Source organism: Gossypium hirsutum, chromosome D01, assembly GCF_007990345.1.
Source record: "Gossypium hirsutum isolate 1008001.06 chromosome D01, Gossypium_hirsutum_v2.1, whole genome shotgun sequence".
NCBI lineage: Eukaryota > Viridiplantae > Streptophyta > Magnoliopsida > Malvales > Malvaceae > Gossypium > Gossypium hirsutum.
In genome coordinates, this window is record NC_053437.1 from 58244361 (window position 1) to 58388539 (window position 144179).

Sequence of the window (144179 nt, forward strand, 5' to 3'; positions counted from 1 at the left end):
GATATAGTCACAGTTGAAGTGATAAAGTTGTTCAATGCTAACACTAATGTTCCCTTAAAAATCCAATCATCTCCCCTAAATTTGTAACCATAAAAGATAAAAGTGTTGGTTCAATTATCTGTCTTTTACATATTTATTCAAAATATGAAATCATTTGAAAATTGAATGTGTAACTTATCAATGAGTAATAAGTAGAATTACAATTTTTAGTTTTTTCACGGTTAATTCCAAATAAAAGAAAACCACAAAGTTAGGCGCTAAATTTGGCAATTGTTCCCATGTTTGGGCCCCAATGTGAGAACAATTTCAAGCCCCAAATAGCGATTTAACCTTATTTAATTCAAACAATATACAATACAAAATTAACCTAGCATAGTGACTTGGGATAACTAAAATGGTTAAAAAGCTAATTCTTAGTTACTTAGAAAGTCTTAATATTCTCTACTATTATTTACCTTTCCTACTCCAAAATATCTCTCACTTTCAGTCACTTACACACTCACTCGCTCACTCACCTCTCTCTCTCTCTCTCTCTCTCTCTCTCTCTCTCTCTCTCTCTCTCTCTCTCCGTAACACCCTTTGCCCAACCTGATCATCGGGTCCAAGCTACAACATGCTACATTTGTTGTCAGAGCAACTACAAACAATTATACACTATTTGATCATTAATACATGTAATTAAGTGTAAACCACATTCATGTTAAGCTAAATAATCATTTCTGAGTCTCACATGAGCTTACAAAAGCTCTTTTGTTGACCTGAGGGTGATTTACGACCAAATTGTAAAGTTTTCAAAATCTCGGTCCGACATAGCGACTTCATGGTCTCTTCATCGTGATATCGCCAACTCAGTGAGTCACCTCACTACTTATGGCATCATGATATCTCTACATCACTTACTGTCAGCTTATGCCACAACATTGGGGGTTCGTGGTTGCGACAGTTCTCTTGTTTTTGGCAAAATGCACATTTGGTACCTATTCAATCGTTTTCAACCAAAACATTTCATAACATTCAGCCATATATCAATTCCACCTATACCAAAACATATATAAAAAAAAGCTGAAACAAGTTCATAACATTTGAATTCAACCATTTAACATGACATTCAATACATGATCATCATTTAGGTTCAATCAATCCATTTGTTCACCTAAACATATCAACTATGTCATTCAAGTTCAACACATGATTACCTACACATTTTTGAACACCAAGAACCTATATGACCTTAGTATGAGCCAAAACCAAAAACATACACCAATTATGTTTCAAGCATAACATTCAATTATACCAATACCAACCTTTCATCAACTTAGTTACACTAATTACCTCATTTTCTAATCTTTCACATACAAAATCATACAAGATTATATCATCACTCATACTAGCAATTCCATACATCTACCAAGTCATAATAAAATTGTATTACACAAGTTCAACCATACTACAATTGCCACATAACCAACTATTTGAAATGACCATTTGCACACTAAGGTGCCCCTATATACATGCCACAAAATTTAGACAGAAAAGAACGTAATTCTATTGTGTTTTGATAGTGTGTGCTTCCCACTGATCCAGTCGATAAGTTTTACAAGGTGACGATCTATAAGGGAAGGGAAACAACTAGACTAAGCATACCAATGCTTAGTAAGTTCAACTAAAATTACGATGTTTACCTTGATCATTTAAATTATAATAATTAAAAATCATTTAGGCATTCAAAATGGCTATCCTTAGCATATATTGGCATAACTAGGCACTTGACAACATTAACAATAAAATAGGTTAGACATGCTTATATATCATGAATAATATCACTAACATTAAGATAATCACATGGCACATATCAAGTTATAAATATATATCATTTCATTGTCAATGCCTTTTCAAGTCACTCATTTTAATTAAAATGAATATTGTCCAATGAAACTCTAGTAAAATGGACTTGGATACACGGGTGAATTAAGTTTCTCGTTCGAGCTGAAATCACCTCAGGTTACCAGTCCAGGCTAAACCTATGTTATATATAACCTGAGAATCTGCAACAAAGCTAGATCTCGTTAAATAACCCGAGAATCTATAACAAATGCTAGATCTCGTTATATAACATGTAAAATCTCTATTCAAACATGCATATAATCCTATTTGTATGTCAATTGTATATAATTTTTTACTGCAAAGTGGTTTTTCTTTTCAAAGAAGTTATGATAATTCCTTCCGAAGTCGAATGAAACCGTTACGTAAGCAAATTGCATCTTCAAACTTTACAAAGACAAAATTTTCATTTCAAAGTGAAAATCCTGCTATGAATTTCCTAATCACTCAAAAATCTCTATGTTTAATCTTTGCACCGAATTTTGCTCCAAATTTTTCAATGAACTAATTAGCTAGTGAAACTTCTAATGTACCTGTGCAACTCGGAATCTCTGTATCAAAGTTGCCAGCTACTGACTAAAGTCACCAGCACATGACGGCGACATCTAAAGTGGCCTGCCGCTGCTGGCGACATCCCCCAAAATCGTTGTGTTTTACCAACATCTTTTGAGGACGCCATCTCATGCCTTCAACTTTTTCCAAGTACTGTATATTTTTTTAACTAAATAATTGACCAGTTAACCTATTTTACTATTTTTATTTTTACATTTTACATATATGAAAATAAAATAAAATAAAATAAAACCTATTTTCTCCTTATCATCAACTGTTAAAAAGAGGCAGATTAGAAATCATTTATTCAGAAAAAGGAAAGTGCCAACCGCTGATTTGTATACATTTAATCCAACAAAGCTTACATTTTTTACCTCATATATTTCTGAAAACGCCTCTATTAATTTCTTAAATGGTTAATGTTTCCTAGATACTCCAAATCCTCCCCTTTGGAGGCAAATCTAGAACTTCATTTTACCATATGCCTCATTGGAAATGATTCAGAAACATATCCAAATGTTGTTAAGCAATTTATAGCAAACCCTGTATATTTAATCATTATATTTTCATGTTAATTCAATAAGGTTAAACAGGAGAGGAAACCTTATTAACTTCAATTCCAAACTGCCCAAATCCTTAACTTACTATTCTTGTGTCGGCTTCTGAATTTAATCCTGTTGAGTTCATTTGCTTCATCCATTCCTACAAAGTTTACAGCTCATTTATAATTCATGTAAGTGCACCTTCAATATAAGAAAATGCTTAACTTTGGTATTCTACTCTTGAATTAGATTCCTAATACACTAATTAGGAATCATTGTAGCACGAAACCATTATCCTGCTATTCTTCAAAAATTAATTAAAAGCTTCACTTCAAACGGAAAGGTTTAGCTATATATCCTCTAAACTTTCTATATGAAAGGTTAATTATCACATATGGGAGGAGGCATTAATATATCAAATGGTTTTTACATACAAGTCTCATATAAGATTTCAGTTTACTATATTCAAACAATTTCTTTCATATGTATTTATAACTTTATGATAAGAAAGAAAATATATATATTAAAAAGAGCGTGAAAAGGTTATTTACCTTTCCAACGGTTATTTAGATTTCAAAAACTTTAAAGAGAGCGAGAAAGAAATGGTGCTGCCAAAATTCATAAGTAGTCGTTGGCTTCCAACGGTTTTTGGCCTTTCAAAAATTAGTTAAAAGTTTCTTTTTGAAACAGCAATGTTTTAACTATCTTAAACACTTTCTATATAAAAGATTAATTATGACCGAAAGAGGCATTTATGCATCATTTGGTATTTACATATAGAGTTTTGTAACGCCCCAAAATCTCTTATATATTTTTCCATATGTTTGTGTCACAAATATCTGTTAACTTTAATGGTTATGTGTTTTGAGAGTGTTTGGGATGCCTCAAGTTCGAGCCTTCACTTGGCCAAATCTTTGTTTTTAATTGAATAAACCCCTATCTCTAGCCAGTAGCCTTAAAAATAAATATCATAAAAAATATGACAAAATGAGCTTGCTGGTTTGATGGTTAAGTGCTGTGTTAGAGTGCTAGGGGTCTTGAGATTGAATCTCTGTATGTGTAAAGGGGATTTTTTTTGTACATGTGTCGTGAAGGAGTTTGAAATATGGTAAAATTCTAAGTATTTGAGGAGTGTGGGGATGTTGCGGCCGATTTTTAGGAGGATGTTGAGGGAATTTTGGTTGTTCAGGGATTTGGGGATTGAGGGGAGTATTTTATGGAGATTTGGATGGAGGAGTTTTGATTGTACCGAAACTAGTAGTGGCAATTTCGGCTACCCTCTCTCATTCCCCAATTTTCTGATAGTTTTGTCGTTTTTACTTTTGGTTTTTCTCTATGTTTTCATCTTTTATTCTTTTTATTTTTCTTCCCAAGTCGAATGATGACTGTTTCTTTTCTCAAATCTCAGTTGCTCCTAATCTTTTGACGTTTTGAATTTATTTTCTTTGTTGTCGAATTACTACCAAAATTTCTATCGAAAGTTCTTTCCCCTCTCACCTATTTTCTTTTCCTATTTGTTTCTTTATGTTCATCCGTTCCATGAGTACGCGTACGTTTTCGTGGTTCGGTAAGTTATGTTTCTACTTCTTGATTAACTTTTGTTTGGTTAAGTGGTTTGAGGGGATTTTCTATTGGTTGATTAGGAGTTGACCAAAAGGCTGGAGGTCTTTGATTGGCGTCTTAAATGGGTGAAACCTCCCTCTTTACTCAATCGAAGGTAATGTTGTTGTGAGTTTAACACTTGGTCAACTTGTGTGTATTCGATTGAGTAAATGTTTAAGTGAATAATTGGTGATTGTTCGGTCAAGTGTAGGTTTCAAAGACTTAGGGCAGTTTTCTCAGCAAATAGAAACAAGTGTGTAAACACGACCCCGGAATTGGAATTTGACAAGAGCCAGAATAGGTGAAGATCGACCCCCGTGTGGGCCACATAGGCGTGTAGGCCCCACACGGGCGTGTGAGAATATTGGGCCAGGCCGTGTGATCTACACGGCTAATGCCATTTTGGGCTGTGTGGGCAACACGAGCGTGTGGGCCCACATGGGCATGCAACATGGGCCTATGGGCCCATTTTTACTATTTCACTGCAAAGGTTGCACAGGTCGCCCGAGTCGATTGTGGACCTACTGTAGGGTTGGTAAGCTTACCTAGACCTCTAATTGACTGAAATGACTACATGACTGATATGAATAAGCATGATGATGATCTACTAATTTGATACTATATGCCCTGATTACATGCATGATATTATGTTATAGTATATCATATTTGTATACTACACTGCATTGGGTTGGGGGTTTATTTTGATCGGAGGAAGTCTACTGAAAGGCCTCAAGCCTAATTTTCTGGCAGCTTAGCTACAAACTACTGTCTAGTGTCGCATTCAGTATTTTTTGGAGTGTAGGGATGTGTGGGTTGATTATATCCCCACATGGAGTGTAGGGTTGGACGGAGATGGAGTGTAGAGGCTGGCTGGGTAGGACCTGTATACTGTATAACCTAATACTGTACTGATTATTGTTACTGTTATGGGCCAAGGCCCAAACACATGATTGCTTATGTGCTAAGATGAGCTAAAGCCCAAACTTATATTGTCACTGATATTGAAAAGGGCATACGCCCAAGTTGTGATTACTTTCTGCCTGTTTGCTTTATATGGGATTACACACTGAGTTTTCGTAAACTCACCCTTCTGATTTGACTGTACAGGTAATCCCCAGACATAGGCGGTTCGGTGCGACGGAGGACTCAACGATGGCCACACGACTTATTTAATTTGACTTAGTACTTAATTATAATTTTGAATTTATTTTGGGGGTATTTTACTGTATTATGGCCTCTTTGGATTTAAATTTTTAATTTGGGATTTTTATTGTTTTGATTTATAACTGCTAGTAGTAGGGATAATCGAGCTTTCAAAAAGAACCAAACGTTTTAACAAAATTCACTCAAATATGCAACTGTTTTAAAAAGCTTCCGCAATAAGTGACATTTTGAAAATTAGTAACGTCTTGAAATAGAGTAACTTTATGAATTACGTTTTGAAAATGAACGACACTTCCTGAAATTAACATAAGATACTGTCAAAAGGTTATATAGGTAAGAGGTTTTTGACGACAACTCTTTTTTTCGAAAAACACTATCATGTGACATTACCAGATTTGGCCATAACGTCTAGGCCGGGTTTGGGGTGTTACAAGTTTATAGTTAGATGGAGTGTTGCAGTTTCAAGATAATAATAAAAATAACTTAAATTTACTAAATGCAAGGACAATTTCAAAATTTTAAATTAATTAGTTTTGGTCTATTGAAGTGATAAAATTGTCCAATCTAGACACTAAATATATGAATAGATTTCTCCTACTTATAGGTGCCAAAATGGATAATTTATTCCCATCCCTCTTACTTTTTAAATTTACAAAAGAATACACCATTTTTTGCAATGCTGCCCTCACTCTCTGGCTTATTTACACCCATAACCCTTTTGTTTATTCAAACCTTCGATTTAATCTGAAATTTCAAAATTAAAAGTAATTAATTGCTACATCAATCCTCTGTCTTCCACATTTTTTATATTTTAGTCCCAAATCAAGTTATGTCCTTTTGTTTCCAACTTTAATAAATTATTTACACTTATATCTTCCCTTTCATTTGCATTTATACCTTATATATTTAATGTCAATTGTACACTTTATTTTAATTTTTATATTTATTCACACTTGTATAATTTTTATTTATTCTTATTTCGTCTTTATTTATTTCTATGTCTATTTATATTTATGTTTTTTTACACATTCCCGTTACATACATTTTAATATTATTTATTTATGTTACTTTGATTCTTTTATTGTATTATGAATAAGGTGTATTATTGTTATTATTATCATCATGTCAAGGTTTTATTTATTTCATTTATTTAATTTTTCTTTTTATTATGGCCCTTTTTTGAAGGAGTTTTAACTTTTCATTAGCTTTAGTCAATTTAATTAATTTTCCTATTTTATTACTATTCATTTTAAAAGGTGAAACTTTAGATCATTTTTCCATCCTATAAATGTTGACATGAAGTTAGTTAAGTAGGTGTTACATTTTAATGAAACCATAAGATTTTTTACATTTGAATTTAAGTTAATCTTTAAGATTTTATCTACCATTTACCCTAGAAAAATTATAAATAATATGTAGGATTTTTTTAGGGTTTTAAACTAATTTTAAATACCGTATAGGATTACTCTTTAGAATCTTAAATTAATGTGTAAATATTCTTTAGAACTTTGTTCAATATTAAAACTAAAGATTTTTTTAGGTGAATTGTAAATCATGAGTAGGTCTTTCTAAGTATTTTATTTTAGAAACTCTTTAGGAAAACTAATAAATGTTATTTAAGATATACTATTTTAGGATTTTGACGAATTTAAACCTTAGATCAAGAATTTTATAGTAAGATAAATCATAAACCTGACATAAGATACTTTCATAAGATCTTGATAGGTTCAGCGTTATTAATTAAATCTTTTAAAAAATAATCATAATAAAATATCGAATAAGTTGTAGATGGATTTTAATATTTCTCTTAATTAATTGGTAATTCCTAGGTTTTTTTAGAATTCAAAGATAGAATTAATTTTAGGAATTGAAGGTATTTTACTAGAACTATTTAGGTATCCTTTAGGGTTCCCGTTAAAAGTAAAAATCTCTAATTTAAGTTTCAAATTACATAAGTTTGGTGAACATATCTTAATTGAGTTAGAAGTAAACCAGAGGCATTTTCTTTAGAGTTTTTTATTTAAGATTTCCATAGGGTTTTAGCCTAGATTAAGACATTAATATGCTTAAATTAATAATAAAAAAAACCTAACTCCCAAGACACCATAGGACTATCCTCGAATAGGCATTGTGGGGGTGTTATAACCTTCCCCACACATAATCGTACTCCTGAACTCGAAATTTGGTGATGAGTTTGAGTCTAGACTTTTAGGATTTTTCGTAGTATTAATTCTAGACTTTTAGACGATAGGTGGCTAACCAACCTAGCCCTAATTGGTTAGTGGCGACTCTACGTTAATTTAGGTCATTCGTGTCTAGCTTTGCTTACTAGGCCCCCGTACTCTTATATAGGCAACGTTATGACGAGAGAGAGATGTTGTAATACCCCGAAAATTACTACAGTAAGAAAATAAGATAATATCCTTGATATAGTAAAATAAGGAAATAAAGTGATAAAAAGGGTAATATTGAGTTATGACAATATTGGGAAGTATATTATGACATATTAATTTAAGAAAGGATTAAATTGCAAAAGTGAGAAAAGTTTTGTTGCCCAATAGTAAATACTCAAAATTTGAGGGGTTAAAGTGTAAATACAAAAAATTTGAAGCACCAATAGTGTAAATATTTTAAGAGTGGAATAATCTAGAAATTAAGGAAAATGGATTAATTAGGACCAAATTGAAAAGGTGAAGAATTTTGAGGGATTAAATTTCAATTTTACCAAATTAAGTGATGACTCAAGGATGGAATTTCAAAAGATTATAAAGGGAAAAATGGTCAAATAGAGAGAGAGAATTCTAGAAGGTAATGATGATGTTTGTGATATTTTTAATTAATTAATTAGATAAATGCTATTTAATTAATATTTTATTAAGATTTTTAGTATTATTTTATTATTAAATGATTAATATAAAAGGGAGGAAAGGTGATGAAAAAAATTATCATCTTTCTATGCAACCAACGTTAGAAGAGAAGAGAAGAAAGAAAGTTTTGCTTTCTTTACAATTTGGTCCTTTCACCAAAAATTCACTATTTTCACCTAGAAATCAAAAGAATTTCCATAGCTTCCAAGAGAGAAAAATAATAAGGAGATAATGGAGAGATAGAATGTCAAGTTAGATTCAAGAAATAGAAGTTGGAGGATAGATAAAATCAAGTTAAATATTGAAATCAATAGCACAAGGTAAGAACATCAAGATTTCAATATATTTTTAAGTTTGTTATTTGTGAAAAAGCATGGAAATGATGTTATAGTAGAGTTTTCTTAAAGTCTTATGTTCTTGATATATTAGTGAAGGGAAATAAGTGAAAATGATGGGACATATTATAGAGAAAGGGAATTAGGGAGTTATAAACTTAGTAATCAACATCTTGTACTAAAACAGTTTTGGACAGCAGTAGTAGGTTAAATTTGAAAAATCACCATAAATTGTAGAAATCTAATTAGAGGATGAAAAAATATGTAATTAAATAATATTAAGTCTAGTTTCTCATAGAAGAAACGGTGTAAGTAATGGAATTGTAAATCATGAGATATAATAAATTTTGTGGGACAAGGTTAGAATGAATTCGGGTTCCCCTGTTCTAATTTTGGAAAATCATAAAAAATTGAATAAAAATAATTAGATGTTTAAATTTATATGTTTAAAATCCTGAATGATCCTATTTTCAATAAAAACAAATGGAAACATCATCCAGATTCTGTAAAAAGAGATAATTAATTTTTAGTGAAGAGGGGTCGGAACTGTCAAACAGTGAAACAGGGGAAACTTTAAAGAATAAAATATACTTATTGGCTAAACCAAATTTTTTTTAAATATTATGGTAATAATATATGTGAGTATAGTTTCATAGGAATTTAGTGGATATTAATTTTGAGTTCCGTAGCTCAAGATATAAATAATTTAGTGACTATGACTCAAGTGGACAGCTTTGAATTAATATATAAATAAATGGTGGAATTATAGATAATGTTACATATAAGCATATTATACATTAAGGATGTGGAATGGAGAGGAGGAGGAGAATAAATGATTATTCAACTAGCATGAGTTCTCATTAAAAATGGCCAATTTGCATGTTTTAGGTTCAAAGACTAAATTGAATAAAAGTAATATTTTAAGGGTAAATTGGTAAAGATGTCAAAAAGTGACCAAATTGCATGAAATGAATTATTTTATTATTTAAATTAATAAATTGAATGAAATATTAATTTATATCGAGATTGGGTGAAAATTCGAGGAAAATAAAAAATTACCAAAATGTCCCTAAATTTTGGTATTTCTGCAATTTAGCTTGGTAAGTTCGTGTAACTTGAATTATATTCTTAGATGATTGAAATATATATATATATGATTGAGAAATTGATTTGAATTGTGAACATGAGAAATTGTGAATTGAATGAAATGAAAATGAAGCTTTGAATTACATGAGTAAATATCGGGTCTCGTAGGCCCTATTTGTTATGAATATAATATTCCGAGGATATGTTGTAAAGAATTATAAAAGCAAGTTAATAATTTAAAAGTTTTAATTCGGATGAAATTTTGTAACTCGGTTTAATACTTATGCAAATGTATGTCTTCTAGTAATGCTTCGTACCCTATTCCAGCGTCGAATACGAGTAAGGGGTGTTACAATGTGACATCGCCAGATTCGGTCATAACGTTTAGACCGGGTTTGGGGTGTTACAGATGTCTTGGAGCAGGCAAGAATATTAATATGAGAAAATATTAGATTTTATGGGTAACTAAGAATTAGCTTGTATTGTGGTATGGTTGGGCCTGGTATGGTTTTGTTTTGTTAATTGGATTGTGATTAAAAAAAGAATTAGCTTTTTAACAATTTGAGTTATCCAAATTCACTATGTTAGGTTATGTACCACCCTATACCCGGCCTGGTTGCCAAATCCGAATATTAGGATGCCACACCATCGTCTCCTGTCAAAACCAACAAGTAAAAGCTCATTCCAACAAAGCATCCATTAGTTTGCTATTCGCATCGGTCTTAAGTCAATTATACTAGCTAGTTATCATTATCATGTGCTAAACTTACATTAAATATGTAACACCCCTAACCCGAATCCGTCATCGGAACAGGGTTACGAAGCATTACCAAAATTTACAAATTAATTTTTAGACATTTCATTTCATCTAGCATTCATATTTGAAACCAACCAAAATCAAAATATTATTGAGCCAACGTTGGTTAAATTAACTTATACATGCCACTATAACTAGAATCAAATCATCCAAAATTACCGATAAAACCAATGGATAGTGTGATATATCTCCGAAAAATTTCCAACCCAATCGAGCTTCCGATAATCTGTAGGGTAAATAATAAAAAAATACGTAAGCAATGAATGCTTAGTAAGCACGTGTAGTCTTTAATCATATTAGTTCTTTTAAAATATGAAATCTATACATATCAAGGATAACGCAATATTGATACCACAATACCAATGAAGCTATATTCATCAACTTACAAGGTGAATAAATCCACAGTATCACTTAAACATATTATCCCAAACTTAGTAGGATTTTATATAACTTTAACTCTTGATAATTTTTTTATTTTTATTTGCATTTATTTACTTTCCACGGTTGTTCCATATGCATGTCACACAAGTCCTAAACATATCATTCAACCATGGTCACAAGCTAGTGCATTTACCCAAAGCCTTTCCCGAACTGATCACATGATAAGTCATTTCATAAGAAAATTGTTTAATTTAAACCTTAATACTTTTTCATGAGTAGTAGTATATTTTCACTTAAATACTTACCAATTCAATGCATCATATAAATAATTATATTACCATTCAAGACAACTCCCGATATTTTACCTTTCGAAGAACAACTTACGGATATGAATACATCTTTTTCAAAAGCCCGAAGGCTGAACTTAAGCTCATGAGAGCTAAACAGATAGTAAACACGAAAGTCCACAACAAATGTTGAACCTCAGTTTACTTGGGTAATTTGCCATCAATTCATCCTTTGGCACAGAACGATTGTACTCAATCCCGCGTTCAATCCAAACTGGGTATTAAATTCGATAATATATTTCCAATAATGATTCAATTCCATGTTTTCTATTACCCTTATTATTTTCCATATCTATCCTGTTGAATTCCTCGAAAATTTTGATGGATTTTCAGAGGTACACTTTAGTGTACCAATCCGAGTCCGTCAATTCATATTCATGTGCACACATTTCTATTTTAGAAAGTACACTCCCGTGAACCTCATCCTTACAGTGGAATTACCAGTCCAGGCTAAATACCCTGTAATATAAACTCATAGATTATTGTTGGGATTACCAGTCTAGGCTAAATCCACTGCAGTGACAATTACTCTAATGAGCTTGGATCTGAATTACCAGTCCAAGCTAAATTCAGACCTAATTCAGATTACCCGCCTGGGGTAAATCCATTTTCCACATATTTTTCGGGAGGGCTATATCAGGATAGGATCACCCATCCAGGCTAGATCCTTTTTACCGTCAATTCCTTTTCAAAGATCCATCGAATTTTCCTTCCATTCAACCGAGATTTCTTCCCCTTTTTATCAAATATATCAATGTTTCATCAATTTTCATACAACGAACATTCAAATCATATTCACATCAATAACAAACATTTCAAGCATTTAAGAATATAATTCAAGTTACACGAACTTACCGGGCTAAATCACAGAAATACCAAAATTCAGGGACATTTTGATAATTTTCCATTTTCCTCGAATTTCCACCCAATCTTGATCTAAATTAATATTTCATTCAATTTATTAATTTAAATAATAAAACAATTCATTTCAAGCAATTTGGTCTTTTTGACATTTTTTACAAAATTACCCTTAAAATTTTACTTTTATTCAATTTAGTCCCTGAACCTAAAACATGTAAATTAGCTATTTTAAAATAAACTCATATTAGCTAAATATTCACATATATTTTTCCTCTCCTTCACTCTATTCCACATCCTTGATATATACATAATACCACTATTTCATAACAAGCTATTCACTTGAGTCATAGTCACTAAATTAATTATATCTTAAGCTACAGAACTTCAAATTGATATCCGCAAATTGTTTTTGAAACTATACTCACATATATTCTTACCATAAAATTTTCAAAATTTTTAGTTTAGTCAATAAGTACAGTTTATTCTTTAAAGTTTCCCCAGTTTCACTGTTTCACTGTTTGACAGTTCTGACCCCTCTTCACTGAAAATTAATTATCTCTTTGTACAGAATTTGGATGATGTTCCTGTTTGTTTCTATTGAAAATAGACTCATTCAATAAATAATTTTAAGCTACTAATTATTTTTATTCAATTTTTCATGATTTTCCAAAATCAGAACAAGGGAACTCGAATTCATTCTGAACGTGTCTCATAAAATTTATTATATCTCATGATTTACAATTCCATTACTTACATTGTTTCTTCTATGAGAAACTAAACTTAATAAGCTTTAATTCTATATTTTTTTCATCCTCTAATTTGATTTCCATAATTTATAGTGATTTTTCAAAGTTAGCCTACTTTTACTGTCCAAAACTGTTTTAGTGCAAGATGCTTATTACCATGTTTATAACACCCTTATTTTCTTTGTCTACACTATTTCTCATCACTTTCTCTTATTTTCTCTTCACTAACATATCAATAACATAGGACCATATATACGAAAAATTTACATTAACAGCATTTCCATACTTTTTCAATAATATCAAACTTTAAAATATATTAAAATCTTGATGTTCTTACCTTGTCATATTAACTTCAATCTTTAACTTAATTTTCTCTCTCCTCCAGCTTCTATTTCTTGAATCTAACTTGATATTATATCTCCTCATAGTCTCCTTGTTATCTTTCTCTCTTGATGGATATGGAAATTTTTTTGATTTCTAGATGAAAATGGTCAATTTTTGGTGGAAAGACCAAATTGTAAAGAAAGCAAAACTTTCTTTCTTTCTCTCTTTTTCTCACGTTGGTGCATGGGAAAAATGGTGGGTTGGATGATTCTTCATCTTCCTTTTCTTATATATATATACTAAATAAAATAATAAAATAATAATAAAATATCATTTAAAAATCAAATTAAAATATTAATAAACTAATATTTATTTATTTAATTAATCTAAAATATCTCCAACATCATCATTATATTTTAGATTTCTCTCTCTTCTAATTGACCATTTTTCCCTTTATGATCTTTTAAAATTCCATCCTTGAGTCATCACTTAATTTGGTAAAATTGCGATTTAGTCCCTCAAAATTCTTCACCTTTTTCAATTTTGTCCTAATCTATCCATTTTCCTTAGTTTATAGATCATTCCACCCTTAAAATATTTACACCATTGGTCCTTCAACTTTTTCATATTTACACTTTAACCCTTCAAATTTTGAGTATTTACTCTTGGGCAACCAAACTTTTCTCACTTTTACGATTTAATCCTTTCTTGAACTAATATGTCATAATATACTTCCCAATGTTGACATAACTCTAAAATTTCAGAATTAGGTTTTAGGTGGAATTAACTATTAACTAGTCGGTATTACCTTTCACCCTCTACTAATTAATTAGTTGGTAGGTAATTGCTTATCTCTTGACCTCACTTTCCCTACTGGGATAAACTATGATTTACTTGGTAAACTTATCTCTTAACCTTACTTATCCTAGATTACTTCCTAGAGTTGTCACTCCTAAGGTTTAAGCACACATAATTTATTACTAATTAATTCCTCTCAGGAAACCTAATCCGTCCGTTAACTACTCTCACACCCACTCGTTAATCTTCCTAGAGATTTAGCCTCTGTTCGATCCATATTCCATAACTCTTAAATTTAATTTAAACATGCAAAAGAACACAAATAAATTAAATAAGAGAAGGGTAAGAATTTTCTCAATCAATGAAATTGGATACGCTTGAAGTTGCATAATCTCGTAATCGTTAACTTGATCTTCGATGTTTGAATATGAAAAATAAAAGAAAACTAAATACTTTAATAGAAATGACTTAGGTTCAAATCAAACCTAGTCGAAAAGAACAAAGAATTTTTGGAAACGAAATAAAAATGTAATAAAAACCTAAATCTACTACTGCGGCTCCTAATCAGCCTCCTTTAGCTTGGGAATAGCCTTCCTATTTATAGAGACATTTAGAAACCCTAACTAGGTCAATAGGATGACCTAATCTCAAAATATATTGATTGTAAGGATGATTTTAACCTTCCCGGTACCTGCTCTCCACGTTTAGCCCTATGTCGCAACACGCCATGCCCATGTCACGACATGACATCGACAAGTGGCAATTGGTCTTCCAGCTTCACATGTTACATCTCGGGAACTTGTTCTCCACTCGAGTGTCGTCCATGAGGCTCTTGGGCTACTAAATAATCATCCTTCACACCCATTAAACACATTAGAACTACCTAGGGCTCGAATTGGCCTAATAGGTCAATTTATGTGTAAAAACGCTTATTTTTATACTTAAGTTCCTAGTGCGGAAAATAACATAATTAATCCTAAAATGCCTAGAACACAAGCCCCTAAAGTGTTGAAATATGCCAAAACTAGCACCTCATTTGGTGGCAGGTCATTCCCATTTTAGGGTTTGATCATTTATTTAACCTAGCTAGTCACTGAACTTGAAAATTTTTCATATATTGGTGATTGAACTTTGAAATTGTTCCCACATTAGGGCCTAAACTTTAGGCTTTTTAGGGAAATATCAAGACTAGCTCGTACAAAAAAAAATTAAGGCCAAAATGTGAGAACTTTTGCCAAATTCACTACCTAACTTTATCCAAAAAAAAAAGTTTAGGGCCAAATAGTGATTTAACCTATATAATTATATACTAGTTTAAGGTGTTTTGGCAACCCATAGTGGTTTTATTTATATGGAACTAACAGTGCAAACACTAAAAATTTAATGCTACTTAGTACTCATTGATGCGGTGCACATTCATTTTTCCATTAATATCTTTTTTGGTTTAAATATGTACAAGTCAGATAAATGAACAATAACTTTTATTATTTATAGTTACAAATTTAGGGGAAAATATTGGAGTTTTAAAGATCTTTAGTGTCAATATTGGACAACATTATCACTTCAATTGAGACTATACCGCTCAAAACAAATTAATTTAACTACTTGCAATCATCCTTGCAATTAGTAAATTTTAGTTACTGGTCTTAACATATGCAAAAAAAATCTTATCTTGAGACAACAACATCCTTTCTAAGATAAAATATGTATGTAAAATAACTATTATTGATGCATAAATGCGTCTTCTGAGAGGTCATAATTAATCTTTGTGTAAGAAAATTTGCATAATAGTTAAAACCTTTTCATTTTGAAAAGAAACTATTAACTAATTTTTCAAAGGAAAAGAATTGTTTGCAGTGAACGGCTACTTACAAATTTTGGTAGTGTCGTTCTTCTCTTGCTCATTTTAAGTTTTTCTTTTCTTTTTTTTTTTTCCTATCTTATTATAAAGTTATAAATACAAGAGAAAAAAGCATGAAAGAAGTTTCTTGAATGGATTAAATGGAATTATAATATAAAGCGTATATATAATTGTTGATACATACTACAACAAGGGAGCAGGGCAAGAAGGATGTCACGGTGGCACTATGGAGGTCAGTTCACTTGTAAAGTCTGAGAGCTGGAACAAGGAAAAGAAGACAGACTTATTGAGAGAGAAAATATTTAGAGTAACCTTAGGATGTCCAAGGTTTGATCCCCTATCCTTAGTAAACTACATGTTGAGCCAACGAACATAATTACAGTAAGCGTAATTAAGTTGCCAAGTTGTAGAAATATCATATGTGTTGTTACTGAGGTAATGATTAATTTTTTTTTCAACATCAGGGTGGCCAAAAGATAATACATTATTGGCAAGTGAAAAGACTACAAAAGAAATATCGATAACATAAAGAGCAGAAAGTTCACTAGCCTTTTCTTAAGAGAGTAGACTGACGTAATTACTATGTGACTACTATCATCTTTTATTTTCACCATCTTAATCTTTTGGATGGTGTTGGAGAATGCAGTTTTGAAATTTCAATTGAAAATATATTATTGGATAGTTTGGAAATTAAATTGAGAAAATCATTTAATAAATTTCAACGAATAAACTGTAAACGTCCAATCGCTATAGAAATGTTAATTTGAAAATTTTTTAAGGACCCAATTAGCAATTAACCTAGGACCAATTTAACCATTATTGTGAAATAAATTAGTGGATTTTGATATCATCCACTTATCATTCATTGAGTTAGTTTAATTAGCAAGTTAAGCAAAATTAATGGTTAAAATTTAAGTTAATTAAGCTTAATGGCATTTCTAATCTAAGTATATATTATAAGTTAGTGGAGAGAAGAATGAAAGTTATCATCTTCTCCAAGCTTGTGCCATCCAAGTAGGAAGAAAAAGAAAGAAAATCCCTTTTTGATTTCTTTAAAAATTGGTCCAAAATCCTTAAGGTGCTTAGGTCTTTTCTTTTAAAGTTTTATGTTTTCATGATTACCTAAGCTTGATTAAGCTTACTCATGCCTTAGATTTTTCAATTGTTAAATGTTTATCAAACTGTCATTAATGGGTATTTAATGAAATTGAGTTTGGTTTTGATGAGAAATTGAAGTATGAGTTTTGAGCATGTTAGAGCTAAGTTCAAAAGTAGAGAAAAGTGTTGGAATTTATTAGAAATTAACTAATTTTAATAGTTAATTTTGTGAAATTAGGGACTAAATTGAATAAATTGAAAGTTTTTAAAAATTTATGTTATAGATTAAAAGTTCAAGGTCCCTAATGAAAGAATATGTAATTAGTTTTGATTAGATGTTGAATATCGAAAAATATGAACAACTCGGATACAAGGACTAAAATGAATAAAATGTAAACTATGTTTGATTATGTACTTTTTATGTGATTGAGTGGAAACTAATGTTGTTTCTATATTAGAATTATCATATGTAGCTAAAGACAACGTCGAGCCGTCTTGAGAGAAAGGAAAGGCGAAAGTTGTAGACGAGTAGCTAATATGGTTTGTGCTTCCATAATTTGAATTCAATATATATAGATATATTCACATGACTAGTTACACACTAGCTTGATTAAGGTAATATCCCTACTTGTCTCATGAAATTGGTAAGTATTACTTGGTTGGTAACCTGTGAAACATGTAGTGATATGTATGTGATGATATGAAATTATATGAATTGAATTGGGTTGAGCATCATATAAATTGGCATTATATGAAACTATTATATGTTATCATGAATATCTATGTGTGTTTGGAACATTGGTTACCCTATTAACGGTCTCAGACAGAGTTAGGTATAGTTGGCATGCCATAAGATTGGATTAGTGTACGGGATTTTACTTCGGTTTATACCGATGAGGTGTGAAGTGCATATTATACTTCGGACGCTCCGATAAGGTGCATAGCACATTTTACTTTGATTTATATTGATAATGCATGGAGCACATATTATACTTTGGACGTATCGATGAGGCACTAGGTGCCAAATATATTTGTGTGACGGTTGGATGATTCATGTATCTGTCTTGAAATAGGGATCATAAAGCATAAACCTTGCTAAGTGATATTTGATATGAAATGCTAATAGTAAATGGTGTAAATTAAATATTGGTGTTAAAGTAACAAAAGATGGCATGTGAAAGATCATGTGAACTGATTTAAACGAGCCTTGAGGGTCGATATGGAAATAAACGAATCGGTGTATTCAAAATGGAAATGAAAAAATGAAATGAACTTTGTGACAATAAGATACATATGTAAATGTGATTTGATGATAGAAGATATTATATGTTCGTATATGATATGCTAAATGACATATGGTATGAGGATTGATACATGAGACAAGAAATGCAATTTTGATTTAGTTGATATCTAGATCACATTTTGATTGTATTTTACATCTTATTTCTATTTGTATTATTGATTTAAATCATGTTATCACCATCAAGCTCTATTGCTAAGTGTACAGTTTGTTTACTCCCTCATGTAGGTGTCATAGATATTAAGGTTGCAAAGTGATCAGCAGTATCTAGATTCAACCCTCTCGACTTAGCAAGTTTGTACAATTTTGTTATGTTAATAGTATGTGGCATGCACCTAAGGTTTTGGGTTAGATTTTAAGTTCAATGTGTCATTTGGTATATATATATGATGGAAAAGATTTACATTTTGACCATGACCATATGTGTTTGATGACATGTATAAACATCTAGTAAGTTAATGTTTACTTGCCCAATAGGCAATGTTAACCTCCTGAATCAAAGGTCACGACTCACTTCGTTTGAAGTCAAGACGTCATGGTTCTACCCTCAGTGTCGTGACATGCCTCTTTCAGGGTCGCGACAATACATCTGTATTTTGAAAATTTTACGTTCCAGTCTCTCGTTTATCACCGGCGTTTCAAAAGAGCTTCCATAAGCTTGTTTATAACCCATATTTGATTGAATAATGTATTTAGTTAAGTTTTGGAATCTAATGGCTTTTATGATTGTTTATATGTAAATGAAGTCATAGTTGCGTCAGCAACAAATGTGGCACCTCACATCCAGATCCGGCAATCATGTCAAGTGTGGGGTGTTACATTTAGACATCTCAAAAACCAATAAGCAACAAGAGAGAGAGAGAGAGAGAGAGAGATTAGTATGCAAGGTAATTAATAGGAGAAAACATTAAGTTTTTATAAGTAAGTGAGAAATAGTTTTTTAACAGTTTGAGTTGTCAAATTTCACTATGTTACGTGAAATCTATATTGTATTTTGTTTTATTTAAGCTGGGTTAAATCGCTACTTGGGGCCTAAACTTGGCAATAGCTCCCACATTGGTGCCTAAACTTTTTTGTCATTGTTAGCCCCTAAAATTTATATTTATTCCCATATTGGGGCCTAATCATTTTTTAACCTAGTTAGTCCCTAACTTGATAATTTTTCCTATATTGGTGCCTAAACTTTAGGCTTTTTAGGAAAATATCAAGACTAAATCAGATAGAAATAAAAAAAAATTAAGGCCCAAATGTGGGAATGATTGCTAAGTTCAGTGCCTAACTTTATCCCAAAAAAAAAGTTCAAACCCCAAACAATGATTAAACTTAATTAGATTATATACTAGTTTAGGGTGTACTGGAAACCCATAATAATTTTTATTTGTATGGAATTAACAGTGGAAACACTAAAAATTGTAATGCTACATAGTACTCATTGATGTGTTACACATTCTCTTTTCCATTAATTTCACTTTTGGTTTAAATGTGTACAAGTTGGATAAATGGGCCAGAACTTTTACCATTTATAGATACAAATTTAGGGGAGAAGATTGGATTTTTAGAGATTTTTAGTGTTAGCATTGGATAGCTTTATCACTCAAAACAAATTAATTTGATTGCTTGCACTCATCCTTGCAATTAGTAAATTTTAGTTATTGATCTTAACATATGCAAAATATTATATATTATTATCTTGAGATTACAACATCCTTTCTAAAGGTAAACTCTGTATGTTAAATACCTTTTATTGACGCATAAATACATCTTCCAAGAGATCATAATTAATATTCTGTAAAAATTGTTTTCATAATAATTAAAACTTTTCTGTTTTGAAAAGAAATTGTGCAAAAAAAACTTTCAACTAAATTTAAAATAAACTCTACTTCAAATTTCTCCCAAACTCACAATTTCAATGTTAAAATGAACCTTCATCTTCTTTTTCATTAAAACAAATCCCCATTTTCAATATTAAGAACTCAAAATAAGATGGAACAAAAATGGCAAAAAGGAAAACCCATTTTCTCTGCTTTGAGACATTACAGGCTTTTATCGAAATTAATGGAAAAAGGAATGTGTAACACATCAATGATTTTTAGTTAATGTTAACATCGAATATTTTATTTAATTAAAAATTATTCAAACATGTTTTTCTAACACCCTTAATAACTCTAGTGGCAACAGAAAACATTAGGTGCCTACTTTGACCAAAAAATCTTTAGATGCCAAAATGTTAAATTTTACATAATTTGGCTACCAATTTTTCATAGTAAAATGAGTTTTGAGGTCTGATGCGACATTGAAAACAATAACCGAACTTGCTAGCATACCATAAACAGCCAATAGTTTATTTAGGTAAAAAGAATCAAATCATTCCTAAAATCAGCCATCCGTAAAGCACAGTTAAAATATAAAACAGGGGAAGAAGGGGGAACGGGGACGATTGCTGTATGTTTTCTAACTTTAAAGGGGCATAAACAATGGTGATTAAGAAAAGGCTAATTAATGGCCAGCCTAGTTGGGTTCGCATTGAGACAGGCAAATCAAGAAGAAACTACTGGGCTTGCTGCAGTGACAGATCTTTCAACTGTTGGATATCCACTTTTGATGGTGCTCGAGTGAGAGCACACTGAGCAGTACTCGTCTTTGGGAAAGCAATGACATCTCTGATTGAATTTGCATCCGCTAACAACATAACCAATCTATCCAAACCATATGCGATTCCCCCTGTGAATAGGTAAAATAGATAAAATAACAACTTAATTCCAGGTAGAAAAATGACAATTGTTTCGTGGCCTAGGCATGTCATACCATGTGGAGGAGCACCCATGTCTAAAGCTTCCAGAAGATACCCAAACTTATCTTCAGCCTGTAAATAACATAAAACTCACATTTCTATTTATTTGGACTGTAAAAGAACTGAGACCTCAGACATATTGATCTTAGCTTTTCTATGATCTAAAAGCATTCTGGTTTTTTACATTCTTTTAGGCCAGTTTGTATAGGACCAGGCCATCACATCGACACTAGTTAGAAAACAGAACAAATTTGTGTAACAGGCACAAGACTTGCCCAGTTACATGACGCTAACAATAACCGTTGGTTTACAAATTGTTGAATAGCTTAAGGTTTTCTCACCTGTTCAAGAGAGATGCCAATAGTTTCCAATACTTTCTGTTGGATCTCACGTTTATAAATTCTTAAACTTCCTCCACCAATCTGAAAATGCAAGAGGCAATAATAATTCATTCAGTTACACCATCTATAAGAGATAGCCAACCAAATCTTTACCCTTTAAAGTTTCTAAAAAGCACATAATATAAATACCTCAACTCCATCATAAACCATGTCATAAGCTAAGGCACGTGCAGAAGAAAGATCTCCCATGTCTTCAGGGTTTGGTGCAGTAAATGGATGGTGCAAGGGCTACAATATGAGTACATTTTCATCAACAGGCAGTTGCAAACGGAAAATATTGTATTCTACAAAACTGAAACTTCCATATATATAAATATTAATTTAACAATCTAAAACTTCCATATAAATTATATTAGCAAGCTAAAGCTTTCACCAAATTATGTTGTGGATGTAAAAACAAAAAGAAATTATAAACCTACATTTTGAAGTATCGACTTGTATTTTGATAAAACAGAGAGAACTTAATAATACTATCGAAAACTAAATCTTAAAATGCAGCTACTCTGTTAATTCCTCAAAAATGACAATCACACTGATATAATAACAAACTAACATAGGAATAAATTATAAGATATAAAAAGGATATACAAAGGGGCATATCATAAAAATGCCAATTCTTTCTTAAGAATATATAGGGTTCAGTTTTGGCAAACCAGCGGTGGAGTTTTTTCAACTCCACAAGCAAAGTTCACAAGGTGCCACATGTCCAACCCTAAGGGCATGCGCCACCCTTTTAACCTTAATTGTGGAGTCTAAAAACTCCATTAGCAGTGTATCAAATGAAAAATTTTTCATGCATATGATATATATCAATTATTTCAATAAAATCACCAAAAACATAAGAGAATGATACAGACCTCAAGCCTCTGTTCTGAATCATTCCACTCAAACATTGGGAAATCAGTCACCCACAAAATTGAATGCCTAGACTGCATTTCAGAATTGAAGCAAATGCTTCATTTTAGAGAAAATAATAAGAGAAGCAACAACCATGTGTATTTCAGATAGAAGACTGGTCAGGAACTTACATGGTCAACCAAGCCCAGTTCGTGGGCTAAGAATACCCTAAGTCGATCTAAGGTTCTATTAACTGATGTCTGATGGCCCACTGCAAACAAGATCAGATCACCTGGTCCTGCAGAGCATTTTCTCAAGAAATTTTCTCTGTTTGTTGGACCCAAACTGGATACTAGTGCTGGAATTCCTTCGACCTCCCCTAAAAAGAATAATAAAACCATCATGCCGAGATTTACAAATAGCAAATCAACTTTTCAAAGGAGGGGGGGGGGATCCGAACTAGGTATGGAATATTATCAATTACCATCATCCAAGACCTTAAGGAAAGGTAAACCCTTTGCTCCAGACTTGATTGCCTCATTATAAACATCACCTTTCTTAAGAGCTGTGTTTGAAAATCTTTTAGCACCTGAAGGCACACATATTGTTTTGATAATCCCCCCATTTTTTAATGTATCTGCAAAGAGCCTGAAGGGAGAGTCTAAGAAGACATTAGATACCTGCAGCTCCAACAGGGGGGTAAAAGTTAGAAAACACCAGATAATGAAGTAAACCAGCAAAAACTAGACAACATGTGCAAAAACTTACATTTTTCAACTCAAGATCAAATCTGATATCAGGACGATCAGAACCATATCGATCCATTGCCTCAGCATATGTGAGTCTTGGGAAAGGGTTAGGTAGTTGCACGCCTTTAATCTCTAGAAAGACCTGCATAAAATAAGCTTTCTTAACCCTCCCATAATGTGAAGATACCAAAAAGATCTAAAATTCTTGTATATGCATTAACTATTTCAAATGTCCGATATGGTGAGAGCGATCAGCTTCAGTCCTTTAACTAAAAAGGCAGAGTGCCAAAAAGCCCATTGATGAATGCCTTGGGTGTCTACCTAGAGCATCAATTACCAAACCTAGCTAGACTAACTAATGGGCTATGAGGCAGTGTAGATTCAAGCCAAGCCACTTAGAAGGCCCACAAGCTGAGCCATGAAGCTTATCTCAAGCCTGAGCTGAAGATGAACAGGCCAGTATTTAGTTAAACTCCCCAATTTTAGGTAAGTGAAAAGTGTAACTTAACATTTGAACCCCTTCCATTGAAACATACCAGAAAATATTTATGAATACTTACTGCTGAAAGAAATTGTGGAGCTAGGACTCAAATTATCTTATAGCATATAGGCCACAATTCACAAACCTTTCTAATTAAATCTTCATTAAGCCTAAGCATGTCCTCCAACGGAATGAAGGCCATTTCCATATCAAGCTGTGTGAACTCAGGCTGTCTATCTGCTCTCAGATCTTCGTCTCTAAAACATCTGGAAAAAATTATATCCTGGTTATAGCCCAATGATTTCTCACAATACCTAGTTTTTGGATTACCCCTAATTCCTAGCAGGAAAAAGGATATTCTAATCCCCTCTTCTTTTTTTCTCTTTTTTGTTTTCTCTCTCATAACAAACATAGGAAATATAAATCAAACCGAGTCTCGTGAATAGAACAGGATCATGCTAACTCTCAACACGGGGGTCGAGAAACTTGGTGAAATGGGCCTGAGTAAATCAGTTCTTCACAAAAGAGAAATGCAAAAAGCTTATCAAGATAGGAGACAAATTGCATCACTACCACACAATGAAAAGTAAAAAGTTTACCTTGCTATTTGATAGTATTTATCAAAACCAGAAACCATCAACATTTGCTTGAAGAGCTGTGGACTTTGAGGCAAAGCATAAAATGTTCCTGGCTTCAAAATATATATAAGAGTGAATCAGACCTGTTCCATTGTCCCCATGATATAGGTAATTGACGAACACTAGAAAATTTAACACTTATTGACTGAATAACAACCAGTTAGGATGCAAAGATCTCTGACACCATACAAGTTCTTCATGCTGTCCTAAGGCATTTAATAGCAGCTTGATCATTAATACCTGGATTCTCGAGGGAACCAAATAATCCCGAGCACCTTCTGGAGTAGATCTAGAGAGCATTGGGGTTTCAATCTACCTTATAACCATGAACAGGTCAGAACCAAAACAGAGACTGAACATGAATCAGTAGAAAGTAACTAAAGAAATAACACTAAAATAAATTACTGTACTATAACAAACGTAATAGGGTTACACCTCAACAAAATTATGTACATCCTCTAGATATCGTCGAATGAGTTTCACCACTCTATGACGCAGCATGATGTTGAAATTCATTTGCTGTCGGCGTAAATCAAGGTATCGATATCTATGAGACAGGTATCCCAACAACAAACATCAATTCAGAGTCTCAAATATATCATAAGGAAAACATTAACAATTAATTGAATGGCTTGTGAAAATTAAAGATTTTTAAAAGCAAAAATCTAAAAACATATTGTAAAACGAATCGAGGCAAGTCATTAGGAACAATGTAGCTCATTATTTATCCCTTCTTATGATAAAAGACAGTATCAGTTTTATCAGCTAATAAAGTGCATAGCTTTTCTTGGACTAATTGAATTAAATTCCAAGCTGACTACCTCAAACGGATTTCCTCCTTGACAAAATCATTTGCATCATCCGCACTAGTAACCAACAATGGTAGTTTTGATCTTACAGCATTCAATATCTGAACATGCTCTGCGGCGACCTGGCAGACATAATTGACATCTAATTAAATACATAGTAATAAAGAATAAAAGCATAATAAGCTCAAATATATTAATACACCTCTATTGAGCCGGTTTTCATTGAAAGCATAAGCTCAAACACAGTAATATACCTCTATGGAGCCGGTTTTCATTTTCTTATTAACAGACTCACTGGGCCGAGACCGGACAAAACCGTCAACAGCAACTACATACTCAAGCCTCAAGTCTTTAATAGCTTCATGGGCATCAGGAAACTCACCTGGAAGTGATGTAATCTATAATTCGAAAACAGTAAAACAATCAGTCAAAAAAATTCACAATTTCATTCATAGAAAAAAGTTGAAATAAGTAAATACCTGGACAATGCCGGTGTGGTCTCTGAGATTAAAAAAGGTAAGGCCACCATGGACCCGGTGGAGAGCGACCCAGCCGCAAAGACGGACCCGAGAACCCACATCTTGATTAGACAAATCACCACAATAAGCGGTACGAGAGACCCAACGGAGAGAGTCAGAGAGAGGGGGTATGGGGGTGGGAGTTTCAGGGGAAACGGAAGGAGGAGGAGATTGAAAAGTGGAAGCAGAAACAGAGGAAAGGGTTCGGGTTCGACGGTTCCTTGGAAGCGATTTTGGAATTAGAATGGAAGGGAAAACAGCGAGAGGTCTGGCGCGAAAGGAGAGGATAAGGAAGGATTTGAGAAGCACAGACATTGTGTTCTTAAGGCCTTTTGAGTAAAGTGAATGAAATGGGGGTTCGGGCAATCTTTTAGTTTAGGGACACAAGCAGAAAACACAGGGTTTAATGGATTGGGTGCTGGCGTGCGAAGCACGTGGCTTCTATATTGTTTAAAAAATGGACTTTAAAAATCCGTTTAGAAATCGTTCCCAGTATTATAAAATAATTAAATAAAAGAACACTTAAATTAAATGGAGAATTTTCTTTTCATTTATAAAAAAGTTATATATAAGCCATTGACATTTAATGCAACATAAATGAATGAAGCTTATTTAACTGTTTCATTAACACATTAAGCATCTTTAATGATGAATAGGGGTTTTAACTCATTATTTTTATAAATGTTTAAAGGTTATAGATATCCATTTAATGTATTTACAACACTCCCCCTTAGATGTCCTTTAAAAAAAATGTGTCTCATTAAAACATTTATTAAGAAAAATCCTGTGGGATAAAAACCTAATGAAAGAAAAAAAGTACACAATCTCCTATTACAAGTTGCCTCATTCAAAACCTTTACCAGGAAAATCCAGTGGGATAAAATCTTGGTTAAAGAAAAAGAGTACAACATGTTTTTTACTCCCCCTAATAGCAACATCACATGATATTTTCCTATAAAGGAAAATTACATATCTTCTGGATATGTTGGGTTAATAACATTAGTCAAACACACTCTCGGCTTGCCTCATGCATTATAATTATTTCAGCATGATTTGAAGAGACAGCAGTCAATGTCTACTTTGTCCAACGCCATGTATGGTAGTACCTCCACATGTAAATAAATATCTCGTTTGAGATCGACCTTTATGTGGATCCGATAAATATCCAGCATCGCATAACCAATTAATAGGGATTTTGAATCATTTGAATAAAATAACCCCATATCAATGGTCTTTATGAGATATATAAATACATGTTTAATTCCATTCCAATGTCTACGTGTTAGAAACGAACTAAATCTTTATAACAAGTTTATAGCAAAAGCTATATCAGGTCTTGTGTTGTTTGCAAGATACATCAATGCTCCTATGGCACTTAGATATGGTACTTCAGGACCAAGAAACTCTTCATCATTCTTGCAAGGACGAAATTAATCTTTATTCACATCTAACGATCATACAACCATCGGGGTACTCAATGGATGTGTTTTATCCATATAAAATTTCTTTAAGATCTTTTTCGTATAAGTTGGCTGATGGACATGAATTACATTTTTTAAATGCTCGATCTGCAGGCCAATACAAAACTTTATTTTTTTCAAGATCTTTCATCTCAAATTCTTCCTTTAAATAATTTACTGCATTTTGAAGCTCTTCAGAAGTTCTAATAATATTTAGATCATCAACATAAATAGCAATTATCACAAAGTTTGATCTATACCTTTTTTATAAAAACACATGGGTGGATTGGATCGTTTTTATAACCTTTTTTTAACAAATATTCACTAAGATGATTGTACCACATACATCCAGATTGTTTTAATCCATATAAACTTTTCTTTAATCTGATAGAGCAATTTTCCCGGGAAACTATATATCCTTCAGGGATTTTAAATCCTTTTGGGATTTTCATATAATTTTCACTATCAAGTGTACCATACAAATAGACTGTAACAACATCCATTAGACGCATGTCAATTTTTTCATGTATTGCTAGACTAATAAGGTATCTAAACGTGATTGCATCCACCATAGGAGAATATGCTTCTTCATAATCAATGCCGGGCCTTTACGAAAATCCTTGTGCTACAAGTCGTGCTTTATATGTTACGAATTCATTTTTCTCATTTTGTTTTCGTACAAATATTCATTTATATCCTACCGGCTTTACATATTTAGGTGTTTGGACTATAAGTCCAAAAACCTCACATTTAGAAAGTGGATTTAATTATGCTTGAATTGAGTCTTTCCATTTTGACCAATCTTTTCTATTTCTACATTCCTCAATAGATTTAGGCTCAGGATCCTCATTTTTTTTTTTGCTATTTCAATAGCAACATTATAAGCAAAATTGTTGTCGACAACTATATTTTTTCGGTTCCATCTTCTTCTTAAAGTAACATAACTTATTGAAATTTCTTCGTTATCACCATTTTCAGGTACCTAAACCTCTTCTGGGGTTTTTTTGTTAGTTATATCTTTGGTCTCTTCTTGGGAACTTGCCTTTACAATATTACCATATTGAATAATTGCTTCTTTCCTTTTACGAGGATTTTTATCTTTGGAACCGATTGGCCTTCCACGCTTCAGGCATAGATTACTTTCCTTTGCACTAACAATTTTCCCTATTGGGATATCAATTCGTATTAAAGCATTTTCAGCTAGTATGTGAGATTTTATAATTCTTTTTAGGTCAGTAAATGAATCAGGCAATTGATTAGTGATGTTTTAGAAATGTATGATCATTTGAACTTCTTGTTCACACTGACTTGTGTGAGGATCTAATTGAGATAATGATGATTCATTCCATATAATTTTTTTTACCAGTTGTATTTTCTCTCCCCCCTAATGTTGGGAATGTTGTTTCATTAAAATGACAATCAATAAATCGTGCAGTAAATATATCTCCAGTTAATGATTCAACATATTTAATTATAGAAGGAGATTCATAACCAACATATATTCCCAACCTCCTTTGAGGACCCATCTTTGTGCGTTGTGGTGGAGCAATTGGAACATATACTGCACATCCAAAAATTCTAAGATGGGAAATATTTGGCTCCTAACCAAAAGCCAATTGTAATGGGGAGTTACTTATTATAACTTGTTGGCCTTAAGCACACAAGTGCTGTTGTATGTAAAATAGCATATCCCCAAGCTGTAACGAGGAGTTTTGTTCTCATAAGCAGTGATCGAGCTATTAGTTGGAGGCATTTGATAAACGATTCAGCTAAACCATTTTGTGTGTGAACATGAGCTACAAGATGTTCAACTTTTATCCCAATTGACATACAATAATCATTAAAAGCTTGGGATGTAAACTCACCAGCATTATCAAGACGAATAGTTTTGATTGCATAATCTGGAATTTGTACTCTTAATCGAATTATTTGAGCAAGTAGTTTCGCAAACACCAGGTTGCGAGTCGATAATAAACACAAGAACAATTTTCCTTAAGAACAAGAGACACAAGAAAAATCCTTGAATTCAAGAATCTTTTGGTTCTTTAATAGGTGTCCAATTGAATTCTCGATGATTCTTCGCATTATAATATATCCGGGATGGCCTAATCGGTCATGTCAAATAGTAAAAGTATATGGTTCTACAAACTTCTGGTTTGTAGTAACATGTGACTCAATTGCACTAATATGTGTATAATATAAACCTGATGAAAAAGTAGGTAGTTTTTCCAAAACATATTTTTTTCCACATTCAACATTTGAAATATATAGATATTCAATATTTTTCTCTCATAGTCTCAATATGATATCAATTAAGACGAATATCATTAAAATTCAATAAATTTCTTTAAGACTTAGTGGAATATAAAGCATCATCAATGACAAATTTTGTACCTTTAGGTAATAAAATAATAGGTTTTCCAGAGCCTTCAATAAGTTTTAAACTACTTGATATTGTATTAACATGGGCATTACTCATTTTCAAATGAGAACAATATTTTTTTTATCATTGCGTATTGTATGTGTTGTAGCACTATCTGCAAGACACATGTCTCTATTGATTTTGGGTCCATCGAAATTTTTTTGAATATTAATATTCTTCATAAAAATAAACAAAATATAATATGAGAAACATTGCAAATATTTATTAAATATATAAATTATTCTTTATGCAAGAAAATAAAACATACTTAAAACAACATAAAAATGTCAAAATAACATCAATTTTTCTAATTATTCTCAAAGAAATCTGCCACATCTAGGTGAGTTATATTATTAAGGTCATTAAATTTATCACCCTCGTAGGCATGGTCAGTTTTAATATTATAGTGAATATCTTTATCTTTTGCCTCCATTTCATCATTTTGGGATATAAAATTTGTCTCCATATGCTTTCCCTTCTTTTCAATGAATGCTTGATAAAGTTTCACTAAATGCTCAGACGTACGACAGGTACGTGACCAATACCCCTTCATACCACATCAGTAGCATATATTCTCAGCAATCTTTGAAGGATTATTTTGACCACTTCTTTCTTGTCTTTCATTGTTATTCTTATTATGGTGTTTAGAATTATCATTGTTATGACCACCATGATAACGATTGCTAGTACGTCCTCGACCACGTCTCTCACTATGTCCACGACCACGACTGTAGCCTCTATATTTTCTATTTTCATAATTATTGTGTAATGCTACATTCACTTCAAGGAATGGTGCAGAACCAGTGGGACGAATTCCATGATTTTTCATCAACAGCTCACTATTTTGTTCAGCCACCAAAAGGCATGAAATCAATTCATAATACCTTTTAAAACCTTTTTCACGGTATTGTTGCTACAGAAACACATTAGTAGCATGAAAGGTTGAAAATGTTTTCTCTAACAAGTCCTCATCAATTATGTTTTCTCCACATAATTTTAATTGAGAACTAATTTTGAAAAGTCCTTAATTGTATTTACTTACAGTCTTAAAATCTTGCAACCGTAAGTGCATCCAATCATAACGAGCTTTAGGGAGTATCACCATTTTCTGATGGTCAAATCGTTTTTTCAAAATTTTCTACAATTCAAGAAGGTCTTTCACAGTGAGATATTTCACTTTTAATCATTCATGTAGATGATGACAGATGAAAATCATTGCTTTTGCCTTGTCTTGATTAAATGCTTCTTGATCTGCTAATATAGTATTTCCTAAACCTTTAGCATCTAGGTGAATTTCAGCATCTAACACCCATGACAAATATTCTTGCCTGAGATGTCTAAGGTCGCAAATTCAAGTTTGGCAAGATTTGACATTATAATCACTTGAATCAAAATAATAAAAAAAATATTAGTAAAATAATAAGCATTCTCAATCGTAAAATAATTCAATTATATATACCAAATTTGCTAAATAATAATATGTATGTCAAATATTGGCATAGAGAGGAATAGTCATAATAATAACTTAACACAAATTACATTAATTGAAATTTATTTTAATAAAAAAAACATGTATATATAATTATCATTATTAGATTTGAGTTGTAAAAATAAATGTGCAAATGTTACCCAAAGCAAATATTTCATCTAGAGAATAAAATAAAAGAATTATGAAATATGTATACCGTATATAGTTTAATGAGAATTATACGGGCAAATTATATAAAGTCGAAATGACGTGAACTTCACTATGAACTCGTAGAAGCTCTACTGATAACGTGTTATAAAATAATTAAATAAAAGAACACTTAAACTAAATAGAGAATTTTCTCGTCTCCTCTTTTCAGTTATAAAAGAGCTATATATAAGCCATTGACATTCAATGCAACATAAATGAATGAAGCTTATTTAACTACTTCATTAACACGTACATTAAGTATCTTTAATAATGAATGGGGGGTTTTAACTCATTACTTTCATAAATGTTTAAAGGTTATAGACATCCATTTAATGTATTTACAACACCCAATGGTTTTTATCCAGTTCCGAAATCATGAGTAGCAATTATTGTATAAAAAATGGATTTTATTCATTAGTCCGATAGTTTAAACCTAAAACATTAAAAATCCAAAAAATAGTTTGGAGGGTTTAGATGAAAATAAAAACATGATTAAAATATGAGTTGAGTTTACATTTAAATATTCAAAGTTCGAGTTTATCTTGGCCCAATTCAACTCCAATAATGTAAACATTGATAAATACTAACTTAAAATGAAAAAAATGATAATAAAGCCTTGGCACAATTAGGAAAGGCGAATGCCTTAGGTCTTTAATACACAAATTCAAGATCAACAACGCGCATTACATATGTTGGTCTCGAAAGTCCCACCGCAAGCTCTTGTCATGTGTGGATTTCACTTTAGATTAGTTTGCTCGCAGTTTAGATTGTTAAACTTTCAATATATATATAATTATTAAATATTAAATTAAAAATAATATTATCATAATATTTTTAAAAAATTAAAAGGTTAAACTTTGCTTATTAGTCACTATACTTTATAAAATTTATGAATTTAGTCCCTATACTTTAATTTTGTCATTTTTATCTATGTGCTTTTGAATTAATCAAATTTAGTCCCCATACTTTTTGAATGTTGAAATTTAGTTCTAATCAAAATAGTAACAGTTAAGTCCAGTTTGTTAAATTCAATTACTAGTCATGTACTACACCTACAATTATTCTCCAATTAGATCATTTTACATCCTTATACTTTTCAAATTTTGAAATTTTAGTTTTTATACAAATGATTGTCATTAATCTATTTCTAGATTTTCAGTGAGCAATAACAATATGACATGCAAGTAAACATATGATAATATGTTTAACGCAGTAATTCTGGAAATAGCATAACATAATGAATTTAATAGTTATCGTTTGATGAGAATTGAAATTTTAAATTTTGAAAAGTATGGACTAAAAATGATCAAATTAAAATATAAGAACTAAATCTATAACTTTCATAAAGTATAGGGACTAATAGTAGAATTTAACCTTTAAAAAAGAATATGGGTGAACCTATAATGGACTTGGTAATTATTTATAAATATGGATGAGCTTAGACAAAATTAGCAATATTATGCTGAAAACAGGGCTTTTTTACCCCAATAATAAAAAAAATTAATATCTTAAATGGTATGCCCACCAATTTATTTATCAAAATGGTATCATTTGAACAGTAACCCCGAGAGGTGTTTGAGAAGGGGTGACACCACCCAACTTTTTCACTAAAATCATGAGGCCATCATTACGTCATTATAAGGTTATAAAAAATATATTTTATTGATGGTGCCACCCTATAGCACCAGTATGAAGAACAACCGAGTAAAATACAAACAGTATACGAGTTAAAATTTGTTTTTTAAATGGGTGGAGAGGGAAAGCCAGACGGCACCACTGCTTGTAAAAGAAATAGTAACATGTGATTGACAAGCAGAAAAAGGGGAGTAACAATGGGAGATTTCAAGCCTGAGAAAGCAAAATAAAGGGGGGACCCTGTGACTGTCCTTCACGTCCAACGCAAGCGATCAGACTGATGCCGCCTAATAGTCAGGCCCACTATATATAACCTGAATTTTCCCCCAATGTCCCTATTTTTTTCATTCCTCTTAATCCACTATATATAACCTAGCCCCCTTCCCAACACTTGTTTGTATGTTTAAAAAAAAAGGCACTTTAGGGTTAGAGAAAAGTGGGATTTGTGTTGGAAAGAGAAGAAGCATCCTATTTTTAATTTTTTTTGTAATTATTATTTGTTTGTTTGTTTGTTTTTTATTTAATTAAATAAAAAGACTAATTAAATATTGAAATGGTATGGCCAAATTTTTTTTTGAGATTTTTAGGGCTTTTTTATAATTATTATTTGTTTGAGATTTTCAGCATTAATTTTTATACCTTTGTAATAGTTTTTGTGTTGAAAATTTATTATGTGGTGTTGTTTGAATGCATTAAAGATATATGTTGAATTTTTTTATGTAGAATAAAATAATAATTTTATTTTTATAATAAAAATGTTTTTTAATTGCAGATATCCAAATGTGTTCTTTGATTAGAGCAAACGACAAATATGATTGATGTGCCGGTAAAAGAATTATTATTTGTTATTCACAGGCCCCCTTATAAAGTTATACGTCATTTTCTATTTAATTGGAAAATTTTAACTAATGTGGTAGTTTAATATGATAGGGTGAGTACTGCATATTGAGGGCCTCTATCAGTGGTCCGAGCTATCGGCCTGATGAACAGATTATGCCATACTGGGAAGCAACTGGATTTAGACCAGCGACATTGATCCGCATGTTCGATTTGAGGGCCGACTTGATATTCGCTTTGGTTGAGCGGTAGCGCTTAGAGACCTACACATTTCATTCGTCGTGTGGGGAGTGCATCATCACCCTAGAAGATGTAGCACTGCAACTAGGACTCCTAATCGATGGTAGTGCAGCCACAGGTACAAGTAAAGTGTTTGAATCTGTGGCGCTATGCTATCACTTAATTGGACACTTGCCTGGAGATGATGAAAATAGATTTACAAGTTTGAAATGTTCCCAGTTGAAGGCAAATTTTGAAACTTTATTGAGTAGTGCCACTGAATGGGAAAAGATGTGCGCTGTTCGAGCATATATATTATATCTGATAGGGGGTAATTATGCCGGACACAAATAATAATAAGGTCCACTTGATGGTCTTGTCCCTGTTGTCTGATTTGGAAGATACTCGTTCGTATAGTTGAGGTTCAGCAGTATTAGCAACATTGTATCATGAGCTTTGTCGGGCAACAAAGCATGAAATATAAGACATAGGTGGGTGCTTGATATTGCTGCAATCCTGGGCACTGTACAGGATGCCATTTTTTGGCATCAGTTAGTCACCAAACACATGTCTTCCTTCTTGTAAATAAGTAATAAAATTTAAATTTTAGATCAAGAATTTTGCTTTTTATGAAAATGTGTTCTAACAAGTTTGATTTATTTTAGATGGTATACTTGTCCGGGTATCAGGATGTCCTATACCCTTGCGATTTACTGACAAATTATTGAGGCATACGTTGGGGAGGGGTAATTTTTCCTAATATTCATGTTATGTAATAACTTTATTTATGTTATTTGACTCATGTTACTATAACCATGTTATTAATTGTGTAGTTTGTGTGGATGACATATTCCACCTGTAACACCTCCTAACCCCAAACCGTCTGGTGCCCACAGATTTTGGGTTGTTACACCACCCTAGACAGTGTGGTTGTTATTCCCCCATTAGCTTACATCATCTCATACATGTGGTATATTAATGCACCTGTGTTGAATTTCTCAACAGTTGAGTGGTACAACAAGGATCGAGTTATGCGACAGTTCGGGTGCAAACAAGATGTTTCGAATGTTCCACAGAATTTTGACAATGTTCACAGAATTAACAAAAGGGGAAAAAGCAAAGAATTGGGCATTGGAGTATCAACAATATCTTGTATTGTGGAATGGCCGGATGGATGGATTTTGATTTGCGACCTTCGATCGAGAATCGAAAATCATATTTATTTGGTGGCCAATTGATGGTAATCCCTCCACACATGCACCAACGAGGACACTAATAACATCAACGAGGTTATCTGCCTCTTGCACCCCAACTAAGCCTGAACCCGAACCTGCAAAGTCTTATACATAATCTCCCAGTAGTTCTTATTATTCGAAATTAGGGTAGATAATTATCTTATAGAGTCATTAGACTAGCATGTAACACCCTATAAATGACTCGATTGTCAAGTCCGAGTACCAAATGCTATAAAAATAAATTGCTTAACAACACTTATTTTCTAATTTAATTACATTTTTTAAAATTTAATTTCCTCATTGTTATTAATATTTGCGTCTTATTAGCTTTAATTTATTACAACATGACACCTTTAATGATCTGACAATTATTACAATTTTCTATTTTGATTCAATACAAGCACCATCAACTTCAACCTTGAGGCATGGCCTCTAAGGGGGCTCTTCTATATACATGGTACAACTATTGTGCCCAACTTTACTCAGGCAGAGTCTGGCTTGTTTCCTCTTCTAGATTTCCAAATCTTAATCTACCCTACATCTAGGTAACAGACTTTTATAAGTTCGGAAGAACTTAGTGAGATCTGTACATAAAAGGAAATATTCATGGAAGACTGGTTAATCTTAACAGAATGGATTTTTAGGCATAGAATCAAGCTCCCTATATTTTGTAGGAGGTTTCATGAACTTAGTTGCCAAGGTCATTGCCACATTATCTTTGAGCTGACTACTGGCGGACAAAATCCTTGTACTTGTCTTTTCCACTTCTGACTAGCGATAACTATTGGCGCTTACCCAATTATTTTCCATAATTAAGAATTCTTGCATGAATAAGATCTCTTCCTACTGTACTTTTTTTCCCTATGTGAACTAGTGTCCAGGATGTAATTTCTTAGTACTTACCCTATTATTTCCATCTTATTAGGTACTCTAGTAGACAGGTAGTTCCCGGCGTACCAGTTCCTACTTAGGTATTCCTTGACCATTATAATTTTTGGTAGACCTACAATGTCTTTTCTATGTTACACGGCCCCAGTAGACTCCCATCTCTTTATATTTTCGGGCAGATTTTATTGATTATTCAGCTTTGTGCTGATAATACCTTCCTATGTTTTTTTATCTTGTCGAACTACTCGTCCTTTCAGTCACCCCTTTATTGATTACAAATTTAAGATTTAATCTTAGAATAAACCATTTTGTATATTCTCAACCAATACAAGTTTCGCAATAACTCTGGCGAATACTACGTATGCCAATTTGTTTAAGGAGATTATCCTTTCTTTAGCGTATGCCAATTTTCTTAAGAAGATTCCCCCTTGATATCTCGTCTACTTATATTCCAATCGTGCCAATACCATGTTATCTTGTAGCTTATCACGCAAATCGTGCTGCGACTTCTTCTTTATACCATGGCAAGACTCCTGGTTTACCGTCCTGCAAACCCTATATGTTGTTATAGTCGAATTATGGTTTCAAACATTATGAACTCATGTTTAACATCTTAGCAGACTCTCTATGTTGCCATAGTCGAGCTATGGTCTTACACATTATGAACTCATATTTAACATCCTAGCGGACTCTCTATTGGTTGTCATAGCCGAGTTATGGTCTTACACACTATTCCTCATGTTTAACATTCTGGCAAACTCTCTATTGGTTGTCATAGTCGAGGTATGGTTTTACACTTTAAACCTCCTTTAAAGTGTCACCCTGAAGGACCTAATAATCGTTACCAGGATGTTTCCCCGAAGGATCTTATCGCTATAGCGGTGTCGCCCCATAGAGCCTGCTAACCGTCGTCCCGGTGTTGCTCTTTGGAAACAAATAATTGTCATCACGATATTGCTCTAGTGAGCCGGTCTATGACATTTCGCAACATAGCCAAACTCCATTAGATCCTGATCTGCCAGAAATCATACTATTATTTACATCCATTTTTAAACATAATTATAGCTTGTTTAATAGTAAATCAAAACATGTTAGTATATATTTAGGTTGTTATACTTAAAGTAGTAATTTATGCTTTCTAGTATTTTTATTACATTTTATATATCTAAATAAGGTTACATGGTCTTATAGGTCAATTCGGGAGCTAAAGATGCTTATTTTGGCCAAAACTGATACCTATGTTGCAACACCAAGATATTGATGTCTCAACGTCAAAAATAGAAGCTAAAAATGAGTTTTTGAGCGAAACTGCCCTTGATGTCATGACATAGCCCTTCTATGTCACGACATACCCCCTGCGCAACCCAAAATTCCTGCATGTTTTAACTACATTTTGGAGGGAAATTAGGTGTATTTATCTTAATCGAACTCTAAGGACTTCAAGGATAATTTAGGCACTTTAATGTTTCAAGTTGAGAATATATAAAGGCCATTGTAATTAGGTTAAACAGATAATTTTAGGGTTTTGATTCTTAGGTTTTTTTCTTTCATTATTAGTTTTTACTTAGGTTATTTTATGTTCTTGTAATCAAAAGATCCTATTCCTAAGTGAGACTTCTACAAGGGGAGATTGTTCCGAAACCACGCTTTCATCGATAAATCCATAAGTATTTCTTTTTCTTATTCTCTTCTTTATATTTCATTCTTTAACATTGTTAGATGAATGTTTGTATAAAGATTAGAATCAATTTGTGCTTTCTACATATTTTGCATGATTCAATTGCTTTAACTTAATTGGTATGACCTATCCGTGAACACCTTAACCCCAAATCGGTCTGGACTGTGAGGTCGGAAGATAAGTAGTTCTTGTTGACTTATTATTCTAGTGAAAGATCAGAGGATCCTGCTAGGGTATCGATTAGTTGATTGATTATAACTCTACTTCAATAATTAATTAGGTAAAACAATTAGATCTAGGCTAAAAGGAACTCGCATAGTCAAAACAAGGAATAGAAAAAGCCAATACAAGAACCTAGGAGTAGATTTAAGTTTAGTTAAATTTGTTGACTATCTTATTATTATCATCTTGCTTCTTGATTAAAACTACAAACTCGTGACTCGAGTAGATTAGTTATTATTTCCTGTAATTGGCTAGATAAAAAATTTCCCTAAATTGTAATCCCTTGGGTGCAATCCTCATAATACTTACCAAGTGTTTCATTGTAAACAAACTATATTGCAAGTTGACCTGTATACTTGCAGACACCGCCTTGAATATATATCTTTAGTTGTAGTATTTACACTTTGAACGTTGGTACATCCAGAGGTGGTCAAATCCCCCTTAACAATTTGCCCATTCCTCTCATATGTCAATTATTCATATCTTCAAGTACCCCATCGAGGTAACTTCCCTCCGTACTCCACTTATATTGCTTAAGCATACCATAAAATTCATCATTATACATACATCATGCCCGTTAACCAATCATCAACTAACTGTCATAAAATAAATTGTAGACAACTAACAGTGCTTACATAATATTGTACACACACACAGCCTACTCTTTCTTCAAATACATGCACACCATGAACTTAGGTTAATGCAGTACATAACCAATATGGTACATGCATGTCACATGACATCAAGGTAAGGTACAAAGACTCACATGAATTCTTTTATCTTCATCAGCTTAGCTTGTCCAAACACCAGAGCCTCCTTCATCTTAACAGCTAAGCATGACAACTATTTATCAGTTAAACTAAATATGGTAAGTCCTTAGAAGCCTAGAGTTTTTTATAATACAAAAGCTTTAAAAGTCCTTACTCTACTTCTTCTTATAATCTACGAATATGGAGAGATAAGGAAGCTTACTAGTTCCCCAATTTCACCACTTCTAGACTGCAGTTTACACGACGGTTGCAACATGCAGAGCTTCCTTCAACCACGTCCTTTTCTTTTTTGGAGTAATCAAAGAAGACGATACTACATAGAGAAAAATTGGCAAATAGAATTTAAAAGAATTTTGTCTCCGTGCAAATTATATATATACTCCTTTGGCACAATATTCACTGACCAATACAACCATTCATCCTTAATCATTATGCTTCCTACTATGGAACCAACCAAATCCTATCTAAATAAACTAGAACTAAAATCTAATTATTTAACCATTAGTTACAATTTTCCCAAAATTTCAAGTAAAATCCACCAACTTCTATGCGTTTAATTAAGTCCAAAAATTCCTCTAAATTAGAGTTCATCTAGAGATCCGGGTGTAACAACGTATATCACTTAGAGATGCCCGGTTCCAAATCTGATTATCAACAACTAAGATCATCAATGATGTTTGATATCTTAAGGTCATTACCACTCCAGTACTCCACTCCTCCCAGGCAAACCTTTGGGACATACGATTTTTTGAGTTTGTTAAATACACCTCAAGGTTCGTCGATAGATGTTGTGAATAAAGGTTCAGATGAGGAGAATAATGACTGTTGCGACCACCCCCAACGCCAACGAAAGGTACTATAATTGTTTACCCTACGGACAACTCCATCAAACCATCAATTTTGACACGTGTAACATTACTATTGCATGTATTTTATAATTGTAATTCAAATTTTAAAGTTTCTATAATATATAGTTTAAACATTTTGTCAGTATTTCAATATAATAGTCAATAAAGTGCAATCTTTTTTATTTTATACTTGAACATGTTTAGTTTAATTATACATTGAAAGTTTTATTTTATACCCAAAAAGTATATATAATTTCAACATAAAATGAAATTACAAAATTTTGATTGAATTGATTCTATTATTAAGATACATTTGAACATGAAGTACATAAATTCATATTCCATTTGATCGGGCTGATTGCCAATAATGGTAGTTTTAATACAGGCATTTCCCTCTACTATAACCAACTGTTCTGCACAATTTATAACATTTAGGGTTGGTTTTCTCCATTATTTCCATTTCACCATGAATCCTAGTGATGTGCAGACGACCTTTAGGCCTTCTACACAACCTCAAGTCTAGGACCAGTTCGAAAGTAGGTGGAGGCACTTCCCATGTCAACATATCTCGCAATGTGGGGAACTTGTTTCCTCAAATACGTAAAATATATTCCAATGTGTACACTTCATTGATATATTGTTCAACATAGATCGAGACGTGAGCACAAGCTGTAACGGCGTGGTGCATAAGTATTGAAGTGTTTGGAACTTCCCGTAGTTGCACCGCCTATTTCAGAGATTAACTTTGTAGGACCTAGGTAGGATGCCCAGTTGATGACTAATGGACTCTATAACTCAAAAAGTTTCTAATTTTTGAGAATATAATTCTACATACATTGACATCGCTCTCTAGGCATTCACATCCATTGCCTTCCTAACCTCCTCAACAAACATGTGTCCCACCTCCATCTGGCTTACTTATTTCAGCTTCATTCTTAGCATCAAGGTTGTCAGCCTGCAGAATGTAGCTGAGAAAACAGATGAAGTTGAAAGATGTCATGTTTGTTTCAAAATGGAACTAAAAGCCTCTGTCATGTTGGTGGTCATATGACCATACTAAGATCTATCATCAAAACTTTGAGTTCATTTCCACAGTTCCATGGTACCCAACTACTCCTGGAAAGGATGATTTGTTTCACCTTTCATATCACCCTCAAGTTTGGCCAGCCTTTGCCTAAAACGGTGTTATTCTAGCTCGTATGTTACGTATATATTTTAAAAGACACGTTATTTTTGGATTTATATTGTGGAAGTATTAAAAAAATAAAAAATATATTTTGAAATCGAAATTTACCCATGTTCATGACTTTTTTGAGTCAATTTTCATTCTTGTATTCTCGTTAGAAGTTGGTGATGATGTGGTGAATGCAATAAATAGATCTCCACGAAATACCAAAATGCCTAATCACGACAATTAGTCCCTTCGATTTATCGAATATGATGCAAATATTATCTTCTCTAACAACATACGTCCGCAAGTTCCTAAAAAATTCCTATGATTCTATGATATTCAACTCCATAATAGCAAATGCTATGGTAGCAAGTTTCGGTTCCCATCTTGTGCAACCACAGCAAGGAGGATCTATGTATATTTCCCATATAACTAGGTCTTATCAACCTGCACAAATGACTTGCAGCGGGGAAAGGCATGCATGTATGGATTGAATATCCAGAACATTTGGTGGAAAATTCTTCTCTCCGGTTGTAGTTGGTCGCTCGAGCCAAAATAAGGCAGCGTTTGCAACTCAACGACAGTCCCTTGCACGTACTCCTGCATTACAGCTATCCACCCCTGAAATTCATTGTACAATGCATCCCAATCTCCATACAACTGTTCCATGGCCATCGATTTAGCTAATCATGCTTTCTAGTATGACACTCGATACTAGAATTGTTCTTCATTTTGGCAATCAGTATCGATACAAGAATGGTCAGCATGTCCTTCACCAATGGCATGATGTAGTTGCAGATAGTTTTTACATCAAGTTTGTGATGATCTTATGTCATACGTGCAAAAGTGAATGTATGAGGCCCAACAAAGTTTCGTATCTCCCACATTTGTGACCTCTGGATAAATGTAGCTCGTACTCACCAATTTCACCCTTCTATCGACCTCCAACACTCCTTAATATATAATGTTGGTTTAGGCACAACGACTTTGTAGTCAATTGACACTTTTATGCTATACGTGCTTAATGACAAGTACGCAGTCTTTCTTGTTCATAAATTTTTGGCCCACAAACAACTCCTCTTGTTCAGAATCTACGGCCAGTAGGTGAGCAGCTATATATAGGGGTACTTAGGGAAATCAGATGCATTCATCGCATTAGAATCTACGATCGACATGTGGGCCCCAAGATCATTGTATATGACAATGCCTCAACTCGGGTTCTCAACTAAAGATGTGTAAACATTTTCATCATCATTCGCACCTTCGTCGTCGATATCATCCAAGACCTTGTCTAGATTGGGATCATTATAATCTTCAACCTCGTAATTAGAAGGACTATTATTATCATATTTATCTTCACCATCCGCATCGATCTCACTTAACACTGGTTGTATGTAACAGCCCGATTTTGACCCTAATTGGACATATTGGTTTCAGGACCACAAATCGGAGTCAAAAAAATATTTTAATAATATTTTGTGTGTTTATTATGTGTGAATTTGATTGTGTGAAATTTTTGTGTCTTAATTTTATCGTTTAAGTGACTGATTAAAAAAAGACTTAATCGCATAAATAGTAAAAGTTGCTAACTAATCGTTAAAGTGCTAAATTGATTTGTTCTTTTAGTGGTAGGTGTTTATGTTGCAATTATACCATGAGTTATATATTGATGGACGGTTATATTCATTGTATATAAAATGTGTATATTAAATCATAAAGGTTATTTTGGTAATTATATTAATTATGATAATATAATAAAACATAAAATAAAAACATCACATGCATGTTCATCTTTGGTAGCCGAAATTAGCTAGGGTAAATAAAAGAAAAGAAAAGCTACATTTGGCCTTTGTCTTGCTCAATTAAGGTATGTAATTTGTTCGATTTTTGATAATTTCTACGTTTTTGATATCTTTGCTTCGAGTACTACAAAGCTCATGTCTTAATTTTTGAATTTGATGATGATTTTATGTTTTTCCATTGATGATAGCTATGATTTTTGTTTTTTGATGATGAAATATTAAAGATATGTGGTAAATTAAAATGTTTTGTATGGGAAATTTTGATGATCTTGAGTAATTAGGGCTAAGTTGTAAAAATAATAAATTAAGGGACTAAAACATGAAATAAATGAAATATATGGCCTTTTATGATCATGGGGTAGATTCAGCCTAGGCATGGGATCGTGAAATTTTTCATATTTTGTGTTTTATGCAATAGGGACTAAATTGCAAAAATTGTAAAATGTCAGGGGCAAAATGGTAATTTGTAAATTTATGTGTTTTTAGATTTAATTGAATGATTTTATGAATAAAAGGGCTAATTTGAATATGTTTAGATCAAGAAACGAAGAAAACGAAATTAGATCGGGGGAAAACGAAAGTAGTCGAGTAGTCGATCGTGTCCGTCGATATTCGACGTAAGTCGATAAAGATTTAAATTTTGTTAAATTCAATTAGTACATAGTATATAGATGATAAATGAAATTATAGAAGATATTATAGTCTTGGTCGAATGTATTTGTTAAAAAATATAGGTAAGTAATTGAGTTCGATTCAAATAGTATTTAATATCTGTAAGCCCGTACGAACCCTAGAAATGCATGGGATTTTTTTATAAGTGTTTTCATGTAAGACCACGTCTGGGACGTTGACATCGACTTATGATTTCATGTAAGACCCTGTCCGGGACAGCGGCATCAATCAGTGATTACATGTAAGACCACGTCTGGGACGTTGGCGTTGTATAAATCTCTTAACTATTTGAATACCCTATTTAATTTCAAACGGTTCAATGGGCAATGACAAACAAAGATCTTATATGAAATTGAATTACATATTCAAGCATGTGTTTATTAAATGTATGTTTGCAAATAGGTTAAGTTGTTACTTATAATTATGGAAAGTATGTGAAAATGGCATTCGAATTAATTAAATCTACATATATGCATATAAGCTATTAATTTGGCCCTTATTGAATTAAATGTTGTTCAATGGTAACGTTATAATTGTATATATACATATAAGTTTACTTTCGATTATATAGCTTGTGCTTGTAATCAAGGAATGATATTATAATAGATGATGTCTCTATAAATGGTATAGTATATAATATAAGCCTTACTAGATAAATGTTATATATTATAAATAACAAATATGTTTTAGCTTATGACTTACTAAGCTTTAAATAGCTTACGGTGTCATTGTTTTTGTTTGCTTTTGTTTTATAGATTTTATTTTTGAAGTTGTTGCGAGCTCGGGGATTCGTCAGAAAAGCTCATCACACTATCAAATAACTACGGTATTTTAAACTAAAATTTCTTTTGAAACTATAGCATGTATAGACTAGCTTTGAAGGTTGTTTAATTCAAAGATGTAAATGTTAAAGCCATGCGAAAATGGCTTAAATATCTCGTTTTGTTTGGTTTTGGATTGAATTATGATTTACACATGACTTGATTTTAGTTTGGTATTTTATGGATAGTGTCGAAACCATTTTTTTGCTTAAAAAATGAAAATGGGTATCAATTTTGAAAATGAAAATGGGAGTCACCACCGATCTTTTATTGAGGTGCGATCGGATCACCTTGAAAACAATTTTAGGTCTGCGAATTTTGAGAAAATAGGTTCGGGAGTCAGTTACGCACGATGAAGGGTTAGCACCCTCGTAACGCCCAAAATTGGTACCGAATTGATTGTTTAATATCTTAGTGTTGAGAATTTGAAAAGATTTTAAAATACGATCCTTCCTTTTTTATTAATGTTAATTTTATAAAAGACGCTTGGATAAATCGATGCGGATACTAAAGACCTCATTATCTCAGAGTAATAAAATGACACGCCCAATAGATTAGGGTACGACATTTTTAGCCCTCGAGAATGAGCTCGTCTTTTGATTTTTTAAAAACTCATGTGGTGAAATTCAAAAAGGATATTCAATTGCTTTAAGTCAGATGAAAAATTGAAGCCCAATACGTTAGGGCACGATTTCTCAAAATTTCGAGCATTGAATATTGCCCTTATTGTTATTATTATTTTTTTAAAATCTTCATTTCGAGAAAACGACACGTCACATCCAATACGTTAGGACATGACGTATTGAATTCTCGAGAATGAGTTTTTGGTTTATGTGTTTTGCTTAAAAAGGATATTCGGTCTCTTAGGTTCAACAAGAAAGATTGGAATCCAGTAAGTTAGGACACAATCCTTTCGAGAATCCCAAATTCCGAGTGTCACGTTATTTTGAAAGACTTTCATAAAAAATGATTTTGATATTTAAATAATGATAAACGTGGTCTTAAAAACAATGAAATAATAACGCACAACGTGGAATGGTGATTTGTAAGTTAAAATATACGCGAATGATCGATAAAGAAGCGATAGATACGAGCAAACAATACAATTCACGTAAGAGCCACCATCTCACATCACATTCAAATAATAACTTTGATATTCAAAAGCTAATGAACTAAACTAATCTTAAATGAAGCTCCAAGCAAATTAATACAAAAATATGCAACAAGTTTTGAGGAATAAGATAAAGAAAGGGAAATTAAACATTAAAATATATTCAAAATAAATTATGTAGGTATGAAAGTTCGAAATAAATTAAAAATAAGGTTAAAAACAAATACTACACGAAATGATGGTATCAAATAAATTTTAAAATAAATATCATATAAGAAGACAATCAAATACATAAAATAATGTACATATATTAATTTAAAATAAATAATATGTAGGGAGTGAAAAACTTCATGTAAGTAATAATATATACTAATATGCAAAAAGTGAAATAAACTAAATATATCTGAATACTAAAAATAAGTAAAGCATCTATATATATAAATAGGTATAAGAATATATAGTTTAAAATCAAATAATATATACATTACGTACATACATATATGTATAATAAAACAGTTTAAAATAATAATAAAGAACAAAGTAATATATATAAATAGGTAAATAGAAAAATAGTCAAATATAATAATGTCAATAACAATAATAAATAGTAATAAAATAAAAATAATCAATTAATCAATAAATTAATAAAAAACAAATGTAAAAAAGGGAATTGAATCGCAAATAAACCTAAATTGACAAGAAAATAATAGAATTAAAACAAAGTGGGGGACCAATAAAGAAATTAATCCAGGTTTCTGAAACGCTGTGTTTAACACGAGACCAAAATGAAACGCAAATAAAATTACGCAGCCAATTTAAAAGAAAAAGAAAAGAAAGGAAAAAGGACTAAATTAGAAATCATTGCAAAATAGGAGGGACCACGTGCGTAAATAGCCCGTCGAAGCAAAACACGCGAATCCTCCCCTTGGATCGGGTCACCACACGGGTACAGGCCATTAAACGGTGTCGTTTAGGCACCTGAAGACCTTACTTCAAACGGCGTTGTTTCCCTTTGTTACTTAAAACAAAATTTTTCTTAAAAACACTTCAACTTTATTTCTTAGAAACAAACAGAAAGAAAAAAAAAAGAAAAACTCTGCTAGGGTTTCATCCTTAACCCTTGAACGCTGCCGCCAGTCTGCCACATCTCCGCCGCGATTACACCGCCAACGGTGGTCGGAGCTGTAGCCCTAGGGGCTTTTTAGCTCCTCCTCGCGCGGATCTGAAGGCTTTTCGAGGTAAACCCTCTCCTTTCTCTTTTGTTTATACACGATTCAAAAATAAAAAGAAAACGGTAGAGAAAACCGAATAAGAAAAAAGAAAAGATCACCTATTTTGAAACTGTTTTTTTTATTTCCTTTTCTTTTAAATATTTTTTTGATACAATCTTTGTTTTCTCTCTGTGTGTGAGGGTCCCCTTTTACAATATTCCTAATGGATCTTTTTATAGCCAGATTCACAGAAGAAAATAGAAATAAAAATCGACCCCTAAAACCAATTTGTTCCTCTTTTTTCCTATTTCGCTGCCATCGTTTGTTATCTGTTTGTGTCTGTCTTTTGTTGCTTTGTGTGTTGCAGGTACGGAGGAGTCTCGTTGGCAGTACAGAGATGCACGCAAGGGCAGAGACTCGGCACGCGCGTAAAAGGGTCTCGCGTGGGGGAGGAGCGTCGTGCTGGAGGCTGCTGGAGCGGCGGCTGAGATCTTAGAAACCCTAGGGTTTCGATTTTGGGCCAGGGGTAGTCAGGCTAGGGTTTAGGCTAGTCGGGCTTGGTGTAGTTGGGTATTAGATTAAAACGATTTGGGACATGCTGGGCCCATGTATTTGGACTTTGGACTTTTAAATGTTGATTTGGTTTATTATTATTACAGGCCGGACAAATATTGGGCCTTACAGATAGTATTTTACATGTGAATATTATGTATGGCTTATTTGGTTGGTATCAAAATGAATATATGATATGGTTTATAAATAGAAGTGTATTTGTAAATGTTGGAGAGGAATTATTTATGTAATGTTGATAGAGTAAAGGAATGTTTAAATGTTTGGTTGTATATTGATTTGGTTTGAGGTGTGTTTATAAAATTTAAAAGGGTTTGTATAATTCATTGAGTTGTATTTTTAAAATGTTAATGCTTATGTATATGTTTGTGATTGTTTATTTTTGTTTGATAGTTTAATGAGATTATCGAGAGTTATAAAGGTAATATTTGTTTTGCAGCTTAGATTAACCTGATAATGAAATGGAATGTGGAATTGGGAAATGAATTATGTTTGAGCAATTATGAGTATGCATGAAAATGGTTAATTCGGTTATATGCATTTAAACCGATATATGATTTGTTGTTTAAATATTGGTTTTTGATAGATAATTTGATTAGTTAAGGATAGGTTTGTTTTGGGTGTATAATGTAATAGATGATTGGTAATAGTTTGACCACATTGATTTGATACTATAGTATAGAATAATTGTAACACCCCTAACACGTATCCTTCTCCAGAATAGGGTTAAAGAGCATTACCGGAGTTTACAAATTAATTTTCAGACATTTCATTTCATCAAGCATTCAGATTTATAATCAATCAAAATCAAAACATTTATGAGCTAACATTAACCAATTTAACTTATACAAGTCATTATAACCAGAATCAAATCATCCAAAATTACCAATAGAACCAATGGATAATGTGACATATCTCCAACAAGCTTCCAACCCAATCGAGCTTCCGATAATCATTTCAAAACATCTAATAATTATACTTATTACCAATAATAATTCAATTCCAATAATAAAACACACATATATATATAATATTCATTACCAAATAGCATTCACTTCTATTAAAATTATACAAAATATAGTTCATACGAACTTACCAGGCTAAATTGCAGAAATAGCAAAATTCAGGAACATTTTCGAAAATTTCTATTTTTCTCGAATTTCCACCCAATCTTGATCTAAATTAATATTTCATTCAATTTACTAATTTAAATAATAAAACAATTCATTTCATACAATTTGGTCACTTTTTGACATTTACCCTTAAAGTTTCATATTTGTTCAATTTAGTCCATGAACCTAAAACATGTAAATTGGTCATTTTTAATGAAAACTCATGCTAGTTGAATAATCATATATTTTCCTCCTCCTCCTCTCCATTCCACATCCTTCATGTATATAACATGCTTATATGTAACATTATCTATAATTTCACCATTTATTTATATATTCATTCAAAGTTGTCCACTTGAGTCATAGACACTAAATTATTTATATCTTGAGCTACAGAACTCAAAATTGAGGTCCCTTAATTTTATATAAAACTAGACTCACATATTTTCTTACCATAAAATTTTTAGAATTTTTGGTTTATCCAATAAGTACAGTTTATTCTTTAAAGTCACCTTTGTTCTGCTGTCTGACAGTTCCGACCCTTCTTCACTAAAACTTAATTATCTCCTTGTAAAAAATTTGGATGATATACCTATTTATTTATATTGAAAGTAGACTCTTTAAGGATTTTAAAAATATAAATTATAACCCATAATTATTTTTGTACAATTTTTTTATGATTTTCCAAAGTCAGAACAGGGGAACCCGAAATCATTCTGACCTTGTCTCACAAAATCTATTATATCTCATGATTTACAATTCCATTACTTACACCGTTTATTCTATGAGAAACTAGACTCAGTAAGATTTAATTCCATATTTTTTTCATCCTATAATTTCATTTCCACAATTTATGGTGATTTTTCAAAGTTAACCTACTACTGCTGTCCAAAACTGTTTTAGTGCAAAATTTTAATTACTAAGTTTATAACTTCCTTATTCCCTTTCTCTATAATATTTTTCATCACTTTCACTTATTTCTCTTCACTAATATATCAAGAACATAAGACTTTATATAAGAAAACTCTACTATAACATCTTTTCCATGCTATTTCAATAATATCAAACTTAAAAATATATTGAAATCTCAATGTTCTTACCTTGTCCTATTGATTTCAATCTTTAACTTGATTTTCTCTCTCCTCCAGCTTCAATTTCTTGAATCCAACTTAATATTCTAGCTCCTCGTAGTCTCCTTGTTATCTTTCTCTCTTGATGGATATGGAAATTCTTTTGATTTCTAGGTGAAAATGGTAAGTTTTTGGAGGAATGACCAAATTGTAAAGAAAGCAAAACTTTCCTTCTTTCTCTCTTCTCCTCATGTTGGATGCATGGAAGATGATGGGTTGGTTGCTTTTCATCTTTCTTTCCACATATATATATACTAAATAAATTAATAATAAAATAATAAAATATCATTTAAAAATCAAATTAAAATATTAATAAACTAATGTTTATTTAATTAATTAATCTAAAATATCACCAATATCATCATTGCCTTCTAGATTTCTCTCTCTTCTAATTGACCATTTTTCCCTTTATGTTCTTTTAAAATTTCATCCTTGAGTCATCACTTAATTTGGTAAAATTATGATTTAGTCCCTCAAAATTCTTCACCTTTTCAATTTGGTCCTAATTCATCCATTTTCCTTGGTTTCTAGATTATTCTACCCTTAAAATATTTGCACTATTGGTCCTTCAATTTTTTCATATTTACACTTTAACCCCTTAAATTTTGAGTATTTACTCTTGGGCCACAAAACTTTTCTCACTTTTGCGATTTAATCCTTTCTTGAATTAATATGTCATAATATACTTCTCAATGTTGACATAACTCAAAACTACCCTTTTTTATCACTTTATTTCCTTATTTTACTATATCAGGAATATTATCTTACTTTCTTACTGTAGTAATTTTTTTTTTGGGTATTACAATAATTGCTATGCTAGAGTGTGCAATTGGTTTTAAATAGGGAAAATTAGTAGGATCACATGATATTATCTTAAGTCACGTAAATTCGGTTATGGTTGAGGTTTGTGTTAAATAATTAATAATGATGCATGAAAAATCGGATTTGTATTTTAAATATATGATTTGTAAATGTTTGAAAGTACTTGGACTATGGATCAAATAACATTAAATTGAATGTATATGGGTTTGTTTAATAAACTTGTGTAGACTCAAATCATGAGTATCTGGGTAGCCAAGTGGAAATGGATTATTTTCCTTAAGTTTGAAATCGGTTTGATAAACCATAATATTTTCGTTAATAATTAAACTTATTTTGAAGCTTTTGTTAAATTTGATTGAGTGTTATATTACCATAATTAATATATATAATGTTTCTTGGAAATAGTAAGATTATATGCTTGAATAAATTATAATGAAATTCTTAATTTATTTAAGTTGATAAAATGTATACCTTTATTATATTTGAATGGTTAGTATATGAATTTAACTTGATTGTTAAGTATGCAAAATTTGGTTGTTTGAATTTTTTTTATGTATATATATATACACTTAATTCTGCTAAATTCAATAATTTACATATATATGTATAATTATAAACATAGTGCATGATTCGATTGTGGTTTTATTGGGTTTTTTACAAAAATAATATAAAAAAATAAAAAAATATCAAAATATTATAACTTTTTTTATTTACCAAAATATATAAAAAAACAAAAAAAAACAAAAAAAACAGAAAAAAAACCTGGACTGATTTGACAACTCCCTGGGTGAAGGGAACATTGTTGGTGGCACCAAACAAGGGAACCCTGTTGGCGGCACCAAACAAGGGTTCCCTGTTGGCGGCACCACTCGTGTTATAAACACGAACTCTGTTCAGCTGAAACAAGAAAAATCAGAAGAAAAAAAAAAAGAAAGAAGAGGTGCTGCGGAAAAAAAGAGAAAAAGAGAGAAAGAGAAGAGAAAAATCAGGTATTTTTTTAAAAATAAATGCCCTAACCGAAACTTTCATGTTGGACAGTCGTCCGGATCGGGTCGTAATTGACCTAATATTGTAAAATTTTCATGTGTAATGATAAAAAAACTATACAAATGATTATGATTACATTGTATCCAAATTAAGTTATAAAATAGTATATGGCGTTTGGAATTATTAATATTATATCGAAAATGGAGGCATATAACCTTAAATTAAGATTTAATATAATGCAACTTTAAAATAATTAAATTGGTAAAAAGAAATTGAACAATAACCACAATAACTGAAACTAGAATAATTAAATTAGAATAATTAAATTGATACAAAAAAGTACAAACGTGTTAATGTACAAACATGTGCCATACACCCCTAAAATTGATGGTTCGATGGTGTAGTCCTAGGGGTATACCTATTCGGAGGTCGACGGTCACGTTCTGGGTGCCCGCGACGACCGACATTATCATTTGGCGCAGGTGGTGGTGTAGTAAAAATAGGGAGGAAATCATAGCACACGCTCGAGCAGCACACAACAACTCGCCTTCAGTGGCTGTCGCTGATAATTGTCCATACTTGGCTTTCAACCATGTAAATTGTACGCCCGAAAAATATGACTCACCGTCCCTTAGTGAGTCTCCTAGAAGCTGATAGCAAAGTGCATCCGGATCGGTAAATGCAGATAATCCCGTTACGGGACTCCCGTCAATTGGGAGCCCAAGCTGCAACGCTATATCCTCCAAGGTCACCGTGCACTCCCCGCACGGAAAATGAAAAGTGTGGGTCTCCGGGCGCCACCGCTCCACTAGCGCAGATAATAAATCAAAGCGCAATACGGTGTACCGGATCTGTGCTACGGACCCAAATCCGGCTAGCTCTAAGTACGGCATCAACCGTGCATCCGGAGTATTCTTCAAAACACTCACACGGCCCCTTAAAACTCGGTACGAGTCTTGATAGTGTTAAATTACAGAAAAAATTTTACGATAACATTATTTCTTTGTACGTCTATCCTTTTTAAATAAATAGAAACCGTGATTAATAAATACCCTTAGGAATAGGTATACCCCTAGGACTACACCATCGAACCATCAATTTTAGGGGTGTATGGCACATGTTTGTACATTAGCACGTTTGTACTTTTTTGTATCAATTTAATTATTCTAATTTAATTATTCTAGTTTCAGTTATTGTGGTTATTGTTCAATTTCTTTTTACCAATTTAATTATTTTAAAGTTGCATTATATTAAAGCTTAATTTAAGGTTATATGCCTCCATTTTCGATATAATATTAATAATTCCAAACGCCATATACTATTTTATAACTTAATTTGGATACAATGTAATCATAATCATTTGTATAGTTTTTTATCATTACACATGAAAATTTTACAATATTAGGTCAATTACGACCCGATCCGGACGACTGTCCAACATGAAAGTTTCGGTTAGGGCATTTATTTTAAAAAAAATACCTGATTTTTCTCTTCTCTTTCTCTCTTTTTCTCTTTTTTTCCGCAGCACCTCTTCTTTCTTTTTTTTTTCTTCTGATTTTTCTTGTTTCAGCTGGATAGAGTTCGTGTTTATAACACGAGTGGTGCCGCCAACAGGGAACCCTTGTTTGGTCCCGCCAACAGTGTTCCCTCCACCCAGGGAGTTGTCAAATCAATCCAGTTTTTTTTTTCTGTTTTTTATTTTTTTTGTTTTTTGTTTTGTTTTGGATGTATTTTGGTAAATAAAAAAATATTTTTTGGTAAATAAAAAAAAGTTATAACATTTTGGCAATTTTTTATTTTTTATATTATTCTTGTAAAAAAACCCGGTTTTATTATTTATTAGCTAAAATTTAGACTTAAGATTTGTGGTTCGGTAATGCCTCATAACCCCAAACTGACGACGGTCACGGGTTAGGGGTGTTACATTGTATTTCTAAACGAGGACCCAAGTTAAGGTTCTCAGACGTAGGTTGAGCATTAAGATCGATGTCAAACCCACATGCAAACGATCACCTATTGACAGACGCTCTCGAAACCTCCGTACACGAATCTTGAACTCCATACTGTTCACTTAATGGAGTGAAATATTCAACTGGCTCCACATCAGCTAACTCAGCAAACAACTGAATCGATTCAGTGTTCACACTCTCAGTCGGGTAGTAAAGTGCGACCATTATTTTCATGTCTTCATTGTCTACAAGTTCCATCTTGGTAAATTTGATGGGATTTGACGAAACTTAGAATTTGTAGAATAGTTTCGACATTCTCCTCCCACAACGTCTAACAATTTTTGCACTGATCCTTTCTTTTATATAATCAACATACACATTTCTATTACATCTCATTACTATTTGTTGGCGAGATTCAAATATACAACAAACTGTTGTTCGTAAAATTACTCTACCGAAATAAACGTATACGAAGAACTAATTATATATCTTCAATACTAAATCTGTAAAAATAATTAAGAATAATTAAATTTCTCAATAATTATTTGAAAAACAAGATTCTACTGCAAAAAAATATAATATAATAAAATTAATTATTGTACTAACCTTACAATTCTTTCTTTCTTTTCTTCTTTGTTTTCTCCTTTTCTACAAAATATTTTTTTCCCTTTATTCTTTTCAGTAGCTTCTACAACCTTTTAAGAAAACACAAAAATTTGATATATATATATATAGGGTTTTGATGCCGCTTGACAGCATCCCTCCAAACGGTGTTGCCTGACACTCCCCCTCCAACTATTAAAAAACAAAATTTCCAAACCCCTAACTTGTATAAGTTATACAATATTAGTTTTTTTTTTCAAACTGGTTATGGCCTAATGACGACCCGATGATGGTGGAGAAAAAATAGGTGGCGTAGCCACCTTGTCAAGCACTACCCAAAATTACTATTCCCTCCATACCATTTTGATAAATAATTTAGTGGGCATACCATCTAAGTTATTAATTTGATTTTTTGTATTATTGAGATAAAAAAAAGCCTGAAAACAAATTTAACCCACAAACAACTCTAAAATAATAAAATTTGTTAAAAATAAGTTAAAACCTATACAGATCAAAACCAGATTGAACTGGTAAAATCCCATGGTTCAAACATGAAAAGATTGCAATCCTTCCACTTGCAATAATGTCCTAGCCTTCAATTTTTCAAAACATGGTGTGCATTCCATCAAACCCACTCAAAATTAGTGCTACAAAATCCAATATAAGGCCAAACCCTTTTAAACCAATCTAGATTTTGCCATGGGGGAACACCATGGGATGGCGTCCCCTTTGGTTAAGTGTGCTCTTCTAAATCAATTTGTCAGAAGCTATTGTTTAAATGATTTCTTTCTCTCTATTAAAGGAAAAAAATCTTTGCACTGTCAGTAACACAATTATGAGTCGAATTATGAAAAGTTATAAAATAGTCATTTAATTATTTGATTTTTTTGTTTTTGTTGATTAACTGTTACATAGTTAACTAAAGATAATATGACAACTTATAAAATTGACACTAACAAATTTAGCCCTAAAGATTTACACATTGTGTCAATTTAGTCATTTATGAAAAAAAAATAGGTTTCAATGTTTACAATTATCTAATTTTATCCTATTTTTACATAAAAATATAATTTAATACACAATGTGTGAATTGTAAATAAAAAGGTATTTTTTTTAAAAAAATTATGTTTATAATTAAACTAGATAATCCCTAAATACATTTATTTCCTTAATACTTTAAATGGCTAAGAAGTTGGTATCTTTCAATCACAATTAACTCATTTTTTGTTGGCTTGAGCTGGTTGTCATTGATGAAGCAAATCCAACTTAAAATTTCTTTTAAAGTTGTTAGACTTGAATTTGGGTTGAATTGACGAAGTGAGTACTTTTTTTACTTTCAGGGAATTGAATTGACTATTTTTCAAAATTTGGGTCGTTGAATGATCTAAGTGTGAATCTTATGAAATATTATGAAATTATATAATGCGTAAACGCCGATGGTTATTTCGTCTAGAAGTAAGACTAAATTAATATAATGTATCAATGTTGAGTCATATTTCCATTATTAGCTACCTATGACCAAAAAAAGAAAAAAGAAAATAATTAGAAAATATTTTTATAACTTTCATAATTGGTCATTGAAAAAACGAAATTCCCTAATGATTAAATTACTCAAAATTTGGAGTTTTGATATAATCAAATTTGATTGGATGGTTGTACCAATTGACTGTTGGTTTTAGTTTAATAATTTAATATAATTGAAAAAAATTAAGAATAATTTAAAACATGCGAAAATAGGATAAAGAAATCGTTGGGATAGGTTTTTTGTTTTTTTTTATCTTATTTTAATTTTTTTATTGCCATTAAGTTTTAATTAAGCTAGTATTATTGTTATTCTAATAACTAAACAATATAAATCGTATTTAAATACATATTAGAGTAAATTATATAACGGGTTATCTAATTATAGACCATTTTTGTTTGTCATCCAATTATGATTTCATTTTTTAAATTGATCATCCAACTAATTGAGATAGTTTTTTTTGTGTGTCTATTTTCATTAAATTGCACTAACAAGAGGGAGAGGGATCGGGGTGGGAAGAGGGAGGTTTTTATTTTTATTTAATATTAATATTAATATAAAATTTAAATTTATTATTAAATTTTGTTTAAAATATTTATGTATTTTTATATATTTCTTTGAATTTTTTAGAATTATGATTAAATTGAGACCATTTGTAACATTTGAGGGTTATTTTTAAAAAATTATAACAAATTGATATGCTATGTAAAAGTTCAAGGTTAAATTTGTTGTCTCACCGATTTTTAGGGTTTAGGTGACCCTTCCATTATTTCAATTAAAGGACATGGGCCAAAAAAATAATCTCAACTAGTTGAGTAACTAATAACTCTTGAAAAGAGTTATATTTAAGGCCTCTAGATGGAATTAATTATTTGAAATTAAGTGAATACATCTATATTTTTAGGATAATTTTAGAACATTGCATAACAAAGCTTGAATTGCGCTACATTGGTCATTATTTGTTACTTTTATCACTGGGGGAGGAAATGTGTGGTTTTCTATGAATACATGTATAGGATGAGAAAGAAGATGAAAAGGGAAAATAAGAGAAGTGAAACATTGCCATGGCAAATGGCAAGATTGATTTCCAACAGAATTGCCATGGCAATTCCGAAAAAATGACTCAGCACTCTATCCACGTCACTCTCAGCCAGCTGGACATGTATCAGAAAAACCAACCTGAAAAAAGGAATAAAAAATGTGTGCTGAGGTGGGACAGATCTACCCAATAAAAGAAGGATAAAGAAGAAGAAAAGGGAGAAGAATTTGTGTGAGAAAGAGATTGGTGACAGCAATCCTCTCTCTGCATAGAGAAAACACTCCATTGGAGAATTCCAGAGAAAGAAGCGTAGCAGCTACAAAGAGCAGAATACAGACGTGAAGAAGGGAAAGAGACATCTATTATGGATTCGCAAATGATCGGAAAATAGAAGAGAAGCTGGAGTGCGGCGAGAAATCCTGCAGTTCTGCCTTTAGTTTTCCTGATTTTTGTGATTCAAATGTTTTTAAAATGTTGATGAATGATTTAAATTCGGTGTTTACTTTTCCACCCATGAACTAGTTTTTTTCTGGGTTGGAGTTATTTGGGTGAATGTTTATCATTTTAATGTTCATGATCTGAATTTGCCTATATCACTGTTTCATTCAATTTATCCATATTTTTAATACATGCATGCAAGCTCTAGACATAGCTGATTGTTTGTTGTGTTACCTGTTCATGGGTCAAGCTACTTGCCCAGGTCTGAATGCCCGCCCAAAATTTGGGAGGGTTTGGGTAAAAATATTAGGCCCGAAAAATGGGCTTGGGCAAAAATATTGGGCCCGTTTGAAATATGAGTCAGGCTCGGGCTTGAACATTTAAGGCCCGAGACCGACCCGACCCATTTTTAAGTTTATAATACTTTATATTATGTTATTTTGATATATTATGTAATTTAGAACATATTAAAAAATAAACATATACTAAATATATAATACTACACTAATGTAAACATTAAAATAATGTCAAGATGACTATATAAAAAATTTCAATAAATAAAAAATTGTATAAAATTATTAAATATTAAAATAATATAATATAAATAATTTTAAAAAAATTAAAAAATAATATGGGCGAGCCTAAAATGAGCTCTAGTTAGTCTATTGCAAATATGGGTGGGTTTGGGCAAAATTTTAAATTCATATTTCGAGTCGGGTCAGGCTTGGGCAAACATAATGTATGTTGATACCATGCTTAGCCCGGCTTGACCCGGCCCATGAGCACCTCTACTCACACTCACTAATTTAGTGACATCATCGTTGTACAAAGATTAAATCACTTTCCCACTAAGTTTCTCTCTCAAAAGCTTAGTTTTGCAACTTAAGAGACTCTCTTGGTTGCCTAAAAAAACAATGCACATATACATGTTCTTAACTTGAATAGATTTGTGCTCTCTCAAAGTCTTTCTCTCTCTCGATTCTCATTTTAACTTAGGCAAAACATAAGTTTATTTGCTACTTAAGTTTTATTTACATAAGGATTACAATCTAACCACTTCTCTATAAAAAAAAGCTAAAAATCATCACAATATTCTACTTCCATAAGAGTTTGGATTTAACCCAGTGCCTTCAACTTATAGAAAGTGACTTTCCTTGTTTAACAAGTAATCTGCCTTAAGTCGTCATAATTCAATCTTCAAATCTTAAATTTCAACTCAATTGTTCTTCAATTTATGGGCTTTACTCGTTCAAATATCTTCAAATCTTAAATTTCAACTCAATTGTTCTTCAATTTATGGGCTTAACTCGTTCAAATATCTTCAAAATAATCAGTCCAATGTTTTTGTTCTAAAATCTGTCAAGTTTTAAAATAGGCAAATAAGGCAACAAAATAGTGCCTAAAAATGCGGTCATTGATTCAGCCACAGAAGCAACCATGAAAATCGCTTTGCCTCAAATGTGTCAACACATTCTCATGGTACTAAAAAGCACTTAAGTGATTTTTATTTTTGTAAAAGAAAATTTTCTTTTGTATGTTGGCTTCGTGAAAACCTTTGTATTTAAAGCTTAAATTTTTTTTTTGTTTTAAATGTTGGCTTGTGATGATTTTGTTAATTGCTACAATATGTGTGGAAAGAATATATATATTTGCAATGAAAATTATGACCCCTTTAAACTTCTTTGAATTGATTTGAGATGGGGTTATGGAAAGTTTTGGCCCAAAGAGCATGAAGTCAATATTAGCCTTTGGGACGCTCATGCTTAGAATGTTGTTGGCCTTTAGAACTTGTAGAGCCAATCAAATTTGCCCCACCTGTCAAATCTGTGTATTATATCTAACCACAATCACGATGAATCTAATACATCAAACCAAGATACTTCACATAGGACATTGACGATGGATATGGAAAATTTTGGATGTGAGTTTCTATAGCCTGTCAGCTATCGGCCTATAAAATGCCTTCGGCTTTACGCCTTCGATGATTACATCATATTTTTACAAATTTATTTAGCAAAATTTTGGATAATTAATTTAATTAGCACGCTTAAATTTATATTCTCTCACTAATAATGTTAATACCAGTTAAATTAAGATTCAATTGACGATTAAATTCATGTATTTTTTTCTTAATTAATTTTATTTTATCTCGAGTAGATCAAACTTTGGAAAAGAAAAGTAACTAAAAAATTAAGAAATTTTTATCAAATAATTAAATTAGTAAATAATCCGTCCAAATTAAAAAAAATCACTTATCAAATAAATTATTTACCTTTAATTTGAATTAATTTTAAGAAATAACGAATTAAATTAAAATTTGCCTACATTTGAAGAATTAATATATCAATTTGAAATAACTTAGAAATGATATATCATTTGCAAGAGCATAGCTAAAGGGGCAAACAGTGAACTCCCGGTGAAGTTTTAGTTTTTTATAGTAATAAAGTATTTAATTTAAGCTATTTTTAATTATACTTTTTTTACCTTTTCCCCATGCTTTTTATTTGGCCCCCAAAACCAAATTCTTGGCATTGTCCTTGATCATTTGTTTAATATGCTACATCAAACATTGAAATAAATGACTAAAAATTAAAAAAAAAATAAGACATTTAAATTACATCACATTATATTTTACAAACAAAAAATTGAGCTAATTTTGATTAAGAAATTAACAAATTTATTAACTTGATTTTATAAAGTGCGAGATGCTATATCAAACTACAATTAGATTCTTAGCTGCTAGAACAACCAATGTTGATACGACCAGACCAAACAAACATCTTGATAAGAATGTGGCTTACATTGATAAACAATTATATCATCTGGAAAGCTATATTAATCTCCTTAATAAGAAGCAGAAACGAGTATTACACTATAAAGCTAACCTTTTTTTCTCGAGACACTTGACTTAGCCCTTGGTTTTTAATAATAATAAAAAAGGGAGAAACGAAGTAGGAGGAGTGATAGGGTTAAGGGAGTGCTGATGATGGATTTTTGCTGGTTATTTTGGTTTTATGGTTTATTGGTGAGCTCTTATTAGGTCTATAGTACTTAAGATTGGATGTTGATGCAGAGATACTTGAAATTTTGCCATGATTTAGGCACTATGTTTTTCTTTCATTAATGCTATGCTTCTCTTTGCATTAACTATTGATTTCATAGTTTATTTTCATAGCTACTTATATAGATTAAGGGGGAGCACAGATATGAAGATTGTTTTTAAGGTTAGTGCCATTTTGCACGACTCGAATGAACTATTTGTTGCTGCTCATTTTACAAATGGACAATTGTGTAACTTGCTATATATATTCGCATTCTTTTGACCGAAAAATCATAGCTTTAATTCTTAGATCTTGTTGAGAATTTTAAGTAGCAATTATATAGATTGGTTCACATTAAATTTCAGTCAAGCAAGGAAATTATATAAAGACTTTATGTTTGATTATGTTTCCTTAAAAAGAGATCATGTTTCTACAAAGGTCTCATCTCTAAAGATTTCTGGTTATTGAACCCTATGTGTTGGCCTAATGGCCAGGGTGTTCATTGCATCAGGTATGGCTTGGGTTTGAGTCGCACTAGTCGCGTTGCTGTTAGGGCTTTGCTCTCCTCTTGTAATTCACTGAAAAAAAAACCGTGGTTATTTGGTTCCATTTAGAAGACTTATTCAAGCACAATTTAGGGAAGCACATGTTAGCATTGATTGGAGTATTGCAACCATATAATAGCCATTTAAAGAGGACTTGCTTATTTGATTATGTACGATTGAGAGAGTGCTTATTTGTTCATTGTTAATTAGGAACTTGTTTTTAATGTAAATACTTTGTATATCAATTGTTTTCATGTTCAGTTTGTAGCTAAGCTTTCAAGAGAGAAGTTTTAGTAAAAGAATGATCTTAGTGATGTATAAGAATGATATTACAACTTGATAAATGAGTGAACTTAAAACACATTTTGTATTGAAGATTGATAATGAATTATCTTTGAGTAAAGCCCCACAAATGTAGAAAAATTATTCCAATTATGTAGCTAATTTTTGTGTCCATCTCTATTTTTTTAGCCAAAAGTTTAAGGCGAGTTAAACCCAAAAAAATATGGTAATGAGATGAAAGAAACAAGAGATGTTTCTTTGACATGCATCAACACAATTTTGTTGGATTGAAAGTGGATTTATAATGCTTTGGGACCCTTGTCTTGCATATATTTGTTATGGTTCCATGATATTAATACTTTTATCCCCAGGTTGGCCAAGACTTGATTAGGCAGTAGCTAATTAAATTAATGCCAACCCAAACACAAACTTAGGTTTCTTGTTTTTGGCCAACACACAAACTTCGAACTTCAATGCTAGCTCACAAATTCATAAGCTATGTTAGACTATAAATGCCCATCAATTTAAATATGGAGAAGATGGTTTATTGTCTCAATCTAATAGACAAGAGCATAAGAAGAAGAGCTGAGAAACTAGCAGATACTTTTTGCTCTTATCATTAGCATTGACTAAGCTGCTCGGTTTTAGGCTTTGGAAAGTTCATCAAAGTTAACTCTTTTTCATGTGTTCCTTCTTGGGTTTCTACTCAAAGTCAAGACTCTCTATCCAACAGACTAGTCAGTGTTTGTTAATCTCGACGTTAAGATTCGATTCTGCTTCTTTTAAAGAAACTTCATTTTGGTTTGGCGATATTGACTCTTCATCATTTACATGGAGGATTCTCTGCTATGTATTTTTTTTCTTGGATTTAATTTCTATATTTTTAGTTTCTCATTTTCTGAAATGTGTATTTTAATTTTGAGGTTAGTTTTTTTTTTAATTCTCAGACTTGATTTTTTGAAACATGCGATAACGTGACATATAGATTTGAACCTATTTTTTTCTTTTTCCTTTTTACCGTAAAAATGTCAAAATATATCTCATATCATTACATATTTTAAAAAATAAATTATTTCACAAAATCAATGAAAAAGTTGAAAAATACACAGTTTTAAAAATTAAAAAAAAAACTAAAAATAATTAAATTATAATAGATAAATAAAATCAACTATACAAACTTTTGACCCAGATCATAATTTTCCCTTTAATTAAATATTAATTTAATCTTTTGATGCTGAAGAGAAGCTTAGGTTTTCTTAGAGATGTTGGTTGACCTTCCAATGAATTTACACTAATCTAGAGAAGAGAGCAGAAGGCTTTCAAATGGATCCTACACAATTTTAATTTCTATTAATATAATCCTAAATCCCGAAGACATGGGGAATCTTCTAATCCTCATTTTTCAAAAAAAAAAAAAAAAGCTAAAATTTTGCTGCAATAAATCTAAAATTATGTCTTTGAAGTTGGTGGAATTTTTGTTCGTTTTAGATTAAACAACAAGCATGTCTGTCAGCTTCCATCGATAACTGCTACATGTTTTTGTTGAACAATAAGGTTGTTGTTTTTAATTAGATGTTGATTATGAAAACTGGTTTGTTTTTTTTCCACTTACGATTGTCTGATTCTGACAAAATGAAAATTCGAAGTTGGTTGATCTTTTTTGTTTTCCTTTTGAAACATAAACATGTTGTGATTAATTATAAAACAATAAAAGTCCAACTTTGTTGCATACATTAATACATATGATATCATTATATTACAGTTTAATGATTATAATGGTGTAGATTTATGATTCAAATGCCAGTTCGGAGTTAAACTGATCAATTATGGACCCAAAGGGGAATGAAATAGAGATGATGTTTTGAAGAAAATGATATAGCTTTTTATTTAATAGGTTGGGCTTGTGGTAATAATATTTTCTCAACCCTACTACCAAAATGTGTCTGCACTGATGTTTCAATAATCAATTGTTTGGAGCTCCTTTCTAATTTTGCTCTATTTATGGCACCGTAACCCATGAAAAGTGGTATACCCAACTCTACAGCTTGTTAGAATCGTAAAATAATATCTTATATAAAACTTAACAAATCATAAATTAAGATATGTCATGTCAAATCATCAAGAACAAAACTAAATGCGAAGGCGTATCTGAATTCATCGACTTCTTGAAATCTACGGATCTTGCAGTTTTGATTTTCCAAATTAACACATAAGTAATCTAGATGAAGGTGGCTTTCTCTTTTCTAAGGATGTGACATTAGAAAAGTTATCTTATGTATAATTTGGGACTAGAGTATCTACACATATTTGACTCATACTTTATTTAATAATTAAAGCCCAATAAATCTCAACTAAATTAGATCACTTTTAATTTGGGCAAACCTATTATGATAATAAATAATAATAATATAATTACCCTTTATTATATATGTGATGTCGATATTTTCCAACACAGTAATTTAAGATAAGACAATACCATTTAGACAAATCTTGAAAAAATTATAATTGAATGGAAATCTTAAACCAAAGAAACTTTTTGGCATTAAATCCAACAGGTGTTGTTAGCTGTTTAATGTAAACGAATAGAATGGAGATAAAGGGAATGGGCAGGAAAGCAGTCAAATTCAAACAAAAAAACAGGCAACTGTAATTATTGATTGACCTTCAACTTTCAGCCCTTTTGAGGCTTTTCCGGTTTCCTTTTTTCTCTGTAAGTGCGACCTTCCTTTTCTTTTATATATTTTAAAAGGGACGACAGTAGTACGTGCACCCACCCACCATGCAAATTCATTTAATATCATTTTCACGATGCACCATACGTGTGACGCACACATGATTGCAATATTAAGTGTTTTTCTTTTATTCTAAAATTTAAGTTACCTCACTCAACCTATATATGATTTCCATGCCTCCTTACTTATGCTACTCTACTTCCTGTACCATTTCTCTTTCATGAAGCAACAACAATATGTAATCTAAGTGATACATGAATGTATGACCATCACATTTGAAGGGATGAATTTAATAATATTAAAGTAAAAGGAATCAAGTAGGGTCTCCTCACGTTTTGCATCCCTAGTCTCATAGAGAGATGAGAATATTATATGAACAAAATGAATATATATATATAAGTCGATGGCCTCCTTGTTTCTTGTCACTTTGCTCCTTTTTGAATGCCTGAGTTCAACTTTTTGAAATAGCATCGTCCTGATCGATCAATCAAAAAGGCCACAAAGTCCCAAACAACTGATTTACTTCTTTTAATGCAAATTGCGAAAAAAGCCCACCATTCCAAAAGTCATCTTCAAAGGTGGTATAGCTTTCTAAGACAAGAGACTAGTCAACAACAACAACAAAAATTATGGGCACCCTTTGCGCTTTCATGCATATTTGTATACAGCTCACCTCACATATATAGCTCTTCTACCTATGCATCTTCTTAACCTTGCTCTCTCTACTAATTAATGTTTCTGCATGTTAAAAGATGACAATTATTCTTTTTATTCATTTCAACTTATAACAAGGTTCGTTTTTGATCATGACTAGTCTCATTCTATCATAATATTTCTTGTGTACCTTATATGACCAGGTTTTTTATACTTTATTCCCTTGCAATTAATGCGGATTTTGGATGTTTCTTCCCTCTTATATCTATATATTTTGTATGGGGTTTAAGAATTTGTCAATATCTGATGGTTGTATTTTGGTGCATTTAATGCTGTCTCAGTGAATTTTCTATTCTAGCTTTAAACCAACTTGGGGGTATCACCAATTCACCATGCCTCAAGTAAAATGGCGGGGTAAGGGTTCGTATCTCAACCAGTTTGAGTTCATGGAAGCAACTCACAAACGCTCCAACAGGTATATGTCTGAATCTCCAATATATCATCTTTATTTCATTTGTCTTCTTCACTTTTATTACTCTTAAAAACCTTCATAACTTTTGGATAAAATGTTGCATTGCATGCCTATGTTTCCACCTTCACCCTCACAGAGACTTCTTAAAAGCTTGCTTGAGATGAAATAAATAATTGCAAAACATCAGCTAACCGATCTGTTGTATTGTCAGTGATCCGCTTCAGAAGAAAGTCAAGAAGAACAAGTTAAACACAATCTTTGAACCTTCTAATCCCCATGTAAGAATTCCATACCCTTGCGCTCCTCTTGTTTCTAGTATACATCTCGTAGTTGTTTGATTATATATGGTTTTGTTACACAGAAGGAAGTGGAACAAATGAAGGGCCATGTTGAAGCTAAGAAGATTGAAACTTCAAATAATGAGGTTCACAACTCGTTGAAACAAGAGGTACCAATTCAAAAGCTTTTGCAGGTTTGGGACGTACACACAAATCGCAGTTACAATATTTTTCCATCTTTCATATTTCTGCAGATTCTGCGACTTGAAGAACGATTGCAGGACCAGTTTGTGGTTCGGAGTACATTGGAGAAGGCATTAAGCCATAAGCCTTTTACCTATGATGCAGCAGTAGAAAATTTAATCCCCAAAGTAAATTGCATTAGTTCGCTTAATTATTTTCATTTATAAGTAACTTCTTTTTTTCCTTTAGTTAGTTAGATTCAATTAGTACTTCATTCATGATATGATAATATACCAGGCTGCCAAGGAACTTATCAAGGATATTGCAGTTTTAGAACTGGAAGTTGCCTACTTGGAGAAATATCTTCTCTCATTGTACCGTCAAAAATTTGATAAAACATTCTTGTCTTTAAAGTCCATAGATGAAAATTTGAAACCGACCTCAATGGCACATAAAGAAATGTTTCAAGAGGTTCAGACACATGACTTCATGTCTGGTGATCTGGTCTCCACTCGAAATTCAATCGGAAATCCTCCAAAGGAATGCGACGATGTTTGGGGAGCTGAGAAACTGTTAGATTCAAGCATTTATCGGAGTCATTCTTCGCTCTCCCAACGATCGGCATATTCAGTTAATTCTCCACAACGAGCTGTGGCTAGAGCTGAAGAACTATACCATTCTCTGCCTTTGTCCATGTTGGAGGTAAAATCGAATCAATGTGAATTCCATTTTAAATGGCTTTTGACAGCAATGCTTATGATGTTTTGATTTCCAGCAAGCTCAGATGGATACTTCAAATGGATTCAGCTTGGCAGAACATTTAGGAACCAGTATTAACGATCATGTGACTGAAACATCAAACTGGCTCTCTGAAGAGATGGTTAAGAGCATTTCAGCCATATATTGTGAACTTGCAGACCCACCTTTGATAAACCATGATTACTTGCCTTCTCCTATTTCACATTCATCCCTTGTTGATGTTGTTACTTCAGAAGGTCAAGGTGATACTAATATGTGGAGCCCAAAGTGTGGGAAATTTTCATCCTTCAACTCACCTTTTGACAACCCTTTCAGCATTGGGGAACCTAAGGATTTCAGTGGACCTTACTGCACAATGGTGAAGGTCCAATGGATCCATAGAGATAGTAAGAAGTTACAGGATATTGAACATAAGCTCCAATATTATAGGTGAAATTCTTTATCTATCCCATAGACAATTTTTATTTCTCATGTCAGTTTTAACGTAAGAATCTAAATCTAGTGTTTTATAGGTCACTTGTCTACCAGCTAGAAGATGTTGATGTTAGAAGGATGAAACATGAAGAGAAGCTAGCTTTCTGGATTAATGTGCACAATTCTCTGGTGATGCATGTAATGTTTCATCTTCTTTACATTCAATCCTTTTTTTTTTCATATCTTTTCCCAATAAGTTCCTTGGGCAAATGCGACACATTTCGTTCTTACAGGCGTTTCTGATTTACGGCATTCCAAAAAACAATCTGAAGAGATTGTCCTTATTACTCAAGGTGAGCAAAACTCTTTCTGGTTTAACCAATGATCATGGGATGGATGTTTGCTATTGCATTCACAAGCCTATGTATGATCCAGGCTGCCTATGATGTTGGGGGGGAGACCATAAACATAGACACAATACAGAGTTCTATTCTAGGATGCCGATTGCCTCGTCCTGGACAGGTACTATTCATTCCCTGAAAGTTTTATCCACTTAATGGTACTATTCGTTTGTGTTGACACTGATGAAACTGACATCTAACATCTGCTTGCAGTGGCTTCGGTTTTTGTTTCCTTCAAAGACCAAATTTAAGGCCAGAGATCCTCGAAGAGCTTACACAATCGAATCACCGGAACCTCTTCTGTATTTTGCACTTTCTTCAGGAAGTTATTCGGACCCTGCGGTACACTGTTTGCCCTGAATTAGTTCATATTATATGGCTGCAGGGTATGTAAAATGTTAATTCCATTTATATCACTTACTTATGATGACACTCTAGGTACGTATATATACACCCAAGGGAGTGTTCCAGGAACTGGAAGTTGCAAAAATGGAGTACATCCAGGCAAATTGGAGTGTGAACAAAGAAGAGAAAATTCTATTACCAAAACTTATGGAGTATTTTGCAAAAGATTCAAATGTTGGCCCAGCTGGTTTGTTGCAGATGGTAGAGCAATTAATGCCTGATTCAGTGAGGAAGAATCTTCAGCCGAGTTGCAAGAGGAAAACTGGGAAAAGCATTGAGTGGATCTCCCACAACTTTGCATTTCGATATCTATTTTCAAAAGAATTACTCCACTGATTTGATATCTGGGAAAAGCATTGAGTGTAGAAGGTGGGATTTTGGAATGACAGATGAATCATAACAGCAACTTTCTCAAACCCCCCCTTGGCTCCAATCTTCAGTTCAGTTTGGTTTATGCAATAGAGAATGAGGATCAAATGAGCTGAAGAAACAATCTCCATTCACAAGGTTGTGATTTGGCTGTCATTCCTAATTGTGTTTCAAGTTCTTGTATGCACCTAAATGCTAGAGAATTGATTGTGTATAATATTATATTGCAACTGAAAACATCATCATAGTTTTTATGATTAGATACAAGTGTTTTCATCTTCTTTTTTTAAAATAGAACAAGAGAAGGGGATGGAGATGATAGGATTCAAACTCAAACTTTAAATATGTCAACTATTAATCGTATAGATAAATTGGAACTAAACATGGGTTCATAAAGTGTTCTTAACTTCGAATGTTCAGGCTTGTGGACAAGATTCAAATATCTTTCCAGCTAAAGAAAAGGAAATGTGAAACAACAGCTTACAGTCTGATTTCATTGAAAAACTTCATAATAGTATCAATGACTCTTGATTCATTTCCATGAATGAAAACAAGAATAGGCCAGATTATGTGAAGCCTAATCTAAAAATACACCATTTTATTCGAGAAGAGAAGGAAAAATGAAAAAACGAGTAGGTTTATCATCCACCTCCCAGGTGGCAGCATAGGAACCATAGGTGCCATAGGCAGAGAGCCCACATAATCTTGTTTTGCAAAGTAGAGGCTAGAGTTGTTTGCTCTTCCAAATTGCTTTTGGGGCTTTGGGTTTATTAGCCCAATTTCTTGGCCTTATGCTGCACCCCCCAACAGAAAAAAAGAAAAAAGAAAAATTAAATGAAAGGACCCTGGTCTAAGCATGGAAAAGATGAGATTCTTCTCTCCCTCCATTTTCAGACCCCCTTTGGTCTCTTAACAACCAAAGCCCATTTTCCTCTCAGTTTTTTTTTCTTTTTCCTTTTATTTGTGATTTAAATTCAACTCATTTTACTACTACTAGCAACAGGAAAACAGGTGAGAAAAAAAAGGGGGGAGAGTGAGGAAGGGAAAGAAATGGAAGAAGAGGGAGTAGGGTTAGCATTAGCAAGAGCTACAGAGCTGAGATTGAAAATCAGCAACTGCATCACAAAAGCCACCTCCGGAAACCCTGTTTCTCCCTACAAGCAAAGCCAAGAAGGAAAACAAACTGATAAAAATGCTAGCTTGAATGGAGACAAACCCCATCAAACTCTCGGTGGAGCTGATGATGAAGAAGAAGCAGAAGAAACTACCGAGAGACTTTTGGATATTCGAGATGCCCTTGAATCACTTGAATCCCAGCTCCTTGCTTTACAGGTTTGTTAACCTCAAATATCTTAACTTTTCCCTCCCCATTTTGTTAGATATTGGGTTCGTATGTTATAAACCCTAGGCCCTTGAATGACCCTGATTTTATTTCGTTCTTGTAACTCTGTTATAGACATGTATGCATGTGAATATATATAAAACTAAAGGAAAAATTGAAAATTACCCGTGGGATCCTAATTTCGACTCCAAATTTTTATGCTATGGAACTTAAGAACAAGTCAAAAATGGTTAATGATGATTGTTTGAAATGTTTAGAAATTGTGTAGTCGAAGATACGGGTAGGCTTGTATTGCATTTTTTGGGTCAGAGATTAATCTTGGTTTTATCGCTTCTACCTATTTATAGATTAGTGCCAATGGTCTGGTCTTTTGCCTACTGATTGCACTACATTCTTTGTGGGGTTTTTATTTTTATTTTTGGTAGAACCGAGGTATCATTCATGTCGGTTCTGTTTTATGGTCTATAGAGACTAATTTATCTTTTCTGGTTTTGTGAGTTTTTTTAGATAGCCTTGTTATAGTAAAACCCTAAAACTAAACTTGCTGACTTGGAAATGTTACTTTCTGTATCTATTGAATTAATTCATTTACACCATGTTCCCAATCATTCTAATTTTCCAAAATTAGCACTTCCCATTTTCACAACATATGGTTACATGATTGAGGTCATTCTTTCGCTGTTTTTCTGGAGTAGGAGCAAAGTAACTTATTTCTATATGAATTTACTTGAGGAAGAATTGAACTTCCAAGAATTCAAAGTCTTAGTTGTCTTTTCCTTTCTTTGACTTACATATTGGATCTATGCCAATTCACTGAACTTGGCTCGTTATGTCTTTGCGTGCATAAAAAGGCTATGCGTAGAAATAGATAGATGTTTGTGTTGATAACATTTTTTAAAGAAAAATAACACCATTATTTATCATTATCATTTGAATGGTTTAGAATCTGCAACATCAGCAGAGTTATGAGAAGGAAGTTGCCCTTGCTGAGATTGATTATAGCCGGAGGGTGGTCTTGGAGAAGCTCAAAGAATATCAAGGGAAGGACATGGAAGTGATTCTCGAGGCTTCTGCTTTTGTTAGTAAAACAGTGGAGAACAACAGTGATCTCCTCCTTCCCCCATATCCAAGTCGCCTCCCACGATCCTTGGTTTTGGATAATGGCTCATTGTCACACTTACAGTCAACATACAAGTCTTCCCCAAATGGGGTTTCCATCAGTGACCCAACAAATGAAGCAAAGAACCCAAAACAACATCAAGATGAATCCAAAAGCTTGAGGAAAGGATTTAGCTACATCATAGGTTCAGCTGTGAAGATGGTGCTTCCACTTGTTGGTGTAATATACATATTAAGCCTGTCCAATTTTGTGCCGAATCTCGGGAAAGGCAACCGTGTCAAGGTTTTTGGCACAAGTCAGCAACGTGCAACTGAAGAGAAGAATTCCAGTGATCCATGTCCACCTGGGAAAATTCTGGTAATGGAGAATGGGGAAGCTCGATGCTTGGTGAAAGAGAGGATTGAAATACCATTTGAGTCCATTGTTTCCAAGCCAGATGTAAATTATGGGTGCGGTTGATTTGATATCACTTCCTAATGTGTTGATAACTTTACTTTTATTGCTAAATTAGTTGCAATGAAGTTTTACTTGGGTGGTTTTTCATAGTTCTAAATTGAGGTTGATTTATGCGTGTGTGAAATTGAAATGGGATAACAATGGAAGATATGCATGTACCATCTCCTCCCTCCCCTCTCAAAGAAAAAAAAACAATGGATGGTATGCAGGAAATTGAAGTATGTTTTTTGCTTCCACCTTTGAACCGTCCATTTCCATAACATCAAATCCTCGTCTCAACGAGCTGCAAAGTTTATAGTTTCAGGACAAGCACCACTAAAATAAAAAGAGCTGAAATTAGGCCATGTTGCACCAGTGTCGAAATGAAGCGAAGAAAAGTAACCAATTCTGCATCATGAAACATTGAAAAGGGCTCAAAGTAAGTAGTGGGTCTATTGTTCACAATTAAACATTTGCAATGGCTACCCAAATTCTTAAAACCCATCATGTCCTTTCCAGAACCTCAAAAGAACCCCTTATTCCTTTGTATTTCTTCTCCTCTTCCGCCTTCCCCGACACCACTTCTCCGCCGTCCGATCAACCCGACCCAATCTCCACCGTCACCTCCATCCTCACCCATAATCGCTCCAAGTCTCGCTGGTCCACCGTCCTCACCCTCTTCCCATCCGGTTTCACCCCTTTCCAGTTCTCCCAAATTACCCTCCAACTCAAAAACAATCCCCACCTTGCCCTCCGCTTCTTCCTCTTCACCCAACACAAGTCCCTCTGTAACCACGACCTCTCCTCCTATTCCACCATAATTCACATCCTCTCTCGTGCTCGACTCAAAACCCGTGCCCGGGAACTCATCCGCCTTGCAATTCGGACCCCAGGTATCGATAATGAACCCACTCATTTCAAACTATTTGAATTGTTAGTTAAAACTTATAATCAGTGTGGTTCTGCCCCGTTTGTGTTCGATTTGTTGGTAAAATCTTGTTTGCAAATGAAACGGCTTGATGGGTCTATTGAGATTGTTAGAATGTTAATGTCTAGAAGGATTAGCCCTCAGGTTTGTACTTGTAATGCTTTGATTTCTGAGGTTTCGAAATGTTGTGGAGCAAGTAAGGGATATGAGGTTTATAAAGAGGTTTTTGTAGTAGGTAATGGTGAGACTGAAAGTGATGTGAAAAGGGTTTCAAAAGTCCGGCCAAATGTGCATACTTTTAACGCTTTGATGCTCTGTTTTTACCGTGAAGGATTGTTGGAGAAAGTGAGAGAGGTTTGGTGTGTAATGGAGAGCTTAGGGTGTGTTCCAAATAGTTATAGTTACAGTGTTTTAATGGCAGCTTTTTGTGAGGAAGGGAAGGTGAGAGAAGCAGAGTACTTGTGGGCGGAAATGAAAGTTAAGGGATTAGAGCCCGATATTGTGGCTTTTAATACTTTGATTGATGGATTATGTAAAAGTGGAGAGATTATAAGAGCTGAAGAGTTGTTTACAGAAATGGAATTGAATGGAATAAAGGCAACTTGTGTTACTTATGAGAATCTTATTAATGGATATTGTAAAGCTGCAGATATCAATTCAGCTATGTTGATATACAGGGATATGTGTAGGAAAGATTTTAGACCACAGAGTTTAACCGTGGAACTGTTGATTAGAGGACTTTGTGATAAAGGTATGGTACTAGAAGCTCTTGAGATAATGAAAGCAATGAGAGAAGTTGGTGTTTGCCCAACAGGGATAAGTTATGAACTTTTAATAAAAGGTTTGTGTGTGGACGGAAAGATGGAGGAAGCGCTAAAGCTTCAAGCAGAGATGGTGGGGAAAGGGTTTAAGCTGAATCTGGAGATATATGATGCTTTTATAGATGGTTATTTAAGACAGGGAAATGAGGAAATGGTAACAATGTTGAGAAAGGAGGTGTTAGAAACTCATAAAGAGCAGGGGGGGAATTAGATGTCTACTGTTTTACTAGTTGGAGCAGACCTGTTTGAATAGTGATGGTAAGTTGTTCTTGCAATTTGTATCGGTTTTGTGCTTTTTGTTGCTAGATGGTGGTTGTCTAAGCTTTATCGAGATTCATTTTGGATAATGCAGGTCAATTGTTGGGAGGATGCTTTAGAAATATTGGTCATGGTGCAAGGGAGGATATCTTATTCTTTGTGCAAAAAGGATGTAGTTTACTTTGAAGATGGCTCTCTGATATATTCAGTAATAACAAACATAGCAATGTGGCCATGAAGATGGAGGCAGGTTGAGGTGCTATCGTAATTGAAGTAATAAGCAGTCCAAGTAAGTATTCCCAGCTTCAGAATAGATACATGATTGTGATAAGAGTACTTGTATGAAATGCAATACTGATGCCAAGCTTTGTTTATTAGAACAAGAATATAGAAATATATTAAATGATTGATCTAAGAAGGGAGCTCTATGGTTGCATTATTGATCTTCTTGGAAAGGCTGACAAGCTTTGACGAGGTAGTGAAGTTTATTCAGGAAATGGAATGTAAACCAGATACCCCGAAATGGAAAACTTTGCTTAGTATGTCAGTCTCACACCGAGAGCTCTAAAGAAATAAGCTAAGTGCATTAATACCACGTTGATTGATTCATGGAATAATGGGTTTGAATCCTACTTGATTATAAAAGACATGATGCAGCAAGTTCCTTGAAGGAAGATATGGTCCGTCCAAAGATGAAAAGGGTGAAGGAAAGAACATCCAAAGAGTCCGTCCTTTGTGGTTTACACTAATGCATACACCAAATACATAAAAAGTGTTCCCTGCCAATTGATAAATGAGTCAAGCTACTTGTGTATTCAGGCTCGACTAAAAGAATGCGACTAGTTTGTTGTTGGCCAAGCTCAACTTTTGAATACTCGATTAACATGTAAAGCCGAGTTTGAAAAGATTTTATTTTTATTCTACAAGTACAGTTCAAATGCTGCAACGTGCATTTCTTCCACTGCTTTTTTTTTTTTTTACTAAACCCCCTAAAGGGAGTATGCGACCTTGTGGAGTATAAATATTTCATTGGTAACATATCAAGCAATTTTTTCTTTCTAATATTCTATATATAGAGAATAAAATATAATACTATTTGCATTTTTTTTTGAGTTTTTATTTCAATCTCAAGTTTGTTGCATAATTTAAGGTTCAATTACTTTTGAAACTAGCTTGAGAACAAAAAAAAAAGGCTTGAAATGGCAACTCTTTTCAGCTTGACCCTTCCTCCTAACTCCCCCCTTCAAAAAAAAATGCTTATATCGAACCGATTGGGTATTAATTCAGAAAGAGGGTTAAATCAATTATTTTATCTATGAATTGCTCTAAATCAAGTTAAAAATTAATTCGATCGTCAATCTGATTTTGGAAATATTTATAAAAATAAAAATCGAAATGAGTCCAAAAAAGTTTAGGTACGAAAATAAATATAAATATACTTGAAATGCTAAATAATGAATGGATATAGTTAAATGAATGAAGTATGATCCATGTTGAATCTTATGATGTAAAAAGATCCGCCACAACCTACTATCAGGAAATTGTTGAATGAAGTTAACAGAATAGAAATTGGTTAAGATAGGAGCAGAGAGAAGCATAAAGTTAGCATCAGCAGGCGGATTATGTGTGAAGTGGCAGAATATACATAAACTAGGTTAAGGTTTTAAACTTTACATGATTGTGACCTATCTTTTATCCCATCTACCTACCTGCCCTTTGTTTCCGCATGGTGATGCTCTCCCAATAATCTACATTACATTTACCTTGAGACGCAACATTTATAGTATAAAACCTAGAGAAACTTACGAGGAAGGGAGTAACCATAGATTGAGAAGCGCTGAAGCCAAAGACAGAAACCAAGTGAGAAACGCCATAGCAGCTGACAGTTGATATCTACTGCAACACTTTGGAGTGCAAAAGGAGCTGCTTGTCTGGAAAAGGAGATCCACCACGCTAGCTGTTGAACATGCTGCGGCTAGCGTCAGAACCGATAACACCTGTCATCACACATTTATTATCACTTTTCACCTCCTTCAAATACCATCCTCTCCTTGCATAAAAATCTAAGTCGCTCAAAAACTGACATATCAATAGCCCACTCATACCCAATCTCCTGCAGCTATTATGAACAATATTCCAGGCTGACGAACAGGGCATTTAACCACTACAGAGTACCCATCCAGCACTGCCAATGTACAACTCCATGGAATCACTAATCCCATGGTTGTTACCAAATAGCTGAAATGAAGAAAAAATTGTTGTTAACAGAGAAGAACCCCAGCAATAAGATTAAATAAAACTAGATGACATACCAGAAAGCAGAATAGCTGTAGAACTCCACTCCCAATGACATGAAGAGAAGAGAAGCAGAAGAAAACAGGGTCTGTCCTATTCTCAATGAAAACCCAACACTGGTGCCTAAAGAGCCAGGCACCCCTTCCATTGCCATTTTGTTCTGGAAATTCTCTGCCGACTGGACGGCTCTCATCCCACCACTAAACTCGTCATCTAAACACATCACATGTATATATGATCAGTGATACATGTGATTCCACAATTTCCTATATTGCCGATAAGAAAGTTGATAAATTTAACCGCTGTCAAGTTTTCATAAGCAACCAAGAAGTGATTCACAATATCAACAAACAGATTGTAGCAGAGAGCTTAGAGTTGCTATTCTTATTCTATATATCAACAATTTCATATATACTTTCCACCATTCTTATTCCATGGTCTGTAGGTAGGAAAATGGAAGCATCATGAGATGAGGGCCTAAAAGCAAACCACTTTATCGAGGCCAATAACATTAGGATATCATTAAAAAATGTGAAATTTTCCCACGAAACTAATGTGCATAGGAGTGAAGGAACCTGGATAAGCCGATGCTTTTAAAAGGTAGAGCTGTGGACTTTCCACATGTCATAGCTTTATAGACTTCCTTATTAGTGGGAAAGATGATGTCATTTGCTGCCCCCATTAAGGAAAAATCAGGGTTAAGGTTGGCCTTCAACATCCCCTGCTCTTGTGTTGTTGATGGCAAACATCCCTTGGTTGATTACATGAGTGGATCAGTTCTTATCTTTTAAAACCTTGTACTATTCCAAGTACCAGCATTTACCCAAATTCCAATAACATAGCTTATAATTTTTTTTACATTGTACATTAACAGGCAGATAGATAGCATATTATTATTTTTTACATATGGCATACCACTAAGGCCCTCCCCCCTTTTTTTTTTCTTTGAGATACTCAAATCTTCTCAGTTCCCACTCTAAAAATTTCTGAATAAGTGAGTGGATAAATGCAGGAATTTAAAGCAGGAAGCATCCAAAATTCATTTATTAGCGTTATCTCTTGCCGGCATCTGTCTTCTGATCTAGGTGCTATCACTTTCAATAGTCAACTCCTAATGGGTAAATCACACAAAACCCCTTTAATTTTACCAGAAGAAAAAGAGATCTCCAAGGGGAAACAAATCCAACAGATGTTATATCTGTAATCAAAAGGGTCATTTTGCAAAAAACTGCCCAAACAATAAAAAGGGGTCCAGGATGATTCAACAAATACAGCAAGAATCAGGAATTAAGATCAGAGAAGAAGATGATCTTGAATTCCTTTTCTCCATTGATGATGAACCAACGGAACAATCACTCCGTGTTATCCAAGGAATTGTATCAGACTCAGATTCATCATCAAATGACAGCTATTAAGACCCAAGAGGCCCAGATTCTTTCTACCTCTATGAAAGTCTCTATCCCTCAGATACCAGTATCCATTTATTTAGATAAATACACTAAGCCCATTACTGTTATTGCCTTTATAGATACTGGTGCAGCTGAAACCATCATGAATCCAAAGATACTAGCTTTAGAGTTTTGGAAACCGCATGTCCGTTATTTCAACTCAGCGGCAGATCAAGTCTTTGCTACTCACTGGATTAGTAAGCCTATTAACATCCATTTTTTCCCAGGATGTTCAATAAAGACTACAGTATTGGGATCTGATCTCCCTGGAAAGGACCTCGTGGTTGGGTTTGATTTATACACCAAAGCTCAACATATGAGGATACTACCAGATGGGGTTCGGTAAAAAAGATGTTCAAACCTTTTGTCCAGTTCAATCATTGAGGAACCCTAATATCTTCAACCAATGCATTGAAGATGATGAATTGCGGCATCTAGTAGCATATATCAAACGACCTTAAAAAGTAATTTGTTGATAATGTTCAGCTCTTGGTGGTAATAGTGTTAAATCCATTAGGAGTGGTTTGTAGGGTATTGATAAGCTATTGCAGTGGAGTGTGAACAAGAAAAAAGTTGAAGGATGTTGATGTAATATACCCAAATACTAACAAATAGCTTATAACTGGATAAACGAGGATGAGGACATTACAGGGTACAGCAGATCATATCAACTGCATATGATATGTTTCTGAGTAGCTCATCTGTCATTGTATCTTTTTATTTTCTCAAATTTTATTGATGTGAATAAGAGAAGGGTAATTTAGACCTTCAATAAACTATGTAAATAACATTAAAGCATGGTATGTATTTATATATATTTATTGTTAGTTGAAATGCAACAATGACACAGTAAAAGGGGAAGGGGAATGTGTAGCTATGATATCCAAAATTAATGTCTCTAATTCTCCATTGAATTCACAGGAGAGAGAGAGAGAGAACCGAACCGAAGAAACAAAATGAAGTCTTGACGCCTCATTTAGAGACTAGTACTGCATAAAATGAGCAACAGAAAGGAATATTAAATAGATCTCACTCACACTGCCCGTTGTGCTTCTTTCATTTCATGGCATGGCGTTTGCTTAGTCAACTATAAATAATAAGAGCAGATGGTAGCGGTCCATGCCCACATGCCAAAACAAAGCAGATGATGTGGGTGGAAAGTACCAAATCCAACCCAAACTCAATCAACCAAAATGTTAGTTTGGAACCCAACCCAAATACCAATATAAACAACCTTTAGTTCAGTTTAACCCCAACGTCTGTGCCTGCGCTGCATTTAATGACGCTTCTTCCTTTTCCTTTTTCTTTTTTCTTATTTTCTCCCTCCCCTGCTCTTCTTCTTCAATGTTATTAGGCTGGCAGGCTCATGTCAAGCGTAAGAAAAGCTCAAAAACCGTGACGTGTCATGTCTATCTCTAGTCAATTTTCTCATTAATTGTCACTCCCCACCTTTCATTAATGCCCCCCGCCCCTTTTTCGACGCTCACTTGCTTTGCCACAACCCCCCCTTCTCCTCCATTAACTCTTTCTTCCCCATTAATTCGACCCCTCCCCCAACACCAATCTCCAACCGTCCCTTCTCTTCCCTTCTCTCCTCCTCTCTATCCGGCCTTCCACGTGTCCTCTGGGTTTTTCTTGGAACAATGAACTTTTTTTTTATCTTCTGTTAAACCTCTCCGGTGATAGCAGCGCCTCTGGATCCCCGCATCTGAGCCGACTCGACGAGAAAGCCGCCACACTTGAAGCTGCTGATCTTAAAAACATCGGACTCGCCATCGACTTACTTCTTCTCGACGAGCCTCCGCCTGCGGCGGTAAATCTAACACTTGATACCGACAATGGAAAAAACCCTCTCCGACCAAAAAATGGCGAAGCTTTGATCCCTCCGTAGTACCTAAACGAGAAAACCCTGGGTTTCATCATTAATGACCCAAACGGAGACGTCCTTCTGCTCCAAAATCCATTCCCTCCTCTCCTGTACCTCCAAGGCGACGCTGTGTTCGGCTCGGTTATCATCCTCTCTGCGGCTAAACTCCTCTCGAACCCAAATGAATATAACCTTTTTAAAACAAAATTAAACCTCTCCTCGCAATTGCTATTCCCGTTCCTTCTTCTGGGTGACGGTTCTTCGGTTATCTCCGTTATGGTGTTATTTGGAAAAGATTGCAGAGGAGTTTCAGTTAGGGACTCCAATGTGTTGTTCTCAAAAACGGGGTCGTCGAGGCTCGGACGGATTCTGGCTGCCATTAACGGAGTAAAAGGAGATTCTGTAGCGAAAATTCCAGCTCTACAAAGTGGGCAGTTAGCGTGTGATTTCAACCAAACGTCAATGCAATCCACGTGGAAGGCATGCGAGCAAACTGGGAGTGTTCGAACGTATTCATTGTCTTCGAACTCCAATAGACATACGGCACAGTCTTTGGGGCTGTTGTTGGGTCTAGTTTTGAAGTATAGAGGGAAAGCGGCAGGGTTTTGATGGCAGAGGCATCAAGACCGTAAGGGGAAAGAGGGAGATCGAAGGGATCAGAAGGTGGAAGAGAGTCAAGGTCGGTCGTGGTGGATGGAAGGAACCAACGGCGGCGGCGGCGGCGGCGGAAGAAGCTCAGTAGACGGAGAATTAGAGGGACGAGCCGTTTTGAGATTAGACGCGAATAGGTAACGACTAAAAATGCTGCAGCAACTACTACCACCATTGCGATCAACGGTGGGCTGAAGTCAACTGGAAGCTTTGAAGGCGGCGACAACGAAGGTGATGATGACGACGACGATGGCGGTGATGATGATGACAAGGGAGAAGGGGGAGGGGGTCAGAGATGGTGATGGAGATGGGGCCCAGGTGGTGAACCCCATGATCGGCGATGGAGGTGTTTCGTAGAGGGTGGTGGTGGTGGGTGATTTGTTTTCACTTTCAGAGTTCGCGTTTAAGTTCTGGGCAAGTGAAGTGTTAGAAAGGTTTAATTTTGAGGGTTGACTGTTTTGTCTGGTCTCACCCAACGATTTGTCGTGGGGGGGTGGCGGGTAGACCCAACATTGGTGGATTTAAGGCTATGAGGATGTTTTATTGTCTGCGGATGAACACATCTTGCAACTGGTTTGTCCATGTTTTATCTACTTGACACGTAATAATCTCTTCAAAAACAGGGTCATCAGATACTTGCGTGGCTTGTGATTATTGGTTTGGTTGGGCTTCTGTAGCGTAAGTTTAAGTTATAATGGCTGCATGAATCTGGAAAAATAGAAAAGAAGATTTGATGTGGTGACCCACAGGGTGAGGATCCTTTAAGGAAATGGAAGACAGGCGAAGAATGTGTGGTGCTTTTCACACCACACACTTAGTGGTGATTTTAGACTTTTTAACTCTGCTTTCTCTGTCAGACTATATAATTAATTCATTTCATTAATCTTTCAGTCAATGAGATTTCGATACTCTTAATAAAGGTTAAAATATGTATAGCTCCTTCCACTATTTACAAATTTAGAATTTAGTCTTTATATTTTAAATCTCAAATTTTATGTCTAATTGTTAATTTTTTATTAAATTTTGTTGGTGTAATATTTTGAAATAAAAAATATTTATTTGATAGCAATAAAATAATTTTTACAATATTAACAATTGGATCTAATTTTTGAAATCTAAAAAGTAGATAGACTAAACTAGGGGTGAGCATTCGATCGAATCGAATCGAATTGAAAATTTTCGAGTTAATCGAATTTTCGAATCTCATTTTATCATTCTAACTTTATTTGAAGTTTTCTCGAATCGAGTCGAGTGAGATGAAATTCGAATCGAATCGAATCGAATATATTTATTCGAGTTAAATTTTAAAAAATAATTTTGGGTCCTTGTAACCATTGTCATCCATCGTAATAAAATTTGTCCACCTTAATCAAATTTTTTATTAACTTTCATCACTTCATAATTTATTTATTAATTTTTTATACACTGGTTAGCTTCTTTGCTTGCTTAGTTGTTTCAATTATCTTCATATTCTTGTCACTATGTATTTTAGAATTAAAAAATATATTAAATGTAAAAATATGATTTTTTTTAATAAAAGTTATTTTAAAAATAAAATGTAAAATTGATACCAATATAAAATTTTAACATGAATATTTTATGGCATAATTAATAATTTAATTTTAATATAAATATTCAATATGACTAAACAATTCAATAATATATATAATATAAAATGTGAAATTTAATTTAATAATATAAATAGTAGATATAAATAAAATTATTACCATTTATGTTTAGTGATTTTTTTTGGATAATTTTAATTTTTTATTTGAGAGTAAAGGGTGAGAAGTAAAAGTTTAGGGGAAAAATAAAAAGTTTTGGGGAATAAAAGTTTGAGGGAAAGTAAATAGAGGGGAGTAAAATTTTGGAGGGAAAATATTAAAAAAAATGGAGGGGGGAGGGTTTGGGATAGATGGGAGGTGTGATGGGAAGGGAATAAAAGTTTTAGGGGAAAAGTGGGAGGGAGTAAAAATTGTGGGGGAAAATAAAAGATTTTGAGGGTTTTTGGGAGTAAAATTTTGAAAAAAAATAAATGGGAGAGTAAAATTTTGGTGGGAAATGGATTTGGGTAGATTGGGGGGTTGGGAGGGGAGGAGAGTAAAAGTTTTGGGGGGAAAGTGGGAAGGAGTAAAAGTTTTGGGGAAAAAAGTAAAAAGGTTTGGGAGTTTGGGGTAAAAATGTAAAATATTATAGTTTGATATTCGAATTATTCGAGTTATTCAATTCGAAAACTCAACTCGATTCGAACTCGAAATTCGAAAAGAAAATTCGAGTTGATTCGAATAACTCGATTAACTCGATTCGTTTAACTCGAAATTCAAATTTTTTTTCGATTTTTTCGAGTAGAATCGAGTTTTGCTCACCCCTAGACTAAACTCCTAGAAATAAAAGCACAAAAGGCTAAATTTTAAATTTACGAAGAGTACAAAAATTGATGATATATTAGTAAATGTTGAGATTTTGGAGCGTAGACTGATTGAGTTTGAGTTTTTCATGTGTATTTACAGATTCACATGTTCTTAGTCTAAATTTTATTTTGGATTTAAGTCCTATCATATGTAGGCTTATGTTCAAAATTATTTTAATCTAGATTCAGATATATTCCAATTATATAGTTTAATTGTGATTAATAGTTAAATAGATATATTGATCATAATTGTAATATTGTTAGGTATTGTACTGAATAAATTTGTTCATGGGTTGAGCTATATGTCCAGGTCTAAAGGTCCACTCGAAATTTGGAAGGGTTTAGGCAAAAATATTAGACTCGAAAATATGTTTAGACAAAAAATTAGGCCCGTTTAAAATATGGACCGAGTTGTCAACAAAATGTTATTTTTCATCTTTTTATACTCTTTCATTAAGTAAACTAATATTTTAACAAAAAATTTCTTTCAAAAATATAAATTTTAATTTTACTCCTTAAACTTAATCTTTAAACTAAATGGTTAATATTTAATACATTGGTAGTGTGTACTTAAATTTATAATTTAATTTTTCTAAAATTATAAAGTCCAAAATTTTATATTTTAACTCGCATAAAAATTTATAATTTAACCTTGACCAATTAAAAAAAATGGAGCTAAGCATTTACTTTTTTTTAGAATATGTTTTTTAAAGTAACTCCACACTCGTAGATGTAGAACTCATGACAAAATATGTAATTCAATCATTTGCTACTGATGATATGATATTACTTTAAGCTCTATACCAATGGAATGGATGTTGAGGTGAAGACTAATATTTTTGAACTTCCTCGATATTTAATTGTTAATATAATAAGGTAAATTATATATATTATCACTTGATTATTAGAAACTTTCTTATTAAAAAATTACACTTATTTTTTTTATTCTTTTAAATTCAAAACGGTTAAATATTTAATAGTTGGTTGATGTGGAAGCGAATAATTTTTTTTAACATTTATTTTTAATGCACATTATTTCCATGTTAAAAAATAATTAAAAAAATTATTAGCCCAAATCATCTCACCTCACCCCACCCCGTACCTCTCTCCGCTTCTCTACTGTCTTTCTCCCCCTACCACCGCTCTCCCCTCCCCCCACACATCATGCATTGTTATTTCACTGTAGTTTTTTTAAAAAATCATTAATAAACAAAGAAGTTACAACTAAGTTTTAAAAGCATGAGTGTTGATGCCATTGATGATAGCCCCATCATGTTTACAAGCGACCGTGTTAAGGTTGCTAAGATAGAAAGCATCACGATTAATTTTGATGATAAGAGTAAGTGAAGGAGCTTGAGATAGTGTATGGATGATGCTCGAGGGCATAGTGGGTGGGTTCTTTAACTTGTTTTATGAATTCTTGAAAGTTCGAAAAGATTATTACTCTGAGCTTTCTGAATTTTCTAAATAATTGATGTGATCAAACAAAAATTTGAGAAAAAATTAAAGTTTGAAATAAGCAATTGAATCATAATTTGTCAATCAACAAAAGATCCAAATCTCAAAAGAGATGAAATAATAAAAGGTCAAAGATCACCAAATAGCTTAGGCCATCAAACAGAAGAAAATAATATGTTCTAATGGCACAACGGAGAGAGAGGGGGGCAGATGGGATAGCGGGGAAGAGGGATATGCAAGGGAGGGCGGTGGTGAGGAGAGGGAGCCGAGAAGAGAGAGGGACAAGGTGAGGTGAAGTGATTTGGACTAATAATTTTTTAAAAATTATTATATGACATGGAAATCATGCGTATTAAAAAATGTTAAAAAAATAAGTTATTAACTTGACAATTACGTCAGTCAAATCAGGTGATTATTTTGTAATTTTTAAAAATTAAATAACTTAATAAGAAAGTTTGTAATAGTCGGGTGACTATTTATGATATTTACCCATAATAATTAAATGTTTCTATTGACAGAAATAATAAAATAAATTATTGAGGAAAATTGATGACTTAGAAAAATGGAAGATGAGACTTTTTGAGCATGGAATAGATTTTCTATTGATTGTACTTTAATGACAAGATTGAGTCGGTCAATGTAACTTAATGACGTCAATTAGCAAAACGACAAATCTAAGTTAATAAAAATCGTTTACGCAATTACGTTTTACACGGGAGAAGTTGATCATGCTCGGAGAAAAAATATTATATAATAATGTTATGAGATTAAATTTCATCATAATTATATTTTTATTCATTTTATATCAAAATATATATAAAAATCTCATCATAATATAATTTATTTTAATAATTTTTCAATTAAATTGATGAATATATATAACATTATATATGGATTTTTTTATAAAAAAAACTTTTAAATTAATAAAAAAAGGATTGTTATTATCCATCACTTTACTAAATTAATTTTATTAAAATTTTAATGTAATTTTTTATACACTTTTACTATAATTTAAAATATTGAAATTTAAGTTATATATTTTACTAGTATTTCAACAATATAAAACTCCAATGTAAAATAGTTTAATTAACGTAGGTATTTTAATTCAATTAGCAGTTTTTTTAAAAGTGTAATAAGTACAATATAAGTAAAATATTAATACGAGTTCGAGTAATTATAATACAAAACTAAATTATCACACCGGAAACAAATTAAGAATTTATACCATTCAAACTAAAACCATAAACAGTGAATTAACTGAATTAAAATTCATCCATGATAATTGCACATGAGAGAACTAGAGGCCTATACGCAAAATTGCATACAGTAGATCTTGAATATTATTATTGTTTTAATTCAAACTTTATTTACTATTTGAAAATATTTTATTGATATAATATTTTTAATTATAAAAATAATTAATATATTTGAATAATATTATTTCGGAATAAAAAAAGTAATATTTTATAAATTAAGAAATAAATATATAAAATGGTAAAAGAGACAAAAACATTCATAACATTATATAAAAATATAAAATTTCTAATAATTTTTATAAATTGGAGTTGATTTGCAAAAATAAATATAAAATGGGATTGGGTTGAATCCATCGGTTAAAAGAAGCAGCCCAGTCCAGGTGTTGTTGGACTGACGACTATATTTAATGTCACTAAAAGTTGTTCAATCATTAAGGCGGCTTCTTGCTGCCCCCCTCCGCCGGCGTTCCAAATATTAACTGCTTTGTCGATTTGATAAGGATTTGTGCTTTTGGGGCTCCTCATCACTTCATTTTTTCAATTTCAACTCAGTCTTTCATTCGAATGTTTAACTATTCCTAGGTTTTTATTGGATTTTTTAATTAAATTACACGTTTTACTTAATATTCAATCAACCCTTCATAGTTTTCTCATCCTAATGAGTCAGGTCGGCCGAATTCAAATTGGGTCTAAACATTATATTAATATATTTTATATTTATTTAATTTTGACCCAACTCAAAATTTGAGTTTAAAATTTTATCTAAACTCACCTTAAATTTCAGATAGGTCTTTGGACCTAGACGAGTAACTCGACCTGTCTCTTAATATTTAATTTTTTAACTTAATCTCTAATATATATATGTATTTTTACATATCAATAAATTCTTCTTTAAGAACCGAAAAGAAAAAAAAAATCCAACTAAGGCCTTGCTCATATGCTAACCGACCGTCATTTATTAAGGTACTAAAAAATCGGTGCTTTACTTTTTCTTTTCATAATACTCTAAATTGATAATTGTTTATGAATTTAATTAATGAGTTCTTTAATTATTTTTTCAAATTAATGTATAAAAATGAAATTTGTATTTAGTCTATTATAAAATATTAATAAATAAAAGATAAATGAATTTAAAAAAGTATTTAAGTGCACACATAAAATAATTTCCTACATTATTTATATCCATTTTACGGTTCATAAATAGTAATCATTTCAGGGTTTATAATTACATTTTTTAATAATGTTGTTTGTTCCTTTTAAAAGTGAAATATGAATTATCATTGTACCCATCATTTATTAATATTATTTATGAATTTTATTAGTGAATGTTTTCAAAATTAAATACATAAAATACTATTTGATGAATATATTAAAAATAATAAATTAATTTTAAAATGTTTACTTTTTTGAATAATCTTATTATAAGTTATGGTCTTCTTTTTTTTACATAATGTCTAGAATTACTCATAATTCTTCTTCAGCTCATAAATAAAAAGATAATGTACTTCAGCATACTTAAATCCACATCCTCCTATCCTAACAATAATAGTCGAATTAATACTCAATCTATTAAAATTTAAAAATTAAATGCGAACCAATAAATATAATATCCGTAGTATAAATTTCAACTTCAAAACATTAATTGCCTCCTTATTTGGTGAGCCGCATTTATGGCCTCTGCTCACATTCCCAGGACTTACAAAAAGAGAAAAAACAAAGGACTTCCAATAAGAAGGAAAAATAAATAAACTTTAGCCAAAAATTAACACAAATTATTATGAGATTTAATTACTTTTTTCTCTTTATTTTTTCATATCATGCCTCTTTAATCTTTTGGTTTTCTTTTTCTATTGTCTTATTTTATTAAAAATTAGCATCATAATTTTTTTTCTCAAAAAAATTAACTTTGTGGTTTGCTACACGGATCAGACGTTAGTATTTAATTAACTTTTTAAAATTAATAAAATATAAAAACTATTTTTATAATTATTATACTATTTTATTAATTTTTATTTTTTAATAATTATATGTTTGCTGATATGTAACCCACGTGTATGTCAAGTTAGCAATGTTAAAAAACATTAACTTTTTCATTTATTTGAAGTAATTTCACAAAAAAAAAACTTAGATTCAGAAATTAAAAAAGATCGAATATTTAAATAGTGAATTAAAATATTTTTTATTTTTTTCAACTTAATAATCTAAATAGGTGTGAGAATCATGTCTCATTTAATGGTAGTTTCTTTCTCACATGCTCTACATTAAGTAACTTAAAGGTTGTTCTAAAGGAATTTATCATTTTCTATATTAAGTAACTTAAAATTCTTATAATCATAATTTGGTTGGTTTTGTTTGATTTCAATTTTATATTTTTAGATTTATTTTAGCAAAATAAATTATGTTTCAAAATCATTTTCATAAATATTTTTTAAAAAAATTCAAGTAAATAAAAATAATCAATGGCTTTTATATGGTATTTTTTAAAATATTTTATATAAAATTTTTAAATTTGTTTTTAATATTTTATTATAAAATATTCCCTCACATTAATTCTATTCAAATAATAAAAAATAATTATAAATAAATCGAATTTGATTTAGCTTAAATAAATATATTTTTTATCTTGTATTTCAAAAATCATTCAAACATCTCAATTTGGTTTGATTTTTGATTTCTCAAAATTTTCTTCCTTAGCCATACCAGAGTTAAGTAGCGATAGGGAGATTTTCAAATTTTTATGACTTATTTAATTAATAATAAAAGCTTGATCTATTTACTAAGAAAAATTTATATTAAAATATAATTATACACTTATTATTTATCTATATAGATTCTATATGTTTTATTCATTTTTTTTATTTTTAGTTACAAAAATAATAAAAATTTAATGGCATGTGGAAGTATTATAAAAATAAATATATTTGGTTTCAATTAAAATAAATTATTTTATTCGGTTATAGATTAACCTTTATATGAGTTAATTAAATTATTTTGATACAATTAATTAAGTTCCCAAATTTTAAAAGGTTTTAAAGGAAAATAAATTGATTAAAACTAAACGAAAAGTAAAGAAATAAGAAAAAAAATAATTCATATCAAAGTTAATATATATAATTAAATTAAGGGAAAAGATTTGACATACTGTTAGTGGATTTTAGACTCCAAAAACAGTGCTAGGGGTTGACAAGTGTCTTATAGTAGAATAAAAAAATTACACTGCTTATGTACCAATTACTAACTCTTAAATTAAAATTAAAATTTAAATATTTAACATGTATTTGCATAAAAATATTAAAAATGAAGCAAAAAAGTAAATTGTAAGACAAAAACAAAATATAATTATCATTAATAACAACTTTGTTCTATGTTGAGTGCTAATGAGCCGGACCAAACTTAGGCTCGATTCTAAAAAATTTTCTAGGCCTGAGCTTGAACATGAGCTCGACCTAAGCCGCTCAAAAGGTTTGTTTGAATGTTTAAAAATAATAATATGTATTTTTATTTAAATTTAATTATAAAAACATAGAAACATTAATATGAAATAATTTTTAGATTTTCATTGATTTCGAAAAAAAAAAAATCAGGCGAGCCCAATGTTAAAAATACCGTCAACTAGGCCGAATAAGCCGCTCGAAACTTGATTGTTTCTAACTTTGTGTAAATTATGTCTGGATTCTCAATTTCATTCCATATTTATTTTGATTTATATCCTATAATGTGTGGTCATGTATAAAATTATTTTGGCATAAGTCTAAATATATTCCGGTTATCTTTCATACAAAATTATCTTAAATAATATAAAATTTTACAATAATAATATAAAAATAATTTTTTTGATAAAATTTTAACTGAGTTGGAATTCAGTTGATGAGTGACACAAAATTAATCAAAGTAACCACATACATACGTGCTTTAAATATAGCATTTTAATAGGTAGACATAAACATGAAAATTAAGAAGTCGTGGTAGGTAAATCAATCTTGAACTAAATTAGCTCACATATCTAATTAATTAGGGAGGGCAAAGTTTTATTGAGAAAGAAAACACAGATAGAAGAGAAAAGACTGAACATTCAGTGATTCACACCAACCTCTCAACCTCCTTCATAAATAAGAGGGCAAAGTTTCTTGCCATAATTCAACTTTAACCCATTGCATGGAGCAATCAAATTAATCTTCATTATTTTCTTTTTTGGTTTGGAAAATACTATTGTATGAATTTATTGAGGTAGCAGCTCAACTAACTCTCCCACCACCCTCCCCTCCTCTCATTTTCTCTTTCCTTTTTTCTTCTGTGGTTAAATATTATTTGTCATCACAGCTTGGAGCTTACCACATATATGTTCACAGGCTTCAGCTTCATTTATTCAGCTGTTGGTGCAAACAATATAGACTTCCTGCAATATTGTTTGCCTTAGTTAAGGTGACAATTTATAATGTCGGTCACATATACAGTGAAGGTTGAAGATTCAAGGCCGGAATCTGGGAAAAAGCCGTCCGCGGGGCCGGTTTATAGGTGCATCTATGCTAAGGATGGTCTCTTGGATTTGCCAGACGGAATGCATTCTCCATGGGAGTTCTTTAGGTGAGGATATATATATAATTTCTTCAGAACACGAAACAATGATGATGATAACTTTTTCTCTGAATGGATTGGTTCTCTTTTCTGTTTTATTTGTTTCTTTTGATCTGATTTTGTAAAGCTTGGTTTCTTTTTCAATATCCACTGCTTCCTTTAACTTCTAAACTCCCACATAGAAATAAAAGCACACTTTCAACCTCTATATTTTTATAATTTTTAAAGAATTAAATTAATTTTTTATAATTTTAGGAGATGAAATATAATTTTATCTTTATTAATTTAAAATTTTAAAAATTTCTAAAGAATCTAAATAATAATTTCTATTTTAAGGGAACCGAGCCCGCCAGCTCTCCTAAATTCACCTCTGATTACAATAACAATGATGTCAAAGTAAATTATTTTCATTTTTAATGACATCTTACGACATAATTAGGATGCATTTAGAAAATCAGCTTATAATCACTTGTAATTACACATATGTGGGAAGTTTAAGTATCTACTAGTGCACCCGGATCACACACTTCAATTCTTATTTAGGGAGGTGAAATTTTAAATAATTACAAATCAATTATTACACTGTTACAACTTTCCAAAAATGTATATACATGATTTAATTTTTATTTTGCCAAATAAAATAATAGTATTTTAATTATTTTCTAAAATATATTTATATGTTATTTTACTAATACTTTTGAATAAATTATTTATACATGTTTGGAGAGAGAATAAATTAATAAATATGAGTAATTAAATAAAGTACATTGATGTTTTAACTTTTTTATTAATTTGATTAATGATAGTATTTTAGGATTTGGTGTTTTGGTTTTCTAACAAGCCAGATGTTTTTACATTTCTAATATTGGTTTCTTCTGCAGCGAGTCGGTTAAACGGAATCCAAATAATCGAATGCTGGGACGAAGACAAACCACAGATTCTAAAGTAAAAAAACCCCAATTCTTGAATACAATAATAGTAGCTTAATGCTCCAAGTTCACAACTATTGCCTTGGTCTGTCTCAAGTTTAGCTAATAAGATAACCTGTTAACATAACTCAAATTTCTGCAATATGCCGTAATGCATAATTTATCTTGTTTTGCAGCAAGCTGGTCCTTATGTATGGATCACATATCAGGAGGCTTATGATGCCGCTCTCAGAATTGGTTCTGCCATGAGGAACCAGGGTGTCAGTCCTGTAAGCCTATACTTAATCTGTCTAAACACAATTTTGATTCCTTTATTAATCTGAATATTTACAAACAAAACATTTACGACCATGCTTTTAGGGGGACCGATGTGGTATATACGGGTCTAATTGTCCGGAATGGATCATTACTATGGAGGTATATGCCTTGCCTGGTATCTAATAACACCACTGTCACAGCTTTACAAGCTTATATTGAATAATTTGTTTATTTGCCTCTCTTCTACAGGCTTGTAACTGTCAAGCTGTTACATATGTACCTCTATATGATACTCTTGGTATGACCTCTCTTCTACAGGCTTTACAGTTATCTGTCATTCTTCGATTCATTTCGAGGTGATAATTTATCTTGTTTTACGTGGTCGCAGGTGCTAATGCAGTGGAGTTCATCGTTAACCATGCCGAAGTTGCTATAGCCTTTGTCCAAGAGAACAAACTCCCTGCTGTAAGTTGTCATTGCAAATGAATCAATGTGGTTATTAGATAATGTTCTATGAATTTGTTTCGTTTCACAATATGCTTTTGATCCTGAACAGATCCTATCATGCCTTCCGGCATGTTGTTCTTACTTAAAAAGTAAGTGGAAATTCCATTCATTAAGATCATTTTTATTTCTTACAGTAATAGCTTAACATTTGAAGTATTTATCCTCTTTCTTCAGCCATTGTTAGCTTTGCAAATGTTTCTAGCATACAGAAGAAGGAAGCTGAAGAGCTTGGTGTATCTCTGTTTTCATGGAAGGAGTTCTCTGAGCTGGTAACATGCTTCAACAATGTTGTGCCTTTATTTACGTCTTCATCCAAACGATGCTTCACCAGTTAATAGAAAAACTTGACCTGTTTTGAAATGTTCATAGGGTTCTTTGGATTGTGAGCTTCCACAAAAACAGAAGACTGATATATGCACAATAATGTATACAAGTGGAACAACAGGAGAACCAAAAGGGGTCATTCTCACAAACAAGGCAATCATGACAGAAGTTTTGTCTATAGATCAACTTATAGAAATTACAGACAAAGCGGTAAGCAAGCAAGCATAAATCCTTTTAAGTAACCATTAAATGAAACGACCATATTTGTAGGATCGAAGCATGTAAATGGCTTTCTGATATTCCCATTTTGGTGACATAAATTGCATTACAGTGTTCGGAAGAGGATACATATTTCTCTTTCCTCCCTCTGGCTCATGTCTACGATCAGATAATGGAGACTTATTTCATCAAAAGAGGTTCCTCAATAGGATTTTGGCAAGGGGTAAGATTTAAGAATGCCATAATCTATACAATTTTACTCTCTTTAGTACTAATGCATCTAATCCATTTCTCCTGCTTTACTTGCAGGATGTCCGTTATTTAATGGACGATGTCCAGGAACTAAAACCAACCGCATTTTGTGCGGTTCCAAGAGTTTATGACCGTATATACACTGGTACATATCAACAATGATCTTTATGCACAAAAAAAACAATATGTAATTTCATGTTCTTGAAAATTGTTCCGAGTTGTAAAGCAAAATCCTTAAAACTTGTTCTTGAAGGTATTGTCAACAAAATTGCATCTGGTGGTCTAATTCGGAATAAGTTGTTCCAGTATGCCTATAACTAGTAAGTTTAATGGTAAACCTTTTAACTTTTTGTCCTTGGATTTATTTGATTGTTAGTCTACTGCCCAACTAATGTAAAAGCTAAAAAACAGCAAATTAAGAAATATGGAGAATGGATTCCCACAGGACAAAGCATCCCCTCTCTTAGACAAACTCGTCTTCGACAAGGTTTTTCGATCTCAACATATTTTCTGTGTTCTGATTAAGATCCTCGATTTGCTTGCTGAAACTTTTTTAAATTGTTATAGGTAAGACAAGCATTGGGAGGCAAAGTTCGTTTAATGCTATCTGGTGCAGCACCTTTGCCTAGGCATGTGGAGGAGTTTCTGCGGGTCTCCTGCTGCTCTAATTTATCACAAGGATATGGTAACAAATTTTATGCTCTAATTTATCAGACTATGAATGTTCTTAATGAAAAATTTTATGAACTTTTTAACATGACAGGTTTGACTGAGAGCTGTGGTGGATGTTTTACTTCACTTGCCAATGTAATGTCAATGATTGGAACTGTAGGAGTTCCAATCACAACCATTGAAGCAAGGCTTGAGTCAGTGCCAGAGATGGGATATGATGCACTTTCCAGTGTACCACGTGGAGAAATATGCTTGAGGGGAAACACCTTGTTCTCAGGTTACTACAAGAGACAAGATCTAACTGATGAAGTTGTTATCGATGGCTGGTTTCATACAGGTACATAAATATAAACTATAAAACCTTCCTATTTACATCAATGTTTCAATATCTCTTCTTGATTTGAGATTGTTGTAGGTGACATCGGAGAACTGCAATCCGATGGATCGATGAAAATCATCGATAGGAAAAAGAATATATTCAAGCTTTCTCAAGGTGAATATGTTGCAGTTGAGAACATTGAGAATACATACTCACGTTGCCCTCTTGTAGCATCGGTATGTTGCTGATTTCTATATATTTAAGCAGTCATAACAGGCATACGTACTCTCCACTATATGACCCTATATACGAGTTTGTTGAACCTTTTGCAATGGTCACAGATTTGGGTTTATGGGAACAGTTTTGAGTCATTTCTGGTGGCTGTGGTAGTCCCAGAAAGGAAGGCATTAGAGGATTGGGGTATAGAAAATGGTGAAGCTACTGATTTCAAGTCATTATGTGAAAACCCCAAGGCAAGGAAGTACATTTTAAACGAGCTAAATAGCACTGGTCAGAAACATCATGTACGTAGAAAAAATTCTTCTTAGCTCTATAATTTAATGTATAATAATGGCTTTTCCTCAACTGATGTAAAATCTAATACTTGCAACAGCTCAGAGGCTTTGAACTGCTAAAAGCAGTGTATTTGGAACCAAATCCGTTTGACATGGAGAGGGATTTGGTAACCCCAACTTTCAAACTTAAGAGGCCCCAACTGCTTAAATACTACAAGGTAAGCCTTTTGTTCTATCCCTGCAAACCATTGGTTTGATGGTGAAAAGTGAAAGTGAAAGATTATTTGGATGGATGTGCAGGATCGAATTGATGAACTGTACAGTGAAGGCAAGGGAGCAAAGGTATAATAGGGTCACTTGGTCTGAGAGAAATTCAGCTCTTCTTCACTCAAGTGATTGCAGAAACTTGTTCCTATTAGTTTGAAGATCATAATGAAAGAAAAGCAAGTAATATTACTTAAAAACACGGATTTATGTGGTCAGCAATGCATATACTTATTTATTTTGATTATGGAACCCAACATAGAAAAAAAGGTAAGTCCCATCAACCCTTTTTATTATAATAATAACATTACCAACATAACATATGGACAACACCAATAAAAAAAATGACTTCAATCATTATATAATTATTAAAAATTATAATAAAATAAATAAAAATATATCATCCAATCCAAGCATGGCTTAAAATAGTCCTTTTAAATGAACAACTCATACTTGGATGATATGCCATTTCTCTTTAATTTGTTTTTTTATTATCTTTTAATGATTGGGATAATTTTCTATTAGTGCCCTCCACTCCTAATTGAGTATCAAGGTCGGCTTGAAATTTTAAAAAAATTGGGTAAAAATTTCATTATCACAAAATGGGTTTGGTTAAAAAGATAAGTTCATCTTAAATATAGGCTAAACTCGTGCTTCAATATTCAAAATTTGATCCTAGCATGATCCGATTTGATTTTAAATTCTGGGCTCAACCCATATCTTAAATAAACCTATTTTTTGCCCAAACTTATTTTTCAATCATAAAATTTTTACTTGGACTCAACGACCTTTCGAACTTAAATTGGTTACTCGACCTCTGAATAAATCTACTTAAATATAACTTTATTTTTGTAATACCCAAACCTGGTCTAGAAGTTATGATTGAATCTGGAGAAATTACATCGACTCGTTTGGAAAACTATTCTCAATAAGTATTTAGCAAATACAAATATGGCAAACAACCATTGAAAACTATTTGTTCGTTTATATAAAACACTTAGAAAATAATTTAATTTGCAACAGAAAATTTTTTCGGAGTTTTATTTTTTAAAACCAAAATCCATTTTGTCGACTTGAGTAATTTTGTTGTTTCATGTTTGGAAATATTAATTAACGACGAATTAATAAAAACCCAAAACGAGTTCAAAAACAAATTATAGATTTCAAACCCAAAAGTTCAAACAAATAATAACGGAAATCACCATATTTACATTAAGGGCGAAAACAATTCGAGCTCCTACACGCCGTCCGGTCCTAAGTCAGAGGATTTCCTGAAAAGTCGTAGACAAAACAAAAGAAGTGAGCTATAAAGCTCAGAATATAACTAAACTCAACCAGAGAGTATACCAAACACAATATACCAATCAGAGTATCGCAAAGAACTTCATCATGATCACATAAGCAGAATGGAGAATGGATGGTCAAGGAATTTTATAATAATCACATACACAGAACAGTGAATGCACGACTATGCCAATGTAGTATTTTTTAGAAAATCAAAATACAGATATGTAATAACTTGATTTTCAGTGGTAACGAAAACGGTTGTTTGAGGTCACCAATTCCGATGAGTAAGCTCGTAAATTTTTTTATTTAGTATTTACGAGTAAAATGTGGTTTTAGAAAGATTTTTGAATTAGTAATTTGCGTTTTATAAGGATTTATAGGTCAAGTAGTTTAGAAAATGAGGTATGGAGACCTCGATTCTATAAATTAAGCCGTAAATGTTTTTATAAATATTTACAGAATGTCATTAAGGTACTATTAAAGTTTCGTTAGAAAATTTTAACGTTTTGATAGTTAATTAATTAAAAATGACTAAATTGAAAAAGATGCAAAACTTACTAATTATAGGAAATAATTGATTAAATGGCTTGATAAATAAATAAGGGAGGACTTAAGGAGCAATTAAGCCCAAAATATAGGCATGAGGCGGCATAACCTGAGAAGGAAATAAAATAAAATGGTAATTTAGTTGAAATTAAAAAAATAAAACAAATGGCCAATTGACTTCTAGACATTTGTTCTCCAAAATTCAGCCAAACAGCCATAGGAGAGCCCCTTAAGCTGGTTTTTCATATTTGAGCTTCATGTGAGTTTAATTCTTACTCTTTTCTTATAATTTTTATGTTTTTGAGACTTTTACAATTAAGTCCAACTTAATATTACCTTAGTTTTTGATTTTATTGAAAATTTTGGAAGTTTCCATTGATGAATATAAGATTTTTTAGATAAATAACATGGATTTATAGATTTAATTTTGTTGTATGATGATTTTATAAAGTAATTTCGTTAAATATTGATTTTAGGATCAAATTGAGAAGAATTAAAGAATTGGGGTTTGGTATTAAATTTCTATTTTATCAAGGGCTGTATGATAGCCTATAATATTTAGACAAATTATTAAATTAAAAAAATTAGTTAATTTGATAAGATTAATTAGTTAAGGACTAAATTGCGAAAGTTGTGAAAGTTTGGGGTAATTGTGTAAATTTAAAAAATTAAAGGGTATTAATTGTGAAATGAATTAGAACTGAAATATATGCTAATGACTGAATAATTTTATATTTTATATCAATATCCCGTAGATACTCGTGAAAAAGGAAAGTTAGCAGAATAGTTCTTGAACTTCTGCAAATATTACAAATTAACCCAGGTAAGTTCGTATGATTAAACTTTAATTTTTATATGAAATTGATGAATGGTATTATATAAATTATTTTATTGTTGAAAATGAATTATTGTTGAAGTTATAATTTTGAATTGAATATCCGGGTTAAATGAAACGTAGGATTTGAGTACAATCGTTGTGTGGCGCAAAACGACATTGGAGCAAATGACAACAAATTACCGAAGTAAACCGAGGTTCAACATTTGTTGCGAAATTTCATGTTTACTTTCCGTTTAGCTCTCACGAGCTTATGTTTAACTCATGAGTTTCTATTTAGCTCTTTCGAGCTTCTGTTCAACCCTTATGAGTATTGAGCTTCTATTTAACCCTTATGGGTTCCCGTTTAGCTTTTATGAGCTTTCATTCAACCCTTATGGGTTCTGTTTAGCTCTTATGAGCTTCTGTTCAGCCTTCGTATAACACCCCTTACCCGTATTCGACACCAGAATAAGGTACGAGGCATTACCAGAACACATACACTTATAAACATGTTAAACTGAGTTATAAAATTTCATTCAAATTTAAACTTTTCAAAATTTTAACATGCTTTTATATATCTTCATGTTATAACTTCAAAATACTATATTTGTAACAAATAGGGCTTCTGAGATCCAATACATACTCATGCAATTCAATACTTCATTTCCATTTCATTTCATTCACGATTCTCATGTTCACGATTCAATTCAATTTCTCAATCCAATATACATTTCAATACCACAATAATTCATTTAATTCAAATCATATCATTTGCAATTTCCATTTAATTCACATACAGTTCAGTTTCATTAAGTTCAATACTAATACATATTTATCGTTTAACTTAACGTCCGCCATTTTACATTTCGAGCATGAACTTAGTATTTCATTTCCTTTCCACTCTCGTTTCCTATGCATATCACACAAGATATAAACATTACACTCAACCATAGTCGCAAGCAATTTTTTTTTGAAGACTAACCACATGATAAACCATTTTAATAAAGATTACAAACTTTAAACCTTACCACCCTTTTATGAAGCATATTTCCATCTAGGCATTTACCATCTCAATGCATAATTTTATAAATTTAATGTGGCGTAATCCAGCCACAACTTGGCCAAAGCCTAAACATACACACCAAATATGCTAGCCAAATAAACATATAGTATAAGCATTATAAGCATGGATAAGCACCACATTTATTTATGTATCAAACTTACCAACATGAGTTAATTCATAAACCATTTCTGACATTGCTACATACCAAATCATATACCAGGTATACCACATACACATACTATGAAACTTTATTTTCTCACATGAACTTTAACCATAACTAATAATGCACAATTATAAACATCATTTCTTTTCAATCGTTTATCGATTATAATCGAGCATATGGCCAATTATACACAAATCATTCATATGTTCTTCTAATTTTCCTCCTCCTCTCCATTCCACATCCTTAATGTACATAACACTCTTAGAAATAACATTTTCTATAGTTTCACTATTCGCTTACATGTATACTTAAAATTGTCTCTCCGAGTCAGAGTCACTAAATTATTTTTACCCGGAGCTACAGAGCTCCAAATTAAGAACCGTTAATTTTCCCCGAAACTAGATTCACATAGCTTCTTAGAATTTTTGGTTTATCCAAATAGTACAGTTTATTCTTTAAAGTTTCCCCTATTTCGCTGCTCGACAGTTCTGACTTCTCTTTACTAAAAATTAATTATCTCATTGTACAGAATTCGAATATTGTTTCCGTTTGTTTCTATTGAAAATAGATTCACTGAGGATTCTAAACATATAAACTTTATTCCATAATTATTTTTGTACAATTTTTGAAAATTTTCCAAAGTCAGAATAGGGGATTCCGAACTTATTCTGACTCTGTCTAACTAAATTTCAAATATCTCAAAATAGATAACTCTTTTGCTTGCTCTGTTTCTTTTATGTGAAAATAGGCTCATTAAGCTTCAATTTCATATATTATTCAGCCTCTAATTCAATTTCCACCATTTTTGGTGAGTTTTCAAACTCACACAACTGTTGCTGTCTAAACTATTTTGTTACTAAATGTACTCTTTCATAATTTCATTTTTTCACTTTCAATCACAATTCAATTCAAAATTCACTTTTCCATTTCTAAGTGGATATTCAATTCAATTCCAAACCTATATTCATTATTCAATTACACTTAGTCAATTTCCCAATGAACACTTCAGAATATTAACAGATACTCGGTGGATTTAGCACATAGCAACCACCTTATTAATCAATAATGTCCGGTGGAATCAGCACATAGCAACCACCTTACTAATCAATGATGTTCGATTCACATAGTAGCTTGCACATATTACTACACATGTGACCATTACCATCCGATACACGTAGTAGCCTGCACATAGTACTACACACGTGATCGAAACTATCCGGTACGCATAGTAGCCTGCACATAGTACTACACATGCGACCTATCATTCCGGTACACGTAGTAGCCTGCACATAGTACTACACACGTGACCATCACTTTCACTTTTACATAGTGGCCTACACACAGTCCGTGCCACACATGTGATCATTTCTGTCACTTCATTCGTATCCTTTTTTATTCCAAAGGTTCATTCGGGAATTTTTCACTTTTTCTCACTTTTCTTTTTATCGATCAATTTTAATTTCTTGTCTTTCTTGATTTATAACAATACATTTAACTTATATAACATTCACACTATTCATTCCAGTCCAAAAATCATACTTTAGCATAATTACGTTTTTGCCCCTAAAGTTTCACAAAATTACAATTTTACCCCTAGGCTCGTAAAATAATTTTTAATCAATTTCATTGCTTTTTAGGCTTAGCCGAACCATTTTCATAACTATAGTAGTCCACAATTCTCACTTATTCAAACACTTGTGACATATTTTATAACTTTTACAAATTAATCCTTTTAGGCATTTTCATCGAAAATCACTTAGTAAAAGGCATTCATTACACTCCAAACATTCATATTCTTCCATAAAAAATCAAAATACATGCATATAATTTATGGGTAAATTTTTAAACACAAACCCTAGTTCAAAATGATGGTAAAAATAGGTAAATCTTGTTACGAGCGGGATTTCAAAAGCGTAAAAATCATTAAAAATGGGGCTATAACAGACTTACAATTGAGTGTGGAAACTTGAAAAACCATAGCCATGGTTTCTCCATGAAATTTTCGGCCTAGGGGTTGAAGATGGACAAAAATTGGCTTTTAATTTTGTTTTTAATTCATTTTAATAACTAAATAACCAAAATGCCCATAATGAAAAACTTTAGAAACTTGCCAAACCATGTCCATTTTTGTCCACCAACTTAACCAATAGTCTAATTACCATATAAATACCTCCAAATTAAAATTGCATAACAATTGGACACCTCTAACATATAGAACTCAACTTTTGCACTTTTTACAATTTAGTCATTTTGACTAAATTGAGTGCCCAAACGTCAAAATTTTCGAACGAAAATTTCACGAAATCATTTTGTGAAATCGTAGACTATAAAAATATAATGAAAATAAATTTTTTTCTTGTCGAATTTGTGGTCCCGAAACCACTATTCCGACTAGCCCTAAATTCAGGCTGTTACACTTCGGGCTTCTGAAAACGATTTACTCTTATCCGTAAGCCGTTCTCCGACTTGGAAAGATTTGGTAAGTGACTATGTAATTGAAATTGAAAGACATGTTGTGTGTTATTGGTATTGTTTTGAAATAAGTGTATTCATCGATTGAAATTGTGATTGACAGAGAGTTTACATTGAATGAATTTATTTAATTGATGTGTTATAGTAGGTTCGGTAAGATTTATGTTTAACCCCTCAAACTTACTAAGCTTAATTAAGCTTATGTGTGTTGCTTAATGTCTTTGTAGATTATCAGAAGGTCGGAAGATCAGATCAACACATCAAGTCACACTATCCAGCTTATTCTGGTAGTTTATATGGCATGTATAGGGATTGATGTAGATTATATCAAAGTTGGCTTGTATAGATGTTATGAATGATGTTTTGTTTACATAATCAACTTAGAAATATATTTTGGTTTGGTAATAAAGTAAATATGTGATGTGGGTGTGAATAATATATGCTTATAGGTATTTAATTAGTAGTAAACCCTAGTGAAATATGTTAAATGGACTAAATAGGTAAGTTTGAGTATTTAGAATATATGAGATGATATATTGTGTATAAAACATGATTTTGGCTTGTTTTGATTGCTTTGTTGTGGTATATTGATGAGTTAAAATGTTGTGTTTAGGTTAATGCCTAAATGGGTGAGAAATGTGGCCTTGAAATGACCTATTTTCGTCCACACAGGTAGAGACACGGGTGTGTGTCTCAACCATATGTGACATACGGCCTAGCACATGAGCGTGTGGCTTTGGTCGTGTGTCCCCTGCAACTATTAAATTACAAAACAGAATACCTAGGATTTTTCACACTGCCTAGCACACGGGCGTGTGGCTTGGCCGTGTGACCCAAGTCAGTAAGCACCCTAATTTGGACACGGGCTGGGAAATGGCCGTGTGCCTCTATTTCGAATACCTACACGGCCTAAGACACGGGCGTATCTCTTGACTATGTAAGCCACACGGCCTGGCCATACGGGCATGTGCCCCCTGCACCTAAGAAAAACTTTGAAGTTTTACGAAAAATTCTCTGAGTTTTTGGTTTAGTCTCAATTTGTTTCTAATGTGAATTTTGGGCCTCGATGGCTCATACAAGGGTCAATATGAGTGACTTATGATTAGTTTCTTATATGTAGGTTAAATGATATGAAATGTTTGTATTTGATCTAAAAAGTTCGGTAATGCTCCGTAACCTTGTTTCGACAACAAATAAGGGTTAGGGGTGTTACAAGATATTTTAGAAAACATCATACCCAACTCCGCTACACACCAAAATAGAGTTCCCCAAAACTCATCCAACCAAATCGCACCAACAGATATTTGTGCATAGTGCCACAAGAATTGCAGTTAAAACTGCCAGGTTAGATATATGTGGTTAAGTCACTATGTTGCACTGCCAGACAGAATCGTGGATAAACCACCAAATAATACAAATAATTAAACTGCCAGAAACTTCCTCCTTTCGCATCATCCCAAACCCCATGTAATGTGTCATGGCATGCATATACAGAATCAAAATGATAAGCATGTAGAACATGCCGTCATATAATAACAGAAACAAAAGGCATGAGAATCCATGCTTTGCAAAACAAATTTGTCAAATCTCAATGAATCATATCAGGTTTGCCATGAAGTCATATGTATGGTTATAAATTAGAATTAGTATCAAACAAACCAACATATCCGGATATCAAACGTTCTCATTCAACAAAGTATCACAGAAACACACCATCAAAATTAACAAAACACATATTTGACCTGAATAAATCAGATACCTTAAACATATCCCAAACGACAACGCATTATACGCTAACATGTCATACTCACTTAGCCTATATCATATCGGACATATGTACAAATAGCAAATCATACCCTAATAGATCATCAGATATCGAGATTTATAGCTTAATCTAGAACATACGAGACCTTACAAAAGGCTTACGTTTGATTCAAACGATGTTTATAGCCCTAGAGAAAAATTCTGTTTTTTGGCCCACACGCTTGTGTGGATTCACACGACCTACATGGCTGGCCCGTGTGGCCTATACGGCTTGGACACATGCTTGTGTCTCTGGCCTGTGTGACTCTAATTCAAGAATAGTGAGTTACACAGCCTGGGCACGCGACCGTGTCTTTATCCCGTGTGACTCAAATTTCAAAACAGTGAGTTACACGGTCTGCCACATGGCCTAACACACGGCCTACCACATGGCCGTGTAGCATCGACAACCATGGTTTTTGACTTTCTTCGTTCAGAGAATTTTGAGTTTTCATTACACACCTGATACGGTTTTGACGTAGAAACAACAGGAAGGTTCCGTAACCTAAAAACGACAATCAATCGACTATTCAGACGAAATAATCGAACCAAAAACTCTAATTAACATTCAAACCCAAAACTATATTGAATAACTTCGATGTAAAACCCCAAATTAAACTATTCGCTTACCAGCAAACGAGCAGCGATTAACAATTAAGAGCCTAGAGGAGCATCAATCGTTGTTAGGTCTTGTCCTAGAATCATATCAACCAATTAAACCAATATTCAAAACAAAATCCAGTCTTTATGATTCAACTCAGTAACCAACTGAAAAGAGATTTTCAAACTAACGATAAGAAGAATTATACCCTTACCCGAACGAAATAGAACATCAAGAGGTTAACGAGTAACAGATTCACCACACCCGTGTCAAGAATTTAGTCATGAGAGCAAAAGAAGAAAAAGAAAGAATAGAGAACATAAGAAGCCGAGAACTGAAGAATAAGCAAGTTTTGGGGGAAAAAAAACATGGAAATGAGAATTTAATTATTTGATTTAAAATAAAGCTCACTTATTTCCAAAAGATGCAAAATATTTCCTTATTGCTTACACATGGATTCGAACACACAACCAAAAAGTATGCAAAAGTTTAACCACTAAACCATTAAACTCATTATTAACATTAGTTAACCGGAGATATTATTTATGCTAGACGATCATGGATAAAGGTTAAGATGAAATAACAAAAATTCCAAAGGAATAATTCAAACCCGAAACCTCACACACTCAAGCATGTCACTTAACCACAAAATCATATCACTCACATTCTTTAACCACTGAACCAGACTAATTCACTTTGCAATTATTTTTTAAAAATCTTAACTCAAAATCAAGAAGTAACCACTTTTAGTTTCACTAACTCAGTTTTTGGGAGGTTACAATTTTAATTATACCATACTTGTTCTATTTATTATCTAATTTATATATACAAAAATAAATACATAAAACTTAATTCGTTGAAGAATGAGTTTTTTGGTTTAATATTTTAGATTTAATTAAAAAAATTAAATTTCCAAAATTCAACCTATTAAATTAGTATAAGAAAATCTTCAATTATTTTTATTTTTATTTTTATGTTGGATAAATTTAAAATGTTACAATGAAAATTAAATTTTTTATTTCTAATTTATTATTAGAATTATTTTTTATTTTTTATTTTTTTACAAGTAATATATAATCTAGAAATGAGTTAATAAAATAAAATAAATTTATTACTCTTAAAAAAAATTAAGTGACGCTATTTATTTAAAGGTTTAATGGTGTAAATAGCTCTCAAATTTTTTCAAAAAAAACAATTAAGCCCCTGTTTATTTTTTTGCACTTAATTGGGTATTTAAACTTTTAAAGTGCATCTAAAAGACCCTTAATAAAAAATAATTAAGCCCCTACTCTTTTTTTTTTTTTTGCACTCAATTGCCAAAATGCATAAAAAAAGACTCTCAAACTTTTTCAAAAAAAGCAATTAAGGCCCACTTTTTTTTGTGCACTCAATTACCAAAATGCATTAAAAATACTATTTGACTGTTAAAGTTAACCGCCCCTAATTTTTTTTTCAGTTAAAACCACCGCATGTCACAACCACGACATGACATGTCGCAAAAAATGATAAAAAATAAAATTAAATAAAATTTATTAAATTATTAAAATTTAATAAAAAATATTAAAAATTATAAAAATCGTAAAAAAAATTATAAAATATATAGAAATATAGAAAAAATTATAAAGTTTTATAAAGTTGTTAAAAATTATAAAAAAAGTAAAGAAATATGAAATTCATAAAAAAAATTATGAAAATTATCGTACCAAAAGAAGTATTTTATAATTTTTTTATAACATTAATTGATTTTTAATTTTTATCATTTTTCGCCACATGTCACGTTGTCTTGCGACATGTGATGACTTTAACTGAAAAAAAACCTAAGGGTAGTTAACTTTAACGGTTAAAGTTAATGGTTAAAGTGTCTTTTTGATGCATTTTATAATTTTTTATGAATTTTATAAAATTTTACAATTTTTTTTCTAATTTTTAATAAATTTATTTCTTTTATTTTTATTAAATTTTAATAATTTTTATAACTTTTATTGATTTTTATTTTTATAATTTTTCATCACATGTCACGTCGTGGTTGTGACACGAGGTGGTTTTAACTGAAAAAATATTAGGGGTAGTTAATTTTAATGGTCAACTATTAAAGTTTACGATTAAAGGGCCTTTTTGATGCATTTTGGCAATTAAGTGCAAAAAAAAAAAACAGGGGCTTAATTGTTTTTTTTGAAAAAGTTTGAGAGCTTTTTACACCCTTAAACTTAATTTAAAGGGGCATTGAAAGGGTGCAAGGGATATTTGTTCATGATAAAAGAGACTTAAAATTTGAAGATCTTCTCAATTTAGCAAAGTAAATTGAAAAAGAGTTGAAACTCTAAAAACAAGTAAAGAATTTCTACTTACTCAAAATTGAAAAAGAAAATACTTTTATTATACATAAGTAATCACTGACCTGAGTCTTAGATAGGATCAGGGTCACCTACCCGTGACATGGATAAGTCCCACCAGAAGATTGGGTGCGAAGTGAGCCACGAAAGGATAGCAAAGCGAGTTCGCGGACCTTGCTCGCAGAATGAGCTCGCAAGGCAAAGCTAAGGACCCAGTTTGTAACACAAGGCCACAGATCCAGCTTGTGAGGACTCAGGGAGCTCGCAGAAAGGGTCGCGTACTCCGTAGGCCACCTAGGCACGTGTCTAGTAGGTACGGAGCCCATCCAAAATGTCAGTCCCAAGAATAGAAAGGATCACGTGCATCGTAGACACGTGCCCAGTAAACCTCGAGCTCACAGAGAATGCCAGTACTAGAGGCAACGAAGTCAAGATAAAATAGTGGGGCCCTATCATGAGCTGTAATAGTACCAATAACAACATGTATAAATACCTAAACACTCCTATCAATAAACATACGAGAAAATATTACTCAACAACTTCATTGATTAATTATAAGTTTTGAAATAAAAAGATAAATTAGTTTAAATTCAAAAATAAATCTAATTACCTAAGATAAATAAAAAATAAAAAATTTTAAATTAAAAAAATCTATTTATTTAAGATAAATTAAAAAAGAATAAAACTAGTTTAAAAAAAATCTTATTTCTCTAATATACATAAAAATAATATTTATTACAAACAACAAAAGATATTTATCTATGATACGAGTATATAATAATTATTACAAATACAAAAAAAAATGTATATAATAGCCAATAGGGGTTGATTTTCGAGAAATTATTTTGTAGTTTCTTTTCACCGAGAAATTATTTTATAGAATCTTTTTATTATATCATTCATGATTTTTTTCTAATTATTTAACGATATTTCAATAATTTTTTTAATACTATTAACACATTTTTTATAATTTTTTTATCTTAACCCCGAATCTCGAACCCTGAACCCAAGTTCAAGATTTAAGATTCAAGAAAATATTACTCAACAACTTCATTGATTAATTATAAGTTTTGAAATAAAAAGATAAATTAGTTTAAATTCAAAAATAAATCTAATTACCTAAGATAAATAAAAAATAAAAAATTTTAAATTAAAAAAATCTATTTATTTAAGATAAATTAAAAAAGAATAAAACTAGTTTAAAAAAATCTTATTTCTCTAATATACATAAAAATAATATTTATTACAAACAACAAAAGATATTTATCTATGATACGAGTATATAATAATTATTACAAATACAAAAAAAAATGTATATAATAGCCAATAGGGGTTGATTTTCGAGAAATTATTTTGTAGTTTCTTTTCACCGAGAAATTATTTTATAGAATCTTTTTATTATATCATTCATGATTTTTTTCTAATTATTTAACGATATTTCAATAATTTTTTTAATACTATTAACACATTTTTTATAATTTTTTTATCTTAACCCCGAATCTCGAACCCTGAACCCAAGTTCAAGATTTAAGATTCAAGAAAATATTACTCAACAACTTCATTGATTAATTATAAGTTTTGAAATAAAAAGATAAATTAGTTTAAATTCAAAAATAAATCTAATTACCTAAGATAAATAAAAAATAAAAAATTTTAAATTAAAAAAATCTATTTATTTAAGATAAATTAAAAAAGAATAAAACTAGTTTAAAAAAATCTTATTTCTCTAATATACATAAAAATAATATTTATTACAAACAACAAAAGATATTTATCTATGATACGAGTATATAATAATTATTACAAATACAAAAAAAATGTATATAATAGCCAATAGGGGTTGATTTTCGAGAAATTATTTTGTAGTTTCTTTTCACCGAGAAATTATTTTATAGAATCTTTTTATTATATCATTCATGATTTTTTTCTAATTATTTAACGATATTTCAATAATTTTTTTAATACTATTAACACATTTTTTATAATTTTTTTATCTTAACCCCGAATCTCGAACCCTGAACCCAAGTTCAAGATTTAAGATTCAAAGTTCGGAGTTTAGGATTGGAGGAAAAAATTAACAAAATTATATATCAATTACATAGAAAAATTAGTGAAAAATTATTAAATAATTAAAAAATAATTTTATAGATTCCATAAAATAATTTCTGTATTGGAGTCCTATAATAATGATGAAAAAAGTGATTTATGGTGTCACATTTTGTGGAGTTGGTTATATCTCATCACTTTTAAGGAAACCAAACATGGCCTTTGTCGTTGGCGATTCAGAGGGATGTTTCCATTCCATACTCCTTTGACAAATGAGGCACTTCATTTCATTTCAAGTGTGCAAAATTTCATCATTTCCTTCTCCAGCGTGTTGACGTGGAAAAACAATGAATAAATGCAACCCGAATATGTTTTCTCCTGTCCCCATCTTTTACTCTTAACACAAGACTCACTCTACCATGTTTATTTTTCTTTATTCTTTCATTTCCCTTCTCAATTTTTCCTGGAAATTTCCCACTCCTTGTACGTCTCCCATCTTTCCTTCTTAATTGTTTGAATGAGTTATTAGCTAATTGTTATTCTGGTGGCTAATGGGTTTTAAAGTTTGATTTTTCTTTTCCCCTGCGTTCCTCTGGTTTATGGAATTACAATTGCTGGCTTAGTTTCTTTGGAATTGAGACTTAAAATATAGAAGTCATGGCGGGGATCCTAAGAAAAATTCTCCATGTTGGGCAATCATCCCCTCCCAAAGATGATGATAATAACGTTGAATACTCATTTGCTATTGAGTACAATGGTCCTCCCGTCAGTTTTGATATCCCCAGCGCAGTTCCGGTGGACGTTGACCAACTCCCAACTGCTGCCACTGTTTCTTCTTCCTATGTTTTGAATAACAGCATTTCATTGCCAGTTATCCAACCTGTTGTAAATACTAACAAAATGAAGCAAAATCTAGCCAGACACAAAAAAATTGGTTCTGGTCTGTCCAATGAACCATCAATTCAAGTTGTTAGTTTGGATTCATTAGGTCAGACAATTGATGGCATAGGAAGTTGTGGCATTATGCAAAATTCTCATGTTCATGATAGTTTAGCTGATGATTGCAAGCAAGGTTTAGGGTTGCACAACAAGTACATGGATCCTCCCGATTCTGATGCAACAGGTTCCGTTTTGAGCTCACCATCAGTTTCATCATCTGGGGTATTTTCTCAAAAAAGGGAGGATATTCACAACAAAGAGACTACTACTCGCCATGTCAAAAGACCATCTGTTGTAACTTTCCGTGGCCCTGAATCGTGCGACATGGTCCAGGGAGAGTCCAATTCCAACTATTCCGAGACGCAAAGCACGCATACTGCTGAACAATCTATTGAGAGGAACGGGAAAAAAGGGTCATGTTATAGGTGTTTAGAGGGAAACCGGTTTACGGAGAAAGAGATTTGCATTGTTTGTAATGCTAAGTATTGTTGTAAGTGTGTGTTGAGAGCAATGGGGTCGATGCCAGAGGGGAGAAAATGTGTTACTTGCATAGGGAAGAAGATCAACGAGTCAAGGCGAGCAAGTCTTGGAAAATGTTCCAGGCTGCTCAAGCAGTTGCTCAATGAGTTGGAAGTTAAACAGGCAATGAGTTCTGAGAAGACAAGCAAGGCAAACCAGCTACCACCTCAGCTGGTTCTTATAAATGGAGAGCCTCTGAATCAATATAAGTTGCATGTTTTGCAGACCTGCCAAAACCCACCAAAGAAACTAAAACCAGGACGCTATTGGTATGATAAAGTATCTGGATTTTGGGGAAAGGTAATGACTAAACTTTCCTTCTTTTTTTTTTTTTCTTTTCATTCAAGTAAACTAGCTTCCATTATCTTCCACTAAAATTGAATTACTGCTGTGTTAAAATAATCAGGAAGGACATGGTCCTTGCCAGATTATTACTGCCCAGCTAAATGTTGGAGGTCGTATCAAGGCTAAGGCTAGCAATGGAAATGCAAAAGTACTCGTAAATGATAGAGAGATTACAAGAAAAGAGCTGTGGATGCTGCAGGTTGTTGTGATGTACATGATTGACTTCTTTTAAGTTATGATATTTTAGACATGTAAGGTCAGTGCCAATCTATCAAAATGTTTTCAGTTTGCTGGAGTTAATTGTGAAGGAAAACCGAGCTTTTGGCTAAGTGCAGATGGATATTATCAGGAAGAGGGTCAGAAGAATGAAAAGGGACCTATATGGAAGAAGGTATATTTGCATAGGGATATATAAACTTTCCCCTTATGGCATATACTAGTAATAACATGGATGTTGTACATGTACCTTATTTTCAGACAAGAATTAAACTTTTCTGCGCTCTCTTGTCTTTGCCGGTTCCTCCTAATGTGGTGAACCCTGCTGGGGAAGATGTCAGCCAGAGGACCCTGGAGCAGCAAGTGCTTCTTAAACTTCTACTAGTTGGCTATCAAAAATCAGGCACAAGTACAATATATAAGCAGGTAAATATATCAATGGAGGCAACTCATTTCAATTAGCCTTTCACCCATTTTTGATGGCTGTAAACAGAATCTGTTACTGATGACTACTATGGTTCTATAACACTAGACATGCAGATAGGATGTCCAAGTGAAACATTAATTTTTGTTACATATTTCAGGCCAAGATTCTGTATAATGTTCCTTTCTCAGAAGATGAACGCCAAAATATCAAATTGAAGATCCAATGCAATTTGTATGGATATCTTGCTATATTGCTTGAAGGACGAGAACGGTTTGAAGAAGTCTTACTAGAGAATAGAAAATTGCAGTTTGCTGATGGACCTGGTTCTTCGGGTACAACAATAATGATTATTAAGTAGTCATTTTTCTGCAAGTTTTTTTTATAAATTATTTTGTTCTCTGCGAAGTTGGTTACCGATAAAAATAGATGCATTCTCAGGTAAAACTTTTCTATTATCCCCTGCAATACTTGGATCAGTAGTGATAAGCCTCACAGATAGCAATATGATCTGTAAAAGCCTCAAGTATTTGCAATACTTTAGATATATATTCTTAGGATCTGGCATAGAATAATTGACTTTATTATTTAATAGTGTGATCTTCATTGTTGACAGGCGGTGCAAGCCAGATTGATAGTAAAACAAAATATTCCCTTTCCCCAAGACTGAAAGCCTTCTCGGAGTGGCTTGTCCAAGTGATGGTATCTGGTAATCTGGAAGTCATCTTCCCAGCTGCTACTCGTGAATATGCACCATTTATTCAGGAGCTGTGGAATGATGCAGCCTTTCAGGCCACTTATAACCGGAGGCATGAACTCCAAATGCTGCCCAGGATTGCTACTTATTTCCTAGAACGGGTAAGCCTGCTGCTCTGGGTTTTTATCCTTCCAACTAAGTGAACAGCTGGAATTGCTTAGCAATTGGAGTAGTTTTTGAAGTTAATCTTTTTCTCAGGCTGTTGAGATCTCAAGGACAGATTACGAGCCATCAGACATGGATATCTTGTATGCTGAGGGAACCCAATCATCCAATGGACTTTCTAGCATGGAATTCTCTTTTCCCACAAGAGAAAGAGAAAGCTTTATTGATGGTTATCAACATGATCCATTAGCAAGGCTAGCTTATATTTGATTCTACACTTAAAGTTGTGTACTTTTATTTGTCTTCTAATCACTTTGAACTTGCTTAACATGATTGGTTTTGCATCTGCAGGTACCAACTTATTAGACTGCATCCCAGTAGCCTTGGGGAAAGCTGCAAGTGGGTGGGAATGTTTGAAGATGTCAACATGGTCCTATTTTGCGTCTCCTTGACTGACTACGACGAGTTTTGGTTAGACAGTAATGGAGTTCTTATAAACAAAATGGTGGCAAGCAAGCAACTGTTTGAAACTATAGTCAGTCATCCCACCTTGGAGCAAAAGGACTTCCTCCTTATACTCAACAAAGCTGACCTACTCTTAGAAAAGATGGAGGAGGTTCCTCTGACTCGGTGTGAATGGTTCCATGACTTCAATCCAGTTATCAGTCACCATAACAACAATCTTACTGCTTCAGTGGCACAACGTGCCTTCCATTATATTGCTGTGAAGTTCAAGAGGCTATTCGATTCTCTTACACATAGTAAGTTGTATGTTTGTATGGTTACTGGTTTGGAGCCTGATTCTGTTGATGACGCTTTCAGATACGCCAGAGAAATCCTTAAGTGGGATTACAACGACAATAGCTTCATCAGCACCGAGTTCTCCACTACTACCCATATTGAGGCAAGCACAACTTCATGACCCACGTTTTGTGTGTGCGTGTGTGCTCTAAATCACAGAACTCAATTCTAAAGCAGGGCAAGCACTTCTTTCTTTTGTATTTACTAGATTTCCAATATGTAAGTATGTATGTATGTATGTATGTAACTCGAAAATCAATTAGAAAACACTCAAGCATTACTGGATATGTTTAAAAAGAACAGCTAATCATATACAGCGCTCAGATACAAAAGAATTGAACACTAAAAGCAGAGCTGGCTGCCATATCCACAATAAAACAACTCTAATTTACACAAAGCATAGAGTTGCTTTTACATATAAGACCCAACAAAGTTAGGACAAGGGAACTTTCTCTAATTTATCATCACCAAGGTACAAATCGGTCCATAAGCAGACAGACAGTAGCTTCAGACATTGTGGTTTCGTTAGTATCATCTTTAGAAGCATCTTTGTCTTCAACATGCCCTTCTTTGGTCGGAAACGGTTGGTCTTTCTTGGCCCTTTTTGACAAGAATGGTTTTCTTGCTTCAACTTTCTCTTTAAGCTTTGCTGCTACCTCGCCCATCCATCCACCAACTACTGCAGACATTTTTCTCACTCTCTTAGGAATTTGTTTATGATATGCTTTTGCTTTTCTGGAAGAAACAGAGAGGAGAACCAAAAGGGTTAATATAGAAGAAAGGAGAGAAAAGCAGGGAGAGTTGTGGTTTTTGCCAAATCAGTTGTAGTTTTCATTGGCGGTGTCAGTATCTGTGGGTTCTGACTCATTGGAAACAAAGAACCCATGTGTGGGACGGCCCCTAGATACTGTTCATTTGGAAGAAAAGGATATTCCCAAATCCTTCCTCAATATCTTCTCTCTCTCCTCGACCAAACTTCTGCCATCTGTTTGTGCATACCATCTTCCATTTCCATTTAGAAAGGTTACAATACGCAATAATTTATTTTACTTTGGAATTTTGTTTTTTTTTTACTTTCCAAATTTTAGATCTTTAAGTTTAATTATTAATATTTTTAATTTATTAATAACATTTTAAAGTTAAAAAATACAATTTAGTAGCTATATAACTAAATAATAATTTTAACAATATCAATAATTTAACTCGAATTTTAAATTTTGGTGTTTAATCAGAATTTTAGTACAAACTTAAATTTAATCCAATTTTTCATTATTTGTTTAAAATATAAAATTTATAGTTCAACTCAAATAAAGAACAATTATTTAATTCTGATTTAAATTCAGCCCAAGCCCGGGCTAATTCAGGCCACCCAAGTAGTGTACAGGTGGCATGGTATCTTTTTCTTCTCGTTTGTTATTGTGGGAACCCATTTTTTGTTTTCTCTAGAAGTAGAAGAAGACTGGCAATTTTCACGTGGCCAGTGGGCTTACGTTACAAATCTATTTCTCAACAATTTTGAAAAGGGTTTTTGAGATATTTTAAGATTTTCTTTTCTGGAGGTTGATATTTTGGAAGATGTGAAAGGGAAATAATTCACTATTTTACATTTTTTTCGTATTCCTTTATAAAATTAATATTTCATTGTAGAGATTATGCAGGTTAAGTTTGACTAAATTAAAATCTTTTAACTAGTTTTAAGTGAATTTTCAACTATTAAATATATATTAATATAAACAATATTTTAATTGATATGATTAAAATATCAGATTGATTCAAAATTTTACATATATGACTTGTACAAACATCTTGATAAATTCAACGGTTAAATTGATAAAAATAATTTAGTAGTAAAATCACTTAAGTTTTACATTGACACCGGTGTAAGTGAATCCCTATCCTATATATAAAAAATACAACATGAATCATTAAGGACTACAGCTTAGAACATATATAGCAAATGTAATGATTACATATAAATATCAATCTATCGAGTTGGATATACACATCATTCTTTTTTATTCACTGCCAATATGATAAAAGTAAATGAGACTTCATCTAACAAAGCAAAGATGGAAATGCCATACGAGATTTTGCAGAAATCATGAAGCTAATCTTTTTTCTCCATGTCAACCGGTGATCATTTTGATACCACAATGTATGGCGGCTTTCATCGAAGTTCCCATCTAAATGATGTCCAATGTTTGCCATTACGCCGTCGGGCCCAGTTGCATGGGAGGCAGATGAAGCCAAAATAAACTCCAGCTCAAAACCTCGATGTGGCTATCCCAACTTGATGATAAAGCACCTCCTGTTGAGATGTATTCTGAAACAGGGTTGGAGCATATGCCCTTCATCTCATTCCTCAAGTAGGGGCAACGGGTTCGTTCTGCAAGAGGGGACCAGGCTTCTCTTTCTTCTTTCTTTTTTCTTTCTTGTAAGCCAATAGATGCCATCCTAGACAATGACTCCGTTGTGTCTAGTCAGCCAACATGACGGGTAATTGAAGTACCTCCAGCAGTTGACACCAACTTGCAAACAAAGACTTCAAATCCATGGCGTCCAACCTTCATACATGCTACAAAGGTTGTCAACACTAGTAGCTTGCTTAAGTAGATAATCCACTTGCTCTGCAATGCTAATTTCCCTGAAAAATGTTACAAAAGAAACAGTCTGTTAATACACATTTCACTTGATACCCATTTGCAGTCTCAGAAGGAAGTAGATACCTTCTCTCCGTAATGTCTCGCCCATCTAATTTCATTTCAACGCGTCTTAGGACTGACATTGCATAAGCATTTTTACCTGCAGGCAGAAATAGGTTACACCAATGGAAGTAAAGGAGGGAACCCTAGTTTCTTTTAACAGGTTTCTTGTACTAAAAGCTCACAAAGTATCCTGGAGAAAGAGAAAGGGGAGTGGAGAAGAAACCCATTATAAAACAAGAATATTTCAATAGTTAGTATCTAGTAAAAACCAAAAAATCAAAGCTAGTACAGTGGCACCTAGATAGATTTAACAAAATCCATGGCAAAGCAGTAGCATCTCCTAATCTTAATAAAGAGGGAAAAAATCACATCAAGAAAACTCCAGGTCAGACTTCACATCATGCAATTTATAGGTTCATAATTTTCCCCTAATTAATCCTTATCCTTTGGCCAAAAATGAAAAAATCAATTCTTATCTACTCGTCAAACAAAATAAACATTTCAATATTGAGATCTCAAGTTGGATGAAAAGCAAAGCTATAGATAGCAGCAACTGTGGACAAAAGCATAATATGGTTCTAGGTGCAACTAGCATACTAGGGCAATCAGGAGATCCATTTGAGTTTGCGGGAAAATTTTGGGTGATTTATGTAGTGCTCAAAAGATGCTGTGTCCTCTAACAGCTTACAGAATGGATGAAAAACCCAGAGTTGCATTCAGTACACTAGCATGTTTGACTCAAAATAATCAACAGAACTAATAAGTAGGCAGTTCCTAATCATGGTTCCAAGAACAAATCAACCTCTGTTTCTTAGTGGCCAAAGTACTATCCAAACAATAAATATTAAAAAAAGTAAAAACCAACAGATGGTTCTTTAATTTGGATTTTACACTTACCCCTTGCTATTCGACTTGCTGTGTCTGTGCTAGGAACAGGAACTTCATGACTCTCATCACCAACCTCAATTTTGCCTAATGTAGATACTTCGTCCTTACCCTGAAATTTCACATCCAAGTTCACATTGTTTGAAGGTTGCGAAGATTCAAGAGGAGCACTCACTGCTTCATCATTCACTGAGGGTACAGTTTTCAGATTTTCATTGGTCTCTTCATTTGCTGATTTCACTTCATTAGTATTTTTTACCTCCATGTTCTCGGACATTCTATGCCCACAATGTGAGATTTCATCATATTCACTTTCAGAAGATGGAACAAAATTTGGATCACCATGATCCTTTTTCTGACTAGAATCAAGTGAAATCTTTTCCATCATCTCTACTATTGGGTCATTGATGCTATCTGAAAGACTAGTACCATTTGAGGTAATACTAGATTCCGTACCGCTAGTTCCAATGCTATCTGGTGGTGATATCCATTCTTTCTCTTGCAAAGGAATCCCAGTTAGACCAACAAGATCTTTGGGGCTCCCACTGCCTGATGTCGACATGCTCTCACCCCCTCTTTCATCATATTCAGTGGCATCACTGGCAAGATCTGGCCTTGACAAACTAATGCTCTGTGATTTTACTTCCTGGCTTTCACCCAGTCCTTCAAGAGCCTGGAGAGAAAGCGAGCAAGAATTATTATTACTCTTGGTATCATCAATATGCCATGCTATGGTTCATATAATCTAAATCATTATTAAATATTGAAACTGGATTATACCTTATGCAGGTTCCCAGCATGGAGACTGGCAGTTCGCGCAAGTGTGGTCAACAATGAATGTAGTTCCTTCACAGAAAAGGTAAGTGATGGCACCAAAGGTTTGAAGGTCTGGCAAGCCTCCCTAACTCTTAAGCCATAAGACTGGTATATGGCTTGTCCATGTATTGGAGATACTTCCATCTTGGTCTCTCTCTCCCTAGCCATAGCTTCAGTCATAGCAGAGACATCCTTGGCTAAAACTGACTCTAGTGGAAGAAGGATTGCATTTGCCTGCTACAACAGCAAAAGGGGTAATATAGTTGTCAAATCACAGAGTCTCTAAGATCAGAAGAGCTTTCACAAAGTTATGTAATTTTATGAAAAAGACAAACCGAATCAAGGCAGCTAAACACAAACATCCATTACAAAGAAACTACGCAGTGAAGCAAAACCAAAGAGATGATTCAAAAAAATGGGAACCTTCGAAAGATCTTCCATAAGAGAACGATGTACAGATGCAGCCTCCTTTCCCAGATTGTGGACATCATGCAGATCTTCAGTTATTGCCAAAACCTAAAGAGAAGCTCAATAACATCAGAGAGAGGGAAGCATCAAGGAGAACATAAAAGGAATTCCTTCAGTTAGATTTCAGAAGAGAGTGTAACAGCATAAATTGCAAAAAAGACAACAGGAGAAAACAAAAGATGAATGGGCTCTATAAGAGCATGTCTCGGTGATGCGACTGGCTAAATAACAAAAGATGCTTAACCTTAAGCAACACCAGAAATAGCCAAAGTTCCTGCAATAGATAGCATCTTTATTCTTTTCACCTTTATAATTATTTGATTTCTTGAGGCAGTGGGTGCAGAGTTTTTCTCAAGTTACTAACAGAAACCAATCACTTAACAATATATATTTCTACGTTTCTGCCTACCATGCCTTAATCAAAGCCATGATACTCCAATTTGTAGAAAAAGCTATACAACAGCAAGCATGCAAACTGTCGCTGTTTCAGCTTTGAGATTGTTTACCTTGATGTCTTTGTTTGGGATGTTCTAATGGTCTTGGGTGGGAGTTGGATAATTCCTTGGTTGTCTTATATAGGAGGACTTTGTGCACAAGACATGATTGTCAATATGGGCAATAGTAGCATTGCTTTGTAAAGGTGTGGATGCCTGTTCTATTTTAGTCCAAGTGGGGTGGGGGGGGGGGATATGTTAGGGCATTGCTATAGACTAGGGGTGCAGTTTTCCAAACGTTCTCTGGCATGCTTCTATGGGCTGTTCATCCTTGAAGGAATGTTGTGGGTGAGTCACATTAATAAATTGAACAGAAGTTAAGGAGCACAGACACAAACAAAAAGAAAAAACTACTCTACAAGTCTTAATATGTGCTATCAACCCATAATGAAACTACAAGAACACATTAAAAAACAAAGATGTTAAAAATAAATAAATGAACAAAACCATTAATGTTGGTATTTTTCCTTCAACAGGATGAAAGTTTTAAAACAAAGCCATTAGTAAATTCTGCTGACACTTTATGATCTACTTAGAGAGCATCTTTTGATTGTTATTGACATTAAAGAAAAAGTGCAAACAATACCTCTTCCAGCATTGAACCAGATTCAGAAGTTAAAGCAGTATGGCCTCTGGATACACGAGCAAATGCAGATAAAGCAACACTGGCTTCATATGCACAATCTCTCATTGCAAGAACAGTGCTTTGTAAATCACCTGAAAACAAAAATGCAAATGCAGAAGAAAAACAGATAGACATGCTTGTCTGAGTTCCACACATGAAAATGCATTCAGATGATTAGAAATTAAGTAGTCAAAAGAAAGGAAATGTAACCTGAGGCAGATTTTGCTTTAAGAGACGCAATGCATAGTTCATTAGTTGCAGAATACAAGCCACTAGAAGCAACTTCCATGTTGCTTTGAGCAAGCTTCCATTCTTGTTCAATACCTAATACGAGTCAAAAGACTATAGTAACCACCCATTTGATATCATAATTCAATTAAATCATTCAAGCATCCATTAATATGGGAAACTTACGTGTAAAAGAATGATAGGTAACCTCCAATTTTGTTAGTGCATTGAAGTAAGCTTGCTGCCATGTCCTGCTATCACTGCCAGTGCTCAATGCATACCCCTCTCTAGGGATCTGAAAAATACCATCCCGAGATGCCTCAAACTCTAATATTGACATGCAAATTTTGACAACGCTTGATGCTTTTTCTCTTGCTTCCTGAAGCAGATGCCTGCGTCTCATCAGGTGGTCATGGAATTCAGGGGGAATTCCAGAAGCCTTGGCTGACGAATTTCCCGCTACACTGGAATTTGGTCCACCACAAGCCCATCCCATTGCTCTTTCCAGCTGACCTTCTGCTACAATAGAAGTGTGCTCACACGATTTTAGGCCCTCTATTGCACGAGCTAATTTTGATAAGACAGATTGCATAGTTTCCAACAACTTAGGTCTACTAAAGTTTAGAACAACAGGATACAATTCATCATCATTAGAAAAAAATTTCTGGAACAGAACTCTACTAGTATGTGAAGGGGTCAAGCCAACATCATGCATCCATTCCATTTGCACAATCTCTAGTATAGTCTTGCGAAGAGCTTCTTTTAGCTCATTCACCTGCCTTTTCATGACAGAAGCTGCTGATCTTGCTGCTCTAGCAGTTTCATGTGTGTTGCAGTACTCCTCAAGCATAAGCTGGACCTTTTTAACAGCCTCAACATCCTTCCTTACATGATCATTACTGGGCTCCTTTGCTCCCTCAGTCAGTAGCTTCAAATGTTCATTTTCTTTATCCAACCAAGATAGTAAAGCTGGAGCAATTCGTATTTTGAGGTAGCGACCAATATACTCTTGAAGTTGAATTTCAAGCTTTCTCTTAACAACATCAAAAAGCTGTTCAAATCCTAGATTTTGATCCACTGATGAAGCCATATCATGTATGCATAAATCAAGGATAGAATCCAGAACACCTATTTTCCAAATAAAGAAAGAATGGTTGTTTAATAAAGATCCAAAGTTCCAAACACACTCTGATACTGAGTGTCCAGAACTCAAAAATTCCACTAAATTAGGAATTTCATCTGAATGAGGAGCAAAGGAGCTACTCAATGAAGATAATGCTTTATCAACTGATTCTAACTCAGAGAAGGGTTTAACTAAGATGGCCAGTAATACTTGGCTTTTTGAACGATGGGACTCTCTAAAGTCATCACCAGTAATTAGAGACTGAAAATGCTGTTCACAAGAAACCAAGGAACTTTTAATCTCAGCTTCTCTTTTTATGAGAGAAGAAGTTCGCATATCTCTATGATTCCAAGTTTGGTGGAGCTGTTCCAGTTGTGCCCGGCAAGCCTCTTCTTGAGAGGCCAGCTCCTCTGCTTCTTCCCAAGATAGATGATCCCGACCCTTCATAGCAGCTTCCTCAAGAGCCAACTGTTGCTCAGTAATGAGGCCAACCTTAACAAAGTAGTTTTGTTCTAGTTCAGCCAAGGATGCCCTCTCTAATTCGACTTCGACTAGCTGTTCCAATGCCGTGTCAATAGATCCCCTTATTTGTGAGATTAATCCAAATGCATCCATAACTTCTGTATTGAATGAAACAGCAGACCTCATTATATCAGGTAAAACAACTTCAGTCATTTCCCCAATCAAACTCTTACAGCAATTTAAAATGGTTTTGAATATTGAAGCCCAGTTTCCTTCAGAATAATACTTTGAATAATATAAATCTCTATCAACACCCGGCATGTCTCCTCCAATTTGCTGCCATAGTTCATTTACAAATCCAGCAACAAGTATGCATTTCTCCACTTGCTCTTCAAACCCAGAGAAGACAGTACCAAGATCAGATTGTGGTCGACTGTTCTCGATTTGAGCCCTATTGGTATGACTGTATATTTCAAGTATCCTATGCTTGACATCATCATACAATGAACGCATAGCTACACTAAGAACAGATAAGACTTTGTCTTTCTTCTCTTCCAGATCCTCTCGTATTCTAGAAGCCTTTGTACCATCATATTTTGATTCTCCATATTGCAGAGAAGAATTAGCATCTTCCTTCCTTACAAGACCAGCAGATTGCATGTATTTCATGAAAGCAAACATAAGTCGATCCTTAGCTTTTGATTCAGTCTTCGAGCCAATTGAGTTCACCAGCTCAGCACACTCTTCCTCAACTTTCTCAATCTCTGCTGCGTATTTCTCCACTTTAAAACAAAGGTCATCATGACTGCTTTTCATAAACTCAAGGTTATCCCCATGTACTTTTGCAATCAATTCAGAAGCCTGCCTTCTTGCTAGAGAAAGGATGTCAGAAGAAACAGCATTTGCAGATAGCTGCAGTACTTGTGCCCAGCCATGCACTGTGCTGGTTGTGAGGTAATTCAAAGGTAGTACTCTTTGTAAAGCCAATGAATAGGCTTGAAGTGCCATTACTGCAGAAGAGAGCCCACGATCCAACTCAGCTATAAGCTGAGAAACTTCCCTATCTATATCATAGCATTGGGCTTGTGTGGGCTCAGGTACTATAGTCAGCGGAACTCCAGCTTCGGGAACAGCAGACGTAAGAGACAAAGCATCTGCCATACCACTGAGATTCATGCCGGCACTGATTTCAGGAATTAAATTGCCTCGTAAAGCATCAAGTATCCTTCCATGCTGCTCAATCCAAGTTGTAGCTTGTTGAGCTTTCTCGGCTACCACATTCTTTGCTTGTTTGAACTCTCGAGCTTGGATTTCAAATGATGCACAAATTTTCTCTGAATTACAAGTTGCTTCAGCAACAATTGACTTTGCAGATGTCTCGTGTAAAATAAGATTGGAACGCTCCTGGTCAGCTCGATAAAAAAGAGCAGAGACAAGCTCATATTGATTCAGAACATCTCTGAACCTCTGAAACATGAGTTCAACAATAAACATTTCAAGTTCAAAGCAAACAAAATGCTTGTCAGAAAAAGTTGCAGGTGGGAATCATTACCTCAAGAGCAGATTCGACAGCTGGAAATGTAGCCAACAAAAGATCGTGATGTTCCTGTAAAAATTGAGAGATACCAAAAACTGTAAAAACTCCAAATAATTTCCGCAATAGAGACAACAAACAGTTCACGCAATGCAAGTAAACAATAGATTATCAGACTGATTAAAATCCTAACCAAAATCAGGAAATTAGATATTTAAAATGATGCCTAGAACAGAAAATACTCCATAAAGTCGGTAATTACACAGCCTAAATAATAACCAAGCAAGTTGTGGCTGTGGCCAATAGAGTCAATCATGCTTCCAAGTCTAAAAATTAAAAACCACAAGCACATGCAAATAAGAACCTGCAAGGGAACACGAATTTCTTGCACTCTAGAAGCAAATAAACTCAAGCTAACAGCCAACTCCATGCCCTTTCTTTCTTCACCACCAATGGCAGCATCATCATGAAAATCTCCACGTGTCCACTCTATAAGTGGATCCCATACAAATACTTCCAGTAACATCAATAGTAGATCCTTATTCTTCCTTAGAACACTGACAACTGCTTCGCAATTTGCTCTAAATGTACCTTCTATGCCTGTCAACCCTAATGCAGCCTCAATTGTCTGGGTTAGCCGGAATGGAACAATCTCTGGGACTTTTAGTCTTTGCCCTTTATCAAAACAAACATTATAATCAATATGCACCACATCCCCACTACTGAAATCCAAAAGGATGTTATCCAAATGCCTGTCACCAAGGCCCAGAATGTGACCGACCATACTCATGGCTGCAACACTTCCAGAATACCTACAAGGGGAAAATAAAACATATGCTTAAATGTTTCACTATTTATCTTAATGTTTAAAAAATAGGACAGAAGCATGCATCACCATCAAGATAAATTATATATAATTTCAAGTCCCATCTTTTACTAATAATATTAAAAGTTTAAAACCATTTATATGCAGATGAGATACAACTATTCCAACGAGAATGGCACTTGAATCTTATAAAAAAGGATAGAATAATACCAAAATTCAGTTTGCCATCAATAATGATACCATTCACAAGAAGCACATTTTATGAGCACATAAAATTGATTGTGAATGCACATCAATCCTTTTGTGGTTTTACAGCACTCGGAAGAATATTTAAATTTGGACCAAACATGGCTTTCTGGCCAGAAATTAAACATCGATTGATTCAGGGTTCATTAGGCTCAATTTCTTAGTATCTTAGCACTTGCGATTTTTGTTTCCATTTATAATCGAATAGATTTTATGGTTAATGTTCGTACAACTATTCATGAGGTTAACTCTGTTCTTATGTAAATAAGGGTATTCAGGTGCTTTCTTAAATGATTTTCTTACTAAGTTTAATAATGACTGCAATTGAAAAGTTTCTGGGTGTAAAACTTTATGGTTTAAAGGGACAAAGCCCACAATGCAGTTTTAGTTTCTTTCTGATATAAGTTATGGCTTTTCAAGTGTGGCTAAGTGAAGCTTTCCGGGAGCAAGCCTGTTACTGAAAGAAAATGAAGAATACCTCTTCAGTTTTGAGTTAAAGGCTTTGAACCCTTCACTTGCACACCAAAGCTCTTGATGTAGAAGCTGCTTAGGAACCTCCTTCATAAGATCCAAAAGAACTTTACGCTTGACTTCATGAGGCCAATCCCTTCTGGAAATTACTCTCCTAATGCCTTTCTCCTTGAGGGCAGGAATAATTTTTCCATAGAACATATCACTTGGCCTGGGAACAGGAGGAACAGAACTTTTTGCACTTCCAGCTCCCAAAGCAGAAACTTGTGTAACCTGGACACGGTTTTGCCAAGACTTAAAGATGCTGTATATGCTTATCACATTATCCACCCATTGGATTAGACCTGCCCGACCACTGATTGGAGTCACAGAATAGTAGCGAATGCCAAGCAAGTTATGGTTAGTAGCAGAAGATGAATGTAGAAAACTATTTATGGCTTGCAACAGCTGCATGATTCTCGCATCAAGACGCAAATCTTCACGTCCTTTCAACAAATAAGTGTATGCTTTACCATCTGAACCCAGAATAACAAGTTTCTTTGGTTTCGTTTTGGTTGATAAGATAGTAAGATGTTCTGAGAAAGAAGCAATTGTGACAATTCCATGTAGAGCTGAAGTGAGAGCTCTGTCAGATTCAAATGGAGCGACTTGCTTTTCAAGACCAGGCATTGGAACATCAGAGGATGATAACATAGCCAGCTGAGGTGCAACTTCCCCTAAAGAAATTGAAGATTTCCTCTGATAAGATGCTAAGGATGCAGCAATATGGTCAAATGGCCGCCAAACATCTCCAAGTGCAGCAGCAGATGCTGGAGGAGTCTTAAGGCTTACAATGGCCGATTTTAACTGCTCTTTATATTCATGATGGAACCATAATTCATGAGGTGTTTCAGGCTTCCTAGAAGTTGAAGCTAGACGGCGTTCCAAAGCAACAACAATGGGAGCCATCATAGCTGAGTATTTGGCAGCATTTATCTTGTTCTTCTCACTCTGGCTAAGTGTAGTATTCTCCGCAATCCGTGCAGCTTCCTCTTTCAGAACATTTATACGCCTCATTACATCTGAAAGCAAACTCAGTCAACATGGAGAGGAAATGAACCAGCAAAATAGAAGACAAAAGAAAAAAGCACAAGAGAAGACCAATAAATATACATGCTAGCAATAACCAATTCGACAATTGCTATGTAGTATAGTTTAAACTGAAGTAGCAAATTACCTCTAGTTAGATGCAACTCATATGTCATACAGTTTCAGGATATGCATGTTACATATCACCATTCATGTTTAATATGAAACATCATAAAATCGTAGGAATGCATATACAAACAAAACAGAGCAGAAGAAACCCTTTTGATGCTAAGCTTACCCATGTGAAGATCTTGAAGTGTGCTCAGCCATAGTTCCTCCCAAAGGACAGTCACATTTCCCAGCTCATTAATCACTAGTTGCACATCCTGAATTAATCTTGGATAAAGCTCTCTCTGTATGCAGCAAATTTATGCCTTAAAATTTGTATATAAGCAACTCATCATTCAACAAAACAGAACCAAGGTAATAAAGCCCCAAGAGAACCAAAAGTCTACAGGCATATGAGCAAAAAGGATTAACAAGACAAAGGATTTAATTTTACATCAATACATATGCATTTGAGCAGCACAGAAGCATTCAAACACTCACAAAGAAGTTATCTCGTTCACTTTTGCATTTCTGATTCATTTCCATGCAACTTTCAAAAGCTAATAATCCTATTAAGTCACCACTTAAAACCTCTGTCAGATGTTATAAAACATTTAGATTGCAGAATTGGCATGGATAGCATGTTTAAGACAAAGGTATTAATAAACATATAAAGCAATATGTGCTATAAAAAGGTGCAAACAACTTTATTTAAGAGCTACTTATTCATTTAATCAACGAGACAGTATGCAGAATATCACAGATGACTCTTCAATATTGCAAATAAATAGGCATAGACAGGACAAATAAAAAATTGAAACACTTCAACAACTGGCAAGCAGCAACCAAATGACAGGTAAACAAAACTAGTTATTCATCAGAGATCTTGCATCATAGTATTTAAAATTTTATAATGCACTAAATTTTAAATTACCAAACAGCCAAGAATGTGCTGAAGTTCCTCAGAGGGCTTCTCTTCATAAGCATTTATATCAACCAGCATTGGGTACACTATAGATGAAGGAGAAAGCTTGGCTAACATCATTAATAAGCTCTCTATCTGCTTCCGGACAACTTCCTCAGGATGTGAACTCAACCTAGCAAACAATTGAGGTGTAATGTCCTACAAAGATAAATGTAATGTTAATAAGAAGTTTTGATGAAAAGAGAAAATGGCATGGGAGAAACTAGAAACAACTGCTTGCCTGCCATGACAACAGAGGAACTGTTGAAAGCGCAGGTTCAAGTGTGTCTTTTAACTCTAATCCATAGTTGAGAAGAACGTGCATGACATATAATGTAGCTCTCAGGGTATAGCTGCCAACTTTTTGTTTTTGGGACTGACAAAAATCACCAGACAACCGACCATCAGAAAGCTTGGTAGACGAATATAATAGATATTTTATGAAAGCATGAGCTGCATGCCCAAATAGGGAGACTCTTCTCCTCCTCAATGACCACCAAATATCAATCAACTTATCAATTACATATGTTAAATGTGTTTCTTCTATTCCAAAATTTGCATGTTGTAAAGAACTCAGCAACTGAGAAGCTAGAGTGGAAGAAAGCCTTTCACCACCAGAGTTTTCTGTACCAGGTGCTCCAGCTGCAGCCTCCATAATATCCACAAGTTGCTGTACCAAAGTCATCAACATATTGTTGGTTCTCAAATTTTCAGCAGAACCAGAACAAAAACCCCATTGCTCTGCTCCATCATCTACATGTTCAGCACTATCCCTCTTCTGAAAAAGTGGCAGTATAACAGATTCCACTATTTGGATCTCATCCTCGGTCATCTTGAATCTTTTAGGTGTGAGTTCAGAAACCAGAATAGGAGAAAAAGAGCATGACTGAAGACACTTCTCTTGCTGGTTAGCAACAGAGCTCTTGGCCTGATTGAAACACCAAGAAGCATAAGAAATCCAAGACTTGGCCATTTTCGGACAAAGTTGAGTGGATAACTTTGTAGCTGTACCCACTATTTCCTCAACAATAACATCTAAGCTCCATTTAGAGCTTAAGTTTTCATCACTGAAAGAATAACCACCTGTGCCACTGGAAGAAACAGTAGCCACATTTAGATCTGATAGCATCCTGAGAACAATATTCCTCAAATTCAAACTGGAATAATTCTGTCTCAACCAATTTGAAAGTTTCAAGCAAGCCTTGGCCTTCATCAAACCATCATCAACATCATTAACAATAAATGATGAAGAACATAAATAAGGACGAAGGAATGACCAAATATTTGCAAAAGCATCTTCAATCTTGTTCTCAGCGTGCAATATCAAGATTCCCTCATATTGTAAATTCAAGTTTAGCAAATTACAGTATCTCTCATGAGAGCAACTCGACACATGATCTCTCAGATAGTTAATCAAACAGTTTGCCAACGTCAGATTTCCTTGTTTACGAGCCAAACTCATCAGATTCATAGAAAGCTTTAAGGTAACAGGAGAAGTAGGGGAAATGGTTCGATAAACTCGGAGAACTTTCAACCAAGGGTTACAATCTTGATGTATTCCTTTAATCAAAGGCTGCAGTGGCAACAAGTATGAACCTAGACCAGACTGATTTAGTTTGGATTTGCCTTGGCTGCCCATGTGCTTCCAGCAGTTCCCTTGGCTTAGGTCATAGCCTTCTCCAACTGCAAAGATGCAATGTAACTGTGTGACACATGCAGTAGCCTCAGCTAATCCATCAAGTGGCAGAACAGACAACATTTCCTCCAGCATTGACTTGGCCTTCTGCAATTCATGTGGCACCTTGTCCAGATTTCCCTCAATCTTAAAAAGCAATGCCTGCAAAAGCATCTGCTCACTCCTTTGCAAGGCTAGTTTGGGATCAAGTGTGAGTTCACTGCTAGATTTTGGTGTCAAATCCAGGTATGCCCATGCAGCCTGAAGATCACCCTCATCGAACTGTGCCAATGCATGAATTGCATTCATCTCATTGCCAGCCGTAGTTAAAGCACCAGAATAACTCTTTCCAGCATATTTAGCCCGCAGTGTTTGCAACTCTAAAAGCCAGGATTCCAGAGATTTCCAGTCAGATACAGCCGTATAACTCTCTATAATACGTGCAATGCAAAACTGTGCACCATCAGAACCCATAGTACTGAGTGACTCCTCAGTCTGTAACAAGTGAGCAAAATGAGAAACAGCCTTTTCATATTGACCTTCTGCCTGATATACAAGCCCAGTTATCCACTGGAAAGGTTCAACTATGCCACTGTGATTCACTGACTGGTCTTCATCCAAAAGTAGTGGAGAAAAGGTAAGTGAAACCCATTTTTGCAGACCAATTAGAGCCTCTGATTCATGATTCCTGCATAGAGCCAATGACATGTGCCGAACAATCCTTGAGATATCTCCAATATATTTCTCCCTCATGTTATGGAGGTATTCAGTTACCTGAGCCTGAGACTTCTCTTTAAAAGCTGACACCACCAGATTTTTAAGCTCTTGCAGCCGCAGAGTGCAGTACTGAATGGTAGCATCGTGGCATTGTAATGCCAAACCAGCATTCATCATTGGCTCACAAATACGAGAAAACCACTCCTCACATACTTTCTTGTTTGCCCGGAAAAACAATGAACTCTGTCGGCCAGCAGATGGTAAAACAGCAGATCCCTCATATGCATTATATACATTTTTCTTAAGAGCCTCAACGAAATCCAACAATAACCTCATGGGCAACAAGTGTGCGCCAGAAGAACCTATGATACTTAAGCTTCCATCATTCTGTTCACCGTCAAGCTGTAGCACATGTGAAACATCCAAAAGCATCCGTTCCAAAGCTGCAAAAGTTTGAGTGGGCCCACCAAGGTTAGTTCGTAGGCGAGTAGAAATACAATATCTAGCTGCCTCATGTATGGCCCACCAAGCACCAGCGAGGTTATTAACAGAGCAAAATTTTTCAAGAATATTTTCCATTTTTATATCCAACCATAGATCATTTGCACCTACAATCCCAGTCTCCTCAAGCTGTCCCAAACTGCTGTCCTTAGAGCTCCTACATGTATGAATAAGCCGTTGGATCCAAGAAGAAAGAGGCACTTTCCATCGTTGTGAAATGTAACTCAAAATGGAAACAAGTTGCTGAGAGTGAAGCTGCTGAGGCAGCTGCTTTAAGGCAAATACTTGCTTCCAGTACAAGTTTGAACCATTGCCTAACATAAGAGCTCGGGGCCTGGAATTGCTACAGGCTCCAATATCATGTATACCATATACATACATTGTAGTCAACAAGACATGAGACAGAAGCCTAACATAGGCATTTCTAATGTCAGCATCTGGATCACCAAGCTTTTCCAGGACCACATCACTAACAGAATTAAAGTACAAGGGATGCATCAACCTAGCTTGCAAAAGCAGCTCCAAAGATAATGTGACATGTAACCTGACCTTTGGTTCCCTGTCAAATGCAGCCTCCAAAATAGAGAAAATCAAATCTCCAAAAAGAGAGACATATCCAAATTCTTCATAAAAATTATATCTCATATTTGGACTCTCACATATGGAAATGAGATTTTCACAGAATCTTTGTACCCATTCCAAAGCAACTATTTTAACTGCGACAGGAGAAGACACATGGAGAGCTCTAACAAGAAGTGTGCCAAACTCCCTTAGATACTCAATAATCACAGCTGGATGGACATCTCTAAGACTATTACCATCAAGTACTTTTTCAGTAGCAGCATCCCCAACAGGTATGTTGCCACTTTGATTTCTAATAGAACACTTGCTAAAGAATTTAACCATACTTAACCTATCCAGTGTCTTGATAACATGGACTTGCAATTCCACACAAAACTGAATAGGTGACTCAAAAGGACTCAGCTTCTCAATGATAAAAGAAATTAAACTTTCTGACCTCTGAAGATACAAGGCAGCGATCTTTGGTTGGACAATCAAATTGTTACATCCACACAAGGAAACGGAGGTTAACAAAACTTTCAAATCAAATTTAATCAATGCAAACAACTCAAGTTTAGAGTAACATCTCAAATCCCCCGCACTATTAACCTCCTCTCCATGAACTAATTTTTTTTTAAGCATACCCTTCAACAGCTCCAGTTCTTCAGTTAACAAGGTCATTGCCTGTTGAACTATTTCATCATTCCCCTGTTGAAGCAAGAAAACATAAGTAGCTGCAGAACTTCCAGTGACTAAATGATTTGGATGCAAGCGTAGCTGAGATATTGCTCTGTCAAAATGAAGAATTTTCTTCACAGATGAGGGAAGGAGGCCAAGCTTTTGCAAAGATAATAATTGAAGATTAGTTTTTAACACTCCATGAACTTGAAAGGAGGTTATCTTCCCAGCTCCAATAGGCCGACTAGTATTTCCCAATTCCAAGCTCTGAAATAATATGTCAATAGCAAGTGGGTAAAACGTGGAAAACCTTTCTTGTAATATTTCTGCCAATAGAGTCAAGCACTTCCAAGAATCCTCAATCCATCTTGACCATCCAAACTTCTTTCCAACAACAGATAAACATCCCAATAACCGGGGAAGCATTTTGCTTAGAGGTTCACTTATTTGTTCAAGTAGATTCATTTCCAGCAATCCAGATGCAGTAGATTGCAAAACTGTAGAAAAACAAGAAAGCAATGCAAGCAACCTACGAAACTGTTGTGGGGTTCCATGGGTCCCATCCTGAAGCAATACATCCATGTCTCCCAGGAACTTAGACAACAATCCCAGAGAAAACTGCAAATTACCCACCCAATGCTTCTGAAATTGCAAGAAACTATCCATAATGACCCTCCTGTCAGATTCTGCAAGGTCAGGCACCAATGCCCATCCAAGAAGAAGATCAATAATGTCAAGAAAATGCGGTTGGAAAGACAGTGAAAACTTCAATAATATCAAAGTCAAAACACTTAGAAGCCGATGTAATAAACTCAAGGAAGTTCTCTCATCCTCCAGAAGTTCTTGGCATGCTTTGAGGATTGGTAAAGCATATCTTTCAATCGCACCCACATCACCAACACTAAGAAACTCACGTAGACCTTCCAAGGCCAGTTCCGTGGTCCCGTCCCCAGCACTAATATTACTAAGCAGTGGTAAAGCCCATCCAATGAACCGGTCCACCAAACTACTGAGCATAACATGGTTTTGCCTCCCACTTGATCCTATTGGGACCGAACACACAACCGCACAAAGAGCAGCATATGCAATAGCAGCAGACTGCCTCACTGCGTATGACCTGATCACATTTTTGCCAGAAATTTCAACAAGCTATAAAATTTGGAAGCATGATCTCAAAGTTCACAGAACTCATAATTTATAGTCTATAAGCATCCTTTTAAATTGTAATTTAACAATTTAATGGTCAAGCATACATAAGAACAATTCTTCTTTTATTTGAAATAAAAAATTGTTACCACGTAATAAGAAAACAAAGAAAGTAAAAAAAAGAAAGAAAGAAAAGAAATAAGCATAAATAATGTTGAAATTCAAATAAAATTAAATGCGAGCGAGAGGGAGAGGGAGAGAATTATACTTGTCAGAAAGAAGTTGAGAGAAGCCTTGGGCGAGGAAAGAAGCGGAGTGGGCGACGAGGATGGAGTTAGGAGGGTAAATGATGGCGCGGTGGAGAGAATTAATAGCTGCAAGACGAGCTGAGTCGTTTTCGTCGGATTTGGTTGAAACAGTGGGAGTTGATGTAGTTGTGGGAAGCGTAGTTGAGGCAGTGGTGGAGGAAGAAGAAGTGACGGAAGCGGTGGCCGCGGCGGTGGTGTCTTTGGTTAGGGCAGCGGAAAGGAGAGCAGCCAGTTGCTGTTGTTGGTGGTGGAGACCTTGCATCATTGTTGAAAAGATATCTATGGCTTCGCATTTCTTGATCGTTTCCCTTCTGCGCTTGCTTGCCCCACCGGATGCGTTTCAAAGCGTTCCGTTGTGGCGTTTTCCCTTTCTTTCTTATATTTTCTCTTTCTTCTGTAATACCGAATTATAGCTGTAGTTTTTTTTGGTAAACTGCATCTAAAGTCACTCAACTATTATTAAATTTATACTCTGATCATTAAATTTTAAAATTTTAAAATATCACCGAAAAATATTAAATTTACACTCTTTTTCTGCTAGGTCCTTTAAAATTGTAAATATAATAATCATTTACCATTTCATTTTCAATCTTTGTACTTAAAAGCCTTCTCTCTCAACTAAGTTCCATTGATTTATAAATATTTTTTGACATAATAATAAATTTAGCTCTTAATATTTATTTTTTTTATCAATTTGATCCATATTCTTTTTTTTAGTTAAATTTGACCTCAACCTTATAAAAATAATCGAATTTGACCATTAACCTTCTAAAAAGAGTCAAATGGTTGTTTTTAAAAGAAATACTGACTAAAACATTTAATTTTTAAACATAATAGCTTATATGGCAATACATGTATATTTCATGCTAATTTTTAAGAATTTTTTATTTTTTATTTTTTTTGAATATTTTATAATTTTTAAATTCCTTGTTAAGGGGCATATAAAACAAATAGTGTCATGTCAGCATGAAGTACATGTAAATTATTATCAGGTTGTTACACCAACATCATTAAAAAAAATTAATGTTTTCATAAGCATTTACATTAAAAAATGATTTCACTCTTTTAAAAGGTTAATAATCAATTTAACTAAAAAAAAAAGTCAAATAGACAAAAGATGTAAATATTGAAGACTAAATCTATCATTATACGAATTTTATGAAATATACTTTATATCTTAGCTAAAAGGTTTTTTCAAAAAAAAAATTATATCTTCTAGGAAAAACATAATTAAGTCCTCAGAAGTTAAAATTTCAACGATTAATCATTTCTGCCAACGATTTCCATTGTTAATTGTTACTATACTGATGCGGTTATTAATATTTAATGAAGTCAATCATTGGGATGCTGACATGACTATTCACAACAACAACGATTGTTGATATGAACAACCACGTCATTAAAAATAAAAAAAAATATTTTTTTAAAAATTCAAATTCAAAATGAATTAAAAAAAATTGATGTTTAAGTGCATTTCAATATAAACATTCATTTGCTTATATTTATTTGGAATGTAATTTTTAAATTAAAAAAATTATTAAAAGTTTGTAATATTAAATATAAAAAAATTAAAACTAAAATTCAAAATAAACATAAATAAATGAGTGTGAAAGTTTATTCAAATCTAGAAGCTTTAGTTATTTGTGATCAAACTTTTATTATTTTGCTTGAAGAGAAAAGATTGTATGAAATAGAAATATATTCACTTTCTAATAGTTTTATGTCATATCAGTGATTTAATTCTAAATTTTAGGATTTTAATTTAGATTTGATTTTATTGGGATGAAAATGTTGAAATTTAAGATGAAACTGCTGATGTAGCATAAAACCATTAAAAAATTAATACAAATAACATGGTATTACTGTTTCATATAATCTTTTCCCTTTGCTTAAAATAGGGAGCATATTGATTTTTATGGCTTTTGTTGTGCTAGTTGTCTAGTTTCTCGACTATTATTTGTTTTTACTTTGTTTTTGTGGTTGTTTCCATAAAAAAAATCTATTGACCACATAGAACAACTTTTTTCCATTTCCTTTATTGCTCAATTAGTCAAAAAATTGTGAACCTATTTTGTGAAGATTTTAGTTTTACACATTCATCTATTTCTTTTCTTTTTAAAGATTATTTTATATATTAATATATTTTTATTGTTTATTCATAATTGTTAAAGATTTTGTTCATTTATATGTGGACATTGATGCATAAACACCATGAAGTTTTGTACAGCAAGTCTATGGCCTCATAAATAGATTGTTGAAGTTTAAAATAATATTGTGTTCAAGAATATTTAGGTGTCAAGGCATTGTTACCGTAAATGTTGAAGATTGGTGTTTATATGTATATGTTATGCATAGATTATAACACCTTATATTCGATCCGATCACTAAATTCGAATTACAGATAACTGAAAATAAATTAACATATTTTTTAATGTGTATTCTGTCATTCTGATTTGGTACAGTTATTATTAAAATACAGTTATTATTGGGGATCGACCTAATTAAGCAACGATCAAGTGAAAAAAATAGAAGAAATTGAAAAATTGAACACACAAATTTAACATGGAAAAACTCCTCCAAAGAGGATAAAAAATTATGGGCAAAGATAATTTTACTATAATGGTAAAAGAATGAATAGTACAAAATGTGGAAATAAAAACTAAACCCCAAAACCCGAAAAATAACGAACCCGAAAAACGTAAACACAAAATTCTCCAAAAGTATTATGAGTTCTAATATTTAATGGGTGTCTTTTCTAAGGTTGTAAAAGAGCTTATTTATAGACTAAATTTGTAGGTTAAATGAATTATGTTAATAAATGCTAAATATATTATACTAATAAATATTAAATCTTCTAGAAAGAAAATATATTTTTGTTTAACTTGATTTGTAAGCAATCTCTTATTTTATTTAATAGGAATTTATGTCACACAACTCTAATAATCTCCACCTTGACATGAATTCTCAAGACGCCATCTTTGTCAAAGCTCGCCATGGGTCTATCTTGAACTATGTAGGGAATTAACTGAGTCGAATCTATGCTTAGAAGTTGGAAGACTTCTAGCCTTTGACTTGTGCACTACCAAATCAAAATTAACTCGGGTTTGATTTTCACTAACACAGTGCCCTAACTTTTCAAAACCTGCATCCAAAAGAGAACCTCTTTTCAACGCAACGATCATATCTTTTTCCCTCCTATGACCAAGTTGTCTTCGCTCCAAACGAGTTGACTTCGACTTTGTAACGAATGAGGGACGTTCGGTTTCACCGGTCACTATAGAACCTTCTAGAATATAAAGACTGTTGGTCCTTTTACTTTTTAATAAAACAAGAGCTCCACAAGACATCTTAATGCCGTTCAACTCAATGTTGATTCTGCAACCTTTCGAGTCTAAAATACTCAAGGAGATGAGATTCTTTCGTAAATCAGGTAAATACCTGACATCTGAGAATGTCTTAATCGTCTCATTGTGCATCCTAATTTTAACAGTACCAATATTGATTATCTTACTAGATGAATTGTTTCCCATGCACACAACTCCACCTTCAATCGAACTGTATATGAAGAACCATTCTCTGTTGGGACACATGTGGAAAGAACATCCCGAATCTAGGATCCACTCGAACATAAGCTCAGAGCTACTGCTCATTGACATTAACAATAAATCATCACCGCTTTCGTCGACCATATTAACACCAGCTACATCTTTCTTGTTACTCTCAGCAGCCCTTTTATTTTGCAGTTTATAACAATCTGCTTTGACATAACCTAACTTCTTACAATAGCGACACATTTTGTCTCGCTTCTTTGATACTACAAAAACGGAAGCTTGCCTATCTAACTTGCTATCCGAACCAAACTCATTGTTGAGTTTGTCTTTACTCAACAAATGTCTCTTTACATCTTCGAACGAGAGTTTGTCTCTGCCATAAATTAGGGTCTCCCTAAAAGACTTGTATGAAGAGGGTAAAGAGCATAATAATAACATAGCCTGATTTTCATTGTCAATCTTAACCTCAACATTCTTTAAATCATTCAAAAGAATAATAAATTGACTAATGTGGTCTCTAAGAAGCTCACATTCATTCATGCAAAACGTAAATAGAGGTTGTTTCAACACTAAATGGTTAGCCAGAGACTTAGTCGCATAAAGAGTTTCTAACATTTTCCACAAGGCGAATGAGGTTTTCTCTATTAACACCTTCTACAATACATTGTTTGTGAGGCACAATCGGATTACAGACAGGGCTTTTTCATCAAGCTTTTCACATTCTGTCTGATCTAGATTCTTAGGCTTTTTCTTGGTAACAACCTTTTTTTGGCCAGTCTGAACTAGAATTGAAATCATCCGAACTTGCCACAGATTAAAATTTGTGACACCGTTGAACTTCTCAATGTTAAACCTTGTTGTTGCCATCTTTGAATGGGTTGATGTACGAAAATTTAAACTAGCTCTGATACCACTTGTTGGGTATCAATTTGATTAAGCAATGGACAAGTAAAAATAGTAGAAGAAATTGAGAAATTGAACACATAAATTAACGTGGAAAAACCCCTTCAAAGAGGATAAAAAACACCAGCAAAGATAATTTTACTATAATAGTAAAATAACAAAGAGTACAAAAGATGAAAATAAAAACTAAATCTTGAAACCCAAAAAACAAAGAACCTTCAAAACGTAAACACAAAATTTTCCAAAACTGTTATGAGTTCTAATATTTAATTGGTGTATTTTATAAGGTCGTAAAAGAATCTATTTATAGACTAAATTCGTAGATCAAATAAATTATGCTAATAAATGCTAAGTATATTAAACTAATAAATATTAAATCTTCTAGGAAGAAAATATATTTTTGTTTAACTTGACTTGTAAGCAATATCTTATTTTATTTAACAGGAAATTGGGTCACACAACTCTAACAGTTATCTAATTGAATACGTCACATGATTTTATTTTAATTTGTAACCTTAATCTAAGATACAAAATATTTTACAAAGTAGTTTAAACATATCAAATATTTACTTAGCTTGGAAATAATATTCTTATCAAAACTAATTACAAATAAAACTCTAACCCTGAGACGCCACCTTTGGGTCACCCCGTTGTATGCATATTACGACTAGGAAGAACAACTGCTTGATTATGACGGATTTTAATCTGGTATTTCCACAAACGATCTAATTCCCTTATTACCCACAATACATAATGTCATAAAACGTAAGTTCAAGTGAACTTATTGAGTTATCCACACCTCGTATTAAAAGAATACTAATAAGCTGGCACTTTATGATTTTGAATTAAAGTTTGATTATCTATACTAGGAAGGTTCGCCAATCTCATTAGTGTAGTATTTACATCGCACATACTAACTAACTCGTACTTGGCACATTATCTTCAATGATACCTTAGCCTACTTACTCGCACATCCTGGTGAACAAATCATCTTAATTGATTGTAGATAATCTACTTTCGAAAATTTGAAAACAAAAGATTTCACGTTCGGCTATAACAAGCCTTGCACACATAAAGCCTCCACTGATGAGATTTCATAGATGAAATGTCAGAATACCGATTTAATAGCAGTTGACATTTTTGGTGGATTATCCCTGCGAATTCTATCTTGATTAGTTGCCTTCGCAAACTCTTGTGCACCTATTTCTTTGAGAAGAAACTCTTGCGGATTCTTACTTGAGAACTTGTGTAAGAAAACCAATGGATAATTCCTATAGTGCTTTGCACCAATAATTACAGTAACAAATAAAACTTATCTCGGCAAATAGTCCTTGTTGCTGACTGCTATTAGCGAGTAGTCCTAATGGACTCAGATTAGTATTACAATCCTCATGGGTTCATGTTTCAAACCCAAGTATGCAGAATTCTGCTTTACGAAACATATTAGCGAATTCATAAGGAAAACCTTCACTGCGGATTCATAAGAGATCAACTCATCTCAACTAGACAAATCTGGACCGTCAAATCCTTTCAATTTCTCGTAATAATGGATAACCCATTATCCACGGTCTACTTCTAGAAACAGATAACATGTAATTGGATTCTTAAGAGCAAATCTCCTTTTATGAAATCATACACGTAAGATAGTCTTGATAGGCTTCTACATTTTTCATAACTTTCATATGCCATGGCCATGGACTTGCTCAGACAAATGGGGCTTAAAGTCTTAGACTCCACAAAGTCTTATACATACATAGAACCCACATTGCGTTATCATATTCATTTGCGCATATATCTTCATGTAATCCAATCAAACTTTCGCAAAGCCAAAAATCATGCATATATATTCTCCGTACTATCCACCCGAACCTCTGCAAAGCCAGATAACACATAGCACAAAGTGCACACGTGACATGTCTTTATCTTTCATCCGCTAAAACAACCCTCCACACTCTACATATCAAACAACATGCATTTCATACACGGGCATTCTATCAACACTATTGTTTAAGCACAACACACATCATGCCAACATTTCATGCATTTTCATATCAACACTACAAACCTCACGATACATCAATATTCAGTTATGAAGTAATTCATCAATTACACATCATTCAGTCGCAGGACAATGCATCATTTATTCAACACTCAACCAGCAAAACCAGCAAACATCACGTCAAAATTTCATTTATACCTCATAGATAGACTTACAACCAGCCATAGACTTTCATATCTACACACAACATGCATCTTGATATATCATCATTCAGCCATAGAATTATTCATCTTAAAGAAAAAGTTACAGACTCAGCAAACACTACCAAATTGTAAACAACCATTTAAGGCTTGAGTTCTGGGACTAACTTGAGAGTTGACGTCAAAGCCTTTTACATAGCTTCTTCTTTTGCTACCCGAGCCTCCAGCTTACAAAACATAACAACTATTTTAGAATCTCCAACAAAGATATTTTATCATCATAAAAACTAGAATTTTTTTCATGTAGAGGCCATTAAAATGATTGTCCAAAATTTAAACCCATACAAAGCAGAATCGATGAACAACTGAAATCCTTAACTTTCTTTCCTTTACTTAAATCTGTAACACTGAAAGGTTAATAAGCTTACTAGCTTGATAAATTATCTATTACTTATGCACAAACTTCAGATTCTATCCTCTATGTAGACCACACTTAATCTTCCTTTCCTTTAACCAGACCAATGAAGAAGATGAAGAAAGAACAGAAAAATGAAGGAACCCCACCGAAGAATAACATTTCCCCCTTATATACTACTCACTCATTTCCTTCACCAATCCCAAACTCAACAGTCAAGTTTACACGTCTATAATCATCATGTCTCCAACTAAAATTTCCTAGTTTAAACTAAATGGAACCAAGGTTGAAATGCTATCTTTTCACAACCAATCCGCCAATTTCTCCTATTTCCATCAAGGCTCGCTCAATTTGTAAGTTTTTCATATTAGTCTCTAAATTCACCTTTCCAACTTAACTTTGACATTTCGAGGTGTGACATAAACCTAGATATAAATCCAAATATAGTTTATTTACATAGATAGTACTGTTATAAATGTTTGAGTAGATATAATGTATATCTCAACTTCTATCGTTAGTTCCATTATATATCTAATTAGTTTCATATACATCAACTTTCTCTAGTAGATTCTTTATGATGTCCTTTTTTGTTGGAAATATGAGATATTTCAAAAGAAATATCACTTTATCCCACGTCATTAAGGAAGCAATGAGTAAGGGGTTCTTCAAACTTATATAAAGAACTCCATTCATTGGTTTCAAACATATGTCTACAGGACAATGTCTAATACACATCAAGCTTAGCTTTTTAATTTTCCATTTTTCCTTAAAATCTCCCGAAATTTCTTAAGAATAAGTGCATGTTTAGGAAAAACTTGATACTTAAAGAGTGTTTATTGTGACCCACCTCTCTTTCCTAAGAACTTACATGATGCTCAAATTCTCCAACAACCTAAAAAAATTTGGGAATTGTTTCTATTACTGATGTTGGCAATATTGGTATTCCCGAAGTTGTCGTCGGTGCTTCATATGCTTCATATGTTGCTATGATGCTAATGCTCCTACCATTTCATATGTCAATCTGTGGAAAACAACACAAAAATAGGTATAGAAGAACACAGTTACAAGCTCAAAACTAATAATTCTAACTTAGAGGAAAAATGAAGTTGTTTCATTTACAACGAACTAGACTATCATGCACATCAATGAGAAAAATAAAATGGGAGAAATGACAATCCTACTAGGCCAAATGTCAATTTGGTTGAAATAGATTACATAAATTTATGTGGTCATTTCGTAAGTCAATATTGTGAGTAATATAAAAGAGTGGGAGATAAACTCCAGTGCCACTAGGCATATTTGTTTCAATTAAAATGCATTTGTGTCTTACTCCCAAGTAGAAGAAGGAGAACAAATAGTCTATCTTGAAGACTCACAAATTGCACATGTGCTTGAGAAATGTAAAGTTTTGCTCAAACTTACATTTGAAAATACCTTAGTCTTAAACGAAGTACTCCATCTTCCTAATATTCAAACCAAGTTGGATTCTATTGGATTATTTAAAAAAGTTAACAGTAAAAGTTTCTTCAAAGTCAAATAATATTGTAATAACAAAAATAATACTTTTGTATGAAAAGGCCTATTGTAATCATGAAATTTTTCTACTAAATATTTTTTGAATATCTAATATGGGTTGTTTTTTTTATTGATTCTCATAAAATATGTGCTAAATCAAAAGAAACTAAGAAAATTTGTACATCAATCTTTAGATCATGTTTAACTTCAATTTTGGAACATATGTCTATATTGGATTTGAAAGTTGGCATAATAATTTTGTTAAATTTAATCTTTGATATATTTAGATTGAGTATAATTACATGATTATTTAATTAATACTACTTAGTGGTTGAAAATTTTTTCAAGAATTTGATGGGCACGAAACCAACACATTTTGTGTTTGTGCATTGTGATTGCCAATTGGATATAACCATGGCAAAAAATAATACTTTCATTGATTAAAATGGATTGTATAATTAGTAGTGAGTTTAACCAATTCTCTGACTAAACCTTTGGGGGAAAACTAATAAATTAAACATCGAGCGGAATGTGAATATTGTCAAATTCAGATATCAACAATGATGGTGACCTGACCTATGTGATTGGCGATCCCAAGAATTAAGTTCTTATGGGTAATAACAAATCATTAGTTCATTTGTTGAACACTATACAAATTGTGGCCTTCTTATGATAAAAATAGTGCTAAAATTACAAAGAAAGTGAGGTTGAGTAAATTCTTAACTAAACACATATCCTTTATAGGTGGTGTATTAATTTGCAATCCACACTTGATGGATTAACCTACATGCGTGTGAGGTGGGGGCCACTTATTTGAGATTAGTGGCAAAATCTCTAGAGCACTCAAGAAAATCCAAGCACATGCATGGCCTATTAGTGCACAAGCGCATTGAACAACAATATTGTGGGTATAATGTGTGTGGCAAGAATTTTAATTTACATAATAAATTCTTAGTTCATAGAAACTCAAGTTTCACCAATTATTCTACAAATAATGTTTCATTCTTTCTAGCTCTAGTTCATAGTTTAAAAAATACTAGAGTTGATGCATTAAACCAAAAGAAAAAAAAATATTGAGCAAATTTTTTCCTTGATTCTTTTGAATATGTGGTGAATAAGCTTATATAAGGAACTCAATTCTTTGGTTTCAAAATGCACCAAGTGAGCATTCGACTTTCTCTCTCTCTTTTCTTTATTCAGTGTTTTCTTTAGGTTTTATTAATAAAAGAGCTTGTTGAATCTTAAGACTATGGGTGAAATATCCAAGGCAGTGTACAAGATGTCTCAAACTCCCCCCCTTTTTTTTTTCCATTTTTCTTAAAATCTCCCAAAATTTCCTAAGTAGTCCCATTATTTGTTATGTTGTTACAATATTAGTCCCATTATTATTTTTTGACATTTTTAAATATATATAATTTATTAAATAATATACTGGTTATTTGAACAATAAATGCTTTTAATTTCTTTAAAATAAAAATAAATTAATAAATGTCAATTTAACCAAATACAAAATAATAAATAATAAAACCATTATATATAAGGTTAGAAACTTTGAATGTATTTATGCTATTGTTATACAAAGGTGGGAAAATATATTAATGCTTGCTTCAACCTTCAAGGCAAAAGAAAGGTTGGATTTTTGTTATGGTGGGTGGCTGGGTTTTTAACTACACTCAATTACCATAAAAGGGTAATTGTGAACTAAATCATGTTATTATCAATTACCATAAAATACAGTAAAATCAACTAAACATACTATAACTCATTTTTTGCAAAATTTCCAAAACTGGTCCCTCATCTTTTCTTCCTCTTTCAACAGCAACGCAGTGCTTGAATTCATTTCAAATTATCCATGCCCTTGCTTTCTAGAAATGGATTTAAAGTTAAAATTGAATTACTATAATAAATTATAAATTAAAATATGCGCCAAGTCTCTGTATTTTTCATATACTTGAAATATATATAATCTTCTTATTTTTATTTCAAGAATTTAGTCTCTCTACTTATTAAACTTTAAAATATACGTCCAGCTGTTAGTATCGTTAAGATTTAATATGTTAAATTTAGATTCATTACCACACCATTTTTTTGTTACATGGCTATCAAATGAGTTTTTTTAAATGAATTTAACAAAAGAATTTTAATTATGTTAATAATTAGACTTAAAATTTGAAAACTAAAAGACAGAACAATTAAATTCTTAGGAGTAAAAGTAAAGAGACTAAATTTCAAATGTACGTACGGAGTACAAGAACTTAAAAAACATTTTAACCTAAATTATAAAAAAAAAAATTTGAGACTTTTACAAAGAAATAAAATAAAATAAAACAATTAATTAAGACATGTGACATCTCGAAAAAGTAGCATACACGTTATATAAATAAATGTGATCATGAGCTAGATCGAGCCAGATTTCAATTGAATATCATTCAACTCTAGCATTTCTATCATCTTCTCCTCTTTGGTGTTGTACGAACATTCATTGTCAATTACTATCATTAAAAACTCCCTATATTTATTTGGATTTTTACCACTGTTGTTGCACTTGAACTAACCCTTTTTCTTTCTCCTTTTTACAACCATCTCTACCACCCCTCCAATGGCCATGCAATTCAGAGTATAAAGCCTATCCTTTTTATTCCAAATCTTTGCTAAGAAAGCCTAAGACACACACACACACACAAATGAAACTTACCAAAACCAATTGAATGCAAAAACTCCAACAAAGATCTTCGGCAACAAATGGATTCCCAAAAGTTTTCCTTAAACTCATAAGATTTTATCCACAAGAACACAAAAAGTCAAGAGAAGTCTCTAAATACTTTATTTATAAGACATAGGTGTCCAAAGGAAGATTTAAACAACATAATTTGCTATGTCCAATAGATTTTGACACACGTCCTATACATTATGACTTGTTATCCTCTTAACACTAAATACGTGTTATTCTCATTAATTGGTAAAAATTCAAACAATCCTTTCTTTAATTTAAATTAAGAGATTTATAAAAGCTTTCGCGTGTAAAGAATGTGTCTCCTCCTCAGGACACGTGTAACCCATATGCATTTATCTTCAATAAATATGAAGTCAAATCATTTTGTGGTAGATCACTTTATAACCTCTCCTCAATATACATGAAGTCAAATCGCATGGCTAGAACTTCAAATGTGGGCAACACTTCACCAATTATAGACCTCACAGACATATATATATATGGCATGTGGAGCGTCTTTGATCTACTTCACCAAGGACATATGTTAGATCCTTATATACATAGATCACATGTGGGATCTTGCTTGATCTATGTTAATTTCATTGTCACTTATATTTAAAAGGTTATTGCGCTCCCCAAGTGGAACCACGATAAGATCAAACTGGACACTTGTCAAAACTTTATGACCAGGAATTATCAAACTCATTTATAAAGACTTAACTTTGATCATAGGAGAGGTTATTCAAACATAAGACTTTCATACTTCATACTCATTTCTTTCTTTAAATGGCCATTTACATCTCACCACCGTATGAACTGTCATTTAGATTTTTCTTTTTTATAAGACTCAAACTATCATTTAGTACTTTTAATTTTCAAATTTCAAAATTCAGGTAAACTTGTTAACACTATTAAATTTTTTTTTGTTAAAATTGTTAGTGTGACATTTTGAAATAAAAAAAAATACTTAGTGTCGTAGCTATATAACTAAAAAAATGTTATTGTAATGAACTTGAATTTAATAAAATAATTTCAACCATGTTAACAGTTGGACTTGAATTTTAAAAGCTAAAAAGTAAAGAGATTAGATTCCTAAAAATGAAAGTAGAAAGACTAAATTCTAAATTTACGAAGAATACATGGTATTTTTATTCATTCCAAATCCGAGTAATATAACATGATTTGTAGAAATGATTTGAGTCATAAAAAAAGCTCAAAAAGTTATGGATCCTCCTTTGAAAACAAGTTATGTGTCTATATTTAGGCAAATAGATTGAGAAAATGAGTTCTAATCAAACCCTAAAACTAATTGATTCATAACATCTCTAGTGGGAAGTATTTGTGAGTATGAGATCATAACTAGAATTGAAATGGATTTGAATTTTGATATTATATATATAGTTTCAATATAGCAACTCAAGATACTAATGTAGTTGGAAATGTTGAACACAATCAAAGTTGCACATCAATGAAGAATGAAAGCAATTAAAGTACAAATTTGACAAAGAAAAGTAGATATTTATGAAGCAATATAAAAGTTGGTCTTAAATTCTCACTCAGCCTCTTCCAAAGATGCTTCAATTCGAAGAAGAACAAACCCCACAGCAACACCAACGAGAACAAGTCCATTCATGATTGCTGCAATCCTAAATATCTCACCAACTGCATTGCAGGTTGAAGAGAGGGCACCGCCGCCACTACCTTTCCCCTTGGATGGAGCTCTGAGTGAGCTCACAACCTTTGCAAATGATTGTTCAATGCACACTGGTTGGCCTAGTGAGACCACATTGTTATGAGCTTTTAGCCCACCAAAGGAATTCAATCCTGTAATGTAATTTACATTAACTTTAGTTCTCCTCCTGGGATTGCCAACACTGGCAGCAGCCAATGTGGGTGGAGAGGGTGTAGCTGAGGCTGTTGTTGCCATTGCTATATTTAGGTATGCTTATGCAAGCAAGGGAAGGTTTAAAACTTATGAACCAAAAGCTGGAAAATAATGAAAAAAGGCTAAGAATAGATAGTAGATAAGATGCGGTAAGGATGGATGGTTGGCAAACCGATTGGATGAGCCTATACCAAAAGGGAAAAGATTTTTGCAGCTTTAAATGCTGGCCATAAGAAATTTGGGATCCTGAGGATGCTATTGAGGATTGACCTCTTATTTAAATCATCAATCTGCTCCATTCAATCCAATTAATTTCACCATCTTGCGGTATCTAGTCCAGGATTAGAGCCCCTCCATCAGTCCCAGTACTTACGCTTCACCCATGCTGGTAAAAATTGATGCATGGTATAAATTTTAACTCATCTAATTCCAGCCATTTTACTTGTTTTGAAACCTTCAAATTCTCTGCAATCAAATACAATGATCCAAAACGAAAGGAAACTAGCTCCTTATCCTGATGTTGATCACAACACTAACAGAGAGAACAGATATGCATCACCAAGGAAAAAGAAATTTGCTAAAACCTATACCTATATATTAAAACTCTCCCCGAGAAAGGAGGCAATCACAGCTGTCCCATTTTTTTTTGTCTTTGTAAGGTTTTGGTGTCTCTATTATATTCAAAATTTTTATTTAGTCCTTACACTTTAAGTTGGCATAATTTGTCGCTGACCCAATTTTAGTCTTTGTAAGGCAATGATTTGTTTTCACTTTTGTGCTCAAATTTTAGTTTTAGCCCTTATACTTTGGCATAGTTTGATTCCCTTACTTTTATAATGTCATTAAGATTAATTAGTCGAAATAGTTTATTGTTATAAGATAATGGTCGATTTTCAGTTTTGGTTTCTCTACTATGTTTAAACCTGTGATTTAGCTTCTACACTTTAATCTGATATAATTTGATTCCCTTGCTTCTATAATGTTATTAATTACTCCAAATAGTTAATATTTGTAACAATTCTGGTTACAATGCTAGCGTCATTTTTTTAAGAACACCCTTCCAACACAAAAGAATGTAGATTTCAACATGATGAGTTAGAGTTTGTGTTTTAATGAAAAAAATACGCAAGCATATTAACCGGAATAGTTAAGGATTTTAATTGACCAATGATATTGTAAAAGTTGAGAGACTAAATAATATTAAATTAAAATGGAGAGATTAAATCCAAAATAGGAACAATTTATACGTAAAAGACAATAATCCTACAACAATTTATACTTCTATTTATATAGCCATTAAGTGTATAATAAAAATTTAAATATTTGACATCTTATTTTAAGTGTTCATATATTACATATTTGAATATTATATTTATTGTTCTGTATTTATCCATAGTGCATATGAATATGAATCAAAGAATATAAATTATTCAAATTTATTTTGATTTTAATTTAAATATTTTAGATATGTGGATTTCTAAGAATAAAAATATTTTGACATTCGAACTGAATATCCGTTTTATATATTTAAGCTTAATTTTTTTAAACAATTTGATAAATTCTATATTTTAAAGAATTTTATTAATGAAATATCATATTTGTAGTTGTCTAACCATAACATATTATGATAATATTACTAAATGTAACATTTTTTTATATATATATAAAGAAATTGTAAGAATTATATATTTGATAACAGCAATAAAAATGAATGAATGAAATTTATTAAATCATTTAAAATTGATAATTTTAAAAATAAAAAAGATTTAATAATTAATATTTTTATAAGTATTATTATGGTTTATAATATTGCTTAATAATTATTTGTAATGAGAAAAATTCCCAAGCGAAGCTGGGAATCATACTTGTATATTAATAAATCATACCCTTCAAACTGAAAAAGGCATAACAGTAACCGCCCTATGAAAGCTGGGAAGAAAAAAAGGAAAGTGCGAGAATAATTCCCTTTCCCTAACATCATGCAGACAAATACATAAAGTCTCCTGTAATAGAATTACGACCAGTGAGGGAAAGGGATGCTAAATACCCAACACCACATTTGTTGAGTAGTATGTATGTCTGCTCTAGTCTTCATATTCTGTCTCTTCGTCATCATCTTCATTGTTTTCCCGGTACCTCCATCCATCATCTACATTGTCACGGTCTTCTTCAGTTTCTTCGCTATCCTCTTCCTCAAATACTTGTTCTTTGATTGGCCATTGTTTCTTGGGTATAGGCAAAGTGGCAGGAGATGGACTCGAGCCTTTCTGTCGAGCAACCTTTGCCGGAGGCATCTTCACATTTGGCTTGGCCCTACTTTGTTGTTTCTGACTTTTTCCATTAACTCGCTTTCCAGCATAAGCATCTTGATCACTGGCTTCATCCATCTCATTGTCAGCATTGGCTGTCGCGTTCTCAGCATTCTCATCTGACATATGTCCAGGATGCTCTCTCCTTAAATGGAGTTTTAGTTTGTATTCATGTATGTAAGCTTTCTCACAACCTTCATAAGGGCAAGCATAAGGGCGATCAGATGATGCAGAACCATAGGCGCCACCAGTAGGCTTTGGAGTTTTAACTATCTTCTCTAAAGGTGGGGCATATTTTGCCACTTCTGGTGTCGTGTTCTACCAAATGTGGAGACAAATTTTAGATCAGATTTAATATCTCAAGGTTAATAAGATGGCTTGTATATATCATGTTCTACAAAACAGTAACAAGTTATGACAGTAAATTCACAAACCTTTTCATGGTGTGATGCAATGTGATTCTTTAGCTTGTACTCATGAGCATATCTCTTTCCACAATCTGGGTATGGACAGATATGGTAGTTTTCTTGTGAATGTGTTTTCATGT

At 33.0% G+C, this 144179-nt stretch overlaps 11 protein-coding genes across 21 annotated transcripts in view; 5 read left to right on the plus strand and 6 right to left on the minus strand.

The window, feature by feature from the left end:
• Positions 1-20883: 20883 nt before the first annotated feature.
• On the minus strand, positions 20884-26199 carry LOC107922631 (aspartate--tRNA ligase, chloroplastic/mitochondrial). The gene is made up of 15 exons (XM_016852741.2): positions 25748-26199; positions 25523-25666; positions 25281-25390; positions 24895-25006; positions 24700-24771; positions 24421-24512; positions 23967-24087; positions 23360-23482; positions 23076-23271; positions 22783-22970; positions 22612-22683; positions 21884-21982; positions 21695-21775; positions 21368-21425; positions 20884-21283 (listed from the first exon to the last, which is right to left on the minus strand). Exons 1-15 carry the CDS (start codon positions 26099-26101, stop codon positions 21111-21113), a joined length of 1995 nt encoding a protein of 664 aa, XP_016708230.2. The 5' UTR covers positions 26102-26199; the 3' UTR covers positions 20884-21110.
• Positions 26200-63913: 37714 nt separating this feature from the next.
• On the plus strand, positions 63914-67433 carry LOC107921412 (uncharacterized). 2 transcript variants are annotated; one of them, XM_016851266.2, is made up of 12 exons: positions 63914-64030; positions 64234-64367; positions 64576-64642; positions 64726-64812; positions 64897-65013; positions 65123-65527; positions 65601-66013; positions 66097-66196; positions 66292-66351; positions 66434-66520; positions 66613-66741; positions 66838-67433. In XM_016851266.2, the coding sequence occupies exons 2-12, from the start codon at positions 64285-64287 to the stop codon at positions 67138-67140; spliced, it is 1851 nt and encodes a 616-aa protein (XP_016706755.2). In that variant the 5' UTR covers positions 63914-64030; positions 64234-64284; the 3' UTR covers positions 67141-67433. The 2 variants fall into 2 exon arrangements, with proteins under 2 accessions (XP_016706755.2, XP_016706756.2); XM_016851267.2 differs by lacking the exon at positions 63914-64030 and having other exon boundaries at positions 64128-64367.
• A 536-nt stretch (positions 67434-67969) lies between these two features.
• On the plus strand, positions 67970-70180 carry LOC107922205 (plastid division protein PDV2). The gene is made up of 2 exons (XM_016852099.2): positions 67970-68505; positions 69459-70180. Exons 1-2 carry the CDS (start codon positions 68224-68226, stop codon positions 70092-70094), a joined length of 918 nt encoding a protein of 305 aa, XP_016707588.2. The 5' UTR covers positions 67970-68223; the 3' UTR covers positions 70095-70180.
• Positions 70181-70215: 35 nt separating this feature from the next.
• LOC107922204 (pentatricopeptide repeat-containing protein At2g15980) lies at positions 70216-73023 on the plus strand. Of its 2 annotated transcripts, XR_001691201.2 has the most exons (3): positions 70216-72077; positions 72172-72366; positions 72456-73023. XR_001691201.2 is itself a non-coding variant. In XM_016852098.2 (2 exons), exon 1 carries the CDS (start codon positions 70549-70551, stop codon positions 72028-72030), a length of 1482 nt encoding a protein of 493 aa, XP_016707587.2. In that variant the 5' UTR covers positions 70216-70548; the 3' UTR covers positions 72031-72077; positions 72172-73023. The 2 variants fall into 2 exon arrangements, 1 of the variants encoding a protein (XP_016707587.2); XM_016852098.2 differs by having other exon boundaries at positions 72172-73023.
• Positions 73024-73631: 608 nt separating this feature from the next.
• On the minus strand, positions 73632-77030 carry LOC107922397 (CASP-like protein 5C1). 3 transcript variants are annotated; one of them, XM_016852417.2, is made up of 4 exons: positions 76858-77030; positions 74390-74585; positions 74183-74315; positions 73632-74074 (listed from the first exon to the last, which is right to left on the minus strand). In XM_016852417.2, the coding sequence occupies exons 2-4, from the start codon at positions 74563-74565 to the stop codon at positions 73880-73882; spliced, it is 504 nt and encodes a 167-aa protein (XP_016707906.2). In that variant the 5' UTR covers positions 74566-74585; positions 76858-77030; the 3' UTR covers positions 73632-73879. The 3 variants fall into 3 exon arrangements, with proteins under 3 accessions (XP_016707906.2, XP_016707905.2, XP_016707904.2); XM_016852416.2 differs by lacking the exon at positions 76858-77030 and adding an exon at positions 74948-76479; XM_016852415.2 differs by lacking the exon at positions 76858-77030 and having other exon boundaries at positions 74390-76479.
• Positions 76703-78627, minus strand: LOC107922396 (RING-H2 finger protein ATL65-like; the record flags this gene model as incomplete). The annotated part of the gene is given in 2 exon segments (XM_041086406.1): positions 76703-78253; positions 78256-78627. Coding segments are annotated over 2 exon segments (1149 nt in total), but the record flags the coding sequence as incomplete, so codon positions are not given.
• Positions 78628-87574: 8947 nt separating this feature from the next.
• On the plus strand, positions 87575-92540 carry LOC107922437 (long chain acyl-CoA synthetase 2). 2 transcript variants are annotated; one of them, XM_041087509.1, is made up of 20 exons: positions 87575-87689; positions 87812-88046; positions 88919-88982; positions 89143-89235; positions 89327-89383; positions 89474-89522; positions 89613-89689; positions 89781-89820; positions 89906-90000; positions 90101-90265; positions 90387-90497; positions 90584-90671; positions 90780-90846; positions 90938-91013; positions 91094-91211; positions 91290-91535; positions 91614-91753; positions 91859-92041; positions 92131-92250; positions 92333-92540. In XM_041087509.1, the coding sequence occupies exons 2-20, from the start codon at positions 87898-87900 to the stop codon at positions 92378-92380; spliced, it is 1986 nt and encodes a 661-aa protein (XP_040943443.1). In that variant the 5' UTR covers positions 87575-87689; positions 87812-87897; the 3' UTR covers positions 92381-92540. The 2 variants fall into 2 exon arrangements, with proteins under 2 accessions (XP_040943443.1, XP_016707967.2); XM_016852478.2 differs by having other exon boundaries at positions 87630-88046.
• A 13110-nt stretch (positions 92541-105650) lies between these two features.
• Positions 105651-110197, plus strand: LOC107922668 (extra-large guanine nucleotide-binding protein 1). 2 transcript variants are annotated; one of them, XM_016852800.2, is made up of 8 exons: positions 105651-107185; positions 107292-107429; positions 107517-107621; positions 107708-107872; positions 108031-108205; positions 108487-108728; positions 108826-108961; positions 109084-110197. In XM_016852800.2, the coding sequence occupies exons 1-8, from the start codon at positions 106085-106087 to the stop codon at positions 109182-109184; spliced, it is 2163 nt and encodes a 720-aa protein (XP_016708289.2). In that variant the 5' UTR covers positions 105651-106084; the 3' UTR covers positions 109185-110197. The 2 variants fall into 2 exon arrangements, with proteins under 2 accessions (XP_016708289.2, XP_016708288.2); XM_016852799.2 differs by having other exon boundaries at positions 105654-107185; positions 108826-108986.
• A 1146-nt stretch (positions 110198-111343) lies between these two features.
• On the minus strand, positions 111344-128545 carry LOC107921970 (uncharacterized). Of its 2 annotated transcripts, none has more exons than XM_016851764.2 (15): positions 128103-128545; positions 122798-127805; positions 122527-122715; positions 121783-121897; positions 120424-121477; positions 119238-119685; positions 118892-118945; positions 115941-118806; positions 115737-115850; positions 115488-115618; positions 114363-114455; positions 113904-114176; positions 113136-113796; positions 112260-112335; positions 111344-112177 (listed from the first exon to the last, which is right to left on the minus strand). In XM_016851764.2, the coding sequence occupies exons 1-15, from the start codon at positions 128405-128407 to the stop codon at positions 112078-112080; spliced, it is 11487 nt and encodes a 3828-aa protein (XP_016707253.2). In that variant the 5' UTR covers positions 128408-128545; the 3' UTR covers positions 111344-112077. The 2 variants fall into 2 exon arrangements, with proteins under 2 accessions (XP_016707253.2, XP_016707254.2); XM_016851765.2 differs by having other exon boundaries at positions 113904-114173; positions 128103-128544.
• A 12315-nt stretch (positions 128546-140860) lies between these two features.
• Positions 140861-142000, minus strand: LOC107921427 (uncharacterized). The gene has a single exon (XM_016851278.2). The coding sequence runs from the start codon at positions 141363-141365 to the stop codon at positions 140991-140993; it is 375 nt and encodes a 124-aa protein (XP_016706767.1). The 5' UTR covers positions 141366-142000; the 3' UTR covers positions 140861-140990.
• A 1153-nt stretch (positions 142001-143153) lies between these two features.
• LOC107922381 (zinc finger transcription factor YY1) overlaps positions 143154-144179 on the minus strand; it is a 3305-nt gene continuing 2279 nt past the window's right edge. For all 4 annotated transcript variants that reach the window (XM_016852397.2, XM_016852394.2, XM_016852396.2 and 1 more), the window contains exons 6-7: positions 144067-144179; positions 143154-143950 (exon numbers count right to left, since the gene is read on the minus strand). The exon at positions 144067-144179 is cut by the window's right edge and continues 31 nt beyond it. In XM_016852397.2, the coding sequence (XP_016707886.1) occupies positions 143408-143950; positions 144067-144179 (656 nt within the window). In that variant the 3' untranslated portion in view covers positions 143154-143407. The remainder of the gene's footprint in view (positions 143951-144066) is intronic.

Excerpts from the sequence above, each read along its gene's own strand:
- LOC107921427 (XM_016851278.2), bottom strand. The coding sequence starts at position 141,365 with ATGGCAACAACAGCCTCAGCTACACCCTCTCCACCCACATTGGCTGCT.
- LOC107922631 (XM_016852741.2), bottom strand. The coding sequence starts at position 26,101 with ATGTCTGTGCTTCTCAAATCCTTCCTTATCCTCTCCTTTCGCGCCAGA. Across the intron at positions 25,391-25,522 it reads TGAAAACCGGCTCCATAGAG|GTCGCCGCAGAGCATGTTCA; the intron begins GTATATTACTGT and ends TATGTCTGCCAG. Across the intron at positions 22,971-23,075 it reads CCTTAAGGTCTTGGATGATG|GGGAGGTCGAAGGAATTCCA; the intron begins GTAATTGATAAT and ends TATTCTTTTTAG.
- LOC107921970 (XM_016851764.2), bottom strand. The coding sequence starts at position 128,407 with ATGATGCAAGGTCTCCACCACCAACAACAGCAACTGGCTGCTCTCCTT. Across the intron at positions 119,686-120,423 it reads TTTAACTCAAAACTGAAGAG|GTATTCTGGAAGTGTTGCAG; the intron begins GTATTCTTCATT and ends TTCCCCTTGTAG. Across the intron at positions 114,177-114,362 it reads TTATGGAAGATCTTTCGAAG|CAGGCAAATGCAATCCTTCT; the intron begins GTTCCCATTTTT and ends TTGCTGTTGTAG.
- LOC107921412 (XM_016851266.2), top strand. The coding sequence starts at position 64,285 with ATGCCTCAAGTAAAATGGCGGGGTAAGGGTTCGTATCTCAACCAGTTT. Across the intron at positions 64,368-64,575 it reads ACTCACAAACGCTCCAACAG|TGATCCGCTTCAGAAGAAAG; the intron begins GTATATGTCTGA and ends TTGTATTGTCAG. Across the intron at positions 65,014-65,122 it reads TAGAAAATTTAATCCCCAAA|GCTGCCAAGGAACTTATCAA; the intron begins GTAAATTGCATT and ends ATAATATACCAG.
- LOC107922397 (XM_016852415.2), bottom strand. The coding sequence starts at position 74,595 with ATGTGTTTAGATGACGAGTTTAGTGGTGGGATGAGAGCCGTCCAGTCG. Across the intron at positions 74,316-74,389 it reads TACAGCTATTCTGCTTTCTG|CTATTTGGTAACAACCATGG; the intron begins GTATGTCATCTA and ends TCTTCATTTCAG. Across the intron at positions 74,075-74,182 it reads TAATAGCTGCAGGAGATTGG|GTGTTATCGGTTCTGACGCT; the intron begins GTATGAGTGGGC and ends GTGTGATGACAG.
- LOC107922668 (XM_016852799.2), top strand. The coding sequence starts at position 106,085 with ATGGCGGGGATCCTAAGAAAAATTCTCCATGTTGGGCAATCATCCCCT. Across the intron at positions 107,430-107,516 it reads AAGAGCTGTGGATGCTGCAG|TTTGCTGGAGTTAATTGTGA; the intron begins GTTGTTGTGATG and ends AAATGTTTTCAG. Across the intron at positions 107,873-108,030 it reads CAAGTACAATATATAAGCAG|GCCAAGATTCTGTATAATGT; the intron begins GTAAATATATCA and ends TACATATTTCAG.
- LOC107922204 (XM_016852098.2), top strand. The coding sequence starts at position 70,549 with ATGGCTACCCAAATTCTTAAAACCCATCATGTCCTTTCCAGAACCTCA.
- LOC107922205 (XM_016852099.2), top strand. The coding sequence starts at position 68,224 with ATGGAAGAAGAGGGAGTAGGGTTAGCATTAGCAAGAGCTACAGAGCTG. Across the intron at positions 68,506-69,458 it reads CCCAGCTCCTTGCTTTACAG|AATCTGCAACATCAGCAGAG; the intron begins GTTTGTTAACCT and ends TGAATGGTTTAG.
- LOC107922437 (XM_041087509.1), top strand. The coding sequence starts at position 87,898 with ATGTCGGTCACATATACAGTGAAGGTTGAAGATTCAAGGCCGGAATCT. Across the intron at positions 89,236-89,326 it reads GGAACCAGGGTGTCAGTCCT|GGGGACCGATGTGGTATATA; the intron begins GTAAGCCTATAC and ends CCATGCTTTTAG. Across the intron at positions 89,821-89,905 it reads ATGTTGTTCTTACTTAAAAA|CCATTGTTAGCTTTGCAAAT; the intron begins GTAAGTGGAAAT and ends CTCTTTCTTCAG.